Source organism: Dama dama, chromosome 11 (genome assembly GCF_033118175.1).
Source record: "Dama dama isolate Ldn47 chromosome 11, ASM3311817v1, whole genome shotgun sequence".
NCBI classification, from domain to species: Eukaryota; Metazoa; Chordata; class Mammalia; order Artiodactyla; family Cervidae; genus Dama; species Dama dama.
In genome coordinates this window covers 37,114,164-37,236,059 of record NC_083691.1, presented here as the reverse complement: position 1 = coordinate 37,236,059, position 121,896 = coordinate 37,114,164, and the positions used below count along the sequence as shown (strand labels likewise).

Below are 121,896 nucleotides of genomic sequence, written 5' to 3'. Positions count from 1 at the left end.
CATCACACACATGCTGTCACTCAGTTGTATCCGACTCTGTGACCCCACGGACTGAAGCCTGCCAGACTCCTCTGTCCATAGGATTCTGCAGGCAAGAATACTGAAGTGTGTTTCTGTTTCCTATTCCAGGGGACATTCCCGATCCAGGGATTGAACCTGCTTCCCAGGTGGCATTGGTGGTAAAGAACCCTCCCGCCAAGGCGGGAGATGTAAGAGACACAGGTTTGCGCCCTGGGTTGGGAAGATCACCTGGAGGACACAGCAGCCCACTGCAGTGTGGGTTGGAGTGCAGAGTCAGACATGACTGAAACGATTTAGCACACACACACACACACCAACAGAAACATACATACCCACACACATACTACACACTCTCCTTACCACACATCACACATATATGCTCAGTCACTCAGTTGTTTCCAACTCTTTATGACCCCGTGGACTGAAGCCTGCCAGGCTCCTCTGTCCAAGGGATTTTCCAGGCCAGAATACTGGAGTGGGTTGCTATTTCCTACTCCAGGGGAACTTCCTGACCCAGGGATGGAACTCATGTCTCTTGCGTCTCCTGCTTTGCCACTAGCACCACCTGGGAAGCCCTCACACATATACACACGTCCACAAAAATGCACCCCCACACACACTGTGCTCACATCCTGCAAATGTAAACACACCAAACAGTCACACTATAGTTCTCAGCTCAAAACAACTAAGCAATTGTGTAACATGCATATAGACCTCAGCTCCCACCTTTCATTTCACAGATTTCTTTGCACACACATTTACACTGAGTATTAAAACCATATTTATTGGAGGCACCTGCAGTTTATTAGCCCCTGGGCATACTTACTGGCCCAGAAAACTAGGCAGGTCCCATCACCGTGGCTTACACGCTAATGAAAACAGGATACAGCTGGTTAACAGCCTGGTTTTGAAGAGTTTAAGACCAACGTATGTGTGCAGGCTGACCACTTGAAGCAGCCCCAGTCACAGCCGCACCGCTTCAAAAGTGGGTCACGCCGCCTTCTGCCGCCACCCACCGCCCTCACTGTGCGGGGCCAAAGACACGAGGCCCTCTGTTCCTCCTACCTCCAGGCTCTCCCGCCACAAGCAAACTCCCCCAGGCCTGCCTCGCTCCTTGCAGCTCCCACCTGGCCCGTCCCTCCCAAGGCCCTGTCCTGGGGTTGATGTGAATGTGGAGTTGGGGAGGGTTGATGGCACAGCTCCTGGGAGGTGGGGACCCAGCTGCTTCCGGTGTCCTGCTTCAGTGGGTGGTGGCATCAGGTCCTCAAGCTGGAAAGAGGAGCAGAGCAGTGAATTGTGCATGAAAATCTAGTTAGGGATTCAGATCAGAATCCTAGGGCATCTGGGTGGGCTCTGACCAAAGCCAGGCATGAGGGAAAACCCACAGTGCTGGCAGGTGCCTTAACCCCAAACCACAGCCCCTGGACTGCCAGTTCTGCTCTTCTGAGTGGGAATGCCACACCTGGCATTCATATCACCTGTGGCCAAAAGCGCACGGGCAGGATAGCTTTTCCTTGTGTGTTTCCCACCCTGGGTCCTGGGCACAGCTCAGGGACAGAGTATTCCTGCCCCGGGTGCCTGCCCCAGTTCTTCACTGTTCCAGAACCACCTTCTCCCATTTGCGTTCCCCTCGACACTCACCTACCACCTGGTCTAAAAGCCTTCTACCTGGACATCGCCCCACTCAACCCACCAGCTGAACTCCCCTTGTCAGCAGCCTGCAAGACCATCACACTGGAGGGTCCCAGAGATGTTTAGGGAACAGTGATCCCAGGCCTAAAGCCACTGTCAGCCCTCCAGACCCAGGGTCAAGGCCAGGACCAACCATCAGTTGGTCACAAGTTTCTGGCTGACTCCCTAGAAGTCCAATATGCCAAAACCAGTTCTTCCCCTGTTTTTATCTTTCAGTCAACTATGAAGATAACTTAAGGTGTTTGGAAGTCCTCCCCACTCCCCTCCTCCCAACCCAGACCCTCCAAATTAGGCTCCGCCTTCTTCCCAATTCCTGGTGCCCCCACACTGGACCAAGCCCTCACCCCTTTCTTCTCTGATTTCTGCCACCCTCCCTAGGGGCAGGGGTTCTACCTGGCAACAGGGACTGGCTCTAAGGGAAAATCCCAGAAGATCCCCCTCTTTCCCATCCCCATGGTCCCCTCCATTTAACTGAGGTTGGCAGCAGGACTCATCAGGTAGTCCAAATAGCTCTGGAGACGAACTCACTTTTAACAAACAGTCCTGAAATTTATAAAACGTTCACAAAAATCAAAGTATGCAGATTGTAGTCTCCAAGTACAAGTGGGCTTCTAATGACATCAGGACACTCAGCTTAAATCTAGACACGTGGAGGACTTTTGTCCAACTTAAAATACCTCAAAGGCAGCTTTGAACTGATCCCAAAATAGCTTTAATTGCTGCTAATGATAACTGGTATCTTGAGGAATGCAAACATATAAAACAGCCTCGGCACAGGAGCTGCTGCTTTGGAATCCACTGCCAACTCAGCTTTGCTCCTGACTTACAGAAAATGGGGGACAAAGGGTGGCCCCTTCCGTCTGGCTTGTCAAAGTGGTCTCTGCTTTACCATCCAGAAGAAGGAGGGGAAGGCAAGAAAGGGAAGATGGAAATGCCAGGGGAGCCCTGACACAGATGGAAATCTCCAGGTTATTAGTAGCAGCAGTAACAGCCATTTATCGAGCACCTACCCTGGGCCACACACCATGCTGGCAGCTGTGAGTGAGTGTAAGGCTCTGAGTCTAGTCTGAAGCTAGATGGGGATGGGCAGTGCCAAAGAAGCGGGTTGATTCCATTCCAGACCTATTTCTTGAGGCTAACCCTGCTTCACGTTGGGTGATGAATCAGATATGAGCCCTGCCCTCACAGAGTTCTCAGGTGAGTGGGGAAGAAAGATTCAGACATGGGTGCCCTAATTCTGGAGAGATGAGAATGGGAGACAGGCAAGATGGTGGTCCAAGGAGCACTGGGCACCTCCCCCCACCAGAAATCTACTAGTATTATCCAAGAAAAACAAAAAGGAAAGGGATGCTAGAGAGGAGGGAATGAGCTGAAACCAGGGAATGAGGGCAACCACACATCACAAATTCAGATGGACTGCTGTTGCTCTCAGCTCACTCTGTGCAGGGATTTGGGGGCGAAGGCCTTTGGGCTAACACACAAGACAGAAAGGCAGTTAGTTTCTAGATACAGCAGTCTAATTGAAAATATGTGTATAAACATGGAAAAAAGACTGGAAGAAGATACTAGGTTGGCCAAAAAGTTGGTTCAGGTTTTTTTTAACATCTTATGGAAAAATCCAAGCAACCTTCTTGGCTAACCCAATACAATAAAACAAGGACAGTACCTTTGTCTGGGTGGTGGGATCATGAGGACCTTAATTTTCTTCTATAGTCATTCTGAGAATATATTCTCTAATAAAAAGATTATTTAAAAATAAATAAACTTGTTCTTGCAAGTTCTATAAGTTTAAAATTATTTTCAAGTAAAAAAGTTTTTAACAGGGAGTATATGAGAAATCTGTGCTATGAATCTAAAATTTCCTTAAATAATAGTCTTTTTTTTTTTAATTTCTAAAAGGTTCTTGAAGAAGGGATAGTAACATTGACAATAGTAATAACTGTTGAAACTAAATGATAGGTATAAGAGAGTTTGAGTTTCCCACAACGTTGGGGTATATTCAAAAATATTCCATAACAAAAAGTAAAATTGTAAGTAAATAAGGGACTTCCCTGGCTATCAGGGGCTAAGACTCCATGCTCCCAATGCAGGGGGCCAGGATTCGATCCCTGGTCAGGAAACTAGATCCCACATGCTGCAACTAAATATCCTGCATGCCGCAACTAAGACCTTACACAACCAAATTTAAAAAAAAAAGTAAACCAAAGCTCTGTGCCAAGACCATCCCCAGCCTGGCCTGCCCAGTTCTGGACCCACTGCCCGGGGGTCTGTGTGTCACCCAGTCTCGGACACTGGAGCCACTGGTGACCCAGGACAGGCAGGGTCGGTGTCCCTGCTGGGCATCCTCTCCCCAGCCCCAGAGCACAGGTTCTCAGTAATTCCTGTCCGCAGTACCAGCTGGCACACGGACCCCTCAACATACAGTCCTGATCCCCAAACTCATGGCAACAACACTAGCCTTGACCCTCCTGCCAGGGCCGCCACCAGCTTCCTGCAGGCTGCAGGCTCCTGCCTGTATTCTTTCCTCATGGACTCTCCTCCCTCATCTGAGTCAGCTGGCACCAGGCTCTCACATCCTAAAAATGAGTCCCTCGCTGGTCCAGCATCCCCCCTTGATTAATGACCATTCCTCTCCTTCCTCCCCAGTCAGTTTCTAGAAGGGCTGGTCCACACTCACAGGACCAAGGCCTGCACGTGCCCCACTGTGGGCACATGGGGCTCAAGGCCACCCGCGTCCCTCTGTCACCGAGCTGGTCTACCTTGCACAAGGCGCCTTGCGGTCTACAGCAACCTTACTTCCCTCTGTTTCACTGTGTTCGTGCCACTCACTCCCCAAGCCCCTGGCTCCTGCCCCCTCCTCCCAGAGCTGCACCCTGGCCAAGAGCATCAGTGGCTTCCCAATGGCCGCATCCCAGGAGCCCCTCAGGGAATCTGCTTTTCCTCCTAGGTCTCTCCTGCCCCATTGGCTCCTGGGACCCAAGTTTTTTGATCTTGTGCCTCAAAGAGCACTCCCCTAGTCTTTCCTGGCGCCTTCCCCTGGCATTCTACACTCTCCCCAGCCTGTACCCCTGACCTAACTCTCTGCTCCACTGCCACGTGTACCCCACAAGTTCACTTTCAACACTAAACACATTGTCTTCCCAGACCTGCTCTGCCTCATGCGTTCTTTCTTTATCTGGGCAAAAGTCACCACCGTGGAGCCAGTTTCCCGGTTCATTCATCCTCACCGCCTGCCTCCTCTGCTGGCTCCTCCTGAGTCCCTACCCCAACTCCCACACCCACCTCCATCCCCACCCCCATCCCGGGTCGTCTGCCCTCTACACCACCACTGCCCTACTTCAAGCCCAACTACTGTAATAGTTATCCCACAGGTCTCCATCCCAGCTGTCCCCTCCCTGGTAATCCACTCTCCCGGGGATGCCAGAGTCCTGAGATGGAAGACTACTCATGTCATTCTTCTGCCCTGAATTCCTCCGTGGCTCCTCAGGCCAGAACAAAGTCCTGACTCTCAGCAGGGCACGTGAGGCCCCTCCCTAACTCATGGTCCACCTACACCAAATGGCTTGTAGTTCCCCAAACATGAGAGGCTTTTTCATGCCTTTTCACAAGCCTCTCACTTGGCTGGGCAAGCCTTCCCCACAGCCCTATTCTCCAGGTGAACTCTAACTCTTCCCTCAGAAGTCAGCTAAGCTACTGCTACCTCTGGAAGTCTTCTGTGATTTCCCTGACAGACTTAAGGGCTCCATCCTCTAAGCTCCCATCTCAGGGACTATAGTCTTCATGCCATCTGCAAGCTTCCAGAAGCCAGGGCCAGACCAGTTCCTAGTTGGAGCACCAGCACGATCTAAGCATGAAGGATGTGGTCTTTGAGGGTCTTTACTCCTACCATTCCCTCTGCTCATCCATCCTCTAGACCCTGCTCACCTTCCCTCTTTTCCCCAGAAGCACTACCTGCTCTCCCTCAACAATTGCCTCTCCTCTGTGACTTTGCAAGTCAGGCTAGCAGTGCTGTCTTTACCAGGTAGACTGGTGTTATTCAAACCTGTTACTGTGATCATAGTAAGGAAGACATTTTTCATCATACCCCAGCATACATATGCATTATAACATATGAAAAATACATTTACATATGTGTATGTGCTGTGCTTAGTCACTCAGTTGTGTCCAACTCTTCCCAACCCCATGGACTGTAGCCCACCAGGCTCCTCTGTCCATGGGGATTCTCCAAGCAAGAATACCTGAGTGGGTTGCCATGCCCTCCTCCAGGGGATCATCCCAACCCAGGGATCGAACCTAGGTCTCCCACATTGCAGGGAGATTCTTTACCATCTGAGCCACCAGGGAAGCCCAAGTATACTGGAGTGGGTGGCCTATCCCTTCTTCTTGGGAAGATCCCAGGGGAATCTTCCCAAGACAGGAATTGAACCAGGTAAAATGCATTTACCATATGTGATACACTCATGTTTTCTATTTTACTCCACTTTGTCTTTTTTAAATGCTGGTACTGACACACTAAATTAAGCTCCCAACCATGAACTGGTCCCCTGCCCCACCATTTAAAACCTCTGCCGTAGCCAGTGGGGATCACTAAGGGTTTCCTGCAAGGGAGCAACATGATTAGAAGGGTGGGTTAGGACAGTGCTTCTCAAATGTATGAAAGTGAAGGCCCTGTGCATTTACAATCCGTCCTATGCTTTACTTTTTAAAACTAGCAATAAAAATGAATTATTAGAAAAGAAAATAACAAAAATATAAAAAAATAACACAAGTCCCTATTTGTTATAATAAAAAAATATCCTTAGTAGACACTGTGGAGTGATGTCAGGAGCATGCTGGGAGGTAGATGCTAGGCTGGGACCAGAGATATGAGGTGACTTTGCCAGGCCTGTTTGCCAGGCAATGCATTTGAGCCCTTGACACGTGCCACTCCTGCACTGCCAACCTCTCTGCCAGGGCACTTCCAATTTGCACAGTCTGAAGGGCTTTGCTAAGGCGGCAAGCGCTGCTATGCAGGCTCCTTGTCTATGGATCCACCCTGCTTACATTCGAATCCCAACTCAGCCACTAAGCAGCTCTGGGCCATGGACAAAGGACTTAGCCTCTCCCAGCCTCCGTTTCCTCTTGGAATCATCCTGGGAGATTAATAAAACAATCTGTCCTGCAGGGAGGGGCCCAGAACTGGAACCTGGTTGACACCCCTGCTTCTGACGCTCAAAGTTAGGATTCTGCTGTCCTGGTCCCCCGTCTTTCTGAGTCAGCCTCATCCTTGCAGGTCCCTTCTCTGCCCCTCACTGACCACTGCAGCCAAACCACCTCACTCCTTGCTTCCTCTCTTTCTCGTGCTCTCAGAATATGGCTTGCATCCTACAAGGCAGAGAGAATATAGTAAGCCCTAGGTTCTGTCCACTCCCACTCCTTTCTCGGGGACTCTGTGCCCATCAGACTAATCCCTCCACCTGAGTCTCACTCACCCACTCCTCCTCTCTACATTGACGGAGCTTCTTTTCACCGATTATTCCCTCCCTCTTCTGAGTATCCTTCCAAAGAGTCAAGTCTCTGATCACCCCTCAGCCTAAGGAATCTGCCCTGTGGTGTGCTGATAAATGTTAAACAACAGACCTGCTAGAGAAAATAATGTATACATATATACATGTATATGAGTTTATTATAAATTTTACTGACATAAAAGATATTTAGCAATTTATAAATAATAATAAAAATACTGTATTCTTTATTGTAACTGAATATAGCAAATGGAGTCTTATATAATGCTTTCATTGATTTTTACCAACCCCCTGACTCCATAACCAACCAAAAATTATAACTGAAAAATGAGTGTAGTTCCATTATGAATGGTGGTTGATATTATTGTTTGTGCTATCTAGTGAGAAAAAAAGTGAAACAATAAGAACATATGTTGGAATTTGTCTATGGTGTGACCAACTTCCCTACTGAATCAGATAATAGTTTTTGAATACTGGAAGAACGCGCCATTCAATAATGTAGGGGCTACTGGCAAAACATACATTTAAATTTAATTTAATCTGCCTTGTTAACATTTCCTTTATAAATTTCTTATGTCTAGATAGTCAACAATACAATCAATCAAGCCCTGATTTGTGGTATTTATGAATTTCAATGATGTAAATATTCTCACCATGGCTGACTTCAAGCTACCAACAGGATGTCACTGAATGCAGAGCTGGGAAGAAAAGCACAGTAACACAACATTATATAGCATTTCCACAGACAAAAGAGAGGTTGAAAAAAAAAAAGCATAAACAGTAAAACCTTGTAAAATTCTTAGGAGATGATGAGTTTGAGTATTTATCTTTGTTTTTAACAGAACTTATTTCATTGTAATTTTGTATAGTTTAATTTTTTAAAAATAGCTAGGTTTAACAACTGTCTCACAAAATTCCTAAAAATTTAGGAATTTAGCCCTTAGGAGCCGATCTGATCTGAACACGTGTGGACCTGACCCCTCCCCCCATCTCTGCCTTGAATGGGATCTCCAGAAAGTCCTCCCAGCTTGATGGCCCCTTCCAATGTATAAATTTCAGGTACTATCCTGTAAGCAAAACTGAGATACTGTTCTTGCACTCAAACTTGCTCCACTCCAGGGCTACCATCTTGGTGAAGGGTTTCTCCATCCACCCAGGAACCCAGGCCAGAAACCACTGTGTGATTCAGTCTGGCTAGCCCACGAGGGTCAAGAGAAGCCCACAGAGAAAGGCATGATCCAGAGGGATTTTAATCAGCACATAGGGAAAATTTGATAAATGGTGATGCTGATAAACGGTGATAAAGGCAACAGGGAGCAATGAAATTCTTCCTTATCCAGAATTACAGGCCTTTCTGAAGGATCAATTTGAGAAATATAACGGAAAAATACAGAGTACAGGGTTAAGTGATAGAATCAGAAGTACAATTAAAGAATGCTTAAGGCACGGTGATTCTGGGGAGAGGAGTGGACAGCTTGGGAAGGAATGCAGGAGTACCTGCTGACCACCTGGAAGGGATGACTAAGCAGGCTGCCTGGTTCCTGGCCTGGGTGACTTGGAGGACAGTGGCAGCACTCTCTGGAGACCCCAGAGGAATGACTTTGTGGGGTGACTATGAACTCACCCTGGGGTGTTCTGGGTTTGAGGTCGATGTTCAACCAAATGGAGAAGTCCCTTTGTCAGTTGGCTATTAGAATCTGGACTTCAGGAAAAAGTCATGATCGAAAGATGGAATTTGAGAGTCATCAACAGATCAGTATTTAGGAACCATCACCCCTTGGAGAGAGGGAATTGGTTGGGCAGAGGACCCCGCCTCAGGCCTGGGGACACCAGCATCGGAGGGACGGCCATGGGCCTGGAGATGGAGAAGCAGTGAGAGAGGCAGGAGGCCGAAAGCAGAGTGGAGGACAGAGAGACAGAAGGGGCGACAATTCTGGGAGGAGGGCGTGCTTAGCACCAGCCAAGGGTGGGAAGGATGGAAGTTATTGCTTAGCATATTAGCAACTTGGTGGCCCAGGGACATGGGTCGAAGGAAGGCCAGCTGGTGAGGACAAGGGCAGGGCAGCAGAGGGAAGGAGAAGGTTGGGAAGAGGGGATGCTGGCTCCCAGGAGCGTGGGGCCTGAGGGGGACAAATGAGGGAGACGTCCACAGCCCCGCTGGAAGGGTTAGCCTTGGGCGGGCAAGGAGCTGTGTCTCAGGAGGTGTGCAGGGGGACACCAAGGCGAGCTAGGAAGGCGGGGTGTCCGTCCAGATTCCCTGGGAAGCAGATGCGGAATGGAGTTAGGAGTGACGAGATTCAGTGGGGAGACACCTGTGAGAGAGAGGGAGGGCAGAGAAGGCTGAGAGAAGGCAGGAGACATCTCACCCCTGGGGAAGAAGTGGGGGGCCCCTCCCTGCCCTGCGGCCTCAGCACTGGCTACAGCTGGGATACAGCTCCCCCCACACCTCTCAGCCTCCCTCCCAGGACTGAGCAGTGTGCCTCCATGACGGCCACAGCGGGAGCTCCCCATCTCTCAGAGACGTGGTGTTGGGGTTGTTTGGCAGGCGTGTGGTGGAGAGCTGATGGATGGAGGATGGCGGGGAGGGTCTGGGACAGTTCCAGGGGAGAAGGAGACTAATGCTGGAGGCCTGAGGTGTGGCTGCGTGTGGAGGCCTGGAGTCTGTAATCACTTCAGTTCCCCCATGGGGGAATGAGGATAGCAGGAGGCTGGTCTGTCCTGGGCCAGATGTCTAGCCCAGTCAAGGGCAGTGGAAGGACAGAGGAGCAGGGGGTGGCAGGTTGGGGGAAAAGGGTACCTGAAATGATGAAAGGGTCTGGGCCTCTGAGAGTAGGAGGGGAGGATGGGCTAGGGCGGGTGCTGGGGAACTCTGTGAGGTTGAGGACAGGGTGATGGAGTCCCGGATGAAAAGTCTGTGAGGGAGAAGGCTGGGATCAGAGCGTGGGGACTGTTTCAGAGCAGAGGTGGAACAGTTCTAGGTCATGACAGTGTTGGGTGGCTGAGAAGGGCACAGCACCATGAGGCCAGGCTGCTCGCAGGATGTGGGGTCGTGGACTGACGGCACGTTTGCAGTCCTGTCACATCCCCCATCAGCTGGGGCCATGTAGCCCTGTGGCTGATGGCCCCCGGAGCCCCTGGAGCAGGGCTAACTCTCCTGCCAGTGCTCCCCTCAGGGCAATTCCAGGCTAAGGCTTGACCCTCAGGCAGGGTCCACCCCAGGCAGAGGCCACGGAAGATCAAAGACCCCCAACCCTGAAGGGCAGAGGTCCCTCTGACGAGACACTAGGGTCCCGAGAGGAAGTATAAGCAGGCATTAACAGAGGATTTGACTGCCTCCAGGCACTCAGGGAAGGCTTTCCACATTTGAGATCTGAGGAAAAAAAGGGGTGCCCTAGGTGAAGTGATGGGATCAAGAGGAGGCTCACAGAGAGGGCCCACTTGCCCAGCAGGAGCCCCAACCTGCAAAGTACCCTTTTCTTCCCGTCACACTGCCTTCCTTCAGGGTTTTGAAGGGCCCTTGTTACCTTCCACCACAGGCCCCTTGCACGTGCTGTTCCTCACCCTGGAAAGTTCCCCTGCCCCCTCCCCCCCTTCTTTAGGGAATTGCTGAGTTTGGAAAGTACCCAGAATTACTTGAGGAAGGCTCTAGAGCAGACACACTTGAATTTGCCACACGCCTCACTCAGAGGCAGAGGCCAAGTCTGTGGTTTTTCTCCCCGAGGAGCCATGTCATCACCGGTAAAGTGTGCGCCTTGCTGAGTGATAAAGGGGAAAGGAGTGAAGCTTGAAGGAGACGTGAGCCTGGAGGCCCCTCACTGTGACAAGCACAAAGTAGATGCCCAAAATTATTTGCTGAATAACTGATCAGTTGGGCCCGGCCTCAGTTCAGTTCAGACCTAACATTTATTTTTAAGATGGCAGAGTAGAAGGACGTGTGCTCATCTTCTCCTATGAGAACTCCAAAATTACAGCTCTCTGCTGACCAACCATCAACAGGAGAATGTTGGATTCCACCAAAAAAATACACCCCACATCCAAGGGCAAAGGAGAAGTCCCAGCAAGATGGTAGGAGGGGCAAAATTACATTTAGAATCAAACCCCATACCCACCAGAGACACTCAGAGGGCTCAAACAAAACCTTATGTGTACCAGGAAACTCCACAGAGACTGAGCCAGACCTGCATTTGAGTGTTTGAGTGTCTCCTGTGGAGGTATGGGTCAGCAGCAGCCTGCTGCAGGGGCTCTGGGTGCAGCAGACGTGGGTATGGCATAAGCCCTCTTGGAGGAGGTCGCCATCAACCCCACCATAGAGCCACCAGAACTTACACAGGACTGGGGAAACTGACTCTTGGAGGGCACACACAAAACCTTGTGCACACCAGGACCCAGCAGAAAGGAGCAGTGACCCGACAAAAGACTGACCCAGACTTGCCCGTGAGTGTCCAGGAGTCTCTGGCGGAGGTGTGGGTCAGTGGTGGCCTGCTGCAGGGTCACGGGCACTGTGTCCAGCAGTGCATGCATGGGACCTCTTGAAGGAGGTCGCCATTATCTTCATTACCTCCACCATAGTTTGGCCTCAGGTCAAACAACAGGAAGGGAACACAGCCCCGCCCATCAACAGAAAATTGGGTTAAAGATTTACTCAGCATGGCCCTGCCTATCAGAACAAGACCCAGTTTCCCCCTCAGCCAGTCTCTCCCATCAGGAAGCTTCCATAAGCCTCTTATCCTTATCCATCAGAGGGCAGACAGAATGAAAACCACAATCTCAGAAAGCTAACCAATCTGGTCACATGGACCACAGCCTTGTCTAATTCAGTGAAACCATGAGCCACGCTGTGTAGGGCCACCCAAGATGGACAGGTCATTCTGGAGAGTTCTGACAAAACATGGCCCACTGGAGAAGGGAATGGCAAAGCACTTCAATATTCTTGCCTTGAGAACCCCATTAACACTATGAAAGGCAAAAAGACAGGACACTGAAAGATGAACTCCCCAGGTTGGTAGGTCCCCAATATGCTACTGGAGATCAGTGGAGAAATAACTCCAGAAAGAATGAAGAGACGGAGCCAAAGCAAAAACAACACCCAGTTGTGGATGTGACTGGTGATGGAAGTAAAGTCCGATGCTAAAGAACAATATTGCATAGGAACCTGGAATGTTAGGTCCATGAATCAAAGTAAATTGGAAGTGGTAAAACAGGAGATGGCAGGGCCCAGCCTCAGTGGCGTATTTAATGTCCATGCTTCCTCAAAAACAATGAATTTCCCTTTGACTGGACTGAGCCAGGGTCAGTAGATGACCTTGAGGCCACAGCATATGTTGGAACCTGTGTGCCTCAGGGCACAAGGGGTTATACCTGTCCTTGCTCAAAAATTACAGGAAGTTGCTAAATGGGCCAAAAGAAGAACCTGCACACTCTCTGCCCCACCTCCAGCTGTTGCTTCATGAAAGGTCAAAACAAGCAAGATAAAATCTGTCCAATTCACAGCTGCAAAGAGACAGGAGTCAGAAATGTGACCCACCCGTCCCCATCTAATTCCACCATGTGGCCAGGGGCGGCCCAACCCAGGACAGAGACCCCTGAGGCAGGCGCCCCAGCCTGTGCCAGGGTCCCTGGGTCTCCATCTTTACACTCTATGGTGGTCTCTCGTGAGAGCCAGACTGGTTTCATTTCTGGACAGTGGGCCTGGTTGCTTTCATCTTCTCTGACAGAAGGTCAGGGGTACATCAGGGAGGACTAGGGGCCCACAATTCTCCAAGCCCTGCTCCCAGCCCACTGGCTTCTCAGGGGAGCTGCGGTGGTGCTTTCTCTTGGAGCCAGGCCAGCCCCATGGCACGTCACCCCCTCCAATCTGATCTTGAGGAGGCAGCGGTATGCAGGGCGGCCTTCACCCCCACCACAGCCCCAAGAGGCCAGGCTCCAGCCAGGAGTCTCTCTGGGGCCTTGAGGTAGAGTGGAAGCCCTCAGGCAGGCCATGGGCCCAGAGCAGACTGATTCTTTCGTAGAGAGGACAGAACAGAGCCAAGACATACCCTCAGATATGAAACACGTCCCTTCTGGAACTTGACACTGGGTCTTTGCCCAAAGGTGATTTTATATCATTATTTGTTGAATCTTCTCCAGAATTACTTGAATGAATGAATGAATGACACTGACACTGTCAAGCTCCTTCAAAAACCTATACATCTCTGGGTTAAGGAAACTTTTTACCAGACCTCTTTCCTTTTTCCCAGAGACTCCACCTCATCCCACCAGGGCACAACCATGGCAGACAGACCCCCTTCTCCCTCAGGTCTGTAGCATCCCAGAGAGGAAGACGGCATGAAGCCTCCTTTCCTCATGGACACCGGCTGCCTCTTCCCCACACTTCATGCCCACTCTGCTCTGTCTCTGTCATTGTGCCCCATGTAAAGCACACATAGAGAGCCCTCACCCAGATCAGCCTATATGAAATCATCTGAGGATAGAAAGTGCTAGAATACAAAATACACACACACACACACACACACACACACACACACTGAAGAAGCACAAACTGGACAAAAATATAGGAATTAGATTTCACTGAATTTTTTTAAATTATGGGATTTCCCAGTGTCCCAAAAGAAAATTACAACCCCTCCCCCAGACAAGCATATATAAGTAAACAACATAAAAACACTGGCAACAAGCCCACTGTGGGTGGGAAATCACCAGCAAGGGGAACTCTCCTCCCCATGAGAGTTCTGTAATTGTTCCACAGGTGCCTTTCCTGCATCTCCAACCAGAGTGTAAGTTGCGTAAGATGCTGTTGAAAGAGCAACGGGGCCAAAAGGCAGGAACCTAAGTGGCTGTGTGACCTTGGCTGAGCTCCTTAGTATCTCTGGGCTATCCTCTTTCCACCTGGAAAATAAAGGCTGGCCTTTAGAACTTCTGTTGTATTCACAGCGCCTGGCCCAGTACCACCTTGGAAGGGCTTTTAATAAATACAAATGGAAAGAAATGGTCCAACATGATTTATGAGTCAATATAACCCCAAATCTGAATTAAGATTTGGATGAAGGTACCATTTCCCAACAAATTCTTCAGGAAAGTTGGATAGAATGCATCTTTGGAGGATCACATAAGAGCTCTTCTCTTTTTTGACAACCAATTTTTCAGCCCCTGGGGTGAAGGGGAGAGAGGCTGAAATTAGTAGGAGTAACTCTGTGGGGGCAGTGGAGGGACTCGTGTGACAGAGTCACTAAGCTGGGTCTTGCTGTGTCACTGCACCACTGTAGGCTGGCTTGCACCTGTCTCTAGCTGGTGAGCCCAGGTCTCTGCCCTTGGTGGGTGCACAATGACAATGCATGTGTCTGCCCACTGACTGGATGCAAGTTCAGATGTCACCCCCACTCTGGCCTAAGGAGGAAGCAGGGGAGGTACCTTGGACCCCATTTGCAGAAACACAGGAGAAACGAGGAGAGCCCTCTGCATGACGGGTGTGCAGGCAGGTCCTGGGCCTTCTGTGCAGGCAGAGACCCCAGAACTCTGAGAGATGCTTGCTGTCATCCTCAGAGAACGCTCTTCCCCAGGAGTCCTGACTCTCCTCCCAATATTCTCTCCCTATCGGTTCAGGATGCAGGGGGACATGAGAACCTGGGAGTCTCCTCGGGAGGACTGTCCTAGATTGGTTCTTGGGATGGTCACACGTGCCTCCCAGGACATTTGCCCTCAGGTTCCCTCTGCCCCAGAGGGGACACAACCCAGTCGGCTGGAATCCTCAGCACAGAATCTAGAATTCTTAGCCTAGAATCCTCAGAGTCAGCCAGTACCGCCCCAGAGTCACCATTCAGCTGTGGGAAAGCTACCTGACCTTTGTCTCCTCTCTTATAACATGAAAGATAGGACCAACCCAACACACATTAATGAGAATTAAATGAGATAGTGTACCGAGAACACTGGCCAACCCAGAGCTAGAGCATATTTACCGTGAAGATTACACAGAGCTGCACACCCCTCACAGATTAGACCAACAGCAGGCCTCAGGAAGTCTGTCAGCCACACTGCTAAAGGACTCCTGGTCAGGTCACGTGACAGGGACTGGGACAGGCCAGGAACATCACAAAAAAGGAAAACCTGCCCCCTCCCAGGACTGGCAGACTCTAGGACGGTGCATGTCCACAGCTGCTGTAGAGGTTATGAAACCACCTGCTCATTGCACAGCCAAGGAAACATTCTCAGAGACTATGGGTGACATGCCAGAGGCCACGCTATGAGTTGTGACTGCATTTGGACAAGAGAACATATCTTCAGTGTCTTCTCAGCATGGCCAGATTACCTTCCCAGATATTAACTTGTGTTTTAATGGTTGTGTTCTTCCTCTCTCTTGCCATTCCAGGAAGGTCTTGGATCTGTCTTCTTTGAGTTTCAGGGCCAGACACCTGATCCTGGGCACAGAAGCCTGACTCATGACCTGGAGGCAGAGGCGGAGTCTCACAGGGCACCAGGGCCCAAGCACGTGGACAGCCCATAGGAGGCCGCTTCCTGCAGCACCACAAGCCTCCTGGATTTCAGGGTGACCCTCCCTGGGAAGGGCCCTAGAATGACCACGTTGGAATTCCCTCCCCTTCAGACCTGATGGGAACTCAGGGGTAGAAACGAGTTGATCTCGGGAGGGTGGTGGGTTGAGATTCGCATTGTCCACACAAGGCACTGCTCAGGCCCCTTCACTACATGGTTCTCTCTGACCACATCACCCATTTGTATAGCTCTTGACCAAGTGTCTTCACAACTGTCCACTCAGTCCCTGAGATTCTGCCCATTAACCACAGGGGAAAAACCGGAGCTCGGTAACTGGACTGCACTCGCTCAAGGCCACATAAGTAGTAAGAGAAGTAGGACAAAACCCAATTCTTCTGACTCCAAGACAGAGCTCTTGACAACACGTCACTGCCTGCCCTGTCCTGCTCTTTGCATACAGCTGGTCTCCTGGCCACTGGTTGAGCCTAATCTCGGAAAGCACACCTCATGTCACCTGGGTCCACAACCCAGGCCAGGCCTCTGTGGGAGAAACAGGCCTGGAGGAGGGCACCTGGGGGGCCCACCCTGCCCAGGGACCCCTGCCTTGATGACTTGGCAGGATGCAATGATGACTTTCTAGAGACTCACCTGACACTGGTATGATGTCAGCTTGGGTGGAAGCTAAAGGCCTAGACATGGACAAAAACCCCTACAGGTGACTGGAAACCAAAAGCAAAAAGTACAACTGGCCACCAAATATGAACAAATCTGTAAACCCACTAGCAATTAAGAAACGCATGTTAGGGAAATTCCTTTGCAGTCCAGCAGTTAAGATTCTCCATTTTCATTACCAAGGGCCTGGGTTCAGTCCCTGGTCAGGGAACTAAGAGCCCACAAGTCGTGCGGCATGGTCAGAAAAAAGCCTGTTAAAGTCACATTCCTGTTTTTGCTCTCATGTCTATTAGATTGGCAAAGTCTTTTTCCTTCTATACTATTCATGAGAATAAAAATTGATACAACTTTTCTACACACACACACACACACACACACACACACCCAAAGCCTTAAAAGTATTCATTTTCTAAATACAATAGGAATTTGAATTTTCCATGGAATGGAAAAAGGACATTAGTAAGCTATATATACCTATGGCTGATTCATATTGCTGTTTGACAGAAAACAACAAAATTCTGTAAAGCAATTATTCTTCAATTTAAAAATAAATGAACTTTTTTTAAAAAAAGAGCATTGGTTAAGAAAACTGGTGAAAGCCAAATAAAGTCTGGAGTTTAGTTAATAGTAGCATACCAGTGTTAACTGATTAGTTTCAACAAATATACTCTGGCTGGTAAGATACTAACATAGAGGAAGCTGGGTGAAGGGAATATGGGAACTTGCTGTACTATCTTTGCAAATTTTCTGCAAATCTAAAATTATTTCAAAGTGAAAGCTTTTTTTTTTTTAATGCTCACATTCTTTTACCCAGAATTTCACTTCTAAGATTTTATCTCAAAACTTACCAGAGATGTGGATGGACATTTATGTATCAGGATATTGCACCAATTGCGATAACCACAGAAATGTGGAAAAGAATATGTCCAAGAACAGCATGTTGAGTAAATAAGTTATGGTGCATCCAATGATGATAGAATGTAGTCAGAAAGAATCACACTATAATAATATGTGTTGACATTGAAAATGCTTATGATAGAAGGTAAAGTGAAAGAATTAGGACACAAAACTATATATATTTTAAGCACAGTACAATTTTTAAATGGTGTACATAAGCAAAACCACCAATATATTGATGTTAAAGGCAGTTATTAATAGATATATTAACCTACTAATGTATTAATAGATTTTTAATATAGTTATTAATATAATTAGAGTGAACCTAAGCTGCTTCTTGGGCTTCTCTGGTAGCTAAGCTAGCAAAGAATCTGCCTGCAATGCAGGAGACCTGGGTTCAATCCCTGGGTCAGGAAGATCCCCTGGAGAAGGGAATGGCTACCCATTCCAGTATTCTGGCCTGGAGAATTCCACAAACTGTAGAGTCCACAGGGTCATAAAGAGTCAGACCCAACTGGAAGACTTTCACTTCACTTAAGCTGCTTCTTAAATACATTTATGTATATTGTAAATTTTCTACAATGAATGTATATTACGTTTATAATAAGGGAAAAAAGCTATCAAAAATCCCCAACCCATGGCAGTTCCTCAAAAATTTAAACACAGAGTTACCAAATGACCGAGCAACTCCACTACAAGATATGTACCCAAGAGAAGTGAAAACATATATCTGCAAAAAATAACTTCTATGTGAATGTACACAGCAATATTATTTATAATAGACAAAAAAATGGAAACAATCCACACATCCCTCATGACAAATGAAATGTGGTATAACCAGCCAATGGAATATTTTCCAGCAATAAACAGAATGAATTACTGACATGTATAACATGGGTGAACCTTGAAAATATTATGTCAAGTGAAAGACACCAGACACAAAATGACTCTGATTGTATGATTCTATTCACATGAAATGTCCAGAATACGTAAATCCATAGCAACAGAAAGTAGGTTAGTGGTTGGCAGTGGGGCGTAGGGAGTGACTGCTAATGGGTGGGGTAAAGAAAATGTTTTGGAATTAAATAGTGATGATGGTTCTGCTACTTTATGAATATACTAAAAACCACTATATTATACACTTTAAAGAGTAAACGTTGTGGTTTGTGGATTATTATATCTCAAAAAAAAAAAAGAGAGAGAGAGAGAGAGAAAGAAAAAGAAATAAAAAATTCCCCTACCCAAATACTACATTTCACTGCTTCTCATCATTTCAACAATTTATTTTCCTTACTTTTCAAAGATAACTCAAGACGGTAGAGACCAGCTGCCCCCCAAAAGCCAAGCCTTTGTAGGCAGAGCAGGTGGCCATCTGTTTATGGCATAAATGGAATGCTGAGAAAGTAACAAGAAATCACACCCCATCAGTTCCTTCCTTCCACCAGTTAGTCCTCGCTCCCTCCCCTCCTCCCTCTCTCCTTCTCTCCATCCCTCAGGCACTAGAACTACCCTGCCCAGGGAACCCCACAATAAGGAGCTAACCCTTCAAGTTACCCTTTTGAGATTGACACTCTCTATTAAATCTCCCCTATAAATACAAGTTTTCTGAGATTTTAAATGCACCACCTGTGTGGGAATTAACTGATGAGACCTCCCAACATACAGCTGGCTGAAAGGGAAGGCAACCCAGGAGAGAGAACTTTGCTAGGGGCTTGCCGAGGTTCACAGCAGCAGTGCCTCCTGGGATGGACAAGTCTTGGTGGGCGTGAGGGCACTGGTGCTAGGAACCTTCGAAGAGGGAATGGGAATCAAGGCAAACATACCAACTTCCCAGTCCTGAGCAGCTAGATGTGCTTCTCAACCTACTCAGGCCTGGAGGCCTTAAAGGAGGAGTGAAGAGGAGCAGAAAGGGCTGGCAAAGCTGGTGATGGGTCTCTCCCCCAGACCCACCTCTCCCACAGCCCCACGGAGGGCTTGGCACCTAAGGACACTTGGCGGTCTCAGTACTTGTCTTCTCAGTTTGTCCCAGCGGAGCCTCTTGTTCAGTTGGAAGGCCAAGTTCTCCCACAGCCTTCCCAAGAACATAGGACAGGGCCAAGAGTAAAGTAAAAAGAGTCAATTTCAAAAAAAAAGCATACTTGAAAGTTTAAGAACTGGCCTGAGGACTTCCCTGGTGGTTCAGTGGTTAAGACTCTCTATTCCCACTGCAGTGGGCATGGGTTCCATCCCTAGTCAGGAAGCTAAGAGCTTGCAGGCTGTGTGGTACAGCCAAAACAAAAATTTTTAATTAGAAAATAAATAAATAAAAAGTGGCCTGAGGTTTTTTCCGCAGGGTGTACAGAACTTAGCAAAGAGCAGGTGAGTATGTGGGCTGGAATTCTTGTGGAGGATGGGGCAGAGGCGGGAGGTCCTGAGCAGTGTAGCCCTTTGAGTCAAGATGCTCTCCTCCTGCGCGGGGCCAGGCTGGCCTGGGTTGGGCAGATAGTGTGTTGAAATGAAAAACTGGTGGAGGACTTTAACCTTACTCGGTATGACAGACTCCAGGTCCATCCACATCTCTACAAATGGCCCAGTTTCATTCCTTTTTATGGCTGAGTAATATTCCATTGTAAATGTGTACCACATCTTTATCCATTCGTCTATTGATGGACATTTAGGTTGCTTTCATGTCCTGGCTATTGTAAACAGTGCTGCAGTGAACACTGGTGTACACGTCTTTTTGCACTATGATTTTCTCAGGGTATATATCCAGGAGTGGGATTGCTGAGTTATATGGTAGTTTTTAGATTTTTATTGTACATTAATGCATATACGTGGAATCCAGAAAAATGGCACAGATGAACCTATCTTCAGGGCAGGAATAGAAACCCAGACATAGAGAACAAACATATGGACACAGGGGGATAGGGGAGAGTGAGAAGAATTGGGAGATGGGTTTTGACATATACACACTGTCATGTGTAAAACAGACAGCTAGTCGAAACCTGCTGTAGAGCACAAGGAACTCAGCTCTGTGCTCTGTGGTGACCTAGAGGAGTGGGATGTGGGGTGGGGTTGGAGGGAGGTCCGAGAGGGAGGGGATATATGTATACACATAGCTGATTCACTTTGTTGTACAGCAGAAACTAGTGCAACATTGTAAAGCAATTACATGCCAATAAAAAAATTAGTGGAGGAATTCAGACAGTGGAGGAGGAGAAGGGAAGCAGTAGGTACATGGTTCTGCGCATGGAGTTTAGGGACTAAAAGGGGAAGATTCTGTTGACAAGTACAAGGGCTCCACAAGTGCCTAGAGACCAAAGCCTCCCATTCATCCAACTCAACAACTATTTATTGAGTACCTACTATGTGCAATCAATCCTAAAGGAAATCAGTCCTGAATATTCATTGGAAGGACTGATGCTGAAGCTGAAGCTCCAATACTTTGGCCATCTGGTGCAAAGAACTGACTCACTGGAAAAAACCCTGATGCTGGGAAAGATTGACGGCAGAAGGAGAAGGGGATGACAGAGGATGAGATTGTTGGGTGTGATCACTGACTCGATGGACATGAGTTTGAGTAAGCTCTGGGAGTTGGTGATGGACAGGGAAACCTGGTGTGCTGCAGTCCATGGGGTCTCGCAGAGTCAGACACGATTGAGCGACTGAACTGAACTGAACTATGTGCTGGGCATTGTCCTAGTCTCTGGGGACACAATCATGAACAAGAGATTAAAAACCCTGCCATGATGGCAAGAACATGGAGAAACTGGAACCCTTGTACATTGCCAGTGGCAATGTAAGATGATATGTCCTTTGTGGAAAATGGCATGGTGTTTCCTCAAACAATTAAACATAGAATCATGTGGCATATACATACCATGGAATGGAATATTATTCAACTTTTAAAAGGAAGGAAATCTGACACATGCTACCACATGCCTGAACCTTGAAGACGTTATGCTAAGTGAGATAAGTCAAACTCAAAAAGACAAATATTGTATGACTCCAATTATGAGGCACCTAGAATAGACAAATTCACAGAGACAGAGTAGAATGGTGACTGCCAGAATCTAGAGGGAGGGAAGATGGGAGTTATTGTTTAATGAGTGGAGAGATTCTGGTTGGGGTGATGAAAAAGTTCTGGAAATGGATAGTGGTGATAGTTGCAGAACAATGTGAATGTACTTGAATGCCACTGAACTGTACACTCAAAAAATGGTTAAAATGGCAAATTTTGTGTTGTGTATGCTTTACAATATATATTTTTTAAAACCTGGCACATGGAACTCAGGTTTTAGAGGCACAACCTGGAGCAGAGCTCATTAACAAAGGGTAGCGCTAACTGTCCCCATCTCAGATCCGGGGCATAAACTACATCCAGGTTCTTCAGAATCTGGGTGGGGCGGTTAGAAGAGGGTCAAGAGAGAGAAGGGCAGGCACAGGTTTCCACACGTCCTCTTCACACAGAATATCTGTTTTCAATGTCAAGTCTGTTCAGATGAAACTCTGGGGGAAGCAAGGCCACCACTTAGATTTATCAGTTGTAACAAATACATGGATCCAGTAGGAAATATTCAGTGCTGGGGAGGCTGTGTATGTGTAGGGTCAGGGCGTATATGGGAAAGCTCTACCTTCCTCTTAATTTTGTTGTGGACCTAAAACTGTTTCTTTTTAAAAATGTCTTTAGGGAAAACAGAAGGCCACCACTGCTTAAAAACAGGTCTTTTTCCTAAACTACTGCCTTCTTTCTCTAAAATGATCACTAGTTGAGAGATGTTTCCTTGAAGAGCGAGCAGGCAGGGACCACTTGGCAGGAGGGTCCCCTGAACCAGGGTTCCCAGACAGGCACTGGCTTTGTGGGGGGATCCCATGACGAGGCAGGGATCCGGGGAGCAGGAGACAGGCCTGGCAGGGTGGGGCTCTCGGAGCCCTCTGGCCCCTCCCCTGGCTGGAGTAGTCAGTTATCAGACGTCTGGCTCCAGGTCCTCTGGAGGGCAGGGTTCCCAGCTGAGTCATCTAGAGTCTTGCCCAGGGTGAGGTATGGAAATGGCACCCAATTTTGGCCTTGGAAACCTTGGGTCCAAGTCGTGGCCCCACCCTTTATAAGACACTTAAGGTCCCAGCCTGTTTGCTTAGCTGTAAAATGGGGATGACTGATACCAATAACACCTGTCTCCCGGGATACGTTGTGCCGACTGCCCGGGGTGGCACCCAGCGGGCTTAGCATCTGGGGCCCTAAAGTTCAGGAAGAGGGTCTGTGGGTCCCTGCTGTGCTGGGTGCCCTGGGGCACCCCTAGACCCTTGGACCTGCCAAGCCAGCCTGGCCAGTCCCAGCATTGATGGGATGCAGCAGGGGCCCTCATGCACGGCCACCACCCCCAGAGCCAGCAGGCAGGGAGAGTACCGGATTGACAAGACAGCAGCCCTGGGACACCTGAAAATGCTCTGGAGCCAAGTCAGGGTTTCAGAAGCTCGTTTCAGAGGAAGGAGGCCCCGGCCTGCCATACACACCCTGCCCAGGGCTTGCCCTCTGCTGCCCGAACCCTCTCTTCACACGTGATGGGTCTCCACCTTTCACACTGGGCTTTGAGATCTGGAAGGCAGGGACCCAAAGTACTCGCCTCTACTTCCCCAGTCCAGAGATCAGTAGATTAGTAATTGTGTGACAGATTGGGGAGGTGGGGGCGGTGACATCAGGTAGATGACAATCACAGAGGTTATCTGGTACACAGCCCTTAGCAAGGCTGTGGCGTGGTTCTAAGGGCCTTGCTTTCACTCACATAAACTTCACAAGAGTCCTAGCAGGCGTGTACTATTGCCATGATCCATGTGTTTAATGAAGGGACCAAGGTGTAGAGAGTAACAGGCAGAGTGGCAGAAGCAGGACTTGAGCCCGAGGCCTCAGTTTGCCCCTTGCTCCAAAGTGCCTGGGCCAATGTGCTCTCTGTGGACTCCTCATCCACGGCAAAGCGGATCTGCAGGCCACCTGGAGAAGCATCCACCCCGAGATGTCCCTGCAGGGAGGCCATCCCAAGGCTGCACAAAGCTTTCACTGACAAGGAAGACACAACCTCCTCAGACAGAGCCGAGGCCTGCTTCCCTCTCACTTGGCCCGCCCTCGGGACATACAGCTTTGTCCCCTCCTTCACTCTCAGGCAACTCTCAAGTATTTGGACTCTTCCCAAAGCTGACGATCCTGGGCTCAACACCCTGGGCTCCCAGGTCCCCAGACCCTCTCCATCCTGATGACCCACCCCGGATGTTTCCTTCTTGGTGAGCACTCCTGGTCTACAGGGAGCCTGTGCAAAATCAGCCTCTTCATGCCCCTCCTCAAGCCCATCTCAGGCTACCCCAGTACCTACTTGGATGACTAAGTTCGTTGAACCCAAATATAAAATACTACCTTTCCCTTACAAAATTCCTTCCTGTTTCCACCCTGATAAGACTGTTTCAAACCCTCACTTTGTCACCCCAAAGCCATTTACCAGAGCTGTCATCTTTAGCTTAGAGCAGACCCTACCCAGTGGGTCTTTATTGATTTAAAATTGCTGAAAAGGACAGCTTTCGGTTTCCTTATCTGTGTTTAAATCTAGGACTAATAAATGGATCTGTCTCTGGGTAGACTGCCTCTCCCTGGAAGTACTATTTCAGGGACATAAGTCAACCGAGATGGGGAAATGTGACAGGTGGACTTTGCTCTGGGGAAGCAGGTTCCATTACCATCTCCCTCTACTGTTGGGAGCTTCATTTCATTCCATACGATGTTTGTTACTTTTTCTCCCCAACCTGGGGACTATTCTCAAGGGAGGCAGAGTTGGGAGTAAACCGGAATTGGCTGATTTTTTTTTCTCTGTGACATGAATACTCTGCCCATCCCCTCAGCAGAGGGCCTGTCTTTGCCTTATTCCTCCTCTTGACTTCAATAAGGAAGCAGTCAACTTTTATACTGGTTGGGATTCCTGTACAATCTCTTCTAATTTTGGACTTGGCTCCTTCTGGACATTCTCACATGCGTGTACCACACACCAAGTACCCCATACATGTGCAAAAACAGTGGGTTCATTGAAAATCTAAGCTCATGGGTCTTCTTTTGCTGATTCCCCTTCTTTTCCCTGTTAAAATCATTTGTGATTTCATCATCAGAATCTAATTTCCACTAGTTACAGTGCTTAAGCTTAAGTGGTTTTTTCTCTATCCTTCACATTATATTCCTAATTAAAAAAAAAAAAAAAAGAATTCCATTAGGCAGCATCTCAGAACCACCACCTGACCAAGCCCAAATTCATTTCAGGCCTTGGGGACACATCAGTGAATGACTTTGCAAACTCCTGAAATCTTTTCAAAGATTTGTGGTATTGTCATTTTAGTTTATTGTTATTCTCCCCATGGGGAGACATGGTATTATCATTTTATAGTCAGACAGCATTTGCAAATATTAATAATTGTATTATGCTTGCATACTATGTATAATCTATTGTTAAGACAGAAACCTCAGACTTCCCTGGTGGTCCAGTGGTTAAGAATCCGCCTGCCAGTGCAGGGGACACGGGTTCGATCCCTGGCCCAGCAACATTTCACATGCCACAGGGCAACTAAGCCCATGTGTCACAGCTACTGAGCCTGAGTGCCCTAGAGCCAGCGTTCCACAACAAGGGAAGCCACTGCAATGAGAAGCCTGCACACAGCCACGAAGTGGAGCCCCACTCATCGCAACTAGAGAAAAGCCCGCACACAGCAACGAAGACCCAGCACAGGCAAAAATAACAAATAAGACAGAAACCTCCCAGGGGTGTGACAAATCACCAACTCCACTGCTTTCTACTCAAAGGTAGCTTTCTCAAATGGTGTGAAATAAGTGATCTCTGTCTCAGAAATAATCTGACTTTTCTTTAAGTCCCCTTACTCCTTGGGGCACTCCTGCAGTCACTCAGGGTGACTCACAAAAGCAGATTTGGGAATAAGGTGGCCAGTGAGCCTCAAATGGACAGGTTGGGGGAGAAGCAGAAACCTGGCTCTGTCTCAGTGAGCAGGCTGCCTTCAAGCAAAGCAGTGAAAAGGGTAGAACTCGGCCCCCCACTGCTCTCTAAAAACTCATCCCAGCCCCAATCCCAGGAGTTTCGTCCTGCCCTCTGGTCAATCCTAAAGGAAATCAACCCTGAACATTCATTGGAAGGACTGATGCTGAAGCTGAAACTCCAATACTTTGGCCATCTGATGCCAAGAGCCAACTCACTGGAAAAGACCTTGATACTGGGAAAGATAGAAGATGAAAGAAGAAGGGGGCAGCAGAGGATGAGATGGTTAGATAGCATCACCGACTCGATGGACATCAACTTGAGCAAACTCTGGGAGATAGCAGAGGACAGAGGAGCCTGGTGTGCTACAGTCCATGGGGCCACAAAGAGTCAGACGTAACAGTGACTTAACAACAACTACTAGTCCTTCAGGCCACTGCATCAGGTCCTGCCCCACCCCATCCTCAGGGAGTGTCCAGTTCAGTCCCCTCTGTACATCTCCCTTCAGGATATCAGTGAGCCACAACTGTATCAAAAAGCTTTCAGAATGGAAAGAGTTCACTCACAAATTCACACTGGTGAGCAAAGGAACCTGACGTAAGAGTAATGGAGGGGTTGCAGGCTATGAGGCTGACTAGGGCTGGATGGGGAGGACTTGCCCATGAACCCAAGCTCACAGCATGCCTCAAACCCTCAAACTAGCCCTGATCAGCAGCAGTTCAACAGCACCTAAGCTCCAGAATAACTGAGGTTCCCATGAATGTTTTCTGAAAAATGAAACTTCAACAGCCAAAACACTATTTTAACCACTTTAAAGTGGTTGCTCAAATGTGGCCCACAGTTTACTAATGCTTTAAAAAATACCCTTTTCCAAAAAAATAAAAATAAAAAATACCCTTTTCCCACTGAAGTGGTCATTATTAGGAGCTTTCCCTAAGGAATGAGACAACCATATGATTGTGGTTACTGTTTACTGTTTCTCTCTCCCTCCCCATGGCTTTTACTTTCCTGTTACCTACACATCTCTCTTTCTCTAGAAAAGACCTACCACCAACACCTGTCCAGGCAATTTATTTTCTTTTTCAGTGGGTTGAGAAATCAGATAGCCACTTTTCTTAGAAAAGTGTACTAAATAAATGTCAACAGACTTTGAGGCTCTCAGAGAGATAAAGCACTGGGCTTAAATGCAGGGGTTTTGAAGTAGTTACTCCTACAGGTTCTGTTTGCACTAACTTCCAGTTCCAGAGGGAGAGAGGGCTCCAAGATTCACTGCACCTGGAATGTTCCTTGTGTATTGATGGCTTTATCATCCACCCTCTGGCCAGTAAGAGCCATCACTTCTATCGTTGTTACTATAACACATGCAAGAGCCCCATGTTTTGCTCTTATTCTATTTGTTATTTGTAGCCCTGTTAGGTGAGTAGGGCTTCCTGGCTGGCACTACCAGTAAAGAATGCATCTGCCAATGCAGACGACGCAAGAGAAGTAGGTTTGATCCCTGGGTAGGGAAGATGCCCTGGAGGAGGAAATGGCAACCTGCTGTAGTATTCTTGCCTGGAAAATTCCATGGACAGAGGAGCCTGGTGTGCTACAGTCCATGGGGTCTCAAAGAGCCAGACACGACTGAGCAACTGAGCCAGGTGAGCAACACCATGAGCCACAGAGGGGCTGGAAGCTTTGCCTCCACGAGGAGCCTCATCTAATGGATGAGATACACAGCCCTGTGACACTGGACACTGAGCTGGCATCTTGCTGTCAGGCGTCTGGAGTCCTTCATAGACTTCCACCTCTCAGCACTGACAAAAGTATCTGTGCCCATGGCCACTTTATGGCACAACCAACAGGGGCCCTGAAAGGAGACTCCACAGAGAGAGCAGACATAGCACTGCCCAGTGGACCGCCACCAGGCGCACACGGCCACCGGCGCCATCATCTGCCTGCTTGCGGAGGAACCGAAGAGCAACATTTGGAGAGGGCCCCTCGGCTGTGTTTGGAGTTGTTCTGAGCACTAATGATCTTACTCTGCGTTTTTCACCCTGTTGGGTTGGGACCCATGACTGGGTTGTGAAATCAGTTTAAGTGGCTGCAACTAGCATTTTTCTTTAAAAAATAAACGGAACAGAAAATACCCAAATGGATCACACAGAGTGTGTGTTATTTTCACAAAACTTTTGCTTCAGTTTTATATATCTGTTTGTAAGTGGTGATCAAGGAAGTTTGAAAGGCCGTGACCTTGTGCACATCCATCCTGAGACCCATCTTCCTGAGACCCATCCCTGGCACCCCCATACCCAACTGGAAAGCCAGTGGGAATCTGTTCAGAGCTCCACATCTGGCTTCACCTGGAAGGGATGGGAGTCAGGGAAGTCTTCCTGGAGGCAGGGCTTACCATGGCACAAGCAGGAATAGAGAGGGAGCCGCAGGGCAGAAGGAAAGGTATGGGTAGTGTTCTGTGGTAATGAGTAAGGTGAACCAGGCCTGGGAGAGACTGGAATGGCTTAAACGCTTACTAAAGCATAACTGGTTGATATCAAGGGCCTGAAGAAAACCAAAGAATGTGCTGTCTGAGGATGCTGGTGGAAGATAAAGCTCTTTGATCAGCAGATGAGGAAAACCTTGAGACCTGTGAGGAAAGGAAGTGACCCACAGTGATTACTCATCCTCAAGTGAGAAGACTGATTTTATTTCCCAGCAGTCCTCAGCAACGGGGCGGTTACATGAGAAATAAGCGTTTCTGTTTCAAGGGAGGGAGGAAGAAGTAGATAGACCCACGCCTTCCCAGAGGTGAATGAGTATGAACTTGGCCTTCTTCTGCCTTCTACATTCACTCTACAACCATGCCCATGGCTTGATCTATCTCCTTCCCACCAGTGACTCTCTGAAAAACACCACTGGTCCAGGCCTGGAGATCCACATACTTGCTTGGTGTTTTCACCAGAAGCCTCCATTCAACAATCCCAAGAAGAATTATAGCAATCTCTGGCCCACTCCCCATCCCCATTCCTGTATTACTGATTCTGGCTCATCCACCACCTACTCAAGCTGCCATCCAGGTCAGCACCTTGTGAGTCACCCCAGACTCCTTCCCCTCCCTCCTTGCTCCCCACCCAAGGTCATCAACCTGGCGACCTCTCCACTCTGCTTTGAATCTGTCCAGCTCAATCCCCTCCTGCCCTCCCTATTGCAGCAGCCACCCACTGATCTTCCTGCGTTCTGTCATGGCTGCCTCCAGCCAAGTGGTTCTTAACCAAGATAAGCGACAGAATGACTTGGGGAGGTATTCAAAATCTAGACTCTGACTCAGTACATCTGGCCAGAATGAGCATGTATATTTTTGCAAAAGTGCTCCCAGGTGATTCTGATGTGTACCCTTCACTAAGAACCACTGCCTCCTCCTCCTCGTTATTAATAACAACAAAAACAACAATTAACATTTTTGGGGGCACTGACAGGTACTTCCTTGTGTAATCTTCATGACAAACTAGTGAAGTAAGAGCTATCACCTACTCCCATTTTACAGTTATTGACACTGAGGTACATAAGTCCCATGGCTGGTAAGGGGGATGACCAAACCATGACCCATCACTCCTAACCATTCTGCTCTCCACACCACTATACAGTCTTGGTGTGAGGATCCCTCCTTAAGCCTCTTTAAACACAGTTCTAGAAAAAGATGGCAGCCTGGGGACACACTCGTGATCTCCCTCTCCATGCAACCTCCCATCAACAGCTTCTTAACTCTGAAAAGATTACCTTGATCAGTGTGGTAGTTTCATGGTGTACAGATACAAAAAAAACTCACTGAGATATATGCTTAGAATTTGTGACTTTATGTTCATTACTCCTCAATAAAAACGGACCCTGGAAAAGTCACTTAATTAAAAAAAAAAAAACCTAGCAAATGTGAAAGAGGAGGAAACTAGCCGTCACAATGCTGGCAATTATGAAGAATTCTCTAGAAGTAAAACACATTTAAGAGTCAATTAAGGAAAGATCCCCAGAACTAACCTACAGGAAATCATTAGAGAAGAGAAGACTTGGAGACGGCAACGACTGAACACAGGATTCCCTGCAAGATGAAGAATAAAAAAACCCAGTACAGGCTGACTTGTCTACAGTGGGGAGCATATAGCTGGGAGCTGTAGCAGCCACAGCAGCAAGGACACAGGGGCTCTGAGAATCCACAGGAATATCCTTGGGCCAGAGAATGGGGGATGCCCCCAAGTCAATAGCAGTGAGGGGCGTCTTCCTAAAGAAACCTCATGTGATTTCTGTACCAATAAGGAAGTCCAGCTTCATCAAATCCAGTTCCTGGTATATTTGGTGCTGATGAATACAAAGGGTCCCACTGGGGTCACTGGTGTTTCCAGCTCCCACTGTGCAGTCCAAGGGAGCAGGGCCTGACACAATGATTTTGAAGGCCATCCTAAAAGAGCAAAGAAAATTCTGAGAGGAAAAATAACAACTGTGAAGTATACCTTATCACTAGCACCGATTAGATATATTTGGTTGGCCAAAAAGTTCACTTGGGTTTTTCTGTAACATCATACAAGAAAACCTAAACGAATTTTTTGGCCAACCCAATATTTCAGGAAAATGTGATCAGGACATATGGTGCTAGTGTAGTACAAAACAATTCACTGGGACACACCAGAGAATCCTGGAGCAGACTCAGGTATATACATGGAAATCTACTGTAAGATCCAGGTGGTATTTCAGATCAGGAGGGCAAGGATAAATAGGATGAAATGGCAACCCACTTCAGTATTCTTGCCTGGAGAATCCCATGGACGGAGGAGCCTGGTAGGCTACAGTCCATGGGGTCGCAAAGAGTCGGACATGACTAAGCGACTTCACTTCATCTATCCTTAGGGAAAAGAAAGTTAAATCTTTAACTCACAACTCACGAAAATACAACAAATTCATCCAGATTTTAACGTAAAAATAAAAATCCCAAAAAGATAAAATTAAAAGTACTAAGAGAGAATTTATCTCAATCTGTAATTCTGTAGCAGAGAACGCCTCTCTGTGCTTGACACAAAGACAGAAACCAGGCCAGGCCTAGAGATCCAGAGACTCCATCAACAGTCGCTCCCCCTCACCCCCAGCCCCTCCTCTTCCTGTAGTCCCCATTCTGGCTCATCCTCTACCTGCTCCCTCTGCCCTCCATCAGCACCCTGTGTGCTGCCCCAGATTCCTCTCCCTCCCTCTTCACTCCCTCACCAAGACCACCATATCGTGGCCACCTCTACTCTGTCTGTAACTGCACAACTCAATTCTCTCCAAGGGGCCTCACTATGGGCCTTGTTTTGCCACCTTGGTACCAGTGCAAGGGCCACCAATGGGCTTCCCTGCTCCCAGCCACAGCCACCTCCACCTAGTGGCTTGGAAAGCCTATACAGGCTACCTTGACTGCATGGACATTTTAGTTTTACAAATGCTTAGTAAACAAAACTAAATGGCAAATGACAATCTAGGATAAAATATTTGTAATATAAAATAGACAAAGAGTTAACAGTCTGAATATACATTGAGTACTCTTTTCAATCAATAAGACAAAAAGAATAAACCACATTAAATTTTTTTTTTAATGCGACCCCATGGACTGTAGCCCACCAGGCTCCCCTGTCCATGGAATTCTCCGGGCAAGAATACTAGAGTGGGTCGCCATTCCCTTCTCCAGGGGATCTTCTTGACCCAAGGATCAAACCTGGGTCTCTGGCATTGCAGGCAGATTCTTTACCATTTGAGCCACCAGGGAAGACCCTAGTAACACTAAATAATAATCAAATACAAATGAAATTTAAAAAAAGAATATACCAATAGAAAACTAGATTGAGTATACAATCAATTTGTCAAGAGAATCACCAATGACTAACTGGCCTGTAAAAAAAGTCCAAAACAAACAAAGTCCAAGTAATAAAATAGTAAGTAAAAATAAAGCAGTAACAACGAAACACTATTTTGCTTATCAAATTTGCAATTAAAAATAATAATATCTAATGTTGGGAAAGGTGTAGTGAAAGAGATAGTCTCACAGGACTACAGAGCCTAAACTGATATAAACTTTCTGAAAGGCAACTGGGCAATGTATCAAAATCACTGAAAGTGTGCATATCCTTTGATCTAACAATTCTACTTAAAGACTAAAACCTAAGGATTAAAAATAAGGACATGCACAGAGTCAGTATTATATATAGGCCACCACTGTTGGTAACCTAAAGGGACAATAATAAGGAATTGGTTAAATTGTGGTAGGTATATAGTGAAATACCAGAGAGTCATTAATTTATTGACAAGGAAAACAGTCAGCAACTTATTGCTAAGTATAAAAAGTCAGTCACAGAACAGTATGTAACGTATATGAACCCATTCGTGTAATGGAATGTGCATGTGTATTTATATCCATGTGTGTGCACAGAAAAAAGATCTTAAAGGATATAACCAAAATAGTTTATAATATATATCTCTGACAAGCATTAATTAGTATGATTTATTTTCTTCTTTGTGTTTCCTACTTCTTTTACAAGACACACACCAGTGTGATACAGACCTCTCCTGTCACCTGGTCTAGAATTCCCATTTGGCTCTGAGGGTCCTTACATGTAATATATGGCCCTCATCTGCAAATCCAAAAAGCGAAGGATTGAAAATACTCAAGGGGGAAAAAATCCATAAAGTTCCAAAAAGCAAAACTTGAAATTGTCCCCTCACTGGCAATCATTTGCACAGCACTTACACTGTATTTACAACTATTTACATAGCATTTCCATTGTATTAGTTATTGCAAGTACTCTAGAGATGATTTAAAGTATACTGGAATTCCTGGAGGTCCAGTGGTTAGGACTCCATGTTTTCACTGTCAAGGCCTGGGTTCAATCCCTACTTGGGGAACTAAGATTTTACAAGCCAGGCCAAAAAAAAAAAAAAAAAAGTATGTGGGAAGATGTGCATAGGTTATATACAAATACTACACCTTTTTATACAGGTGACTTGAGCATCCATGAATTTTGGTAACTCCAGGGATGAGGAGAGAGCTCCCGGAACCAATGCCTGGACATGGAGGGACAATTCTGTATATTTCTGTGCTATTACAACTTTTCAAACTTAATGTTGTCTACTCAATTCTCTTGACTGTGGATATAGTCTGTGTCTTACATTTCTTTTGTGTTCCTGTCAGAGCCTGAAAGAAAAAGTGTGAAATGTTAGTCGCTCATTCATGTCAGACTCTTTGAGACCCCACAGACTGTAGTCCACCAGTCTCCTTTCTGTCCATGGAATTCTCCAGCAAAAATACTGGAATGGGTAGCTGTTCCTTTCTCCAGGGGGTCTTCTTGGCCCAGGGATCAAACCTGGGTCTTCCACAATGCAGGCACATTCTTTACCATCCAAGCCACAAGGGAAGCCCCTTCTCAGTACCTAGTACATAGCAAGTTTCCAGCAAACAGCCCAAGGATGAGTATGTCATTTTTGTATCAGTACTTCTTGGGCGGCCCAAGCACGGGCTGATTGGTTCCACAGGTGTAGCATCCAAGCTGGGTTCTCAGCCAGGCTTGAGGCTGTGTGTTGTGGGCCACCTGTCAATCTGGTCTTGTGAAGATGCCTATTGTTGCTGCTAATTACTGTTGAGTGACGGGGCTGTTTGTTTAAAGCAAAGGTTACTGCTCCCACACTCAGAGGCACAGCCAATCCTGTGGCATCCTATAATTAATAAGTATTCCTTATGGTGAAAAGTTGGCTTTGATCCAACAGATCCCTTCCCACTCCTTCCGCCATCCTCATCCTATTTACAACTTCCCATCTTGGCCGTTGGAAGCCTCATCTGGAGAAGCACCCCCTTTATCCAAACTATGGGCCTTGTCAGAACAGCCTGGCATCCCTGGTGTCCCTAACCTGACTCACCAGCTCCTCCTTGTCCTCCTAGAGGATAAAGTTTGCTCTCGTGTTTAAGCAAATCTACTTCCCAAGCAGCCCAGCCTGTAAGCCCAGAGGCTGAAAGAGTTCTAAGAGACCACTGTAGGAGTGACATGAGGAATTTTTTTCGTGTAAACTCAACAAGTAAATTTTCATGGTTGTCCATAATTTTTGCCCTCAGTACTCATTTCAGTTAAACTCTCTGGAGAAAAGAAAATACAAATGCCACTAGAAACAGAGGTGTCAAAGAGAGGACCAGTTGACTGCTTTTCTTCTCTTTGTACAGATATAAACAATCCAAGGTTCTGGAAGAAGCGGAGAGAGAAGGAAAGTCCTGGAGCACGTGCCATGAGCACTTGAGAGAGGCCAAGCTTAGATGCCACCATGGGAACCTTGAGCTAGTAGTTTACAGCCCCATGCCTCAGTTCCTCATCTGTAAATGGGACGATAATAGTGGAACTTGTTTCATAGACTTGTTGTGGGGATTAAATGAGTTCATGGGTATAAACTAACTTTAAAACAGTGGCAAGCTAGAGGTGAACAAGATGTTAAGTGTTTGCCATGGATAATGTCACGGTGACAGCCATGTGCTGAGCACTGTCTGCCCTTCTGTAGCCCAGGATTTCTCAACACTGCTGACATTTTGGGCTGGATAACTCTTGTCGTGAACAGCTGTTCTGTGCCTTCATTGAGAGGATGTTTAGCAGCATCCGTGTCCTCCCTCTATCCACTGGACGCCAGCAGCACACCCCACCCCAGCCCCTCACCAAGTTGTGACAATGAAAAACATCCCCAAACATTGGTAAATACCCCCTGCTGGTGCCAGTGAGGGCAAAATGGCCCCCATTTGAGAACCACTGACATAGTCCTAGGGCTTCCCTGGTGGCTCAGCGGTAAAGAATCCACCTGGATTCTGGAGACTCAGGTTCAATCCCTGGGTCAGGAAGATCGCCTGGAGTAGGAAATGGCAATCCACTCCAGTATTCTTGCCTGGGAAATCCCATGGACAGAGAAGGCTGGTGGGCTACAGTCCATGGTGCTGTGGAGTCAGACATGACTGAGTGACTAAACACTCATGACACAGTCCTATAAAAACCACTGCCAAGGAGAAGCTGTACCACATACTCTGACCTCACACCTCTGTGCAGGTTCCAGTGTGGGTCTAGACCTGGAAGCCCCTCATTGACGCCCCTTGCAGTCAGATGTAGGAGCTTCGGGTGGGGAAGTAAACAGTGACCAACTTGTTTCTCTAGATGGCTACCCGCTTCTCTTCTTTCAGATAAACAGGAAACTGGAGTCTGGGCCATCTCCTAGCTGGGAGGTACCCTCGCCCGTGAGAGACAAGAGGGCGCAGGGAGGACAGGAGTCCAGGGGCTGACTTCGCTGGCAGCCTGTGGCTGTGGCCTTAGTGAAAGGGCATAGGCATGGCTACTGAGGCTCCTGGGAACACAGTCTAGCCCAGAGAGGCGGCCAGATAGGAAGCAGAACTGAAGCCCTCACCATGGCAGAGAAAACAGCCTTACCGAGTGAGGTCTCTGGGCACAAGAGGTGTAGCCCCACCTCTTCTCAGGAAACAAGTGGCCTCTGTACTTGATTCTGAAAAGAAGAACATAGCTCTCTTCATAAAATAGGCTTCTAACTGCTTAGCACTGTTAAAGTTTATCGTGCATTTATTTTGACCCAGCATTTGCAACTGCTACAAACCCATCTATGGAGATATTAGCACAGGTGTACAGCATTCACACGGGGCTGTGGTGTTAAAGTTTAGGCTTGGGACCTGATGCCTGGTTCAAATTCCAGACGCAGCACCACCAGATATGTGACCAAGGGAAAGTTACTGACCTCTTCTGTGGCTTAGTCCCTTTATTTGTGAAGCAGGGGCAATAACAAGGGCCTATACCTCAATGGGCTGATATAAGGGTTATGACTTTCCATATGCTAAGAACAATATCTGTGATCAATAAATGCTGGCTAAAAAAATAAATAAATAAATGCTAGCTATTGTGATATTCATCGTGCCCTTGATTAGTAACAGCTAAAAATCTGGAAATTTAAAACCATGTGGCACACCCATTCTATGGAATACTGGGCATCACTGAAAGAAAGTTGAACTGTATCTATTTAAATAATAGAACTTATTTAACAATAAAGGTCAAATTGTTAAATAATCAAAAGAGTTGCAGATAAGTACCTGTAGCTTGAGATTATTTATATATAAAAAGAGCTATATAGAAACAGACATGTCTTTATCTTCGTGGGAAATTTCTAGAACATTCAAGAAGCTGTTAGCAGTAGTTATGTCTAGGGAGTGGGAATAGATGACTGGAGAATTTTTGCTTTCTCCTGCAGTATTGTTAGAATTTCCTACTATGAGCCTGTATTTAAAAAAAATAATAGTTTTTTATTTAAAAAAAATATATATATATCCACTTCGGTGGAAACATTTTCAAGATATATTGTGAAATCATTTTCACAAATGGCAAAATATGAATGGTACAAGCCACAGGAACAAATCTCAGTTCACAAATTCAGATGTGCAAGAAATCAAACTTTAGTTTCTATAACTCAACACAGTGTTTATGGTGAGTTTCCATCCTGCCAACAGGAAGCTTAATGCTAGGTATGTCTGCACACTGAGAAGTGCCAGACATGGGACACTGGAGGCAGCTGTGAAGTGGGCTGAGGCCAGATCTAGTAACCTCTGCTGCTCTTGGCCGCTGTGGGCAGCCAGGAATCTTGGACCAGGCTGCCTGGGTCCCCCCAGCTTGGCCCCACCATGTGGCCATCACTCTCTGGGACCTCACTCCTGCCTGCCCAGGTGAACTGCTAGAAGGCAGGGCAGGGCTCCAGACACCTCAGATCTTTCTCCCCTCTGTCTCCTGCCCCCATCCGGTCTGCAGAGGGTAAGGCTGCAAAGAGTTGGGGTCTTGCCACCTAGGTGAAATCATTCTTCTATCTTGTTTCCAGTCAAAGCATTCATCCTGAGGAAGAGAATCCTTTTTCTTCCATGAGCTAGTCTACACATCCTAAAGTTTCCCTAAGTGTGTAAGCTTTTGACACACAAAAGCCAGAGACATCCAAAGGATTCCTTTTTCTAATCTGAAGAGCTGACTCAAGAGGGAATCAGCTCCATGAATATGAGAGTAGAAAGGGGGAAAATTCAGGGAAGAAAAAGAGATTCCTTTCTTAAGTTTTATGCAAGCCACACATACGTGTAAATGCAAAATAGAAAGTCTGAACATTTCCAGCAAGTAATTAGCCCATCAATACCTACCAGGAATGTAAACTTTTAAGACACGGGTAGGGATGGAAGAGGAGCTTTATCAGTATTAGTCTATGAATCTCTAACCTGCTTGGATTTCTAATGATTAAGCTATATTCAGTATTGCTTATATAATCCATTATTTTAAATAAATAATATCCATACATTTTTTACCTTCAGCCTGGGGATAGAAGGTGATGAAGGTGACACCTGTCTGGCACACTGGTGCCTTGGGAAGCTAAATTTGCATGATGGGTTGAGGTGCCTGAACTCTTTCTAAAGGGAGGAGGAGATAGGTACAATGAGCTGACCCAGAGACAAAAGCTTTGCTCTGTGGAATGGAGGAGGTAATTCTAAGCTAGGATGGTAGTTGTGATTTATAGATGTACCTGTGGAGTTGAAACTGATGGCTCTGTAAGGCAATAGGGGTACCAGAAGCCCCATGGCCCTGCTCTGATACTAGAGAGCTGGCTGACTTCATGCCAACAGGACTGTCAGTGGCTCCTAGCAGGTGCAGTGTGCCTGATGGGTGTGTTAATGTCCAGCAGATCCGATAGCTCCATGGGGTGTGGCAGGGGCAAAGGGAGGTTGCAGAGCTGGACAAAGGGAAAAGATAGTGGGAGTGGGGGTAGGGGGTTAAACTAAACTTATCCATCAGCACATGGGAAACACACACCCTGAGGATCCCCAAAATGATCATGGGGTGAGCAAGTGGGAACCAGGCAGGACCTAGGATCTCGCACTGGCAAGTAGGAGCAAGAGTCAGAGACATTCGGCTGGGCTCTAATGACGTGACAGATAAAGTCCAGGTGTGTGCACAGGTGGGGAGCACAGGCGATGGAGCCACACTGTCTATACGGGAGAGGTCAGGGAAGGTCTCCTGAGTCAGCTGACACAGGTAACTCAGAGTGGGTGGGAAGGGTGGAGGATGTAAAGAACCCTGTATGCAAAGGCCAGAAACTGTGAGGGAGTGAGCCGGGGTTTAGGGGAACTGAAAGTAGCTCAGGGTGAATACAGGGTAATGGTTAAGAGGCCACAAAGTTTGTGTTCCATGGTAAGGAATTTGAACTTTATCCTACAGGCAGTGGTGACGCTCAGAAGGGAACTTTAAGCAGGGAAATTGGGATGATCAAATCACTAGGAAAGCTTTTTCACCGCCACACTCTCACCACTCCTAGCTAATTCCCACCCAGTTGTGCAGTCTGAGTGTTGCTTCCTCCAGGAAGTTGTTCTTTGGCCAGCCCTTGAACTTAGCTAACCCTCAATTAAAGCTTCTAGGGGTTCCCAAGCACCCCCCAATCTCTAACACTGTGTCATTCTCTCCTGTGTCCTCTATTTTTTCTCTCCCCTCATATACTGGGAGTGCTGAAGGCAAGGGACTGTGCCTTCTGGGTGTCTTTTCTATGTTGTATCCCCAGGATCCGGCACAATGCCTGACATGTAAGTACACAATATGAATTTAATGGGAAAACAAAAACTGTTATGGTTTCCAGCCTAAGCTGGAGTATGGGTTTGAAAGGGAGGAGAGGGGACCAGAGAGAGGGTTCTTGCAACAGTTTAAGAAATGATGAGGGCCTGTCTAAGGCAGTAGTGGAAGAACTGGAGAGCAGCGAGTGACTGGGGAAATACTTAGGCAGCAGAACCGATAGACCTGGGTGATTAGACGATGGAAGTAAGGGAAGTGGATAAGCGGGGGAAGAGCTCCTGGGCTTCTGGTTTAAGTGGTTAGGTGGATGAAGGATTAACCAAGACTGGCTATTCTGGAAGAGAAGGCAATGTGTGGAGGAAAATGATGAGATCTGCCAGTGACATGCCCCTAAGCATACTGGTGAAGAGGTACAAAGGGCAGCTAGAATCATAGAACTGGAGCCCAGGACGGATAGCTGGACTAGACAGAGACTTGGAAGCTGTCAGCCTGCAGGTGATGGCTAAAGACCAGGGAAGGGATAAGATCACCCAGAGAGTGAAGGAGCACATGAAAGAAGGACACCCAACTATAGGAGGTGGGCTGAGGGGGAGCTATGGAGAGAAAATCAGACATGAGAGAGGGAGAGATAACAGAGTTGTAGCACAGCTATTGGGGGAGAAGTGGCTCCAAGGACTAGCAAATAGGGTCCAACAGTATGGAGAAACTAACAACCCCACCAGGCCCCTCATGCAGTTGAAGAAACTGAGACCCAGAAAGGCTGACTGAGGTGTTGGAGCCCGCAAGCCATCACTGCCCATGATCACATAGATCAGTGGCTATTATATTATGATCTCTGGACTCCTGTGGGCAGCGGGGTGGCGGCGGAGGTGGGGGCGGGGGGAGTCCATAATAATACCAAGACATTTTGTAGTGTTCCCTTTGTTGACATTTGTACTAACACTAAAGCAACAGGAGATGAAACTGCTGGGGCCTTAACACAAATCAACAAAGTCATATTCTTCATTCCCAAGCACTTATGTTTTAATAAAAAGGTCAATTTCACCTAAGAATGTCTATAATGGAGCAATAATTATTAATCTTATTAAAACATGACCCTTGAGTACACATCTTGTTATGAGCCTGTGCACAAATCACTTGGGCTGAAGTACTGGACGCATTTATGTTATTGTTTGCATAGATAGCTAAACTACCTGCTTTTGGGGGGGGGAACATCATTTTTATTAGAAAGAACGATTGACAAACTTTGATAATTCAGACTTGGGTATTGGAAGACGGATTCTCAAAAATGAAGTGAGCTTGTCAAATCAAGAAACCGCTAGTATTTTTTTCCCGACAGAATTTGAGCTGTCAAGTGAAAACTGTTGAAAGAAGGAGCTTGACAGCTTCCCAATATCTACACTTGACGATGAAATTAGTGGTAATAATAACAAATGTGGTATTTCGAACCGAAATGTGTCTACATTTGGAAGATTTGCATAAATCACTGAGCCATTATTTTCCAATGACCAATGCATGATGTTAGAAAATCAGGCATGAATAAAAGACCCATTCAACACACAAGACAGACCAACAGACTTTACTATAGCTGCTGCTTAGTCACCAAGAAGTGTTTGACTCTGTGACCCTATGAACTGTAGCCTGCCAGGCTCCTCTGTCCATGGGATTTTCCAGGCAAAACAGTGGAGTGGATTGTCATTTCCTTCTCCAGGGCATCCTCCTGACCCAGGGATCGAACTCATGTCTCCTGCACTGCAGGTGGATTCTTTACCGCTGAGCCACAAGGAAGCCCTAATATAACTGAGTATGAGAAATTCACTGATATGGTTTCAGATCTCACACTGCAACTAATCTTTCAGAAAATGCCATCTGTCCAATTCTGATGACATATCAAAAAGCATATCCACGGAGTAGGAAATGGCAACCCACTTCAGTATTCTTACCTGGAAAATTACATGCGCGGAGGAACCTGGCAGACTATAGTCCAGGGGGTCACAAAAGAGTCGGACATGAGTCAGTGACTGAGCCCACACACACACACAATGTATAATATATAATTTTTACTGCTGTGTAAAGCAAATAAAGGTCTTTATCAAAATATTATGACTTCAAATAAAAAGATATCCACAATTATCTGAAAAGACTCTTAAAATACTCTTACTTTTTCCAAATACGAATCTATATGAAGCTGAATTTCATTCATCTACTCCAAGGAAAGCAATATATTACTGAATACAAAAGCAGGCATGAGAATCTGGCTGTCTTCTATTAAGCTATTCATTAAAGAGATTTGCTGGGACTTCCTTGGTGGTCCAGTGATGCTTCCAATGAAGGGGGCGTGGGTTCAATCCCTGGTCTATAAACTAAGATCCCACATGCTACACGGAGCAGCCTGGAGAGGAAAAAAAAAAAAGAGAGAGAGAGATTTGCAAAACTATAAAACAATACAACTGTTCTTTTTTCTTTTAGAAAATATATTTTTATAAGAAGTATGCTAACATGTAAAAGATTTGTTACTGTTATTTTAAAATAATAAACAACTAATTTTAAAGCCTAAGTTTTTAAGTTTTTTTCATATTTGTACTATGGTAAATATCTATAGCTACAATCCACATAAATAAAAGTATTTAAAGTCCTCAGTAATTTTTACGAGCATAATAAGGGTCCCAAGACCAAAACATTTGAGAACTGTAGATACAGAACACCTGGTTCCTGACTCCCAGCTCTTTGGGCTTGTTTCCAGCACACCTACCCCTCCCACTCAACTTCTCCACAGAAAAAGAATTATAAAACACCTAAAAATAAAATCAAAAACAACACCTAGCTGAAAAAGAGATAAGGGAGCAAGCACAATGAGCTAAAGAGAGAATAAGATACTTTCCTTCCGTTCAATGTAATGTTCCTTTAAGGTTACATACCAGAGCCTGGTAAGGCAGTTCTCCCAGGCGAGGCTGGGTTCACCCACAACCCCTCCCTGCCACCTGCGGTAGCAGACAGACTAGGGGCAGAGGGAAGAGAGCAAGTTCAGGTGTTTTATCTCCCTCACACTCAGTACCTGAATTGATACAGCGAATGATTAAGACAGGTGGGGCCATTTTTTATTAGTCACGATTTACAGGGGAGGAAGCAGAGGTCTATATCTTGACTAATACCAGTAACTAAATCACAGATGGGAGCAGCAGCCTCCGGATTGCAATCCAGGTTTCCCTCCAGGCAGCACTCACTTTAAGATGTCTCCCATCCCCACTCAAGGCCAGAGGTCCATCACTAAAATGCATTATTTTACCTGTTAAGTAAGGTCTTATAAGTAACATAAAATTCTTTTTTAATCTTTTGTCCATTCTTTTGGGTAACTGGCCTTTTTAATAAGATGAAAATGATCCTTTATTTTTCAACTACAAAACTAGTTTAAAACTGATTAAAAAGTAAAACAATGAAATAGAAGACAAAAAAAATAGAGATAACACAAAAGCTGGTTATTAGAAAATAGACCTCTAACAAAACTAATCATAAACAAAAGGCATGAGGGACTTCCCTGGCAGTCCAGTGGTTAAGTTTCACGCTTCCACCGCAGGGGGTGTAAGTTCCATCTCTGGTTGAGAAACTAAGATCCCATACAGGGCAGATCGTGGCCAAAAAAAAAAAAAAAAAAATTCTGGGAATGAAGAAAAGATTAAATACAGTATATATGGAAAAAAGACTGAAAATTTTATGCTAATAGTTTTAAGGTTTTACTTTTTATAAAAAATTTTAAATGACCAAAACTGACTAGAGGAGAAGTTAACATTTTTAGTGATACTAATAGTAATAATACTCTGAAAGTATCCTTTTAAAATGCAAACCCCTGGGACTTCCCTGGTGGTCCAGTGGCTAAGACGCCATGCTCCCAATGCAGGGGCCCTGGGTTTGATCCCTGGTCAGAGAACTTTATCCCACCTGCCACAACTACGACCCAGTGCAGCCAGATAATTAAACAAAAACTTAAAAAAAAAAAAAAATTAAAATGCAAACCCCTCAGGGCAGGAAGTGCTAGTGAGTTGTTTCTCACCTTTCTTTTTGTGACAAAACAAGAGTTTCTGGAGCCTAGGCCTGTCTGTCTGGTTGGAAGGAAAGAGGGTACAGAGGAAGGGCTGGCACGGCTCTGTGTTTAGCGACCCTGGTCAGCCTGGACTCAGATTATCCCAAGGCCAAAGCTGGCTGCTAGCACATCCCCTGCTGATTTTCCCAAGACAAGCACCTTAAACACTTGAATCTCAGTCCCAGAAGGAAACAGAGACATCCCTGTCAATCTGGCTCTGCCCAGCTCCAAGGCCCTGGCTACAAGCCCCTCATCCTTTTCCCCTTCCCTCCCCTCCTCACTTCTCCCTCTCTCCTTCCTCCCCCTCTTCCTCCCTCTCTCGTCTCCCTCCCCCCACCCCCATATTCTGCTGGATGACAGAGTAGCTCAAGGTATGGCTGCAGGCATATCAGGTGCTATACCAGCTCTCCTCACTCCCACCTCCTGGTACTTCCAGCCAGAGGAGTTGTGACAAATAGGTGGAGTCCTGAGGCCCAACCCTCAGCCTGTCTTGGCTCATGTCCCAAGCTCATTTCTGAATCTGACGTCAGAATCAGACCAAGAAGAGGTCTGAGGGGTATGGTACTATGTGCGGTAAAGGGAGATAGTTGTCGAGCTCTGACCCCGGTCATGGAGTTACTGCAAGAGATCTACCATTTACACCTTGCTCTGTGGCCCATATGAGTGTCCCATATTACAGAAGCACTACTGTGTCTCAAATTTGTCAAGGCAGCCAGATAAATAAAAATTAAATCTATTTAAACGCTCCCCCTGGCTTGTGACTGCAGCCATGAAATTAAAAGACACTTGCTCCTTGGAAGAAAAGCTATGACAAACCTAGGCAGTGTATTAAAAAGCAGAGACATTACTTTGCCAACAAAGGTCCATATAATCAAAAGCTATGGATGTGAGAGTTGAACCATAAAGAAAGCTGAGCACTGAAGAATTGATACTTCTGAACTGTGGTGTTGGAGAAGACTCTTCAGAGCGCCTTGGACAGCAAGGAGATCAAACCAGACAATCCTAAAGGGAATCAGTCCTGAATATTTATTGGAAGGACTGATGCTGAAGCTGAAGCTCCAATACTTTGACCACCTGATGCAAAGAACTGACTCACTGGAATAGACCCTGTTGCTGGGAAAGACTGAAGGCAGGAGGAGAAGGGGATGACAGAGGATGAGATGGTTGGATGGCATCACCAACTCAATGGATATGAGTTTGAGCAAGCTCCAGGAGTTGATGATGGACAGGGAAGCCTGGCATGCTGCAGTCCATGGGGTCACAAAAAGTCAGATATGACTGAGCGACTGAATTGTACTGAAGTGTTACCCAGTCCATACCAACTTGTGAACTAGCACTATCTTAAGCAACAGACACTAGAAGCACCACCTCTATGTGTGCACACGTGTCTGTGTGTGTTTGTGTGCGGAGGGGTGAAAATACCTTGGATATTTTAATGAGAGAAAAGGTGACCCATTTCAGAAAAAGGATAGGGATGACCAGTGTACCCAATTAGCTGGGACTAGTGTTATTCTGAGTTGCTGACACTCTCTTCCACCCCCAGTGCAGATGAAGTCTCTTAAGAATGAAGTGTGATGGGGCAGGTGCTGTGGCCAAGTTACGATGTCTCCTTATGGTCTTATCCATGGGGGTGGGAATGGGAAAAAGGCCACAGCACAGAGTTCAGTTTAGGCAGAAAGGGCTCCTTTGTGAACCCTGCTAATGATTTAGTCCTTGACTGACTCAAGCACCTGGCAGCCCCTAAGGCAGGCTCTTCAGTGGACTCCTTACCTTGCTAAAATCTCAGGAGTGGGATGGGTTGTGGAAGGCAGATACTCACTGTAACCTCCAACTTCTGCTGACTGCCTGGTCAGGAGTGACCAGCCCATCCAGATAACAGATGACTGATGCAGCATTGACCCTAACCACACCCAAGGCCAGGAACTTGATCAGGCATGTTCAAGTGCATTAATGGACACAGTGGGTTGGAAAAATTAAAATCTGGACCATATCAGACGTTTGGCAGTCCTTACCAAAGTCAGCCTCTAGTGAGAATGTGAACAGGAATCCAGAATCAAAGACCTAAAAACCAACAAAAGACATGCCACCCCATGGACATTTCCCAGTCCAGGTTGGTATTATGATTTGAAATGCCCTAAGGAAGGTCCCCAGGTTCCCCTTCCTATCTAATGAAATGATGCCTAAAATTTACAAATTAGACCCCCTCTTCCTTTCACTGCACTCCTTCTACTTTGGGCAGGGCTGGGTGGAGTTGGAAGGAGCTGGGACCAGTGTTATTCTGAGTTGCTGACACTCTCTTCCACCCTCAGTGCAGATGAAGGCTCTGAGAATGAAGTGTGATGGGGCAGGTGCAAGAGTAGACAGAAGTAATGATGAGGAAGTAACTTTCTAATAATGCCTACAACTGACTCTATTGACAAGCTAGACTTTTAGGTCTCTCTCCCTAACCCCACCAAACACATCTGGGTTCCCTCTTTGGAAACAGTGAGCTGCTTCTTCAAAGTACCCATCACTCCCTGTCACCCAAGACCTACAAGGTAGGATACTTTCAGGATAGGCTCTATGTAGGCTCCAAGACCATGTAGTAGTGATTAACTCAAAACCTCCCTCTGTGGGTTCCTCTTTATAAATGGTGACATGGTAGAAAGCCTGGTGTATTTTGATGTGATCTGTCAGACTCTTAGAAGTCCTCCTTCCAAAAATATCCTCCTTGCTCCAGACCTACCTGGCACCGAAAATTTCACCATTAGAGGTACTTAAAAGTAATTCAGTAGGTCTCTTGGAAAACAAAAAGATTTCCTGATTCAGGGTAGGGGTGGGGGATTAGCAAGAAGTCACATAAGAACAAATCAGTGGTAGCCTCTGAATTACTATGCACCACCTGAAGGGTTTAGAGGTAGCAATCCAGTGTGGGAAGAAGAGTTAGGGTGGGGAAGCAGGAGGGCTGGAGGGTCTGAAGTCATTTTTCATAGTGAATATAGGGGTTTTGATTACATTATATATTTATATATAAATATATATATTTATATATATATGGGTGGGTGGCTTTGGCGAGTGGGACTGATAGAGACCTGGGATGCTCAAGACTCCTCCATAAACCATACCATGATGCTAACACTGCAACAAGAGAAACAAGCAGAGCTCTAAGACCTTGGAAATCAAGACACAGGAGTCCTGGACTTGGGGGCAGGGGTGAGTGGGTAGGGAGAGAAGGGGGTGCGGTTGGAAGAGAACACCAAATTCAATCCCTCCCCCTCTTGGTCACTTTGCTTGTCAGAGGCAGGCAAACACCCCAAGGCTCAGCTGAGAAATAGCCAAGAGGGTCCTGAGTCCTCAGAATTCTCTGCAGGGTCCCCTCCCTGGAGGAGGCCTTGAACACCCGGGCCAAGAAAAGGCAGAAGGGCAGAGTAAACTGTGGACTGTCTGGTCACGTGATGAGCTCTCATTGCTTCTTGTCGTGTAATTTCTGTCCCCCTCCTCCTCTGGTCTCTCCCCCTCCTCCTTTCCCCTCCCTCTGCTCTGTTTTCACTTGGTTAAAATAGATGCAAACTCTGGTCTTTTCTATTTTTAATACCTAGCCATTACATAATCCACACTGTAATTGCTGACTTGAAAAAGTACTGGCAACAGTAGAAAATCCCCCGAGTTTTAAACAGGAAAAGGATTATTACAGCACAAAAGGCAGTTTTACTGACTGTTAAACCGTCTGTAGTCGTCACTTGCCAGTGGAAGTCACATGGGCCTTGGGAAACACTCTCCTCATCTCAGGGAAAGCAGGCTGGGGGAAGGGAAGAAACGCAGTCTCGGCTGGGAGGGGGAGGCTTTGTGTGGCGAGGCAGGGGCTGGGCCTGGTCCAGAGGGGAGGGAGGAAGGAGTGAGCTTCAGGATACCCGTCCCCTCCTCCCAGGGCCACCTTTTACTGCATTTGTTTCTGGTTAAGACAGTCAAGTCTCCAACATCCCCAACTTCCTCATTGACTGCCTGGGCCTTCCTACAGTCTCCAACACATTTCTGGGCAAACCTGAGTGAGGGTGGACTATCCCAGTTAAATAGATGATTTCATAAAGACAAAGGAGCAAGCAAGACTGCTTGTTAATCACACAGATCTGACCCACTCCTCTGCAAGGCTTTCCACAGATTAAGTCAACCACCACACTATTTAATTCCTCAGTAAAATGCTCTAATAACAACATAAGCACAAAAGGTTTGATAAAGGCTTTCCCAACCAAATTGAAATTAACTATCTCATTTAAGACAAAAATCCTCTGTGTGTTGGGGGTGTGGGTAGTGTAGGAAATACAAAGGGGATAGGGACAGCTTTCCCTGCTTTTGCCAATTCTGCCACAATCCTAACCCCAATAATCAAGGAGGATCAGTCCAATCCGTATAACTATTCATGGCAATTCATTCCATAAACATTTGCTGAATGCCACATGCTGGACTAGTTGTTTGAGGATAAAACATTTAGTAAAATCGTTGCCTTCATGGAACTGCCAGGTCAATGAGGGAGACAGAGACATTAATCAAAATATTACATGATTAATCAAAATATTACACATCATTACTAACTATGATGATGTATTATAAGGGAAAAGCATAGAACACTAGGGGCACTTAGAACAGAAGGACCGGATAGGGCCTGAGGGTTCCTAGGTACCTAGGGACTTCACGGAGAAGGCACTGGCAACCCACTCCAGTACTCTTGCCTGGAAAATCCCAAGGATAGAGGAGCCTGGTGGGCTGCTGTCCATGGGGTCGCTATGAGTCGGACATGACTGAGCCATTTCCCTTTCACTTTTCACTTTCATGCATTGGAGAAGGAAATGGCAACCCACTCCAGTGTTCTTGCCTGGAAAATCCCAGGGACAGGAGAGCCTGGTGGGCTTCTGTCTATGGGGTTGCACAGAGTCGGACACGACTGAAGCAACTTAGCAGCAGGGACTTCAGGGTTCTTTAAAGTCAGCATCCCATCTTCCCATTTCCTCCCTCCTTCCTGTTTTTTCCATATAGAGAAGATAATGCTAGGTTCCTTATGGTCTCACTTGATTCACATAGCAAACTAAAAATTTAGCACTGTAAGACAAAAGGTCATGTTAAGAAAAGCCAAACCACACTTTACAATGAGAACTACACATAATTCATAACACAAATTAAGACTCAACTGGCTACAGGTGTCAAAAATCAAAATCAAACTTTCAAAATGAAAAAAAGGGGGGTAGGGGGAAGCCTAGACCCAGGTAAATGAGATATCCAGAGTTAGACTAGCTTCAGGCATGATTAGATCTCTGGTGCTCAAAAGATGTCATTAGTCTCCGTTACTCAATCTCACAGCTCAGCTTTCACCTGTGTTGTCTACAGAATTCCCCCCTCCCCCCCCCCGCGAGGTAGCAAGATGGTCACCAACCACCTCAGGATTACATACATTCTAGAGGCTTAGCAACCCAGTTGGAAAAGAAATGAGAATTCATTTAACAGTTTCAATGAAAATCCAGAGTCCCAACTGGTCTGAATTTTGAGACCATGCCATTCTCTGACTGGCACAGTTAGGTGTCCTCCACCTAGAGCCAAAGAATGGACTTAACTCCACCATAAGTGATCTGAGAATAAGAAGGAGGTGATCCCTCAAAGGAAAATCAAGGTGCTCTTATCTAAGAAGGGAGAATGATGCTGGGCAGTCAAAGCCCACGATCTCTACTGTCCTCAAAGTTTGTAATTAAGTGGATGTTAAGAAGAAACAACAGGTTCTTCCATCAACTGGGTCTTTGTTCCTGAGGAATGAGCAAGAGTGTTTATTTAGTGTGGCACTGGCTGGATCTGCCCTGTTCCCAATCCAGCTACATGGAGACCTTGGCATCTTTAGGGCACTCACTGGAGTCTTAATATTCGTTGAGGTACTTGCTCAGAGCAGTCTTCAAGTCTCACACCTCGTGAAAAACTTCTCCTTCTCCTCCCTTCACTCCCTACTCAGTGCTGGCAGGGCTGTGAAGGCCACAGCTCTCTTTGGCTTTCAGAAGTGTCCTCAGAGTCTGTGTAAATTACATGAAAGAAAAGGAATGACCAGCCCTTTGTTGGGAAGTTTTGCTTCCCTTTTGGAGTCTGAATTGAAAACGGCTTCCACTGGGCAGGAAGGGGAGTATCAGGATAGTTCCTGGAGCATCCAACCAATAGACCTCCATAGAAAAGATCTTAAGGTAGGGAGTGGATCACCGCCAAACATTCTACGAGTTACACAGCACTACAGCAATCATATGTCAGCTGCAACCACCCTGTCCATGTCCTTATAAAAGCTGCCTGGACTCCCCTATCCAATACCCTCCCACAATTTTTACAAATTCCCAGCAGCTAATGCTTTTTTTTCCCCTTCATGGGCTCTGAAATCACTGCAGATGGTGACTGCAGCCATGAAATTAAAAAGACACTTGCTTCTTGGAAGAAAGCTATGACAAACCTAGAAAGCATGTTAACATGCAGAGACATGACTTTGCCAACAAAGGTCCGTCTAGTCAAAGCTATGGTTTTTCCAGTAGTCATGTACGGATGTGAGAGTTGGACCATAAAGAAAGCTGAGTGCTGAAGAACTGATGCTTCTGAACTGTGGTGTTGGAGAAGACTCTTGAGAGTCCCATGGACAGCAAGGAGATCAAATTAGTCAATCCAAAAGGAAATCAACCCTCATTGGAAGGACTAATGCTGAACTGAAGCTCCAGTTATTTTGGCCACCTGATGCAAAGAGCCAACTCATTAGAAAAGACCTGGATGCTGGGAAAGATTGAGGACAGGAGAGGGGGATGACAGAGGATGAGATGGTTTGATGGCATCACCAACTCAATGGACATGAGTTTGAGCAAGCTCCAGGAGATGGTGAAGGACAGGAAAGCCTGGCCTGCTGCAGTCCATGGGGTTGCATAGAGTCGGACTCAAACTGAGCAACTAGAGAAGCCATCACATTGAGAAGCCCATGTCCCTCAACAAAGAATAGCCCATGTGGAGCAATGAAGACTCAGCAAAGCCAAAAATAAATAAATAAGTACAGTTTTAAAAAAAAGAATACAGCCTTAAATATTGTTTAACCTAAATGAATCCTCTAATAAAATTTAAGACAAGATGAATACATTCCAAATCAAATAAATGAGAACATTAAAAAAATAAATAAGTAGGGGTCTTCCCTGGCAGTCCAGTGGTTAAGAATCCACTTTGCAATGCAAGGGATACTGGTTCGAACCCTGGTTTGGGATGATCCCACATACTGTGGGGCAACTAAGCCTAAGAGCTACAACCGTTGAGCCCATACACTGCAACTATTGAGCCCGCACGCCTAGAGCCCGTGTACCACAATGAGAAGTCCACACACTGCAATCAAGAGCAGCCTGCTCGCTGCAACTCAAGGAAGCCTGTGTGCCGCAAACAGACCCACCACAGCCAAAAAGCAAAATAAGTAAACAGACCTTTTAAAAAATAAAAACATAAATAGCAACATTCTGGTCATATTGCTCTGTACTTGCTTTTTTCTTTTTTAGGGGGGTAGATATGAATTTATTTACATTCAGGCCTTACACTGGTATAAAAGTCACATTTTGTGACAAATTTAATAAAATGTATCAACTAAAAACAAAGCTGGAATCATCCCCAGAAAACTCTGGACCCCTACTTTCACTGACCCCTGTTTTCACAGTCCTGTGGGGTATACTTGCTTTTTTCACTGATACAGAAGCTATTGTAATGTTTTCATGGCCACACAGCATTTCACAATCCCTACTCATGGATATTTACCAATGCAATGAACATTCTCATCCAGAGAACACTGTGCTAAGAATAAGCACTTCTTTAAATGAAATTTAGTTTGCCCCGCTGTGACTTGTCTACTTGTATTCTTTGCCCATTTTCTACAGTCTGTTGTCTTATCGTTACTGATTTTTAGAAACCCTTTATTATAGAAATTAATCCACTATCACATACATCCCAAAAATCTTCTCCCAGTCTGTTGACTGTCTCCTATCTTTGTTTATGTTGGCTATGTCACACAGCAGTTTCTCATTTTTATGTGGCAAAAGCAATTATGAACAATTTATAAAGTACCGTCATGGGTGCAATGCACTTGAAGCTCTGAGCCACACAGCCTCTTCTGCTGGGGACCACAGAGCTGTGCTTAGTAGGTTCCTGTGGTGAAATGGCTGAGTAAGCAATCATTTTCTGAGCTGTTCATATCTGGTTTTACAGCCATGGTGGTGGTGTATATTAATCAAGAAAAAAACAAAAGAAATGTGAAAATTTTACTTGATTGCTCGTTTTCATCTATTAGGAGGCTTCTTTCTTAAATGTTTGAGTAATGTACTAACAATGTCAAAGAAATCCTGAGCCACTTGAAATCCAAAAACATCTTTATAAACAATAATCTGAGTATTTCCAGACCCTTTCAAATTGTGGGCTTTAGGGCATTATTTGCTGTCACTGCGGAGGGAAAAAATACATTCCAAACCCCACATGAATAGAAAGCTCAAGAGTCCAATAACTCCTAGTATTTCAAAGCAAGAAACTGCTAAGGTTTCCCGTCAGCCTTATACAGAAGATAAGCATTGGCCCCACTCTGATCCTGAACAGTTAAAAAACCCCAGTGGGGAAAAAAAAAGAAAACCCTAGTGGCCAAATGGGATTTTCCCTGCAAGAGTACTTAGTCCTTGTTGCTGCAAACTCTGCCTACAGACCCAGTACTCTGTGGAGGTTGTCCCATTTGGCCAGAACTGCCTGCCTCCCCAGTGCTAAAACTCTATGGTATTCAGCCAGCTGTGCAGAAGGCAGGACTAAAGATGCTTCTAGACATCTTTTCCTTGGTTGAAACCTGACACTCCGTAAGGAACTTGGTTTCTGGACAATAAGGATTCTGCCATAAAATCATCCTTCAGTACCCAGTGGTTTCCAAAGGAGAAACAGATGGTCTGTCTCAGTGCTGTTTTATTCCTATAACCTTAAAAGAAAACAAAAACAAAAACCCTCCCTTGGCCGAAGTCTATACCAAACTACTATGCTCCTCCTCCTCATTGCTCTAAGTTAATAACCTCTCGCTCATCAAGGACTTTGCCTCCTTGATCAGTCTGCCTTTCCACTTCAAGTCAGACCTGCCTGCTGACGATCTCCTATGTCCTCCTATACAAAGGACCTCTCCTCATCTCACCTACAGCTGCTTCTTCAACTCCACTGAGGTTTCCAGACTCCCGATACCCACCTCCCTCATCACTTGGCTGCCTATCAGTCCTCTCCTCGATTCACTTCTTTCTCTAGTCAACTAGATGACCACTCTGCTGCTAATATCCCAGATTCCTTCTACTCCAAGTCTTCTGTTTGCCCACAGAACACAGCTCCTATCTGAATATGAATATACTCTGCTTTAACCCCCAAGTTGCTGAGTGGGCACTGCTAAAGCAATCATTAGTCATGAGGACTACTCCCTCCAGAAAGTTGCTGCTTCCAGTATCAGTTGGGTCTTCAGCACTGTTCAGTTATCCTCCCACGTGTCTTCTGATCACTCCATGAGCATGACAGCTTTTAAAAACCATGCTGCTATCCCCACTCTCCCACCTGCTCCTGGCAGATGACCTCAATTTCTGCTGCCCAGAGAACACCTAGCCCAACAGAAGGAAAATGTCTCTCCAAAATCTTACCAAACCATTCTGCCCATCACACCCCTCGCCCCGATCACATGAGACTTGACAGTGCTTAACAGAGTGCTAGCAAAAGGTAGGAAAGCAATAGATGGTGGTGCGGTGGTGATACACTTAAAATCAGCGACGGCCTTGGCTTTTGTTCAGTTCAAGTTTATTCTTTTTATTTTTTATTTTTTTGTTCAGTTCAAGTTCAATCTCTCTACCTGCACTTTGGATACAGCAGACCTTTCTCCCCAGGAGACTTGCTCAACAATTGTTATTCTCTTTTCTAGCTTCAACTTCTCCTTCTCTACTAACTTTTTCCCCACAGTACAAGATCACGCTTGTGTCTCAAATAATAAATAGACCTCCCTAGATCCTGTGTCCCCTCTTCACTAACACTCCTCTCTTCAAACAAGCTTCTTGAAAGAGCAGCCTCCCTAACTGGGTCCGCCCTTGCCCCCAGCTGCCAGCTGCAGAGATACTATCTAATAAAAGAGAGTGGACTCCTCTTATTTACCAAAGGTCTGTTCTTTGGAAAACTGTTTTAGAGATTAGCAAAGAAACAGTGAAAAGAAATACACTGTGTTGCTATTAATTCCAAATTTTAATAACATGAATGAGGAGAATAGATTTCCCTTTGTAATCAACACCACCTCTGACTAGGGTACAAGCAAGTTTGTTTCAAGTGTTAGACAAACCGGTTTTCACAAAACTTCCCTGATTCTCTAGATCCAAAAGCTAAAAATAATCTTTCCTCTCTGAGTTCCCACAGCATTAGTCTTATACCTGTCATACCCTATCACTTTATATCAAATTATCACATAACTCTACAGTTAATAAGTAATTGATAAATGCATAGACTTTACAAGTACCTATTACAGACTGGATAACTTTAATAAATCAATCTACCCAACCAATTAACTCAGGATCTGTGAAGATCCTCCATGACATTTTGCTAACTTAGTAAAGTTGCATTCAGTCATTCACAACCTGTAATAAAGGTTTTTACTTATTTAAACCCGCCTTAAGAAAATACTAAGACATTACCGTGTCATTTGGTGTTCAGACTGAAAAGACTAAGGTAAAAGTCAATGGGGGCAGGAATTACCCAATCTGAGGGATGTGAGCAGAGCATTCCAGGGGAAGGAACACATTTTTCCCTCCCTTACCTGAAAAATGGCCCAAGAGATGCTCCTCAAGGAGGGACTGAGACTTCCCCTCGCGCAGTGTCTGCTTCAATTCCTTTCACATAATCTGAGCACTCAAAAGCACAGGCGCCACTTCACCATTCCTAGACCTCCCGTAGTTTTGTTCATTTCTGAAACAAGGAAATTTGTCTAGAAAATCTCCAAAGTTTTTTTCTGATGCAAATAACTGCACATTATTTAAAGCATGAAAATTAAATCTGATTTTGAAAAGCAGGTTTAATGCTTAAAAAAAAAAAAAAAAACAGTGGTAAATCCTTTTGTGAATATGAAAAATCTCCATGTCCTTGTCTCCCAACCACCCTCAACATGATAGCATCTGTATGAAATTGGTAATTCTCCTAAATCACAACACAGGGACTGGCATCAGATACTTCTAAAGAACTGACATTCTTGCGCCCACAGTTCCTCTGAAGAAGCCAGGCTTTAATCCTCACCCAGGCAGAAATAGGGGCTTGGAGGACTGTGTAAAGGTAAAAAGGTGGCCAGGAAAGCATGCCAGGAAACACAGGACAGGGCCAGGTGACAGGCCCCAGCCCCCCTGGAGCCAGAGCCAGAACCTCCCAATTTGCTTTAACCTTGTAGAGGGCATAATTTCCAGCCAGGCTAAAAATCACCAGGAGCACACAGCCAGAGGGCAGGGCCAGGCTGGGTAAGCAAAAACCAGGGATGAGCCTGAAAGGCTCCTGATTTAGAATCCAAGCAGTGAGGAGGAAGGATGGTGGAGAGCCTCCTACAGACGACTTACAAAGTAGCTGCCTTCTTTGAGAAAGATCCAGGTTGCCAACAGGAACTCTCCTACCTCCGTCGGCCTCTCACTTGCTCCACAGACCATCTCAGCAGCCTGATTTTCTTTAGGAGGAGAGATCATGTGACTGTGACTCAAGTCACACTAGCACACTGGCTTTGGAAATGTCCCCTCTCTGTGGAGACACCAGCTCAGAGCAGAAACTTCCCATGGTGCCACTTCTTCCCTCCCTGCTACAAAATCTTGAGTCTTAAGACTTATTCCCAAACCACCTAGCCAAGTAATAATGGGAGGCTGTGGGAAGAATACTTTATACAACTCAGCATGCCTTGGGTGAAAGATTCCTTCAGTCCTTCACATGGTCGCTCTCTCACTCACTCACCCACTCAGTCACCCACTGTTTCCAAGCACTATGACTGCCCACTATGCTCCAAGCACTCAGTTGCAAGGATGCCCTACAGGACTCTTAGCAGACAGCAGTCTGTCAACTGCCCAATAACATCTCTAAAGTGGACCCTGGTGACACAGAACTTCTGACAGGAGACAACTGCTTTTTGTGTCTGTGCTATCAGGACCACTTAGTTAAACAATTTCATCCCATAAATATGACTGTCAATTGGGAAACTGAAGTGACTTAAGAGATGTCTGATTTTCTACTCATTGAAGCCAGTCTTCTCTGGCTCTCTACCAGCTAGTGCATACACAAGTAAGCTACCATGTCATTCCAAAAGTAAACAAACCTAATGACGTCACACACACACAAAGAAACCCTTTTTTTCATGTAATTAGTTAAGCCCTTCCTTCATGGGTCTAAGTATTACGCTTTTATTGTAATGCTCTCAAAAGAATGAAGCCAGACTCTCATGAACTACCAAGTTACCACACAAACTCTGCTGTAACCAAACTTTCCAACCTTACTTAAAATACTTCAAGCTATTTATGAATAATTAGGACTTTTCCCCCTTGAACTCAATGGAACATTCAGCATTCTCTGGTTAGAGGAATGTCAGGGCCTACAAGGGATAGGGGACAGGGCAGTGACTGTGAGTGCCACAGTGTCTTCCCTGGCTTTCAGCTTCCTCCCACCTCTTAATTGTAGGTACCGCTATATCCAGGCCACAGCTTTTGCGCTAGTTTTTCCCTCCTTGGAAAATTCATCTCTAAGTGACAGAGAGTGAAGACATGAAAAACAGAATTTGAGGCCTGTATCCTATGGCTCAGTGGGTAAAGAATCTGCCTGCAATGCAGGAGACACAGGAGATGCAGGTTTGATCCCTGAGTCAGGAAGATCCCCTGGAGGAGGAAATGGCAACCCACTCCAGTATTCTTGCCTGAAAAATCCCACGGTTAAGAGGAGCCTGGCTGACTACATCCAAAGGTTGCAAAGAGTCAGATATGAGTGAGCAAACACATACTAGATCTTTGGGCTTCAATGATAGCTCAGTTGGTAAAAAATCAACCTGCAATGCGGGAGAGCTGGGTTCGATCCCTAGGTTGGCAAGATCCCATGGAGATGGGAAAGGCTACCCACTCCAGGACTCTGGCCTGGAGAATTTCATGGACTATACGTCCATGGGGTCGCAAAGAGTTGGACACATCTGAGCGAATTTCACTTCACTTACCTTAGTTTGGGCTTTACAGGTGGTGCCAGTGATAAAGAACCTGTTTGCCAATGCAAGAGAAATAAGAGACATGGGTTCAACCCCAAGGTCAGGAAGATCTTCTGAAGGAGGGTATAGGAACCCACTCCAGTATTCCTGCCTGGAGAATCCCCATGCCAGAGGAGCCTGACAGAAAGGAGGAGCCATAAGGTCACAAAGAGTCAGACACAACTAAAGTGTCTGAGCACACATGCATACCTTAGTTTGAGTCCTAATTTTACTAACTGAACTTCAGTTCTATAGAGGAGTAAAAAAAAAAACCACATAGTATACAGGATTGTGTTAAATAAACTGCTGTACATAATGGCCTTTGTAAACGGCAGAGAGGTTTTAAAATAATGATGATGACTGCCCAATCCTACCTCTCCTCAAGATCTGCTCTCAGGTTCCAAATGAGACCAACGCCACATTCCTCTCCCGAGTCTGTCAAGACCGCTAACAGCAAAGGGAGAACCAAGTATGACCCACCCCATCCCTGAGAATTTCAAGGACATCAAATTTAGAGCCCCCACTTTCACCTATTACCTCTCTTTGTACATGTAACTTTTTCTTTAAATGGGAATCCCCAGCCTAAAGAACATTTCCTTTCAGATGTACCTCTAGCCCTTCAAGTTCAACCCCAAGAAACAAGTTTGTCTCCTCTTCTAGAAAGAGTGCTTCTCCTTTCCAGTTACCCCTATATCTGTCACGACGAGTAGTTGTCCAACTTCACAGGGTAGACAGACACCTTGGCATTATCAGTGACTTATTTTTTCCTCTTTATCCTCTTCCTGCCTGAGAGATGATCAGATCAGTGGTTTCTTCTATGAAGGGCCCTTCAGATTAGTTCTTTTCCTTATAATCCTACTGCTTACCCCAGTTGATGCCTTATTATTTCATATTTCAGGCCTGCACGGCCACTATAGCTTCCTAACTTGTTTCCCTAACCTAATTTTTCACTTCATTCATTTCATACATTCACGCTATAAAACTTTCTTTTATCACCACTATTCATTACCTAGCTCAACAAGGTTTTTAAAAAAAAAATTGCCTGGATTCAGCCCATCCATCACCCTCGTTAGAATCTATTTACTATTTATTTAATTTCAGATATTGTTATAATTGTTCTATTTTTAAAATTTATTTTTAATTGGAGGATAACTGCTTTACAATGTTGTATTGGTCTCTGCCATAAAACAACATGAATCAGCCATAAATATACTTATGTCCCCTCTCTTCTGAACCTCCCCCCACCCTCCCACCCCACCCTCTAGGCTGTCACAGAGCCAGGTTGAGTTCCCTGTGTTATACTGTAGCTTACCACTAGTTACCTATTTTACATACGGTAATGTATATGTTTCAATGCTACTCTCTCAACTCATTATTTCCTATTTTTTTTAAAGTGGCTATTTTTTTATCGCTTCTCGGCCTTTTGGCTAAGATCAAGTGTAGTATCTGTTCTTATCAGTTTAATATCTGATACGTCCTCTGTCCGAGGACAATATATTAAATGGATTTTTGGAGCTGGGAGTTGGAATAGGAGCTTGCTCCGTCCACTCCACGCATCGAGCTGGTATTGCAGTACTTCCAGGAACGGTGCACCCAAAACAAAAAAAAAAAAGAAAAAAAAAAAGTGGCTATTTTTTTTCTGAATCACAAAAGATAATTTCTGTTAATGTGTTGCATAATTTTTAAAATATATCTACCTAATTATGGCTATATCTCAACTGAAATAGGTTCATATGCTATATATTTTTTCATGCATCTGTTACAGCCATCTTTCTGTGTCAATAATTAAAGATTTACTTCATGTATCATTGTATGGACATACCACAATTGATTTGACCAGTCCCTTACCAATGGCTATTTTGATTGCTTTATAAACTCTATAATAGTAAATATCCTCAAGTATGTATCTCTGTACATTTACCACTGGGATGAATACCTAGAAGTTGAATTGCTAGTTTAAGACCATGTGTACCTTAAATCTGATACATGTCACCAAACTATCTTTAGAGAAAATGTATTAATATTCATTCCCAGCAACAGAGTATAAGTTCTTCTTTCCTCCAGCCCTCACCAGCAATAAATATTTTCTCCCTTTTAAATGTATCAGTCTAAATATAGCCTGATATTGAAAAATGATACCTCATTACCGTTTGTGTTCTCTGGATTATAAATGAAAGAGCGTTTTTCTATATTCTTTATTAACCACTTATACTTATTTTTCTATGACTTTTCTCACTTTCTTGTTTTTTTCCTATTAATTTATAAGAGTTTACAAATTAAGAATTTTGCACACATTAGAGATATGCTGAAAACTCTTTTTAACCAATTGACATCTACTTTTTATTTTACTTATGGTGTTTTGTTGTAATTTTTTAAAAAACTAATCCACCACATTTTTTCCTTTATGGTTTCTGCTTTTGGTACCACACTAAAAAAACTATTTTCAAGTACACTTAACACTTTATGTAAAAATCTTTAGATTAACACAACACTGCAAATCAACTATACTCCAATAAAAGTTACTTTTAAAAATAATTATCAGGTTGGCCAAAAAGTTCTTTTGGGTTTATGAACAAACTTTTTGGCCAACTCAATAACAAGAAATAAAAATAAATAAAAGTCTTTATCTAGAATTTATTTTAGAAGAAGGTGACAGACATTTTCTTTTAAATGATTAGATATTTGTCCTAAACACTATCCTTTCCCACTGAACATAGGTCCATTTCTGGACTTCCTAATCTATGCTGAGCACTGCTCCCTAACAAGAATTCTTCTTTCCAGTTAGACAAGTTCTTTCATTGCCCACAACAGGTTTTATGTAGGTTCCTGCTTATATTCACATTGTTGCCCTTTTCTCTTACACCTCCTCTGCACAGATCCTTCAAAGCAAAACCATTTCTGGGTTAAGAAGTAGTAAATGCTATTTAAAACAAGAAATACTTCCAAAAGAGAGAAGATAATGTACATGTAAGAGGTTCTACAAATCCTTTGTGTGGCTAAGTAGATGAGCTTTTTATTCAGTGGAGTCCTTTAGTGGATCTTGGCTATATGAGGTGAATTTGGGAGGGAGAATTAAGAGTTCAAATGCTTTGTATAATAGGAGTAATAAGTATCTGCAGTGCTTAGTAGTAACAGTAAGGACAGTTTGCAAAGGGAAGAGAGAGAAGATTGTAAGAGACACCAAGGCCACATACAGTAATAGTGATGGATCTTTAATGCAAAGGTGGACAAAACACTTTAAGGGACAGGGAGAGCCAGTATTAGAATTCAAGTTGCTTACTTTGGGGCAACGTAAAATACTCTCCACTACGCCAAACTTTAACAAAGTCTGCTACACACACAAACAAAGGCTTTGAGCTGGGAAATATCTGAGTTCTACCATCTGAGTCAATGTGGATGGAAAACAGGAACAGCAACTTGAGACACTAAGACCATCTACAATCTGAACGAATTTAATGGAAGCAAGAACTCAAAATCAGAGTGACCATAAATACAAGAGTTCCCAGGAACATGGTGAATTCTGGGTGAAGGAATCAGAGTTCCCACAAGTTGCAGGACAACGCTTTGAGCCAAAATTTTAAAGGAAAAGACAGTTCCAGGCTAACTAACAGATTACACTAGGATACTCAAGTCCTCAGAACCTTTCAAACAGAATCAAACTGCACAAGGTATATTAGTGCCGAGCAGAAGCAGCTCATGGGGGAGGTGATGATTACTCAACCTGCACAAGAAACAAGCCACATCCCTTCACCATTGCACGCGCTTCTAAAGAGGTATTCCAGTCCCTATCCCACCTCAGGTATCCTTAGTTAACTCTCACCTCTTCCACGAAGCCTCCTCTCAAAGGTTTGTAGCCCTTGGATGCTTCCTTTCCAGAGCTTCCATTTTACTTCAAATCTAAACCTCACATTAACCTTTAATTATTTTTTCTGTTAACTTCTCTATGGAATTCAACTATACATGTCTTGCAGACAAGAAACTTAAGAAAAGGAAAAGAAAAAATAAACAAACCATCTAGACACATCCTAAACATCTTACATGATACTCAGAGCCTATTAAATTCCTGGTGGGGGAACAGCACAAAACAATGATTCAGAAGCAAGTTTACTCATCACCCTGGATGGCAATGCTCCTAAATCAAGGAACAAAGGAAAAGGAATAGGCATAAGAAGAAATGAGGGAATAGGTAAAAGAGGATGCTTTGATAAACAATGTAATTTGGCTTGGGACATGTAGAGTTTAAAAAGCCTAAGAGCCATCCAGGTTATGGTATCAACAGTGTTTGGTCATCATGAGTCAGGAACTAAGAAAAGAGACTTCTGTTGGAGATAAGAGATCTGAAAGTTTTTGATAAGCATAGATGACATCAACCAGGGATGGTTTAAGAAGGGAACAGAGAAAGGGACCAAGGAAACAATCTTAGGAAATGTCTTCATCACAGGAAAGACTAGTTGGGGAAAGTAAGCCTTCTGCAATTACAGACCAACTAATATCTATAAATACCTATAGACTGACCTATATGGAGGTCAGGAAGCAACAGTTACAACTGGACATGGAACAACAGACTGGTTCCAAATAGGAAAAGGAGTACGTCAAGGCAGTATATTGTCACCCTGCTTATTTAACTTATATGCAGAGTACATCATAAGAAATGCTGGGCTGGAAGAAGCACAAGCTGGAATCAAGATGTGGGGAGAAATATCAATAACCTCAGATATGCAGATGACACCACCCTTATGGCAGAAAGTGAAGAGGAACTAAGAAGCCTCTTGATGAAAGTGAAAGAGAGTGAAAAAGTTGGCTTAAAGCTCAACATTCAGAAAACTAAGATCATGGCATCCACTCCCATCACTTCATGGGAAATAGATGGGGAAATAGATGGGAAAACAGTGGCTGACTTTATTTTTCTGGGCTCCAAAATCACTGCAGATGCTGACTGCAGCCATGAAATTAAAAGACGCTTACTCCTTGGAAGGAAAGTTATGACCAACCTAGAGAGCATATTAAAAAGCAGAGACATTACTTTGCCAGCAAAGGTTCGTCTAGTCAAGGCTATGGTTTTTCCAGTGGTCATGTATGGATGTGAGAGCTGGACTGTGAACAAAGCTGAACGCTGAAGAATTGATGCTTTTGAACTGTGGTGTTGGAGAAGCTCTTGAGAGTCCCTTGGACTGCAAGGAGATCCAACCAGTCCATCCTAAAGGAGATCAGTCCTGGATGTTCATTGGAAGGACTGATGCTGAAGCTGAAACTCCAATACTTTGGCCACCTCATGCAAAGAGCTGACTCATTGGAGAAGACCCTGATGCTGGGAGGGTTTGAGGGCAGGAGGAGAAGGGGATGACAGAGGATGAGATGGCTGGATGGCATCACCGACTCGATGGACATGAGTTTGGGTAAACTCCGGGAGTTGGTGATGGACAGGGAGGCCTGGCATGCTGCAATACATGGGGTTGCAAAGAGTCGGACACGACTGAGTGACTGAACTGAACTGAACTGACAGACTGACCGAATGACTGACTCTATTTAAGATCTCTAAATGTCCATTACAAGCCCTTTCCCCCTTCCTGCAAGTGAACTCACTCCCTGATCTTCACAGTTAAAACCAAGGTCTTTCATAGGACGTGGCAGAAATGGACAAGTGACAACAGGCCTTCAAGGCCTCTAAGGTGGGGCTTTGTGGGTGGAGGATACTATCTGTTGCTGTTCAGAGAACACGAAACTTAAGGGAAGGTTCAACACTGAGCCTTTCCATCTAGTTTATGATTAGCTCAGCCAAGTGAGTCAATAAGGCCAGCCAACCAAAGATCTCACTGATGACAGTAAAGACATATATACCAGGGTCTCAAAAGGCCTGAATCAGGAGTCTTAGTGACTTCTATCTGCTTCAAGTGGTCTTTTCCTATCCTGGCTGAGAATAATATTCAGAGGGAGTAACTGGCTTCCCTTTCCAGCTATGTCCTTTGCACTCAGTCACCCACCCTAGCAGATTTAAATGAGTCTTCACCTGCAAGACTGCCCTGCCCAGAACATGGGTTTATCTTCACTGAAGGGGTGAAAAAAATTATTGTAGTCTGGACTGCCCATGAGCTATAAAAGAAGAGGGATTTCACAGGCAAAGTAGAAAATTTATAATGTCATATCCATTCCATAAGAATGAGCTCCGTCCCACTTAGCACTGATGCCCATATGTAAAGTAAAATCCTGAACTAGCAGTGAGACTGGAGACAAGTGCAGAGATGAACTAGTCCCAGAGTGGGAGGGATGGGGTGCTCAAAAGTGCTACAGAAATCCCGGAAGAGGTCAAAGCCAGGGAAAAAGCCTCAAAGAAGCCCTCCTTCTTTGGATCTAGAAGCCAATGGTTTCTGTGGCCATGATGGCATCACCCATTTCAACTGGAGGAAAGGAGAAGAGGATGTAAAAGTGGGAGAAATAATGTAGCATCCCTACCTTCTTCTCCACCTGGGGCTCCACTCCAGATCAGAGCTGGCCTTATGCAGACACACAGTAAGCAATCAAACACATGATGTGATTCCAGCAGAGAGACGGATGAGTAGCAGGTACTCAGAGGACATCTGTTGAACGAGGAGCCCCAGGAGAGGCTTCCCTACCCAAGAGAATTTTTCTCATTGTCACATTACCTTCACCTAGAATTCCTTCATTTGACATCCACTGGTTTGGGATAAAGCCTTGTGCTTTCCGAAACTGTGCCCCACCAACCACCACATTCTGCCAGATTTTAACAAACATTCCTTCAGTCAAAGAAAAAAAAAGGTTCTTTAGTTAAGTCAGTCTAGAAAATGCTGTATTCTCTATCTCCCTTTTTGAGCTTTATAAATGCATATTAAAAGCTCTTCCTGAGGCAGAGGCAGGTGGAGAGCTAACATGAAACTCAGGACAAGGGCTTGGCCACGCCTAAGAGCTTAGTTCCAAAAGCACAGCTAAACAGACCAGCAAGACGTCCAATCAGCCCAAAGAGCAGCAGACAAAGTTCAGAGTAGTCAACACGAGGAGATCAGTGCATGGGCAGAACTCTACCTGCCAAAGCCTACCCGTAACAAAAGGAGAAGGGACCTGGACTGAAAGAGGCTGGAAAGCAAAGGCCACAGTCCCTGCGTTATAGTCCTGGACAGGGCTAGGGGCTCCTCCGGGGAAAAGCCAAAATACAGGTCAAACGGAAGAGAGGCAGAGACTAGTAGACCAGACCTGTCACTCAGGGCATATGCCCAGGAGTCCCTCCCTAGGGGGGCACTGGCTTCAAAATTTTCAAGGTCGGCAGATCCAACTACACGACTGGATCTTGCATGTGAGGCTGAGGTGGTTGGAGAGAGAGGTAGACGTGTGATATAACCAGAAATTTCCAAAAAGTTGTGCTGATTCCAGTAAGGAACATGATCCATACTATATCAAACTTTAGAAGGTGAAGGGTGGAGACTACTCTGTAGGTGGTCCTCTAGGGAAATGTGCCAAAAGAAGTAAGAACCTCAGAGGCCTGAATGAAGCCAAAAGTCTAATCCAAAGAAAATGCTCTGGAAATGTGGGTAGAAATGTGGACAGAGTAAAGGTGAAGCCTGAGAGTGAATGGCATCCATGAATTCAATTGTGAAGAGTTGAGAAAAGCACTGAGATTTGAGCTGTCTGTCAAGGACTCCCTGGGATGTGTGGATTCCAATCACAAAGGCATTTTGAGAACCTTTGTAAATGGTAAATGAAAAATGAACAGTCAACCAGGAGTGAATTCAATCCAAAACAGTTAAAGATGTGACTCATAGGTGCTATGCTGGCATCTCTGATTTAGTTATTTTGGCTCCACAAATCAGTGAACAAGGGGGAACTGCACCTTTGTATTGACACCCCAAATGCTTTGTCACTGCTTTAGACGTGGCTTATTTTACTTCCTGGTAAAGCCCGATCTCAGCACAGCTCATTGGGAAATCAAGACCAGAAGCTGTCTATGACCAGCGGCCACAGAGGAAGCGCCCTACCCATGTCATCATCAGTGGCTTCTTTTGCGCCACCAATTTACACCATTTCTGGGAAGCTGCTTCCTGCTTCCTAAGATCTGTGATGGCCATGTCTGAGGACATCAGAGAAAACCACAGACTCAAAGGCCCTACACTCCTTGTCACATTCTGCTCGTCAGCTGTTCTCCAGACAACACCATGACTGCACAGCCAGCATACTGGTGGGGAAAGCTCAAACCCAGCCCCTCCTTGAGCACAAGAGCCTCCATTCTCACCACTCTCAGCATCTTGTCTTTCCTCAGGCAAAACTGTAAAGAACACAAAATGGTTCTTGGGGACCCAACTTCTCCTTTCAGGGCCTTAATCTCAATCTCAATGGTGAATCCTTCCTATCACTATGACTAGGGGCACAATGCTTTCTCCCTTCTGCCCCTGCCTTAGTCTAGTTCTCAGAAATCAATCTTAAGAACTCATTCATACTTCCACTTACATGACCAAGATGTTTCATAATCAAACCCTTTCCTGGAGTCTTTTCATTTTTAATAGGATCTCAAAAAGCTTACATCAAAGGGAAAAAAATGTCACTGGTAGAATTCTAAGCAATAACAAATAGTTGAGAAAAGTCTTTGAGGGGCAAGATGTATTCTTGGTGCCCCCTGAAATTTTATCACTTGACAGACCAGCCCTGTCTCTTCTTATTTCATCACCTGACACTAAAGCTGTCTCCTCTGCCAGCCCAGAGGCCAGGCTCCCCTGGATCTGGGCCAACACTCACCGCCATCTGGTCTCCCTTGGAAAGGCAAAAGAGAGACACCTCTTGTTTATTCAGTAATAATTCACTGTAATAGTCATGTAACACGTGCCACCAACTCCCAATACATGCAGTAAGGCCACACCACACCCTCATCTCTGCCGCCATCATGGCTTATTCCCTAGAACACATCAACAGATTTTATTTGGATGATAGGAAGGCCCTCTTAAACTGTACACCAGAGTTACCAGTGGTGTTTTGACAGTGTAAGTTACACTACAATGAAGACCTAAACGTAAAGAACAAAGGCTTTTTTTAATCCTTCTCTATAGTCAACTGGTGATTTTCCCACATAAGTTGCTGCAGCATATCTACATACAGAACCTAGTCCTATTCTACAAACAGGGTGCTCTGGCTAAACATGTCTAAACAGGCAGAACTGTGATGTAAAGAAAGGTGGCATCTCCCCATCTTTTCTTCTTTCCCCACCCTCCTTTCTCAAACCTTGTCAGAGACAGAAGAGCTCTATGAAAACAGTGTGGGCTTTGGAACTGGACAGACCTGAGGAGAATAAATCCTAACTCAGCCTTTTATTAGCTGTCTGACCTTGGGCAAGTTACCTAACTTCTTTGACTTTCAGTTTGCCCATGTGCAAAAATGGAGATAATATTTCACTGATTTGCATTATGATAACTAAATGAGAAAATACACAAAAACATCTAATTTACATCTGGCTCTCCAGAGATACGTTTGTTCTTCCCAATCTGGCTCAGTACATACCTGGTCCCTTCATGTTCCTTTCTGGTTGTCCAAGGTGTGTGCCCCACACAAACTTTCCCTTCCTTTTCCTAAACCCCATCAAAGTTTCCATTCCTCACAAGAGCTGATCTAAATCACACTGCTAAAAGGAAAGCAATTCTGATAAAATGAAGTCAAGTAAAACATGGATGAAACTGCTGGGGTTCCTATATTAACTCTCTGGGGGATGTTTCTTCATTTAAAAAAAAGTAGGGACATGGAAATTCAAATGAAAGGGAGGACTTCTAATAATGAGACTCTCCTAGAGGACAGGAAACCAGTGTGTTGGCCTCTTTCCCTGAAAGCACAAACTCTGTGCTAAGCATGAGAAACCTTAGAGCTACAGAACACCATCTCAGATTGCTGAACGTCACACCTCACATCAACAGGTCCAGAATAGAACTTGGGAGCCCTGGCTACTCCTTCTGCTCTGGCCAGCACATACTACTTCCTTAGCCAAGAAGTTACGGAGGAGCTTTTTTTCCTAGGAGGTTTCCAACGCTATTTTAAACTCTACAGAATCAAGCAGTAAAAGGATGTGATTACATTTATAGCCTTGAAACAGCCTATTTGAGGCCTGAGCTCCACTTCCAAATGGTCTCAACAAGGCCCATATTAATATAGGGGCAAGGTGGGCCTGCATTTTGACTTCTTTCTCAGTGATCTAGGAAGGAAGAACAAAGGGAAATTTCCGGACTTTCTACATCCAGAATCATGAAAGCAGATTACATTTCATTTATTACAGATTTCAGTTCAGTTCAGTCATTCAGTCGTGTCTGACTCCTTGCAACCCCATGAACCACAGCACGCCAGGCCTCCCTGTCCATCACCAATTCCCAGAGCCCACCCAAACCCATGTCCATCGAGTCGATGATGCCATCCAGCCATCTCATCCTCTGTCGTCCCCTTCTCTTCCTGCCCTCAATCTTTCCCAGCATCAGGGTCTTTTCCAATGAGTCAGCTCTTCTATCAGGTGGCCAAAGTATTGGAGTTTCAGCTACAACATCAGTCCTTCCAATGAACATCCAGGACTGATCTCCTTTTAGGATGGACTGGTTGGATCTCCTTGCAGTCCAAGGGACTCTCAAGAGTCTTCTCCAACACCACAGTTCAAAAGCATCAATTCTTCGGCGCTCAGCTTTCTTTATAGTCCAACTCTCACATCCATACATGACCACTGGAAAAACCATAGCCTTGACTAGACAGACCTTGTGGACAAAGTCATGTCTCTGCTTTTTAATATGCTCTCTAGGTTGGTCATAACTTTCCTTCCAAGGAGTAAGCGTCTTTTAATTTCATGGCTGCAGTCACCATCTGCAGTGATTTTGGAGCCCAGAAAAATAAAGTCAGCCACTGTTTCCACTGTTTACCCATCTATCTGCCATAAAGTGATGGGAGTGGATGCCATGATCTTAGTTTTCTGAATGTGGAGCTTTAAGCCAACTTTTTCACTCTCCTCTTTCACTTTCATCAAGAGGTTCTTTAGTTCTTCTTCACTTTCTGCCATAAGGGTGGTGTCATCTGCATATCTGAGGTTATTGATATTTCTAATTTACTACAATGAAAAACAGTCTAAGTGTAATCACTTGGCACAGAATGCTAAGCTAAGGACTTCCCTGATAGTGCAATGGATAAGAATCTGCCTGCCAATGCAGGGGACATGAGTTCAATCCCTGGTCTGGGAAAATTCTACATGCCACAGAGCAACGAAGCCTGTGGACCACACCTTCTGAGCCATCGCTCTAGAGCCTGCAAGCCACAACTACTGAAACCCATGCACTCTAAGGCCTGTGAACCACAACTACTGAGCCCGCAACTACTAAAGCCCTTGCACCCTAGAGCCTGTGCTCCACACAAAGAGAGACCACCACCCCGAGAAGCCCAGGCACTGCAACAAAGAGACAGCCCACTCACCACAACTAAAGAAAGCCCATGTGCAGCAACAAAGACCCAGTGCAACCAAAAATAAAATAAATAGAACTTTTAAAATGCTATGCTGACTCTAAATCCCAATTCAGCATGGAAATTCTCACTGTGAGGAGCCCTGCAGCAGTGTACACGTTCTATGTGACTTTCTTGGCAAGGCCCCAGGGAACCCAGAGCACTAGCTCAGGCTGGACTCTCAGTGGGTGATGGAAAGGGCTGGCTGGCAGGTTCAGCAGATGGAATTATGAGGAAATGAATGTGAAATTCAAGGCCAGGGAAGGGCTGGTTCAGGCAGTATTACCTGACAGCACATGCTCAGGGAACTGGGAAAGCAGAAACAACAATAGCGAAATGTTTTAAATTATTTTCTATTCATCCAGGTAGTCATTATGGTAAATATCAAAATTTTGCTGGAGTTCCCTTATACTTTGCTAAACTTCCTTATGCTTATTTTGTGCTTAATACTGTTTCTGAAATATATACTCAGGGCTGAAATTATAAGGAACATAATCTTCCAATGAACATGAATCTGAGCAAACTCCAAGAGAAAGTGCAAAGACAGGGAAGACTGGCATGCTGCAGTCCATGGGGTCCCAAAGAATCAGACATGACTTAGCAACTGAACAACAACAACAGTAACAACTATAATCTTCCCATTGCTTAGACCTCTAAAGTTCTAAATCCGGTGCCTGGCTTCAGTATGAAGCAAGAAAAAGCAGGATTCCAAAACTCTGTGGTCAATATTCACTCCTTCATTCAATAAATATTTCTTGATGGGCTAATAAGTGCCAAGTCTTTACTCAGTCCTGGGATACAGCAGCAAACAAAACAGATACACAGTCTAGTAAGAGGAGCTGAGAATAAGAATAAGATTAGGATCCAAAGGAAAAGGTCTATACAAGAAAACAGGCAGGATTCTGTGGCCAGCACTGGGACAAAGGGAGGAAACCTCTTCTGGGATGCCGGCAGAAGAGACCACGGCAGACGAGGTGCTGTTCAGGGAGATGAGCTGGGTCAAACAATGCCCTTATCCTCCCATTCCTTTTATCAAGGCAGATAGCCACTGCAGTGGGTCGAGTTAATCAAGAACAAGTGACCAGGGTCCTCACAGTGCTACCAAGAAGTTGCTCCTTCTCTGCTCATGGCCATAGACTGTGAAACGTGGCATGTAAACTATGTGTGAGATCCTGAAAGTGCCAAAGAAAAACAAGACTTGAGCTGTCTACTGGCAGGAATTCTAGGAAATACAGCAGGCCACAAATGGGAAGCATAAAAACACTTGCCAGAAGAAGCTTGGTGACCCTCCCCTGACCTGTCACTGATACTTCCCTGACATCGCAAGGAAATGAAAAGAAAAGTCTGATTTCACCTGCAGGGGTATGGCCAGGAAGAGACCTGCTGAAACCATCAGGCTTCAACCAAAAGCCTCCTGAGAGGTATGCATTTCTGCTTTACAGTGGGAAGAGGGCGAGAAGGGGGAAATGCCGCAGCCTGCTATGTTACAGAAAGGAGCCCTCTGAGCAGCTCAGCCCCAGCACTACCATAAGCAGAAGGCTGTAGTGAAGGTGCAGAGCTGATAAGAACAACAGCAAAAGATGCAGTGAATGCCCAGGGATCAGAGCAGTGGCCTAAAGAGTTTCCAAGTATTTGACCTCTCCAGGCCTCAGCTTCCTTATCTGAAAACAGAGATGACAGTAAGAGCATGCATTGGTTTCCTAGAGTTGTCGTAACAAATACTACAAACTGGGTGGCTTTAAACAATACAAATTTATCCTCTCACAGTTCTAGAGGCTAGAAGTCCAAAATATAGGTGTCAGCAGGGCCACACTCCCTCTAAAGGCCCTAGGGAAGTATCCTTCCTTGCCTCTTCCGGCTTCCAATAGGTGCCAGTAAACCCTGCCTACATCTCAACATGGTTGTCTTCTGTCTGTGTTGTCTCCCACTTACTGTATTAACACCAGGCACTGGATTATGGCCCAATCAAGGAATGGCTTCATAACTTGATTATATCTTACAAAGACTCTATTTCCAAATAAAATCACATTCTGGGTGGATACAATTTTTAGGGGAACACCATGCAACCCAGTACAGAGCACCTACCACATCAAGAATTTATAAATGTTAAGGTGCTTAGAGCAGTTCCTGGTATAGGCCATGTATGAATTAGCTACCTTTTGTCATTATCTCCAGCAGATAGTAGCTGCCATGAAATATGTGGATGCTCTGTTGTGTATGAATCACCCTCCTTCCATTTTGAGTCAGAGGCAAGAAACTGGATGGGATGAGAGTTCCAAAAAGAGCAGATGAGGACAGAGCTAGAACATGATGGGTGTACTACCACTCAACAGCTCCTCAACTAATACCCTATCAATATACCTAGGCTGGAGGGAGGAAACACCTGCTACAGTTACATGTTTTTTGAATAGAACTTATCATTCCAAATTAACAACAGCCCTATCAAAGCAGTCTCCAAATAAGGATCCACTTAGGAGGAGCTTCCAGAACCAGGAGAGATGCTACACCAGTGAGCCCAGCAGCTTCATCACATAGTCAACCGAGTTCTGATCCCAAACTGCTTTATACAGCAAATTCATCCCAGAGGAATGCAGATCCAGGAACTTCCCTGGCAGTCCAGTGCTTAAGACTCTGTGCCTCTATTGCAAGGGGCATGGCTTCAACCCCTGGTCAGGGAACTGAGATCCCATGCATGGCATGTGGTGTGGCTGAAATGATATACAACGAACCAAAGTGAAACGAGCTGAAACAAAACAAAATAAAATGGAGGTTTGCTATTTGCTATAGCTAGGATACCTTACTTTCAAATTAGGGGAGGGGAGAATAGATAAAAGGCTCCTGTTCTTACTCCTTCAGTAAAGGGGTTTGGGACACTACTGAAAAGAAAACAGAGCCAGATCAACTGCTATCTTCATATCAAAATAAACTGCAGACGGATCAAAGATTGAAAGATTTTAAAATATATATCCATACAAAGTACTCAAAGACAATAACTGTTTTCATAATTTTGAAGTCGGAAAGAATGCCTTTTCTAAACATTGGTCTAGCAGCAAATATATTATAAGGGAAAAGATTATCTTTGACTACCTGAAAACATCAAATTCTTACAAACAGATAAAAAATACACAAAGGTGAAAAATGAAAGACAAACTGGGAACAATATCTGCACCATATACAACTGTGAACACTTTAGCTCTTACAAATTATTTAAAAAAACACTAGTAGGAAAATGTGCAAAGGACATGACGTGAATGAGTGATTTAAAAAACATATACATCTGCCCAAAAGATACTGGATTTGTATTTATAAAAGATGTTTAATCTTTAATATTCACAGAAATGTACACTGAATCATATTTATTGCCATGTCTCAGTTACTATTCAAAGCATTTTACTTGGACTAACTGATTTATTTCTCATGAAACAGGTGCCATCATTAACCCTACTTTACCAAAGATGAAAGGGGGATAGAGAAGTTAAATGACTTACCCAAGGTCATATAAGAAGTGGCTGAGTCAGAATTCAGTCCCCATCAGGCTAGCTCCAGAGTCACAGCCTCAACTACCACATTACAGTGACAAGACCACATGTCATCTGTCAGGTGAGGAAAGCAAAAAACACACAAGCCAGAGTTACTGATGATATGGAGAAACAGGCAATCCCATGCACTGCTCGTGTTAACATTCTTAAGTGTAGTTTGGCTCCATGAACCAACATTTTAACTGTGTGTATCATTTAACTCAGTCATTCCATTTCTTGAAATTTATCCGAAGGAGATACATAGACAAGAATATAAAGATTACGTACCAAAGTATTTTCTAAAGAATGTATATAATATCACAAATATTACAAATAAAAACCTCAATGGGCATACCAAAAATCCAACAAATTCATTCAACAAATATTGAGGACCACCTGTATACCTGGAGCTGGTACTAAGCTATAGGTATAGAAAAAGTAGATTAAAAAAAAAAAATCCCTATTTTCATGGAGCCTACATTCTAATGAAGGGTGTTAGGCAATAAACAAGAAAAAAAAGTAGTATAGCATGTTGGGCTAAACGCTATAAAGAAAAGTAAAGGAGAGAAGGGAGAGGGTAAAGGAAGGGGGATTGTTACAACTTGAAGAGCATTAGGGAAGGCTCTGCTGATTAGAGATGAGATAAATAGATTAAATACTAAGTAATATGCATTTTGGTATATCCACACGTGGAAATATAATTCAGCCATTAATTCTATGCTTACTGACATGAAAAGAGGTCTATAACACACAATCCAACAAAAAAAGATTCTCACTATACACAAAAAATAGGTAACTATGTAAGGTAATGAATGTGTTAACCAAATTGTGGTAATCATATCAAATCATCGCACTGCACACCTTAAACATACACAATGTTATTTATCAATTACATCTCAATGAAATTAGGGAAAAAAGGAGAAAAGGATTACAGAACAGTTTTAAAGAAGAAAAACAGTATTAAGGTATGGATCCATTCATGTGAAATTATTAATACATGTGGCAACATAGTTATGCTCTAAATGGGAAAGAAAACAACACAGAAAGAGGTTGATAATACAAGCAAGGGTCTAGGTTGAGTGACAGATAAGTGGTACAGGCAGCATATGTTTGTTCTCCCACCTACTCATTCACCCTCCTCTGCACACCTACGCTTTGATCCAGAAAGGATTATAAGGACAGCAGATCCACAGAGCCCCACAAGTTCATTATCTCTCCCCGTCCTCCTGCTCTTCCCAGAAGCCAGGACAGTGTTAGTGTGAAAGGAATAAAAGCTTAAGATGAAGAAAAGCTGAGAGGTCATAACGCGGATGGAGGGAAACCCCCAGAGATTCAGATTCCTCTACCTCAGCCCACGGGAAACATCCCGGGAGGTGTATTTCCTCCCTGCAAATCTCTAGGATTTGAAGCAAGTCTATCTGATTTAGATTCTCTAGTCCAGCTCCTACTATACCCCAAATGCCTTGCAGGGCAGCCAAGAGCAAGACTGACTCATTCATAGGGCGGTGACAAGCCACAGCAGGCCAGAACACTGCCCCTGGCATACCAGTGCCCACATCTTCCTTGGAGCAGAAAATGACACAGAGCTGAGCCCTTTTTGCCCCCTACTTATCCCTCCCTCCATGCCTGGACCCAACAAGCTACCCTGGCTATGCCGTGACACCCTAGAGATAAAGACTTCCCCACTGAGATTCTCAGGACAGGTCTCCACCAAGAAAGCTGCCCGAGGTGACCAGCCATGCCAGTGTGATAGGAACATTTTCAGCTGGGATGCAGTTTCGAGTATATCCATAGGTCCAGATATTTTGCTCTCAAATATGTGGAAGCAGAATATACTTCTGGTTTGAGCATAAAGCCACAAACAAGAAACAGGCAACTTCCTAAAGGTGGAATCCATGTTGCTATTCCCTATTTCTTTAGCCTGAGGGTAACCATGGAGGCACATGAATAGAGATAGGGGACCCAGGGAAAGATCTGACTATTTCAAAATATTTCTCAAACACTATCTGTCACCTCTTGGATACCTACTCTATGCTAGGCCCTATGTTAAGAGCTTTCATATACTTAAACCAAAAATGACAAATTACTTTTATCAACATTCCTATTATATGCTACTAAATTTAGACACTTAAGGGACATACAGGTCCAACTACCCAGGTGACAGCTGAATATCCACACTTGAAATTAGGTTGAGGGTAAAAATCTGAGACTCTCCTCCAGGCTACAACGCAGAAGAATCACTATATTACTACTATCAGGCCACAGCCTCAAGGCCCCATTCCAGCTTCTGCTCCCTCTCCTGGGGTTTCAGAAGGTAACATCACACACACACACAAACACACACACACAAACACACACACAAATCTTAAACACATTTAGTCTGCAAGTGGAAGAAATTCTTCACTAGTGAAGAGTGTAAGGTGAATCAGAGAAAAACCAAAGCAATCATCTCTTCAGCAGAAGAGTCTCTCTCTCTCTTTATCTACCTCTCTCTAGTCTTTCCTGAATATGCAGTTATTGTGCAGCTTCTATCATGCTTACTGCTATAGGATATAATCATAAGACATGCCTCCTGCTTGCAAGAATTTACTCTATTTGGAAAGACAAAATCAACACACAAGAAACCTGTCATTGAAAAAGGCAACTCCAATGTATATGTAAAACTGAAGCAGACTGGCAGATACAGAAGACAAACTAGTGGTTACCAAAGAGGAGAGGGACAAATTAGGGGTTACAAACTACTATGCATAGATAAGTAAAAAGCATACAGTGCATGGCACAAGGAATTACAGCCATTATAATAGCTATCTTAAAATGGAGTATAATTTGCAAAAATACTGAATCACTATGCTGTACACCTGACATTATATAATGTTGTAAACCAACTACACTTTAACAAAGAGGGGAGGAGCACTAGGATCTCCAGGGCAAGAGTGGTGCAAGTAAACAAATGGAGGGGTAAATGATGTTAGACAAAAGGTACACAAAGGTATCTTCAATTTCGAGCACAATCTCCTCTTTTTTTGTCCTATTCTTAGTAGAAATGTGTCTCACTTCAAGAAAAATCTGAAATACAAAAATCCAAGATATAAAATTGGAAATCATTCACTAGAAAAAAGGATTTCTTTGCTGTAAAGTTTAAGACAGATAAGACAGTAAATTTTATGTGTTTTTATCACATTTTTTTAAAAAGGCAATGTATATAGGGGTTAAGAATTTCAGCAACACAGTAAGATTAAAAAACACAGAAACAAACCTCCAGAGGTAGTCTGTTTATACCAAGTAGAGAGTCCTCTCCTTTTTTCATACAAATACCTAGCATGCCATAAACTCTTATCTTGCTAGATTTAGTTTTCTCTTAACAAGACCTCAGAGATTGCTCCATACCTGTGTATGTCTGTGTGTGCACGTGTGTGTGTGAGAAGGTGGTATATCTTTCTAACTGCTACATAATATGGTGCCATCCACCACATCCCTTATCAACATACAGTAAGGTATTTTTTATCATAATGTGTTACAAGGCTTTGCACACCAGTTTTTGCACATTTTCCCCCTCAACAACAATGTTCAGATTTCACCCTTCATAATACTTCCAAGAAACTGTGCTGTGTGCTGTCGCTTCAGACATGTCCAACACTGTACGACGCCAGGGACTGTAGCCCGCCAGGCTCCTCTGTCCACGGGATTCTCCGGGCAAGAATACTGGAGTGGCTTGCCACTCCCTCCTCCAGGGGATCTTTCCAACCCAGGGATTGAACCCACATCTCTTACGTCTCCTGCACTGGCAATCAGGTTCTTTACTACTAGTGCCACCTGGGAAACCCAACTATGAATGATAACTGACATGTGCTTTAGTTTGAATTTAACAGTGCTTCACTTAGGCTCATCTCTACTAGGTTGTATGTTATGGTTGTCACAAGGAATCACCAAAGATATGACTGATGAACAAATGGAATACACACACCATCCTCTGAATAATTTGTTCATCCTTCATTCTATCACCTATCTTTACAAATGGTCTGTCAATGATACAGCAGTCCTTCCTTATCCATGTGGGATACATTCCAAATCTTGGAACCATGGACAGTACCGAACCCTATATATACTATGTTTTCTCCTATGGCATGCACAGCGTAGGTATGCTGAACTAAAGGGTGATTCACATCCTGGACAGGAAGGAGAAGGATGGCACAAGATTTCATCACATTACTCAGAACAACATGCAACTAAAAACTTATGAGTTGTTTATTCCTGGAATTTTCCATTTAATATTTTCAGACTTGAAGTAACTGAAACTGCAAAAAGCAAAACCTCTGATAAGGGGAAACTACTTCTACCCTTTACTGTGTTTAATGATCAGAAAATTAAAAATATACATACATACATACACACACACACTCATTACTTAAGTAATTTTTTCTGAAAACACCTCCTTTGGGACTTCCCTGGTGGTCCAGTGGGTAAGACTCCGAGCTCCCAATGCAGGAGGTCCAGGTTCAGCACCTGACCAGGGAACGAGATCCCACACACTGTAACAAAAAAAAATCCCATATGACACAACGAATATGGAAGATCCTGAGGCTGCAACTAAGACCCAGCACAGCCAAATAAATAAATAAAAGTATTTTAAAAATTAAATAAAAAATTAAAATAAAAAAATAAAAACACCTCCTTCACTTCAGAGTCTCTGAGTCTGCTATTTGGTGTCTTTTAGAGAAAGCACAGTGAGACAGAATGACTGAGGGCTCTACAGACTCACAGGGTTTGAATCTCGGTTATTCCAAATTAATCCACTTCTCAGAGCCTCTAGCTTGTCATCTGTAGACCAAGGGCAATGCCATGTATCTCCCACATAAGGAAAATCATACAGGGTGAAAAATCCATTCAAGAGGACCAAAGTACTTTCTCTATTGAATTAGAACTGCCTGGGGAAGTCCAGGAATTGCTCAGAGAAGCAGTAAACAAGAAGGAATGATCAGTCAATGAGAGAAAGGGTGCCTCTGGCAGAGGTAATAACACACATGCCAAGGGTAAGAACTGTGCAGAGCCACAAAGTACCAACGCAGGTACTAATAAGAAGGTGAAAGGCAATTTAGTCAACAAGTCCTTATAGAGTACCTCTACACACTATGCACTGAAGACAGAATCATGAGCAAGAAGGTCCTTGCCCTCATGGAGCTTACAGTGTAGTAAGAAAGAAAGAAAAACGAGTAAAAAGCAATAAGTGGTCCAGTGGAAGCAAACAGGGTGCAATAATAATGTTGTGTTGCTTTACATAGAGAGGCCAAAAAAGACCTCCAAAATGAGATAATGCTCAACTGAAACTTAAAGGCAAAGGATAATGAGGTGAAGAACAGGGTAAACAGTTTTCTAGGCAAAGGCCCTGAAGACAGAGAACTGAAAGCAGGTGATGATGCATGAAGGAGGTAAGGGGAAGAAGGGCTTGAAATGAGACTTGAAATACAGGGAGGGACCAGATCTTACTAGGCCTTGTAGGCCACAATTTGAGTCAAAATGCAAGACTTTATTCCAACCTGAGACATCTGGACTTGACTGTATAGGTAACACGAATGCAACAAGGGATTTTAAAAGGAGAGACAAGGCTGGGTTGTTTTATAGGAGGACAGTAGAAGCTTTTCAGAGGATGGCTGCAAGAGGGAGTGACAACAGCTTGGAGACCAAAAGACAGCCTACATTAGGGCACGGTCACTGTGTACAGAGAAAGAAGCATCCCAGAGGCAAATCTGAAGTGCAGTTGGCAGCCTTCAAACTCTATGTTCCATCCTGCTTTCTCAGTCCAAAGCCTAAGTCTCCAGTATATTCCAGAGCTACTGACCTGCAGTTTACCAGGTCATTAAGGCCCTTTTACCAGGTAGAGTCTGCCTCACTGGGTATGTGTGCCTACCACCAGCAACGAGATGATGAGGTACACAGAGACAGTTATCCACTGTCCCCACTGGATGACAGGTGACAGTCTAAGGTTCCTGGGACCTCAGGATCCAAGTAAAGAGTTCAAATCCTTTTCTTTCCCCTTTAGGGAAGGGGTAAGGGGAAGGTGGTCAAAAGAGTCCTCTAAGTCAGAGTTTCTCCAAATATGGTCTGTAGATGATGACTGGTGTCAGTCACCTAAAAGGCCAATCAAAATGCAGATTCCTGGTTACCACCCATACCAATTTAATCAGGATAGCAGGAGTAAAGACCAGGAATTTGCCTTTTTTATTTTATACTGGAGTATAGCCAGCCGATTAACAATGTTGTGACAGTTCCGGGTGCACAAGAGAGTGACTCAGCCATACATATACATGTGTCCATTCTCCCAGGAATCAGCATTTTAAGTAAGTATCCAACTCCTCAACACTTGCCTCCATGGATAATTCTGATATATTAAAGCCTCAAAACCGTAGCTCTAGGAATAGGGCTAATGGAGGAAAGCTGACTGGCAATGTCAAAACCAAGGGACCACATACAGCCAACACTCGAGCTGGGCAGGAAATAAAGTAAAAAAGGAGTCAGAAGGGCTTAAGAAATTTGAAGGCCCCCAAAGTGGTGTTGGAGAAGACTCTTAAGAATCCCTTGGACTGCAAGGAGATCCAACCAGTCCATCCTAAAGGAGATCAGTCCTGGGTGTTCTTTGGAAGGACTGATGCTGAAGCTGAAACTCCAATACTTGGGTCATCTCATGCGAAAAGTTGACTCAATGGAAAAGACCCTGATGCTGGGAGGTATTGGGGGCAGGAGGAGAAGGGGACGACAGAGGATGAGATGGCTGGATGGCATCGCCAACTCGATGGACGTGAGTTTGAATAAACTCCGCGAGTTTGTGACGGACAGGGAGACATGGCGTGCTGCGATTCATGGCGTCGCAGAGTCGGACACGACTGAGCGACTGAACTGAACTGAAAGCAGAAAATAGAAGGCAGGACATCAGAGCATGGGGATTAGAGAGCAGAGGAGTCAAAGACAGGTAGCACTCTTGGGGCAATCACTGACGATGGCCATGATCTCCAGCTGCCTTAGGCTGGGTTTTCCCAGGAAGCACTAGGAGGGGAGTGCAGAGGATTCATCTAACACAGACCAGCTGCCTGGGCCTTGGATGTATGTGCATACAATCACTCCATTCAACCACCATAAAGGGGACAACACCCCTAATCAGTAAGTACTGTTTCTATCCCAGTGATTCCCCTTCAGCATCCACCACGATGCCAGCTATTGGTCAGGCTGTAGAAGAGCATCAGGCTACACAGAAAAACAAACAGAACACCTCTAAAGGGTAATGACTAGCCCTACTCACCAAGATTCCTTACTTGGCACATCAGAGCCCTCTAACATTGCCATAAACTCTAGGACAAATCCAGGGAAGAAACTTTGAAGCCCACTGCCTTCAACCTTCAGATCTTACCATCCATGCACACCCAGCCAGCCTTTCACTACTCTTTACTAGGCCTCACCAAGGGAGTCCCACCCTATATTCTACACTCCCATGTCCCTCCTCAAACTTCAGAGAGAAATTCCACAGATTCAGGTTAGGCAGGAAGTCCTGAACTCCTATGCTTAACTTGAAGGGAGGAAGTAGCCTGAAGGAGTGCTCACCATACCTGAAGGGAGTACCCTAAGCCTACCAGAAGGGAGCACTGAGATTGCTGAAGTCTTCTGTACAGGAAACTTATTAAAAATATGAGTGAGTTGAGCCTAATACATTTAAAAGGAGGGAAGGTAAGCTCCTGGGAGCAGAAATTAAAGCAGGGGCAGGGTGAGATAAGATAGGATTTCTGGGGATTTGACTTTAAATAGTATATAAAACACAAAGCAATACAAAATTTAGTTCAAACTTTTATGTGTTAACTACCTGATTCTTCCTATAATCCAACAGCTGGTTTTACACTAAAGAAGTAACAATGCTAGAAGATAATTTTAGTAATCCCAAAGATTATTTATGGCTTTAATCCTGAACTGCTTGCCCTGTCCTTTCTTACACTCCACCCATGATCCAGATTCTCTAAGTTTTTCACCTAATGATTCAGCTTGCAACTTCATCCTTGCCTCATCTTATTATCCCTAAGGCCTTTTGCTTCCTTCCTTGCTTGCTTAGGACTGCACTCCACTCTCAGCTATTCTGCCATCAAACACTCAAATAATCCACCTATTCAGATCCTCAACCTTGATCCTAGGTACTCATGCCCCCTTCATGGCCAAGTCCCCTTGGCCATGGCCAAGGATCGATAGGAGATACCCGAGCAATGGCAGGGCATTTAAGGAAGCATGTTCTAGGCAGATTAAACAGCCTATGTAATGTCCCTACAGCAACAAAGTGTACTTTTCTTTCCCCTTTAGGGAAGGGGATGAGCTGGGGAGGTCAAGGTAGAGAGTACACTATGGCAGATGATGCTGGAGAGACCAAGGATGGTCTTGAAGACATATGAAGCTGTTTTATCATTCTCTTAACAAGTATTCACTGAGTGCTTACAATGTGCCAGGCACTGTCCTGTAAATAAAACAGACAATATCCCTATTCTCAGAGAACTGACATTCCAATTGGTGGCAACTATAAACAAATATGTGACTAAACTAGAAAAATATCACTTATTAGCAAGTGCTATGTAAAGAAATAAACAGGTGATGTGCTGGAATGTACGTATATAAGTGACTATTTCATAATCATTAGGAGGTCAGGGGAAAGCCTCTCTGAAGAGATGACATTTAGAAGTAGGTATCCAGGGACTTCCAGGTGGTCCAGTGGTTAACACTCTGCACTTTCAGTGCAGGGGGTGTAGGTTCAATACCTAGTTGGGGAACTAAGATCCCATATGCCACATGGCACAGTCAAAAAATTTTTTAAATAATAAAAAAATAAAAAAAAAATAAAAAATAATAATAATAAAAAAATAAAAGTATGTGTATCTAAATAAAAAGGAATGAGCCATTCAAAAATCAAGGGGAAAAGCATTCTAAGTGTGGTAACAGTACACACATGCAGAGGAGTTAGATCATGATCATTCTTACATTTTATAAAGATCACTCTGGCTGCAGTGTGGAGAATGGAATGGAAGTAGAGGAGAATAAAATCAAGACTGGAGACAGAAATGAAAGTGGATACATTAAGAGGAAGAAGCAGCGGACAGTAACAATGATGACAATAGCTAATACTCACACAACATATTCTAGGTGCCTATCCACTGTTCTAAGCATTTTACATACATTAATTCATATAAATCCTCGCAAATACTATATTTTATAAATTAGAAAACTAAAGTACAGGGCAGTGGCAAGGATGAAGAAAGCAACTGGATCCAAGAAATACTGGGGAGGACAAGTCCTACGACAGGCTGGCTGTCAGCTATGGGAAGGGGAGGGAGGACCTAGAATGACTACTAGGCTTTGGGCCCAGCAACTGCATGGGTGGTGGTGCTATTTACCATGTGACAGGACACTGGAGGAGGAGCAAGAGGGGAAGAGCAGGAGCTGCATTCTGCCGAGTCTTCAAAACGTCCCAGTGAAGTTGTCCGTGTGAACAATTGGATAGTCTGGTCTGGAGAGAGATCTGGGCATCATCCATGGGCAGATGGTAACTGAAGTGGTCAGAGAGGCTGAAACCACCTAGGGGGTGTAGGAAGAAAAGGAAAAAAAGGGCCTAGAAACAGAATGCTGACTTTTAAACCACAAAAAGTTCAATAAAAAATAAAAAAATAAAAATTTTTAAACTACATAAGAAAAAAGAAAAACCCAAAAAAGTTTTAAAAAGCACAAAAAGAATCACTGACAAGAGAAAATTAGAAATACCTTAATGTCCTTCAATAGGAAAAAAGGTAAATAAAACATAATACATCTAGTCTATGAAATACTACACGGCAGCCAAAAAGAATGAGACCTATCTTCATGTACCAATATGGAATACTGTCAAGGCACATTACTGAATCAAAGGAAGAAATACATGAATGATACATAAAATGTGACCCCATTTGTGTAAGTAAATAAAACACAAAAATAGCACTTTAAATTTTTTCTGGGTTCATACATATGTATGAAAACACAGTCTGGGAGGTACATTCTAAACTTAACAGGTTGCCTCTGGGAATATAGAAATAATTGAAATAGGGGAGCAGGAGTATTTAAAATACCTGTAATGTTTTGAAATTAACAGCTTTCAATATATTCATATTTTAATTCACAACAGAAAAAGGTGCTCCAAAACTGGAAATTCATACTTCTGTAAATCATGGAAGATTTTAAATGTGGTATTATTTTGACAATGTTTTAAATTTTAGTCACATTTTATTCTGATGAGAATTTTTATCAAGATGTTGAGTTTTTGTTTTTTGAAACTAGTCTGTCATAACATATAGTACATAATCATAGTATTTTTCTAACACTACTCTGAATGTGTAGACTTAAATTTACTGCTAAGAGCACAATTATTTGTAAAATAATATTAAATCCAGTATTAGCTGTCTATTTCAGACACTACTTGCAGAGATCTTTGTTACATTTTTTAAAGAATCACCCTCACTGTTGAAAGTAAATGTACTCTTTGTTTTGGTGCAACCATTAGTGTTCTAATAAGCATGAAGTTATAAGGTGGTGGCAGCAGGAGGATAATTTTGATTCCACTGGGTAACTTAGGTTCTCATAAACTTATTGGGAAAATAGTTTTCCTTGTGCTGGTGAAGTTTCTTTTCGCTATAGTATCTTTCTAAAAGAAAAGTGTGAAGGAGAAATTGAAGTCTGTACCTTTCCTCAAATGACCAGCATTGTATTCATGAATACTGTGTATCTTCCAATGAACAGTGTGGAAGCTGTTCATTTTCCAATCTCAAGTAAAAATACTTTCAAAAACTTTTTAAAAAATCTACACGTTTTGATTTTTTTAGACTATATTATTATACTGTCTATAAAAGTAAAGATCAATTTTTCAAAAAATAATGGGAATTCCTGTACCACCTTCTCAATTTAGCTATGAACCTAAAACTGATCTAAAAAAAATAACACAGTTTTGAAATGCTGGAAAAGAGGAAGCCTACAAAGGACATCCTTTACTTCAAATACTAAACTTTCTGTTTCTTCCACCCTCGACTGGCCTTGATGTTTAAATCTTCCCAGCTTGCCATCTCTCCATGTCTTGAGAAGTTAACACCAAGCCCCCTAATTCCATGCTCTAGCCTGAATCCTTGGCCCCAGACCAAGTCTGGCCACAGATCCCCTAGACTGGGCCAGAACCCCTGGAGGAGGGTGAAACGCCTGAGTTCTAAATAAATATGAGAGAATGAGTGTGAAGATGCCAGCTTCAAAGACAGGGATCAGGTGGCCGTGCCGGCCAGCAACAATCTCAAAACAGAAAAGGTACCTGAAGATCTGGAAGCAGCTCTGCAGTGCTGGGGGATGAGGCTGGGGGACACTAAGACAAAATCAGGGGATGCTGATTTTGCTGGTGTGGGATAAGCTGAAGAGATCGTCAGTTCCACTCATGAAGGTACCAAGCAAAGTGCGACAATATGATGGAAACCACATTCACAGCAAAAGGAAGAGGGGAAGCTGCATTCTATGAAGGGGCTGGGGCATGGTGAAAGGTTGTCTAGGCATATCTAGAGGAGTCACTGCAGATCAAAGCAGCAATTCCAGGAGGCACAGCGTGAAAGTTCAGAAAATTTCTGGAACAGCAGAAAGAGACCAGGGACTTGGCTCCTTCCTGAAAAGAAAGACGGTTCTACAAATGAGGAGTAAGGACACTGAAATAAAGCCTTTCCTTCTTCAATAAACCAAAGGCAGAGAAATCATGATAGATCTCTGGTGATTGTGCTCTTAACTTCCTAAGGATAAAAGACGATGTATTTGGTCTACATGTTTTCCTGGCTACCCAAAGAGATGACACTGCCTAGGTCTTACCCAATAGCTGACTCACCATCAATTAGTCTCTATCACAGCCTGCTGTGCCTCACGCATCACATAGTCACATACCGGACAGCTCTGAAAAGAAAACAATCTGGTGTGAGCTGTCAAAGTCCTCTCGGTACCTGACCTCACCCTCTGGGGTAGGTTTCATTTCAAAACTGAAAGGGACTGAAGGGCTGGGGAAATCCAAAGATCAACAGAGTCCAAGAACAGGTGGTTCCCAGCAGAAAAGGGTACCATGCTGGAATTCAAAACAGAAACCAGGCCACTGATAAGGCAGTTTATAATGTCTGTCTCCAAGCCTTCAGATGCCATTTATACATTTTCCAATATTTACAACAGAGAATGACCATGATAATCCTACTTCTGACAACTAAACAGATAATTCTCCAAGTATTCAGAAAATTTCTTGGCTTTATTAAATTTTAGAGCTTTGGGGTATCTCCAACAGCTGGGGTATTGGGGGGATTTCTGAATTCTGCAGTCATTCACATGGGCCACATTTAACAGTAAAGAATTCTATCACCTCCTCTTCCTTCTTCATCTCCTCATGAACCCTTGGAAAAACTCGTCCCACTAAAAAAGCACCAATCAGTTCATGATGGCTCTCTCACTACATCAATATTCAATACAATGAAAGTGTACCTCATTGAAAGAGTCAGTTTATTTTCTTGAGGTTCATTTTAACTACCTGAATGACCCTTAGGTAAGTCACTTAACCTTTCTGGGCTCAGTTTCTTCATCTACAAAGTAAGCAGGTTGGAAACAGACACAAGGAAAGCAATAAAACTTCCCTTAACTGAGAAAAAACAGTTTTTTAAGTCTAAAAGGTTCATCACGTAGCAAGCAGAGTTTCTTTTTTTAAATATCATATCTAACTCTATTATGATAAAACACTAAGCATAAAGAAAAAACTTAAACTTTCAAAGAGAAATGGCTATTACTTACAAAGGGAAAAGGATCCTATTGACACTGGACTTTTAATCTCTATCACTAGAAATTAGACAATAGAAAGCTGTATACTTTGTAGTGTGTGTGCTCGGTTACTCAGTCTTATCCAACCCTTTGCGACCCCATGGCCTGTAGCCCACCATGCTCCTTTGCACGTGGAATTTTCCAGGCAAGAATACTGTAGTGGCTTGCCACTTCCTACTCCAGAACATATTCCTGACCCAAAAGTTGAACCCATGTCTCTTGCATTGGCAGGCAGATTCCTTACCACTGCACCATCTGGGAAGCCACACTTTGTAGAGACTAGGACTAATATTCAAGAATCTTAAACCTAGCTAACACCATTCACACATGAAAATACAAGATACACACACACACAAAGTAAATAAATAAATGGACCTTGAAAATAGCATCTAGGCCCCTTTTCTTAAAAAAAAAAAATCGCTCGAAGTGTCCTAGTCAAATTAATATTTAAGGAACTTCTTCCCTGATCCAGTGGTTAAGACTCCGTGCTTCCACTGCAGGGGGCACAGATTTGATCCCTTATATAGGAATGCTGTGCAGCGCGGCCGCCCTCCTCCCTAACTAATATTTAAAATTGAATCAAAGCTGAGAAAAACAAAGAATATGTGAGACATGTTTCTCCTCCCCCCAAGCAAAACCATTTAGTGAAATTTACTAGGTGACTTCTTTCTGATGGTGTTTCCAAGTACAAACAGAAACTGTCCTATACACAACCCTCCCTGACAGTCGGGTCTGCGAGTTGCTCATCACCTAGTGGCCTGACGAAGTAAATGCAGTTTCATCAAGTGCCCGGATAAACTTCCCGACATTTTGTGATCTCTGGCAGTATATACGGGAGCCAGAGCCTGACGGCCTAGAGATTCTGAGCAGAGAACTGCAAACCTGCCAGACTCACAGCGAATTGAATAGATTCAGTTCACTATCCATTTGTGCTCCAAGAATGTGGGAACGGCCCATATTTTGTGCTAACTAATCACAAGAAGTGCAAGGCTGCACTTGCAAACAGTGACAGAGGCAGATTGCTTTTGTGCTGACCAATCTGAACTGAAAGCAAGCTTAGATGCTATGAGAAAACTGCAAATATTCCTTATAAATAGGAAGAGTGTCTTCAAATATTCTCACAATTGGATATGGAAGATACAGGCTATAACTGATGAGAACACATAGCAATTAGATTTCAATTCAAAACAAGAAATAATTTTCTACCAAAAAGAGCTATTCAACAATACAATGGAGGAAACCACAAACAAAATGAAAAGATAATCTACAGAATAGGAGAAAATATTTGCAAATAACACACTCGACAAGGGCTTTATTGGCAAAATACACAAACAGCTCACACAACTCAATGACAAAAAAACAAACCACCCAATCAAAAAATGGGCAGACCTAAACAGACATTTGTCCAAAGAAAACATACAGATGGCCAATAGGCATATGAAAAGATGTTCAACACTGCTAATTATTAGAGAAACACTCTTTGCAACCCCATGAACTATACAGTCCATGGAATTCTCCAGGCCAGAATACTGGAGTGAGTAGCCTTTCCCTTCTCCAGGAGATCTTCCCAACCCAGGGATCAAACCCAGGTCTCCCACATTGCAGGCGGATTCTTTACGAACTGAGCCACAAGGGAAGCCCAATTATTAGAGAAATACAAATCAAAACAACAATGAAGGGACTTCCCTGGTGGTCCAGTGGTTAAGAATCTGCCTTGCTATGCAGGGGACACCAACCAGTTCAATCCCTGGTCAGAGAACTAAGATCCCACATGCCCCAGAGAAACTAAGCCTGTGTGCTGCAACTAGAAAGCCTGTGAGCCACAGCTACTAAGCCCACACACCACAACTAGAAGAGTCCACACACCGCACCAAACGATCTCACATGACACAGCAAAGATCATGTGTGCCCCAACTAAGACCCAGTGCGGCCAAAGAAATCAATACTTTTACTTAAAAACTACGATGAAGAATTACCTCACATGGGTCAAAATGTGCCATCACTAAAAATAACAAATGCTGGAGAGAGTATGGAGAAAAGGGAAACTTCCTACACTGTGACTGGGAATGTAAATTGGTGCAGCCACAATAGAAAACAATTGGAGGTTCCTTAAAAAACTACAGAGTTGCCGTATTATTCAGCAATCCTACTCTTGGGCATATATTCAGAGAAAACTCTAATTCAAAAATATACAGGCAACTGAGTTCCAGCTGAAGGGGAATGAGGTTAAGTAAGAAGGTCTCTCTCTCTATACCATGGCTCAAAGCAGACAGCCTGCAAATTCACTTGTGGTAAAGCACCAAGGAAGCAACTGGCCACAAAGCCTCTCACAAAGAGTACGCCCTCTATTGCAAGGGTGAAGAAATCTCATCATTACAGGCCTGGTATTGCAGCACTCCATGAAATTAGTATTATCAGAAGTCCACTGAACTCCTGATTCACAAACTTTCCTTCCAGTGTGGGAAGTTGCTCAGGACTTCAAAACAGATCTGCACTTCTAGAGTGCAGCTAGTGGTCCTTTGAAAGAGGCAAGTGAAATCTACCTGTGGTCGGCTGTTTTGAAGACACCAACCTGTGTGTTATCCATGCCAAACATGCAACAATTATGCCAATTGACATCCAGCTAGCACGCCACATACATGGAAAACATGCTTAAGCATCCACTCTGATGGGAAATATTTCATTCTTTAAAAATATTTTTTCCTCTTCTTCCTATTATTGGTAGTTCTGAACATTAGATTTTTTTCCTCCATGGGGTCAAAAAGTACCTAAGTATATGTTTGCAAGTGGAAAAATAGAGTACAGAAATCAGGTATTGGCAGTTTTTCCATTTTCATTTCTGTGTGAATTTTTAATACAAATGCAGGGACATAAAGGCATTAATGCAAGTCAAAATGTTTCAGTGAACAAGTTTCAGCAGTTCAACTTTGTAACAATTATAAATAGACGTGTTAAATTTCTCTGGACAAGGAAAAAAAAAAGATACAGGCACCTCAATGTTCACAGCAGCACTGTTCACAGTAGCCAAGACACGGAAACAACCTAAATGCCCATCAATAGACAAATATACGTAAGTAATATATATATACAGTGAAATATTACTCAGTCATTAAAAAACAATGAAATAATGCCATTTGCAGCAACATGGATGGACCTAGAGACTATCGTACTAAGTGAAGTCAGAAAGAAAAACACAAATACCACATGATATCACTTAACATGTGGAATATAAAATATGATACCAATGAATTTATTAACAAAACAGACTCACACACACAGAAAACAAACTTACAGTTACCAAAAGAGAAAACAGGTAGAGGAAGGATAAATAAAGAGTTTGGGACTAGCAGATACAAACAACTATATATAAAACAGATTAACAATGTGGTCCTACTGTATAGCACAGGACATACTCAACATCCTGTAATAACTATAAGGGAAAAGAAAAAAAATACATATATAATTAGATTCCTTGAGAAGTGATGAGCTTCCCAGCAACATAACTATTCAAAAACAATTTAAATGATCACATCTGTCAGGGGACTATAGAAAGCAATCCTGTAACTGAACGGCAGACTGGAGACAAGGAGACTGACTATATTACCTCAAAGGCCCTTTCCAATGCCAAGAGTCTATCATTCTAAATAAAGCAAACAAATAAAACAAAAACCACTGATAAGCAACTAAACAATTTTTCCTTTGCTTTTTTTTCAAGCTCCAACCAAGAAGCCAGTACAATTTTGTGGATGTGGTATCACTTTTCACTTAAGTAAAAGTGGACAAATTATTTAACTCTATTTGCTTCACTCTTAATGTCTATAAATTTAGAACCCAAATAATAGTACCCATCTCATACGATTACTAAGAAGATTAAATAATCTGATACTTTATAAAGTACTTAAAACAATGCCTAACATAGAAACTGTATAAAACTAGCAGCTAGCTGTGGGGAATGGGGGTGGAGGGGTGGAAAGTGAAACCTAAATGTGCTGCTTGTTTTAGTTATCTGTTCCCCACTCTCAACCAAAGAATTCCTGGTTGTCGCTGGCCAAAGGCTAGGTTCCCTTGGCAACCAGCCTCAAAAAAAGAGCTCCGATCTACCTTCCTCAGAAAGGCAGCTCATTCTTTGCCCTGAAATCTAGCATCTCCATTTGCACAAAGCAAACTCCCTCAAAGCTCACAAATACCAATGTGCCAAATCAAGGAGCTGAGCAAGTATTACCCTCCTCACTTCATATGCCCAGTCACAGAACATCAGAGCTAGAAGGACTATCTCAGAGACCCTCCAGAGAGACTCCTTTGTTTAATAAATGAGGACAACAAGCTGAGAAAAGTAAAGTTCTAGGTGTGGCAAGCTGATGACAGAGTCAAGACAAGATCCCAGGTCTCTTTATTCTTAGCCTAGTAGTTAAAATTGCCCCATTTTTCAGTAGGACTGGCCCTTCTAAGTCCCACACTGCTGACCCACACTACGTACTTTAAACGGGTAAAAGAGGAATAGAAGCAGTAGACTGTAGAGGCTGCGAGCAGGGGCTCCGGGACCAGACTGCTTATTCAAATCCCAGCTCTACCACCCACTGTGTGACTTTAAGCAAGTTTCCTATCTCTCTGTTTCTATAAAATACGGATAAGGCTTACAGGAAAGATTGGATAAGGCTATTTTAACGGTAACAATCCACCTGCCAATGAAGGGGACACAGGTTCAATTCCTGGTAAAGAAAGATCACACATGCCAAGGAGCAACTAAGCCTGAGAGCCACAACTACTAAAGCCCGCACGCCTAGCGCCTGTGCTCCGAAACAAGAGAAGCCACCAAATGGCTATTCTACCCAAAGCAATCTATAGATTCAATGCAATCCCTATCAAGCTACCAACGGTATATTTCACAGAACTAGACCAAAGAATTTCACAATTTGTATGGAAATACAAAAAACCTCGAATAGCCAAAGTAATCTTGAGAAAGCAGAGTGGAACTGGAGGAATCAACCTGCCTGACTTCGGACTCTACTACAAAGCCACAGTCATCAAGACAGTATGGTACTGGCACAAAGACAGAAATATAGATCAATGGAACAGAATAGAAAGCCCAGAGATAAATCCACGAACCTATGGACACCGTATCTTTGACAAAGGAGGCAAGGATATACAATGGAAAAAAGACAACCTCTTTAACAAGCAGTGCTGGGAAAACTGGTCAACCACTTGTAAAAGAATGAAACTAGAACACTTTCTAACACCATACACAAAAATAAACTCAAAATGGATTAAAGATCTAAATGTAAGACCAGAAACTATAAAACTCCTAGAGGAGAACATAGGCAAAACACTCTCCGACATAAATCACAGCAAGATCCTCTATGACCCACCTCCCAGAATATTGGAAATAAAAGCAAAACTAAACAAATGGGACCTAATGAAACTTAAAAACTTTTGCACTACAAAGGAAACTATAAGTAAGGTGAAAAGACAGCCCTCAGATTGGGAGAAAATAATAGCAAATGAAGAAACAAAGGCTTAATCTCAAAAATATACAAGCAACTCCTGCAGCTCAATTCCAGAAAAATAAATGACCCAATCAAAAAATGGGCCAAAGAACTAAACATTTCTCCAAAGAAGACATACAGATGGCTAACAAACACATGAAAAGATGCTCAACATCACTCATTATTAGAGAAATGCAAATCAAAACCACTATGAGGTACCATTACACGCCAGTCAGGATGGCTGCTATCCAAAAGTCTACAAGCAATAAATGCTGGAGAGGGTGTGGAGAAAAGGGAACCCTCTTACACTGTTGGTGGGAATGCAAACTAGTACAGCCGCTATGGAAAACAGTGTGGAGATTTCTTAAAAAACTGGAAATAGAATTGCCATATGACCCAGCAATACCACTTCTGGGCATACACACTGAGGAAACCAGATCTGAAAGAGACACGTGCACCCCAATGTTCATCACAGCACTCTTTATAATAGCCAGGACATGGAAGCAACCTAGATGCCCATCAGCAGATGAATGGATAAGGAAGCTGTGGTACATATACACCATGGAATATTACTCAGCTGTTAAAAAGAATTCATTTGAATCAGTCCTAATGAGATGGATGAAACTGGAGCCCATTATACAGAGAGAAGTAAGCCAGAAAGATAAAGAACATTACAGCATACTAACACATATATATGGAATTTAGAAAGATGGTAACGATAACCCTATATGCAAAACAATAAAAGAGACACAGAAATACAGAACAGACTTTTGAACTCTATGGGAGAAGGTGAGGGTGGGATGTTTCAAAAGAACAGCATGTATACTATCTAAGGTGAAACAGATCACCAGCCCAGGTGGGATGCATGAGACAAGTGCTCGGGCCTGGTGCACTGGGAAGACCCAGAGGAATCGGGTGGAGAGGGAGGTGGGAGGGGGGATCGGGATGGGGAATACGTGTAAATCTATGGCTGATTCATATCAATGTATGACAAAACCCACTGAAATGTTGTGAAGTAATTAGCCTCCAACTAATAAAAAAAAATAAATAAACTTCTAAAAAAAAAAAAAAGAAGCCACCACAATGAGAAGCCCTCACACCCTAACAAAGAATAGCCCCTGCGTGCTGCAGCTACAGAAGGCCTACACAAAGCAACAAAGATGTAGTACAGCCAAAAATAAATATTATTTTTAAAAGTTTTCTATTTTTAAAAATGAAAACAATATAATGAAGCCTTTGTTTTTAAAAATAAAATCTCCACTACTCTCATTAGAAAAGAAACATATGCTTATTAAGTTTTTCAAAATTAAGCACAGATATACAGTATCTACTTTTAAAAACAATTGTTCTCTACATCCTTCCCCTTTCCACTTTCCTGTCCTCAAAACTAGTATATTATTTAGTCACTTAATCCTCACAAGAAGATTAGTGTCATTTATCATTATCTCCATTTGACAGGCACAGAAACTGAGGTTCAGAGACGTTCACAACCATATAGCTAGTGTCTGGCCAAGGACTCTGGAAAAGAATTTTCAGACATGCAGGAAGGTAAAGATAGTAAACTCCTTCTCTAATCCTGAGAGGAAGCGGTTACAGTAAAAGGTTCCTAGAAGGGACCTAAAAAGAACCAAGCCTGATTAATATGATTTTTAAGAAACTCTTGCTCTAACAAGGCAAAATCAAAGAGACGTTGTAACCCCAAAAGCCAGTCATGCAGTGAGGTATAATCAATCCTACCCTCCCCCAAACAGTGCAAATTATTGATAAGCCTAACAAAGCAGGCTCTGAAGATAACCGTATCACTGCACACCCATTCTTACCACCCCGATTCCAAAATGATGTATCATTTTATCCCACTAGAAAGCACAGTTCAAAATAAGTATTTTTTAGAGTGAGCAATTTGAGGCAGGAACAATGTCTTGTTCATACAGATCTTACCCTCATTATCTAGTACACAACCTTCTACTAATATTTATTCAATACATTTCTGTTTAAAAATGAATAAATTTATTCATTCAACTGCTATGTGCTAGGTACTATTCTAGAAAGTGGGAATACAGCAAAGAACAAAAAAAGTGGGTGAAATTTACATTCTAATCATGGGTGGCAAATATTAAACTATAGAAGAGAGTTCCTGAAACAGTGCCTGACACACAGTAGGGAGCATTCAAAATATCTAAATAATGAATGCATGGACAGTATATCAAACAGAAGTAAGTTCTAAGGAAGAAAACAAAGCAGGAAGGGAAACAAGAAAGGCAGAGGGTAGAGATGGTTTTTATTCTAAATAACATGGCCAAGGAAAGCTTCACAGATTAGGTGACAGTTGAGCAGAAACCTGAAGGAGGCAAGGGAGGAGGCCATATGACATCTGGAAGAAGTGTTCCAGAAAAAAAAAACTACAATGGTCCCAAGGCTTGGCATGTTGGAGCAACTGCAAAGAGACCAGTGTGGCCAGAGCAGAAGGGGAGAGTGGTAGAAGACGAAGTCAGAGCAGCTGGGAGAGGTGATACTGAAGATCCCATGCGGCCCTGTAGATCACTTTAAGGACTTTAGTGTTTATTCTGGGTGGGACTCAGTGGACAGTATTCAGCAGAGTGGCATGATTTGATATACACTTTAACAAAGTTACTCTGGTCACTGTTAAGATTAGACTGGGGGACCAAGGGCAAAAGGAGGAAGACTATATTCCAATAGAAACAAGGAAGGGGGTGAGAAGTGTTCAAACTCTGGATGTATTTTAAGGTAAAGTTCACAGGACCTGCTGGTGGATTGGATGATCAAAGAAAGAGAAAAAACAGAGTCAAGAGGGACTTCCCTCATGGTCCAGTAGTGAAGACACCATGCTTCCACCACAGGGGTATGGGTTCAATCCCTGGTTGGGGAACTAAGATCCTGAATGCCATGTGACACAGCTCCCCAAAAAAGGGGGGGAAAAAAGAGTAGAGTCAAGGAAGAGTCCTCTATAAAACTGAAACTGAGGTGGGGAGAAACTGCCATAGGTACAGGTTTGAGAGGAGAAGTTCCAGGGTTAATGTTTTGAATATGTTAAGTTCAAGAAGCTATTATCCTGTAGGCAGCTGACATTAGACTCTTTGAGTTCACAGGAAGACATTCAAGCTAGTAATAAATACTTTATAATTCTTAAGGTATAAATGGTATTTAAATTCCTAAAAGAAAGAACCTAGGAAATGAGTATACACAGAGAAGGGATCCAAGGAGTGATCTGAGTACTCCATCACTGGAGGCTGAGGAGATGAGAAAGAAATCAGCCAAAAAGTGTGTGTGTGGGGGGGGGGCGTGTTGCACAGGAATGTGAGAAGGGGCTAGAGAGGTAGAAAGAGAACCAAGGGAGTGGCATCCTAAAAGCAAAATGAAAACTAGTGAGGAAGGAGTGTCAAATACTACCGAGAGATTAAGATAACTGAGAAATGACCACAAACATACATACTATATTCTAAGCATTCTTCTCTAAACCACACATATAGTGATATAGTGAAGTCGCTCAGTCGACTCTTTGCGACCCCATGGATGGTAGCCTACCAGGCTCCATGGTCCATGGGATTTTCCAGGCAAGAATACTGGAGTGGGCTGACATTTCCTTTTCCAGGGGATCTTCCCAACCCAGGGATCGAACCCGGGTCTCCTGCATTGCAGACAGACGCTTTACCGTCTGAGCCACTAGGGAAGCCCAAACCACACATAACACGTTTTTTTTCTTTTAACCTATGTTAAATCCCAGTATTGCCCAATGGATTCACATAAGGTTTCTGTTTAATGCAGCTTTATTCACATCTCAAAAAACAAAATCAATGCTCTTAGTATGGACGCTACACACTTTACACAGTGAATAATGGTGAATAAATGTTTTATCTGGTGGAAGTTAACTGTCTCTCTGAAACAATGTCATTAACGAAGTCTTGCTTGTGTCAGTAGGTGTTATCAGAGAAATGAGCTACTTAAACTTCTTTTGTTCTGCTGTAAGTAGCAATTATTCCTGAACTCGTTTCTCTACTTTCTAACCAAACATCCTAAGCAGCTAAACAAAGACCCTCCTTTAAAAACAAAAGAAAAAAAAATAAAAACAAAAGAAAACACAAATCCAAAAGTTGGATGAGAAAGGGATATGCTGTCCATTGTAGCCGCTTTCTTTTATTGTATAAAGGGTTAATCATTATTTGCTAATTCAAAAGCTCTGCTTTACCTACATTTTGCCCTTAAAATCTCTAGATAGGAAATGTGATTTCTAGTGTCTTCATCTTCAAAGAGAATTATTGCTACAAAATAACAATTTTTAACTGTGCTCTAGTGAACATAGACAAGTCTCAATATCTACATTTCAGAAACAGCAGAACAATAACCACCACAAAGTGAATCATGCAAATATCTTTCATGTCTCCGTGAAATGGTTACAACTTCTGAATGGACTGAGCTCTATGCCTTTGGGCTCTTGCTCCCTCTGCCTGGAATACCATTCCCTACCCTTCACTATGCAATTTACCAACTTGGGACTCAGAGTGAATGACAACTTCTCCAAGCTGCGTTCCCAGATTCCCTCTCCAAGGCTTGAATCAAAGGCCCTCCTCTGAACCCATAACACCATAGCTTGGTAAGCACCAAAGCTTACTCATATCCCAATACTTTTAAGACATTACACTGTGAATCTGTTTACTCATCTAACTCTTCAAACCATAAACATCCTGAGGGCAGGGACAATATCTCATTCATTTTTACAGCCTCAGTGTTTGGGACATATCAAGCAACCAGTAAGTATCTGCCTAATGAAAGAACATGAAATTTTACCTCAAATATGTTATATGATTTTGTAGCACATTTCCTTAGTAAACCAGGTGAACTGAGGCTAATATTAAAATTATTGGCATCACCCATTAGCAGACGAATGGATAAGGAAGCTGTGGTACATATACACCATGGAATATTACTCAGCCATTAAAAAGAATTCATTTGAATCAGTTCTAATGAGATGGATGAAACTGGAGCCCATTATACAGAGTGAAGTAAGCCAGAAAGATAAAGAACATTACAGCATACTAACATATATATATGGAATTTAGAAAGATGGTAACGATAACCCTATATGCAAAACAGAAAAAGAGACACAGATGTACAGAACAGACTTTTGGACTCTGTGGGAGAGGGTGAGGGTGGGATGTTTTGAAAGAACAGCATCGAAACATGTATATTGTCTATGGTGAAACAGATCACCAGCCCAGGTTGGATGCATGAGACAAGTGCTTGGGCCTGGTGCACTGGGAAGACCCAGAGGAATCGGGTAGAGAGGGAGGTGGGAGGGGGGATCGGGATGGGGAATACATGTAACTCCATGGCTGATTCATGTCAATGTATGACAAAACTCACTACAATACTGTAAAGTAATTAGCCTCCAACTAATAAAAATAAATGAAAAAAAAATTATTGGCATCTATATGATGCAGCAATCCTACTCCTGGGCATATATCTGGACAAAAGTGTAATTTGAAAAGATACATACATCCCTAACTTCTCAGTAGTACTATTCACAATAGTCAAAACATGGAATCAACCTAAATGTCCATTGATAGCTGAATGGATAAAGAACAAGTGGTACACATATACAATGGAATATTACTCAGCCATAAAGCAGAATGAAATAATGCCATTTGCAACAACATGGATGGACTTAAGAGATTATCATACAAGTAAAGTAAGTCAGAAGGAGAAACACAAACACAATATGATATCACTTACAGGTAGAATTTAAAATATGACAAAAATAAACCTATCTACAAAACAGAAACAGACTCACAGACACAGAAGACAGACTTGTGGTTGTCAAGAGGGAGGCAGGGTAGGGGAGAAATGAATTAAAGAGTTTGGGGTTAGCAGATGCAAACTATTATATACAGAATGGATAAACAACAAGGTCCTACTATATAGCACAGGGAACTATATTTAATATCCTGTGATAAACCATAATAGAAAATAATAAAGAAAGAATATATATATATATAACAGTTTCTTACTGACACAGCATTGTAAATCAACTATATTTCAATAAAATAATATAAAATATAAAATTACCGGCATCTAATCACATTCCTAACTGATAGCAGAAACAAAGTAACTTCCCCTACCTGACACTGGAAATATAGAATAAGAAAAGATAGGGGCTGCTCAGTATCAACTCAGGAAGAGTTATACTAGCTGCTCTTCCTTGACTTGTCCCACACCACAGGAGCAGTTAACAGACCTCTGGATCACTCTTCTCACCTCCTTTCCACTGATTCTGTATCCTTCTCTTCTCTCTGCCTTCTCTATTCTTTTCTCTCTCCTTCTCCTACCTTTTTTTCCTTCCTCATATTCTACACTTTCTATTTGCATTCGTTCTCATTTCCCCTTTAACTTTTCTCTGCACTCTGTTCTCCAGGCCACATTTCGGTTAGAGTGGCCCTGGGGAATCCTTGGGCAATGCTTTGTCCAATTGGAAGAACTTAGGCCAATTCTGGTCACTTCTGTAAAGCACACCAACAGATTTCTCCTATTTCTGAGGAAACCAAGTAGTGATTCCCTAAAGCCAATGGAGGATTACTGGCATTTGAGGTCAAACTGTTACTACCCACAGTGGGTAAGACAAGTTTCTAAACTGCACTGTATAGTATCCTGAAAAGTAATAGGGAAAAGGCCCTCTTAATTTACAGTAATTTTAAATAAAAGAGAAATGGAAAGCTAAATATGAAGGAGAAAGAGAAAAAGAAGACATGTTTTAGGGGAAAATGCTGTGTGTTGACAGGGCAAATATTAAAAGCTACAGAATAGTTGCTGGGCCAGGAAGGTTGGGGAGAGGGAAAAAGAAAAAGTGGTCCCTGCCCCAAGGGAACTTAAGTCTTATTCCCAGCACTTCCCAAATCCACAAATGTAAACATTAGAGAACCAGAGAGAGGAGAGTCTCTTGAACCAAAAGTGTCAGGAACCTAACAAACGAATTGGATGTTCTGGGACAGAAAAATGATGACTGGATAGAAAACATTTTGTTGAATTTTAGACAAAGTTATCCCATGTGTTAAAGTCAGTGACACAGTATGAGAAGCCAAGAAAAGGAACAATCCACAATTAGGAGTCAAGAGCCCCAGCTGAGGTCCTAACAAGCTGTGTAACCTTGGGCAAGTCGCTTGACTACTCTGATCCAAAGATGGGTCTTTCACTGGCAAAATTGACTGTGATAATTAAATAACACCTTGAAAAGTTTTATGTAACATATCTATGTGAGGTCAAAGGAAGCAAAAATTCTATGTTTCAATTTCCAAAGTGAAAGCCTGACTCACCTTCCCAACCTTGTTAAACCCTTTAACGAACCTGAAAGAGTCATGTGAGGCTCCAGGGGTGGGGTGGTGACTATTTAGTCAGTTACTCTGTATCTCAGTGGCTTCATCGGTAAAATGGGAGGTGTGGAATTCACTCACATATCCACAAGATAGTGCAGGTCTGAGGAATGAAGTGGAGGATTTACTGTACATGAGTAAAACATTTACACAACCCTCCCTCCCAGGGATAAATAACTCAGATCATCTGGACAGAATTAGAAGGGGCCTTGGAGAGGATTTACTCTCCTGTTTTACAGATGGGAAAACTGAGGCTCAGATAAATGAACTTGATTGTAGAAGCCTAAAAGCTAGCCTGTGGCAGAGCTGGAGCTAGGGGTCAGAGCCACCAATTCTCAATTCCAGTGCCCTCTTTGCCTGATCTCAGGGTCACCCAAAACACCTGAGGCCCTTAGAACGCATTACCAACAGCAAGACACACTACAATTTCATCAACAGCTAAATGTGGGCTACCCAAGGGAAGGGCTATAAGACTCTGAAGAGGTCGGTGCTGAGAGCTGGGAAAGGGAAGGCTTTGCTGGGAAGGTGAGTAAAGTCCCAGACATAAAGAGATTAAAGAAATCTCAAAGAAAAGGTTTATGACTTCCCTGGTGGCTCAGACGGTAAAGCGCCTGCCTACAATGCAGGAGACCCGGATTCAATCCGAGTTGGAAAGACCTCCTGGAGGAGAAAATGACAACCAACTCCATACTCTTGTCTGGAAAATCCCATGGACGGAGGAACCTGATAGGCTACAGTCCATGGGGTCGCAGAGAGTCGGACATGACTGAGCGACTTCACTTCACCAGGCAGTCTTGGGAAGAAAGACCCAGTGGATAAAATTTTCTTTAGGGAAAAGAAACAGGTGGCAGACGACCAGAATGCTTTGAATCAGGTTAATTCTTTTTTTTTTTTAGGCTAATTCTTGATTATAATTACTTTGTAAATTGTAATTTACTCCTTTTGTTGTCTAAGTTTTAACAAGGTTTTCATCTCTTTAGTTTGACATGCATCTCCTTCTTTTAAAAGCAGAGAACAGAAATTACCAGAGTACACTGCACATAGTATAAGTAGTTTTTGCAAATTTTTTTTCTTTATTTAAATATGTGTATATGTTTCAGTTATTATGTAAAACATATTTTTCATAGTAGTTTGCTTTTAAAAATGTGAGAACCACTGAAAGAACGAACAAAATAAAAGTTCAAATAGTGCCCAGCACACAGTAACCACTTAGTGCTATAACTGTCATTGTTACTGTTATGTACCTATCTATTAAAGTTGTCTGTGGGACTATCTAAAGTAATATGAAGGCCCTTCGGAGAGTCTAATACACAAGATTGGTGTAAGTGAAAAGAAGCAGAAAGCCCTTCTCTCCACCCATACAACACAGCCCTATTTAGGCACATATCTGTTGCTTGGTCCACAAGTTATTTGTTACAATGAACTGAAAAGTCCACAGACAGCGATTTATCTAACACTGTCACGCTCAGTCAATATCTGGGAAGAAATGGGGGCCTGGCGCCAGAGTTAAGTTTATTTGTTTTCCCCTGGGTGGAGGTTGGGGTGGGGAAGGGGGAAGTCATGCCCATGTGTAGCTGAAGGAAGCAAATGAGTCATACAGAGAAACTGTTTGCTCCCACAGAGCCAGGTAAATTCAAATGTGCCACAGACCAGGCCGGACTGACAGATACTTGAGCCTTTATTCAGGGCTGAATCACTTCCTTCTCTCTAGTCTCATCCAGACACATTTAAAAAAGAAAAGGCATCTGAGCCCCTGACAGGCATAGCTCACACTAGGAAAAACTGGGAATTCCCAAACAGATACAAACAGGGGATGACTACGCATCAAGAAGTTACCTGAGGGGCTCCTTTAAATGACAAGCTCACCTAAACGTCCAAATAGTATTTAAATTCTAAAACCCTGACTTAGAGAAAAATTTGAAAATGTGCTCACCAAAAAGTGTATCAGAAAGTCTGGAATCCATCCTGGACACTGTGTGACCTTCAATTAGTCACTTCATCTCTCTTGGCCTAAATGAATTCATCTGTTAAAAAAAGAGAGAACACGTACTTCAGAGAATCATCGTAAAAACTAAAGACAGTATGCAGTAAAACGGTTAGCCGAGGATCTAGCACTGGTAAATACACAATAAATGTCCTTCCCTTCTAGTCTACAAGTTAACAGTTGAGGTAAACTGAGGTTCACTGGCCAAGCTGGCCTATGAAAATGGTCATAGGTATCCTAGACGCTTCATGGAAATTGCTTTTTTTTAAAAAAGAAACTTTATAATACCATTTATTTATCTCTCCAGCACAACAGCCTATCTTTAACTCTAGGTAAGCAGTAATTTCTCATCTCTAATTCCTTAATGATTGCTAAATGTTTTGGTACTGCATCCCCACTTATCCATTCATTATTAAACATAACGAGCTAGGGACTGGATATGATGCCTACTTTCTACAAATAATCGCGGCCCTGTTGCAAATTAATGAGAGAAATGTATTAAAATTCGCCCGCTGATGGAACTTCCCTGGTGGTCCAATGGCTAAGACTCTGTGCTCATAAAGCAGGGGGCCCCCGGTTCCAGCCCTGGTCAGGGAAATAGGAGTCCACATGCTGCAACTACAAGGTCCTGTATGCTGCAATGAAGACTGACGATCCCACATGGCGCAATTAAGACCTGGCGCGGCCAAATAAATATTAAAAAACAAAAAAACTCCCCGCTGAGGTTAGGACCAGCCTACGCGGCTTCAACCCACTGTGGTCACAGCACTCGCTGCGCGGAGAAGGCCCCATACCGTGGGTGGGGTGGGAGGGGGGCGCATTCTAAAGTTTTCAGGCCGACCCCAATTTCTCGTTGGCGACGAATCCAGGACACGTGTCGCCATTTTGTGTTCAGCAAATATGGCGGCCACCCCCACGGGGGGGGGGGGGGGGGAGGGACTGAGGGACCGCCACGTTAGCCGCTTTCCCTAAGGGATCCTAAAGCACGCCGCGCACTCGGCCTGTTCTGTCTGGCTCAAGCGAAGGAAAAGGAAACGGGCAGAAATCACAACTGGCGCACCAACGGCCCCAGCGACCTTTCCTTAGCGGGAGGGCCGCTCGGCTCCACACCCTCAGGAAAGGTCCTCCAAGATGGCGGGCCCAGTTGGGGGCCGCCCCCGGACAGCGCGGGCGCGATGGCTGCGCTGAGCCGGGAAGGGGCCGAAAGGCAGCAGCGGGAGCGTAACCCGCGCGGGGGAACCGCAGGAACCCCCTGAGAGCCCGGATAAATGCACGCCATTGTCTTAAACGTGTGACGAGGCGGCAGCGACTAAAACGACACCAGCGTAGGAGGTGGGGTTTCTGCGGGCTTAACGAAGAGTTGCAAAATGCAGACAAAGCATTATGTAAATGGACGCCATTCTCTTTATGGCCCCGTTTCTAGCACTTCCCAGAAACCATCAGCACAGCCGCGACTCTGATGGCGGCGGCGCGAGATAGGTTTTGGTCTTTCTCCCCACCGGCCGCCGCCACAGGGCCGGGGCGGGGGTGGGGACTGGCGCGGGGCGCCCGGACGCTGAGGACGAAGGGGCCCCACGTGCCCGCCCGAGCGGGCGCCCGCCCCAGAGGCCTCGTCTCGCCTCCCCTCCCCCCCGGAAGACCGCGGCTTCCCCTCCCGGCCTCCCCACACCCTTGCGCATGCGCTCTGGTCTCCTCACGCGCACGTTTTAAACCCGCGGCGTCCTAGCAGCCGCCTGTAGTTATGGCTAGGGCTGCCCGTGTCGCTCCGCACTCAAGCCGCTTTTGTACGGCGGGAAAATAATGTGTCGCTCTCAAGCACAACACTGCCATTTCCGAACGTCTGCCGGCGCCTTCTTGGGGTTAATAAAATACATGTTCATATTAAAATTTTGCCGGAATCACAGCTTCTGCCCAGCGGGGCTTTATTTCCAATGCTAGCCTATTAAGAGGGTTTTCGAAAAACTACTCTATTGGGGTTGGCGCAATCTTGTGACCTAAAAAGGATGGGTCCTCATTTTTTTTTCAAGGGGTCCTGCGCAGCAAGCACTTCCGGGGTCAGAGGGTACGCGGGGTTGAAAGCGGGCTTCCCGCCCCGCCCAGACCGCCGAGGCTGCCGCCGGAGTCGCCACCGCCGCGCCCTCGCCCACCCGCCCGCCCGCCGCTCCCGGCCCCGCTCGCCCCCTCCGCCGCCGCCGCCCGCCCCTGCGACGACGCCGCGGCCTCCCGCCCGCGCCCGCTCGCTCCCGCGGCCCTCGCTCGCCTCGCGCCGGCAGTTTTGGGCCTACACCTCCCCTCCCCCCGCCAGCCACCAAAGACTTGACCACGTAACGAGCCCAACTCCCCCGAACGCCGCCCGCCGCTCGCCATGGATGCCGGTGTGACTGAAAGTGGACTAAATGTGACTCTCACCATTCGGCTGCTTATGCACGGAAAGGAAGTAGGAAGCATCATTGGGAAGAAAGGGGAGTCGGTTAAGAGGATCCGCGAGGAGAGTGGCGCGCGGATCAACATCTCGGAGGGGAATTGCCCGGAGAGAATCATCACTCTGACCGGCCCCACCAATGCCATCTTTAAGGCCTTCGCTATGATCATCGACAAGCTGGAAGAAGATATCAACAGCTCCATGACCAACAGCACGGCGGCCAGCAGGCCCCCGGTCACCCTGAGGCTGGTGGTGCCGGCCACCCAGTGCGGCTCCCTGATTGGGAAAGGCGGGTGTAAGATCAAAGAGATCCGCGAGAGTACCGGGGCCCAAGTCCAGGTGGCGGGGGATATGCTGCCCAACTCCACCGAGCGGGCCATCACCATTGCTGGCGTGCCGCAGTCTGTCACCGAGTGTGTCAAGCAGATCTGCCTGGTCATGCTGGAGACGCTCTCCCAGTCTCCGCAAGGGAGAGTCATGACCATTCCGTACCAGCCCATGCCGGCCAGCTCTCCAGTCATCTGCGCGGGCGGCCAAGATCGGTGCAGCGACGCTGCGGGCTACCCCCATGCCACCCATGACCTGGAGGGACCACCTCTAGATGCCTACTCGATTCAAGGACAACACACCATTTCTCCGCTCGATCTGGCCAAGCTGAACCAGGTGGCAAGACAACAGTCTCACTTTGCCATGATGCACGGCGGGACCGGATTCGCCGGAATTGACTCCAGCTCTCCAGAGGTGAAAGGCTATTGGGCAAGTTTGGATGCATCTACTCAAACCACCCATGAACTCACCATTCCAAATAACTTAATTGGCTGCATAATCGGGCGCCAAGGCGCCAACATTAATGAGATCCGCCAGATGTCCGGGGCCCAGATCAAAATTGCCAACCCAGTGGAAGGCTCTTCTGGTAGGCAGGTTACTATCACTGGTTCTGCTGCCAGTATTAGTCTGGCCCAATATCTAATCAATGCCAGGCTTTCTTCTGAGAAGGGCATGGGGTGCAGCTAGAACAGTGTAGGTTCTCTCATAACCCTTTCTGCTGTTTTCCCATGATCCAACTGTGTAATTTCTGGTCAGTGATTCCAGGTTTTAAATAATTTGTAAGTGTTCAGTTTCTCCACAACTTTATCATCCGCTAAGAATTTAAAAATCACATTCTCTGTTCAGCTGTTAATGCTGGGATCCATATTTAGTTTTATAAGCTTTTCCCTGTTTTTAGTTTTGTTTTGGGTTTTTGGCTCATGAATTTTATTTCTGTTTGTCGATAAGAAATGTAAGAGTGGAATGTTAATAAATTTCAGTTTAGTTCTGTAATGTCAAGAATTTAAGAATTAAAAAATGGATTGGTTAAAAAATGCTTCATATTTGAAAAAGCTGGGAACTGCTATCTTAAACTCTTTGTTGGTGCCTTTTTTTTCCTCCCCTTTTAGCGTTAGGCCTTTGTAGGAAGAAAGGTGGGCCCGTTCCTGGTATTTTCTCCAGCCCTTTTCATCTTATTGGTAAGATTCCATTCCCTCTCGTCCCAACAAAGGAACCCGGCAGGCTGGGCCTGCTTTGGGGTGTTTGCAGAGATGGAAGGCTCTCTTGGAGAGTGACATCCCTCTAGCTAGGTTCCAGAGAGAGGCCTCTGCCCATTTCTCTGGTAGAAAAAACATGAGGGTTTTCTCAGATTGGAAGAGTATGCCCATTCTGTAGGACCTCTGATGAATGGTAGTGTGTCCTCTAGTCCAACCGGCCTCAGCCCCACCCCCAATCCCATGTGCAAAACTCTTAGCCAGGAACAAAAAAATGTTCTGAGGTGGGAGGAGCTTGGGGGGCCCAGAGATGAGGTGGGGGAGGGAAGGGCTGGGCTGGGGGTGAAGGGAGGGGCTGAGGTGGAGGGAAGGGAAGGGGGCTAGGGTGGGTCTAAGGGCTTGGGAGAGGGTAGGTGCTGCAGGGTGGTGTTTGGGCAGCAGGACTGAAGGGGGACGGTACCAGCGGGGCGCACGTGTCGAGCATAGCACCTGTGGCAAGCAGCCTGTCAGGATGTTACTACACCTGCCAAGTGGGGTATCCAGAAACAAAGGAGACCTAGCTTATAATTCTTCAACTGTGTACAATGTTTAGAGAAATCATTGTACCAGGAAATAATTCTGTCTAAATGGGGCAGTCCACACTGGCAGGAATGTAGGCTGATCGCTGACAACCGCCGAAGAATGACCTCAATGTTAAAAATGCAGATTCCTGGGTCCCACCCCAAATCTCATCAGAAGACCGCATTTTTAACAAGACTGAAAGGTTCAGAGTTAGTGCCACTAATTCTCTTCACCGGTGGAGAAGGAAGATTTTGCTGTAAAGGCCTAGCAGCCTCGTGTCAGCCAGTAGTTCTAGGCTGAACCTGATGAGAGGAAATTTTTCTACTATCAGGCAAAAACACACAAGAAACAGCAGATGAGGAAAACACAATTAGGTGCCAAAGTGTGTAGTTCAAACCAGGCAATGTGGGAGATCACAGAGAAATCCCTGTGGGAGGGGAGTGTTAGCCACCAAATGCCTGTTGAGGTTTCTTCTCTGTAGGGCATCTTTTTTCCGAGGTACAGACCTGGTTCCCAGGGCCCCTGGAGGTAAGATTGGGGTCTATTATGTACTTCATATCTACTGTGAAGTCAGGCAGGTGGTCACAAGGAGCACAAATCCTGGAATCAAACCTGAATTTAAATTTACATTCTGCCACTGTGGCCATGGGTGAATTACTTAAGCTCTGTATAAGATGGAGCTGTTGAAATTAGCATCTCCTGGGTTTGGGGGTGGGGGAAGGGTGGGGAGAGCATATGTGAAACAGAACAGTGCTTACAAGACAGTAAACTTCAATATAGATTGTGAAAAGCCAAAGGCCCATTTCTGCCCACAATATCTTTGGACAAAGAAATATTGAAAGAAAGCAATGTTTACTAAATGATAAGCTGAGAGAAGGTAGTTGTCTTGGGCCAGGATAAGTTAGGGAGACCCTAGCAAAGACCCAGAAATGGGTTCAATGTCTTCTAGAAATAATGAGCTCTTGTCTGTGTAGAATACGAGGGGATAATTAGGTTGGACCCTGAAATACCAAGCTAAATGGTTTGTAAGATGTCCCTGAAACTTGCTGGGGGAATGGTTCCAATGCCCTTTAAAAAGTAGGCCTCGTTTTCCTCAAACCATCCTTCTTCCCATTGCTTCAAAGGCAAAGCTGACAGTAATTTGTAGAATGATTTAGGTAGCAAGAATGGATAGGATAGAAAGACTGGCAGCTTAGAATAAAGGCAAGAACAGCAGTAAGCAAAATGCCTCAGGTAAGCAGGTTCTAATATTGGTAGGGAAGTAGTTATCAATAGAAATTCATATAGAAGGGGCTGCCAATGCAAGAGAGATTGAAACTGCTTGAGGAGGCGAGAAAAAACGATGTATGGAATGAGAGGTCAGACCTGGTGATTAGAGTATTTGCAGGCAGAAATACTCAACAAGTAGCTTGAAATAGAAGACAAACTGGAAAAAAAAAAGACAAAGGGAATCAGCTACAGGGAGACAAGGAGAGGAAAGGGCTAGAGACTGAGCTTTGGGGTATAACCTGGAGGTAAAGGGATCTAGTCTAATTGTTCACCGCTATATTTCTAGTGCCTGTCACCATACCTGACATACAACAAGGGCTCAATAAGTATTTTTGGAAGGAATATGAAGGATGCAGCCAAAGAAGAAGAAATAAGGGCTGCAGGAGAAAAACCAGAATAGCATCCTTGAAAATGGTCAAGGAGGAAAGTTTCAAGGCCAGTGGAGTGACAATAAGGCAGTAATTGCAAGATTTAAGATTTATTGGACATCTAGGTGCAAAAATACTTTGAACTAAAACTCTTTAAGTTTTGGTACACTTGGGAGATGTGTAATAGCCCATTGTAGTTAGAGCACAATACTTGGTAAGGGAGGCAAGGGGAGGTGGAGAAGTTGTGGAATCATTTGAGACTGAATTATAACAGCTTTCAATGCCAAAATAAGGGTTTGAGCTTTATCTTGAAACCCAGTCATCCAAATATTTTTTTTTTCCAAATATTTTCTTAAAGTGTACCCCTTTTAGAAAAAGTCCTTATTACATGCTCATTTATCAATAAATTGTGTCTGTAGTCATTATGCTTATTTATAAACTATATCCATGCATAATTCGAAATATGGCTTGGAAAAGATAAAAAACATAAATGTCAATAAGATAAACTGAAGCCTAATTTCTAATAGTTTTTTTTATCACCTTTCCTCCAGTCATTTTGGAGATTAAAGGGGACACTGGAGAAGATAATTTCGATGTCATGAGTATCCTTAGGAAACAGAATTTCAGAAGAGAGATGCAGAGAAGCCAGATTGCTGCAGGAGAGGAGGGCCTGGGGACCAAGGCAGTGAAGACAGGAGTGTAGATGGCTCAAATGCTTGGTACAAAGGAGGAAAAGAAATAGGACAATAACTTGATGGAGGAAAACTGGGGGGAAGGTCTCTTTTTTCGTTGTTGTTTTTGAATGAAACCTCACTAAAGGCAAAGTAATAAGGAGGCAGTAGAAAGCTGAAAATGAAAGCTGCAGGTTTAAGAAGACTAAATATAGAGCATTGGGGCAGTGACTGTCAGATGTCCCCCAGGTTTGACTATTACAGTTGAATCCACTTTGTCCCCTCTCTTATGGGCACTCGCACTTAAAGAGTCCTCCCCTTTCTCTTTGGGGCAGCTTGAGCCCATCCCATTCTTTTCTGGCCTGAGGACTGAAAATGGATGCACACCCTCTGCAGTTGCTGTGTTTCTTCTCACAGCCCCATCATTCCTACCACCAGCTGTTAGGCCACAGCCACTGCCACAGTCTGGAGGAGGCTAAACAGCTTGACAAGCACCTGTTGTGTCATACCCCTGAAGTTGTCCCCTGTATTTAGAAGGCTAGTCTTCCCCCAACCCCTATGCCCTCCATTGCCCCACTCTGCACACATATATCACCACCATATACCCCACCCCAGCCAGCTGAACCATTGGGTAGTACATCACCATTTTAGGGTTCACCCCCCTAGAGCAGTTACTTATTCTCTGTCACTTGTTTGCCAAGAGCTTGAGGTTTGTGAGCTGAATCCACATCACCACCACCACCCTCACCCCACCCCCCAGCTACCCCAAGTAGTGAACCACATATGGTCCAGCATTGCTGGGTCTGTCACCTCCTGCCAAAAAGACAGCACCCAGCCAAACATATAAATAGGCAGTCACCTTCAGAGAAGCTGCCCACTGCCGAGTCCTCTGGCCACCTTGCCTGGCCTGGCCACCTGAAGATTCCAATCTGACCACATCACTCCCTTGCTTAAAGGCCCTCAAGTCCCACCTTCACCCATGGTCTTTGAAAGAAAATCCAAATTCAGTGGAGTTTCCAGACCCTTTGGGATCTGTTCCCACTAGTGCAAAGCCTGCCAGCTTCTTACAGTTCTACAGAGTCATTCTGTTTGGACATCCTTGCATTTGGAAAAGCATTTGTTTCTTCATAATCTGTCCCTGGCTGTCCTCTTCATTACTTTCCTGGGTTCTGGGGCTCCTGCTCTTTTAGCATGAAAATTCTGCAAGGCAATTTATACTGATGAGCAAGAGACCTGAGTTCTAGTCCTGACTCTAGGTGATTTTGGACAAATTGCTCACCTTTCTGGGTTTCAATCCTTCATCTGAGATAACTGGGTAAGATAATATCCATGGCTGCCTTGGGAAATGATACTGCTTTCGTTGGGCACCTACCTCTGCTTCTCTTCCTGCCACAGGACTGACTTTTGACACACATGCCTTCTGTAAAAATTCTTAAGAAAAAGGGAAGTTAACAAAAATCTGGCAGCAACAAGCCCATCTTGGCATTTTGGATAACTGTTCAACCAGGTCTTGATGGAGGAGAAAGCAGAAAGGAAGGAACTACCGGAGACATTTGCTCTGAACATCCCTGAAGGTGCTGGCACCTTTAGACTTTATGGGGAAGCAGAAAGGGCAGTAGAGGGGAAGGCACAGGGGTCCGTGCCAGGGAAGGTTACACACAGGCAGGCGGAGTAAGCCATCCCACCAGGCCCCCACACCTTCCTTCCCCAGCTCTCAGGCCCTAGCAGTGAGGGCTCTATGAAGTGGCTATGGCTCCCCTGAGTGTCCCCTGGACACTAAGGAGAGGATAACTCTAGCTGTCCCCTTCTCCTCCCAGCAGCCTCATAAGACTCCAGACATCTGCCTCGAGGCTGAGCACATCTTGGTGGGGAACTGAGGCAGCTCTGCTTCAGTGAGAGCAAACTCATTCCCCACTTAGTCACTCAGGTGGTGGAAGACCCCAAGTCACTTCTTCCCTGAGCCATGCAGCCACAGCAGGGAGATAGATACACTTTCTTAAACCTGCCTTCATGGAGATGAAAACACATGCCATCATTTGTTAGTTTACCTCTATTTCAGAAAGCATTTTCAGGGCTTGTTCAGTGGGTCCTTAAGAGAACCTTCTCCCACTGGCTCCCGACAGGACGTCAGTGAGGTCAGATGTCATTCTCCAGCCTGCAACCTGAGCCATGCCAGCAACATCTCCAGGACTGGCTAACATTTATCAAAAGCTTGGTGTGTGCTCCAAGCACTTTAAATGAATTAACTCCTTGAATCCACAGGGCCCTGTGAGGTACATATTCTGATGCCACTTTACAGGTGAGGAAACTGAGGCACGTGGCAATGAGATGACTTGTCCAAGGCTACAGAGCCAATGGGAGGCAGAACCAGTATTTGAGCACAAACAATGTGGCTCTCAAGCTGCTTTCTAACCACCATTTTGGTTTTTTTTTGTTTTTTTTTTTAATGTTGATTTATTTCTGGCCATACTGGGTCTTGATTGCTGCTCCGGCTTTCTCTAGTTGTGATGCACGGGTTTCTCATTGTGGCGGCTTCTCTTGTTGCAGAGCATGGGCTTTAGGGCGTTAGGGCTTCAGTAGCTGGGCTCCCAGGCTCTAGAGCACAGGCTCAGTAGTTGTGGCACATGGGTTTACTTCCCCTTGGCATGTGGGATATTCCAGAGATCAAACCCATGTCTCCTGCATTGGCAGGTGGATTCTTTACCTCTGAGCCACCAGGAAAGCCCCTAACCACCATTTTGGGTTGTCCCATTAGGCCAGAAAAATTGCCTCAAGAGAGTCTAAATGGTCAGAGAGTCTGCACATTGTTTTATTTTGTCTTTTTTTTATTTTTATTTTTATTTATTATGAAAGTATAATAACAGATTTACAGGAGGCTTGGAAAATACAGAACAAGTTTCCATATAGTTCCACTATATATTACAATTTTTTTAAGTAGATAAATTAAAATTTTTAGTTGGAGTTTTAATATCAAACTCTCAAAAATTAATAGAATGAATACGCAGAGAAGTAGAAGGCTATAGTAGACCTGAAAAACTCTGTGAACCAATTCAACATAATTAAGATTTATAAATTTTCACACAACAGTAGGATACAAATTCTATTCAAGTTCCCGTAGACTGTAAACTAGGAGACACTGGAACATATTCAGGGACATAAAACAAGGTACAAAAATTTCATGGTATAAAGGTGTTGAAATCATACAAAATCTGTTCTCTTATCACTGTGGAACTATGTTAGGTATCAATATCAAAAGATATTTGAAAATAACCCACATATTTTCAAGTGCAATGTGACATTTACCAAGAGAGATCTTTGACTTAGTCATCAAAAGCCTCAATAAAGCTAGACTGAAAAAAACACAGAAGGTGATGGCAGAGAATAAAGCATTTAAATGAGAGATTAGTATCAAATTAATGTTCAAGATACTTTAAACAGAATCCCATGTATTTTATTTTTTCTTTAATAACTTTTATTGCCCAATTTTTCAATTAACACAGCAATACATATTTTATAGAACATACATAAATATATAATACATATGAACATTCATATTACTACATTATCGTGACTAGAGGTTAACATTCTCTAGTCTTTTATATACTACTCTTTTAAAGTAATATATATTAGCCTTTTAAAAATGGAGCATACTCTACACACTAATTTGTATGCTATTTTCCTTTTTATTATATTGAGATATCCTTCATATACCATAAAATTCACCATTTTAAAATGTACAATTGTGTAGGTTTTAGTATGTTCACAGCGTTGTGTAATCATCACCACTATCTTATGCCAAACATTTCACCACCTTGAAAAGAAAACCATACCAGTCACTCATCATTCCTCACACACCCCATCTACCCTAGTGCTTGGCACCTAGGACTCCTTCCTGACTCTGCTCCCAATAATCTACTTCCTAACTCTATGGATTTGCTTTCTCTGGATATTTCATATAAATAGAGTTAGCTAATATGTGACCTTTTGTGTCTAGTTTCTTTCACTTAGCCTAATGTTTTCAAGGCTTCCTCCATGCTATAGCACATATCAATACTTTGTTCCCTTGTATGGCTGAATATATTCCATTGCATGGTTTAGCACAGGTTGTTTATCCATTTATCAGTCAATAGACATTTGAACTGTTTCCACTCTTTGGCTATTATGAATAATGCTGTAAGGAACATTGGTTTCTAAGTTTTTGTGTGGACATATGTTTTCATTTCTCTGAGTATACACCTAGGAGTAGAATTGCTGGGTCATGTGGTAAATCTGTTTAACTTTTTGAGGAACTGCCAAATAGTTTTCTGTGGTGGCTGTACCATTTTACATTCCCACCCGCAGTGAATAAGTGTTTCAATTTTTCTACCATCTTGCTAATGCTTGTTAGTTTTTCTGTTTTGTTTTTTTTTTTTTTTGAGTCATCCTAGTGGGTGTGAAATAATACCACATTGTGGTTTTTCCCTAATGATTTGCATTTCCTTCGTTGAGCATTTTTTCTTGTGCTTATCAGTCATTTGAATATCTTCTTTGGAAAAATGTTTATTCAAATAGTTTGCCCATCTAAAAAATTAGGTTATCTTGCTATTGAGTTGTAAGAGTTATTTATATATTCTATATAATAGAATCTTATCTGAGAGATGACTGCAAATATTTTCTCCCATTCTGTGGGTTGTCTCTTAACTTTCTTGATAGTGTCCTTTGAAGTGTAATAGTTTTTAATTTTTTTTAATTTTTTTTTTTTTTTTGGCCACACCATGCACAGCTTGCAGGATCTTAGTTCTTTGACCAGGGATTGGACCCAGGCCTCTGAAGTGAAAGATCCAAGTCCTAGCCAATGGGCCACTAAGGAATTCCCAAAAAGTTTTAAATTTAGATGAAGTCCAGTTTATTTTTTTCTTTGATGTGCCTTTGGATGTCATAGCTAAGAAACCATTCCTTAATCTACAGTCATAAAGATTTATACTAACTAAGCAGGGTTGGGCCTGGTTAGTACTTGGATGGGAGATTTATACTAATGTTTTCTTCTGAGAGTTTTATAGTTCTACCTCTTACACTATAAAACTCTTAAAAGAAAACATTAGTATAAATCTTCATGACCTTAGATTTAAGCCTTTGATACACTCACTTTGAGCTAATTCTTGTATATATGGTCTGAGTACAGATCCAAATTCCTTCTTTTGTATGTGGATATCCAATTGTCTCAGCGCTATGGGTTGAGAAAAAAATTTTTAAATTATATTCTATTTTTTAACAATCAACTATGAACATTTTCACTGCAATAAATCAATAAAGGCTATTTTATAGTAGTATTTTTATTAGCCATATGTGCTTTATCACATTGATGTAATTTAACTAATCTCCTATTTACAGAATTTAAATTGTTTTTATGTTTTACTGTCTTAAACAATACAATGGTGAATATACTTAGAAAAATATCTTGAGATTCATCTCTGACTATTTTCTTATGAAAAATTATCAAAATAGGCAAGTCTGGATTAAAGGATAGCTTTATTTTTGAGGCTTTAGATGCATACCATCACCTTGCTCTAGAACAATTCTCAAACTTTTTGGTCTTGGGATCCCTTTACACTCAAAACCCAATGTGATTCCTAACAGGCTTTTGTTTATGTGGATTATTTTTATTCATATTAACCATCTGAGAAATTATGTGCTTGCTAAGTTGCTTCAGTCCTGTCCAGTTCTCTGCCACCCTATGGACTATATAGCCTGCCAGGCTACTCTGCCCATTTGATTCTCCAGGCAAGAATGAAAGTGAAAGTGAAGTCACTCTGTCCTGTCTGACTCTTTCTGACCCCATGGTCTGTAGCCCACTAGGCTCCTCCATCCATGGGATTTTCCAGGCAAGAATACTGGAGTGGGTTGCAATTTCCTTCTCCAGGGGATCTTCCTGACCCAGGGACTGAACCCAGATCTCCCGCATTGTAGGCAGATGCTTTACAGTCTGAGCCACCAGGGAAGTTCCAGGCAAGAATACTGGAGTGGATTGCCATGCCCTTCTCCAGGGGATCTTGAAATTTTAACATTAAAAAAAATTAAATGTTTTTATATTTGTTTCAAAATAAATATAATGAACCCATTTATATTTTTATTAAAAACAGTATTTTCCACAACAAAAAATGTTTAGTGAGAAAAGTGGCAGTTTGCCATTTATGCAGAGCCTTTTAATACCTGGCTTAATAGAATATTCTGGGGTGTCATAGCTCCTTCTGCATCAGTCTGCTGAGATATTGAACAACAACTAGCCTCTGAAAAACTGCTCTCCAAACTAATGAGAGAGAACAAAATGGCAGATGACATCTCAGTGTTATCATGAAAATAGTTTTAAAAGACTGCCTAGCAGAGCTGAGAAATTGTTTTAAAAAAAATTTTTTTTTAATAGTTTTGACCTCTCATACCCCTAAAGAGTCTCAAGAAGCCCTATGGGTCCCTGACCATGCTTGTAGAAATACTGCTCTGTGGAAAAAGTTTGCCAAAGTATACTCTTACAACTGTGTACTTTTCTCTGCACTTCCACCAACACTGGGAATTACCTTTTTAAAAATTTTATTTTATATTGGAATACAGTTGACTAACAATGTTGTATTAGTTTCAGGTGTACATCAGAGTAATTCAGTTATGCATATGCATTTATCTTTTCTTTTTCAAATTATTTTCCCATTGAGATAATTACAAAAGATTGAGGAGAGTTCCCTGTGCTGTACAGTAGTTCCTTATTGGTTATTGGTTTTATATCTTTTTTTCACATTTACTAGGTTGTTAAGCAATAAGTAGGCTCTTTTTTTTTTTTAAGTAGACTCTCTTTATGATTTGAATTTGCATTCTGTAATTTCTCATAATGTTGAAACTTTTTTCATGATTTTTATAATTTATGTTTTTCTTCTATAGATTGCCTCTTCATATCCTTTGTACATTTTCTTCCTGAGATGAATATCTTCTATCTTAATAATTCTAAGAGCATTCTATATATTTAGGAATTACCCTAAATATATAAGCTATAATTTCTAAGGCAGTTAATATGAATAAAAATAACCCACACAAGAAAAGCGTGTTAGGAACCGCAATAGTTTTTCAGTGTAAAGGGATCCCAAGACCAAAAAATTTGAGAACTGTTCTAGAGCAAGGTGATGGTGTGCATCTATTATAGCCTAAATATATGTGCATCTAAATTCCAGGGGTTGTGAATATTGAAGTTTTTTGATGTGCATGAGATTTTTTTTCCATTTATTTTTTTATTGAAGGATAATTGTACATGAGTTTTGTGTTGCTTTATATAGGCAAACCTATCAGCAGTTTTAATGTTTTTATTCTTTCCTCTTGCCCAGTGCTGTGCTGTGCTTAATTGCTCAATCGTGTCCGACTCTGTGACCCCATGGACTGTAGCCTGCCAGGCTCCTCTGTCCTTGGGGATTCTTCAGGCAAGAATACTGGAGCAGGTTGCCATGCCCTCCTCCAGGGGATTTTCCCAACCCAGGGATTGAACCTTGGTCTCCCACATTGCAGGCGGATTCTTTATCGTCTGAGCCACCAGGGAAGCTCTCCTTTTGCCCTACCTATAGTCAAATAAATTCTCCTCTAATTTAATTTCCAAGCAGCAGCAGGTGAATGGCCTGTTTGGCCTAGGAAGGCATTGGGAAGTACAGGATTAGCACCTTTATAGTATTAATAATATCTTATTTCGTTCTATTGATTCTTTATTACACAATGAAAGTGAAAGAAGATCTTTAATGTCATCATCCCAGGACATCACCCAACCAAATAAATGTCCTTGGGGAGAAAATTCCTGCCTTCTCAGAATAAGGTAGCAAAAGTAGGATTTATTCTTCGTGTATCTGATGAGGTGGATGTTACCTGCTCAGAAGGCTGGAGCCTGGTGCGTCTCCTGTTCCTCACTGGGGAGGAGGTAGCCCATCTGGGTGGGCCTCCTGGCCTCATGCCAACACTTTGGTGCCCAGCAGGGGGCTGTCTCAACGTACCTGAGGTGGGGCTAATTTTTACCCAAAAATTTAGCAAGGGATTTGGATCTCCAAGAAGTCAAAGTTTTATTCAGGGACAGTAGCCTAAGCACTCATGACCCATTTCTTAGGAAGAGACATTTTAAAATAAGAAAAGGAAACTAGAACTTAACAGACTGACAGGATATTCTAGCTAACCACAAATTTACAGAATTATAGCTTAGCTACAGAGATCTTCTCCTTTTGCAACTTTTTGCAAATCTCTCCAGTAAATGCTACCTTCTAGAACTTGACTGCTCTCTGAAAAAGGTAATCAGAAACCATTACAGAGTGGATTTTTGCAGCCAAGATGGCTAAACTGCATTAGCAGGGATTTTCCCAATATTGTTTCCTATATTCTCAACCAGACTAGATATTTTTCTTTGCCAATCTGGCAGGTGAAAACAAATGTCACTGCATTGTGTGAATTTTCATTCCTTAGATTATTGGTGATTAAAAAAAAAGAAAAAATTATGTTTCTCAGCTGTTCGCATTTCTCTTTTGGTGAATTACCTATTAACATCTTCTTCATTTTTTTCTATTGGAGTGGTCATATTTTTCATATTGATTGAGGAACTCATTATATAATAAAATATTAATCCATCATATACTGCATTTTTTCCCCCTCAATTTGTCAGTTTCCTTTTAACTTCTGCTCTGCACAAGTTTCTAATGACTAAAAAGCTAAATCTATCAATCTTTAACTTTATGGTTTCTGCCTTTAGTGTCACGCTTGGGAAGTCCTTGCCGCACCACAATTATTAGAAAAAAAAAATCTTGTTTTTTCTTCTAGTGTTTTATATTTTCATCTTTTACATTTAAATCTAATCCATCTGAAATTGATTTTGGTATATATGGTAGAGAAAGCTAATAGTTTTTTACCCCAAATTGCTGGCTAGTTATCCCATTGATATTTCTTGAATAATCCAGGAATGACAAATACGTGCCTTAGTGTAGTTTTCTGTTCCTGGGCCCCTGGAAGACATTTCTAATCAAACGCAGAACTCCTGGCTGAGCCTAGACTAGGCCTCACAGCCCTGCTAGCACTTCAGGGCAGCCACCTCCTACTCCTACCTGTGAGACTTGGTATCCAGATGAAACTCTTTGTCATTCTCTAGACTAATCCTTAGGGCTTCCCTGGTAGCTCAGCTGGTAAAGAATCCACCTGCAATTGCAGGAGTCCACAATTCAGTTTCTGGGTCAGGGAAGATCCCCTGGAGGGGGCCATGGCAACCCACTCCAGTATTCTTGCCTGGAGAATCCCCATGGACAGAGGAGCTTGGCAGGCTACAGTCCATGGGATCACAAAGCATCAGATAGGACTGAGCGACTAAGCAAAGCACAGCACAGACTAATTCTTCTTCTTCCCCACTGATATGAGAAGATCTTTATTAGAAATTACATTCTTTTTTATTCTAGACTTTCCTTTCTGTCTTATCAATATGCCTGTCTTTTCCTATGCCATCTCCACCTTGTTTGGTTATTACTTCCATGCATTAGAAGGTAATGACTGGTAGCATAAGGCTTATACCCTTTGCAACACGTTCTTGAATATTTTCTCTCATTTAAACTTCTAAGTTTATTGAATCAAAGTGCCTCCAGAATAAGCTAACAAAACTTAAAATTCATATTCATTTGAATTTTATTTATTTAATTCATTAATTTTAATTAAAATTTAAAATTCATTCCCAATTTAGGTACACAGTATTTCTTTCCATTTTTATTTTATTTTTTTTTCTTTCCATTTTTAAAGATTCCCTTCATGTTTCTGAGGAGTCCCTGGTGGCTCAGAGTGTAAAGAATTCACCTGCAAAGCAGGTGACCTGAGTTTGATTCCTGGGTCAATAAGATCTCCTAGAGAAGAGAATGGCAACCCATTCTAGTATTCTTGCCTGCAGAATTCCATTAACAGAGGAGCCTGGCGGGCTACAGTACATGGGGTCGCAAAGAGTTGGACACAACTGAGTGACTAACACATTTCTGAATAGTTTTATTCTAAGTCCTACACATTACTGGTTAACTTTATTCCTAGATAGATATTTTATATTGTGGTGAGACCTTTTTTACTAATACAACATCTAACTTCTTATTACCAGAGTGTAGGCTTCATGAGAGCAGAGACTACATACTTTTTGTTCGTAACTGTAGCTCTACAGCTTAAGAAGCTATGGCACCACCCTGTAGGCTCTATATAAATTTTTAAATGAGTGAAGGGATTATAGCATAAAGCAATGCTGCGGTCTTAGTGTGTCATTAATTCGTAACAGACAACTTTACTAATTTGATTAGCTTTGTTTTTCACGTGATTCTCTGGAGTTTTCCACATTTGCAAATATGACAATTATCTTCTTGCCAATATGTATTGTTCTGATTGATTTTTCTTATAAGACATTGAATTGAATAGATTTTTCTATTCAGGTTTCTATTGTCCTTTGAGAACTATCCTAAATTATAGGGATGACAGTGGGTACCTTTTTGCATTCCTTTTATGGTAATACTTCTAGTGTTTCACTGTTAAGTATGATGACTAGAGTAAAAGTTAATGTGATGGAAAAAATACAATGGTTATATTCTGGACATGTTCAGAGGGGTATTAGTGTGGAGATGTCCAGTAGACAGCTGGACATGTAAGAAATCCGGGTTGGAGACAAAGATTTGGGAGTTAACATCATGTAGGTAGGAGTTGAAGCCTTGGGATAGATAAATTCACAAAGAGAGAAGGCCAAGGATAGAATTAGGGAACATCAGTCTCAAGGCTGAGTAAAGCCAAGAGGACACCATCAAAGAGATGAGAGGAAATCAGTAAAGAAGGAGTCACAGGATGAAGGAAATGGCAACCCACTCCAGTATTCTTGCATGGAAAAGTCCATGGACAGAGGAGCCTGGCAGGCTGCAGTCCATGGGATTACATGACTGAGCATGTGTGCACGAGGATGGAGGGAGATGGGTTGGTAGCAATAAAGTGGTAGAACTAAAAAAAAAAAAAAAAAGGAGTCACAGGAGACCAAAGATGAATTTCGAGGGAGAGGAGGTGATCAACACAGCCAAACATTGACAAGAGGAAGATGGAAAATAGGCCAAGGATTTAGTGTCTAGGAGGTCACCCATGACCTTAGCGAGTGTCAGGAGTGTCCACATTGTGACGGAACTGAGCTCACCTGTGGGAGGTTGGGGAGAGGTGAGAAAGTACAGACCGCCATAAGGACTCCTTCAAGAAGCTTCACAGGGAAGAGAAACCAAGAGATAGAAGACTAAGTTGAAAGGGAGACAGAATTGAGAAAGGGATTCCGATTTTTCAGGTGACAGTGACACGAGAATTAAGTTCAAAGTGCAAAGACTATGAAACAGACTAAAGTCTGAGAAAGAAATACAGGAAAAACATAGGCAAACAAAGCACAGAGGATGTGGAAAGGATGGGCTCCTGGGGTGGGGACCCCCGTTGGCCTCAGTCTCCGCTTTCTCTGAAGTGCCAAAGAAGGATGTAAGATGGGTGAGGACTGGGAGTCTCAGGAGAAAGTAACTCCCCACCTCTGTCCTTTCTGACCCTGACTGGCAGAGGAAGAAGGATGGAAGTCTGGAGGGCAGTGGGGGGTGGAGAATCACAGGCTGGGCCTGCTGAACAGGGAGGCCTGGAGGGCTACTGGGCAGACTTAGGCTTCCAGCTGAAACTGGAAATCATAAACCCACCTGGTCAGAGTAAAGGCCTAAAGAGATTCCAGTTTAACTGGTCTGGTTTCTAACCTGGGCATCAGGAATTTTAAAAGCTGCCCCTTGTTAAACAACAAGGTCCTACTATATAGCATGAGGAAGGAACTATGCTCAATATCCTGAGACAAACCATAATGGGAAACAATATAAAAAAGAAATTATCTGTATGTATAACTGGGTCACTTTGCTGGATAGCAGAAAGTAACACAACATTGCAAATCAACTGTACATTAACAAACTGAAAATTAAATGAATGAATAAATATGTATAAATGAAAGAAAAAGAAAAAGCTGCCCCAGTGATTCTAATGTGCAACCATGATTGAGTATTGCTGGGATCAAAAGGTACCTTTGTGGGAATTCCCTGGCAGTCCGGTGGTTAAGATTCCATGCTTAACCAGTGCAGGGGGCCCAAGTTCGATCCCTGGTCAGGGAAATGAGATCCTGTAAGCCACACCACAAGGACAAAGAATAAAGTACATTTTGCATACAGAGACCCCAAACCTGGTTGGGAGGATAAAGAGAGGCTCAGTAGTTCTGACTGAAGCCTCAGTGTCCTGTGGGGGTGTGGACATACCCCCAGTCACAAGAGCACAGATTCCTGCCTTGTTCTGCCCTTTGGTCAGGATCTGAATTCCTTTCCTGCCTTAAGTTAAAACACAGAAAGTTTCCCTGACAGAGAGACCCTGGAATGGCCTGGCCATTCCAGAGGGGCCCCTCTGGAATGGCAGTAGAATGCCAGGCTGAGGAATATGACAGTAGTTACGGCAAACAATATGCTTTCCCACTTAAGAACCAAGCCCTCGGCCGGGCTCACTCAGAGTGTGTGTGTGTGTGTGTGTGTGTGTGTGTGTGTGTGTGTGTGTGTGTGTGTGTGTGTGTGTGTGTGTGTGTGTGTGTGTGTTCAGGCTGCCTATTCAACTGAAAAACAAAAGCAGCTCTGAGACCAGAGGGGAGGTTTGAACAAGTGACCAGGATGACTCATGCAGCTTGGCTGCAGGGGTCAGGAGGCTGCCACCCCTAGTGGGCAGGGCCTGAGTGGGAAAAACTGCAGGTACAGTGGCTCCTGTGAACTTCCCACCCTGCCCTTGGGCAGGCTGCCTTTTGGGTCAAGCAAATATTTTTACAAAAACTAAGACAAAAAATGCAACTTTCCACTTACGGCAGCAAATTTCTGGTGGAAGCGCACAAGCTAAAGAAAGGATGAGGCCAACAGATCTTACAAAGCCCTGGGGATGTTCACACAAAGATCAGGTTAACAATATTAGGTCAGAAACTGTGACCTTTTTCAACACAGGCTCCAATGGAACAAGAGAAGGGCTGCAGAGCATGGATGCCCCTGTGAGGGGTCAGGAGGTAGGAACAGCCCAGAGAAGCACATTTAATGGCCATTTTCAATGTGCAGGTTTTGAGACAGGAAAGAAACATTGAACCTATGCTGCCCAACACATATGTTGCCATATGTGGCTGGTGAGCACCTGAAATGTGGCTGGTTTGAATTAGATGTCAAATGCACACCAGATTTCAAAGATGTAGTACAGAGGGAGAAAAATGTGTAAAATAGCTCATTAATCATTTATTGATACTTTTTTATACTGACTACACAATTGAAATAATCATATTTGCACATAGTAAGTAACCTGTTATTAAAATTAATTTCACCTGTTTCATTTTACTTTTTAAAATGTAGCTATTAGCAAAGTTGAAATCACATTTGTGGCTCCCTGATATTTCTATTGGACAGTGCTGGCAGATGCCCTTCACCCAATGAAGTTTTATTGGACACCTACCTTGCCCAAGGAAGCGTGAAGGTACAAAGCCATATAATATTAATAATGGCTCCAGTTTTGTTTTGTTTTTTTTTTTTATGGCTCCAGTTTTTACAAGACTGACTACTTGCCAGGCACTTTGCACTGATTTAGTAACTTGCCCTAGTTAAGAAAGTGCACTGACTTCCAGAACCCACATTATTAACCAATTGGCCAAACTACCTTCCTGATGGTAAAGACCTTGGGGTCTAGTTGGGGTACATCACATATGACTGCCCTGACATCATAAAGAGACTGTCACACAGCCGAGAATATCCAAGTTAAAGACTCACCCTCAGGATCATGTACATTTTAGATGTTATTTTTTTTTTTTAACATAATTGAAACACACAGCCATCTAGCTGCATTCTCCCCCTTCCCCCCGCCCCCTTTTTTTAAACAAAGATTGCCAAACTTTTTTGACATGCTGGTCAGAGGAAGAGGTTCAGGATGTGACTGAGGAAAGAACAGTGGTTCTCCACTTGGCTGCCCAGTGCAATAAGCTGGGGAGCTTGGGGCAGTGCTGACACCTGGGCCCCATCCTTAGAGATTCTGATGTAACTAGTCTGGTTTCAGGTCTGGGTTTGGGGTTTTTTTAAAGCTGCCCAGGCAGGGGTGGTTCTAATGTGCAATCATGGATGAGAATCACCGGAGTAAAAAGTTAACTGGTCCATATGGAGGTTGGATCTCCCAACCCAGGCTCTCTCATTTGTTTGCTTCTGGTTCATTCTGCCCACCTGACCAGCTGAAGGTGTGCCCATGTCCTGAACTCATGACAAGAGGCTGCTGGGGTGAACGGAACTCAATACAAGAAAGGGGTCCAAAGCTCTAGAGCTTCGTAAAGGCTGAGCATTTTGACTTGGACTTTTTCTGAACTTGTGCATTTTTTAATACAGCTACCCTAGGGCAAACTCTGTTCCACTGCATTTACTGCTCAAGTTTTATGTATTTATAAATCTATACCCACATACACATATGCTAGCAGAGGAAATCAGCAGGAAGTTGTGGAAAGTACACTGGACAGAAAGCCAAGAATACTTGCAAAGAGTAGTAAATAAGCTCCAGAGATTTAATGCACAGTGTAGTAAACAGTAGACAACAGTACTGTTTTATAATCATCATATCTAATGAGATCAGAACTTAATGTCCAACCACTAGAAAGAAAGGATAATTATGTATCATTACAGAAATGCTAATTATTACTGCAATGGCAATCATTACAATATATAAAGGTACCAAATTAACATGTTGAACACCTTAAATTTACACAATCACACAGTGTTATATGTCACATATATTTCAATTGGAAAAAATGTTTTAAAAAGCCAAGAGCACTCCTCTCCAGTTCAGTCTGCCACTTCAGAGATCTTAATTTCCCCATCTGTAAAATGGGTGAGTTGGCTTAGGCAGGCCTAAGACCTCTTCTTTTTCCAGTAGTCATGTATGGATGTGAGAGTTGGACTATAAAGAAAGCTGAGCACCGAAGAATTGATGCTTTTGAACTGTGGTGTTGGAGAAGACTCTTGAGAGTCCCTTGGACTGTAATGAGATCCAACCAGTCCATCCTAAAGGAGATCAGTCCTGGGTGTTCATTGGAAGGAACAGGGAGGCCTGGTGTGCTGCGGTTCATAGGGTCACAAACAGATGGACACGACTGAGTGACTGAACTGAACTGAACTGGACTGGAGCACGCCAGGCCTCCCTGTCCATCACCAACTCCCGGAGTTTACCCAAACTCATGTTCATTGAGTCAGTGATGTCATCTAACCATCTCATCCTCTGTTGTCCCCTTCTCCTCCTGCCTTCAATCGTTCCCAACATCAGAATCTTTCAAATGAGTCAGCTCTTCCAATCAGGTGGCCAAAATATTGGAGTCTGCTGCAGTCCATGGGGTTGCAAAGAGTCGGACATGACTGAGTGACTGAACTGAACTGAAGACCTCTTCTAGTGTTGACATTCCAGAATTCTATTTATTTATTTATTTGGTTGTGCCATGTGGCATGGGAACTCAACTGTGGCATGTGGAATCTAGTTCCTTGACCAGGGATGGAACCCCAGGCCCCCAAATTGGGAGCTCAGAATCTTAGCTACTACCAGGGAAGTCCCCATTCCAGAATTCTAGATTGAGGGCAGACTCTGCCTTAAATTTTGTGTCTGATTCCCCAGGGCAGGTCCCCTCTCTACAGCAGATCCTGTGCTATTGGCCATGATGGAGACATCACCTGTGAAACAAAAATTTCCCTCTGTATCCTATCTTGCTTATCCCACCCTTCCCACCCCCACCCTCCTCATGTAAATTAGCCTGGGAACTCAGATCTTGGAGAAACTTTGATCTCTTTATCTGGAGGCATAAAGATAGCATTGCAAAGCCTGTGGCTAGTGTGGAGGTGGCATGGTTCTGCATGCTTCACATTTTTCTGGCAAGTTTTATTCCTACCATATTCTCAGAGCAGGGACTTCTCCTCCAACAAGACCCTGGGGAAACTGGTGATGGAATGTAGGCAGAAACAAGGACAGGGTGGGGGAGTCTTCTTGGAAAGGAAACATCAGCATATTCTGATACGCAAAGATTTGAAAAACCCTTCACTTCAAGGTCACTCAGAAAGAACATGGGACTGAGCTATGGACTTGGTTCTCTCACTGTATCGTTTGAAAAAAGATGTTTCATGTTTCCAAGCATTAGGTGCCAAAAGGCCTCTCTCCAAACCCCCGAGTCCCATTCTGTGGCTCTCCAGCCCACCATCTGTCTGCATGCTGCCAGTGAGTGCTCTGAAATGCACATCTGACCATGTTCCTCCCTAGCTTAAAATCAGTCTCCAACTTGACTCCTACCAGACTACCTCCATGACCAGTAGGAAAAAAAAATCAGTAAAATCTAAGTTTCTTCTCCATGTCCTTTGAAGCCCTTCAAAATCTGGTCCCAGGCTACAATTTTTATTCCATCTTGTGTAGATCTGTGCCTTTCTCCTACTCTCCAGCCCACCGAACCTGCTGACCTCCTACTGTCCTGTGTCATATCCCCCTCTGGGCAGCTCCAGCAGGACGGACAGTGGCTGGGCCACTCCAGCTGTGTCCACCCTCCGGCACCCATCCCAGTTCTCGGGAATACAGGCTCAGTTAAGGTCTGCTGCCTAAATGACCAGCTAACTGAGCTATCATGTAAATTAAGGCCCCTGGACAAGACAATTCCTAAATTCTCTTCTGGCACTAGCTTCTGAGAACTGTTCCCCTGGACCAAGCTCAAACCTGCTTAGAATATGACCCTGTTCATACTAACAGTCACTGCAGTTTCCAATCCAGAAAAAATAGAGACAAGTGGTCTGACAAAGGGTTTGAAAGGTTTTTGTTTATTTTTAGTAAAGCATAAAAATGTTTAGTAAATCCTCTGATTGCATAACAATATGAATGTACTTAATGCCACTGAACTGTATGCTTAAAAATGGTTAAGACAGTAATTTTATGTTACGTGTCTTTCACCCCCATTTTTTCAAAAGGGCCATTCTGACCACAATGCCTCCTAAAGAAAATAGAGAAAGAGAAGATTCCTGGTTTAACAAAATGTTCAAGTGCAATGATACTCAAAGTACCCTAGTACCACTAATTGCCAGAAGTTTCAGCTGTCATGCAGCCCAGATCTAAGAAATAAGCAAAAATAGCCTCTTGAGTGACCACAATAAATGTCACTAGACTAA

The 121,896-nt window shown here is 43.7% G+C and overlaps 1 protein-coding gene, 1 long non-coding RNA gene and 1 other non-coding gene across 11 annotated transcripts; 2 read left to right on the top strand and 1 right to left on the bottom strand.

Moving 5' to 3' along the window:
- Positions 1–784: 784 nt before the first annotated feature.
- On the bottom strand, positions 785–99,368 carry LOC133064703 (uncharacterized). Of its 9 annotated transcripts, XR_009694681.1 has the most exons (13): positions 98,661–99,368; positions 97,816–97,906; positions 95,857–95,985; positions 79,576–79,756; positions 74,568–74,691; positions 70,133–70,237; positions 52,758–52,906; positions 40,031–40,261; positions 34,705–34,777; positions 32,244–32,450; positions 29,545–29,693; positions 7,871–7,915; positions 785–1,290 (listed from the first exon to the last, which is right to left on the bottom strand). It is a non-coding gene; the product is annotated as an uncharacterized LOC133064703 (long non-coding RNA). The 9 variants fall into 9 exon arrangements; XR_009694682.1 differs by lacking the exons at positions 785–1,290; positions 7,871–7,915 and adding an exon at positions 53,542–53,645 and having other exon boundaries at positions 29,077–29,693; XR_009694683.1 differs by lacking the exons at positions 29,545–29,693; positions 32,244–32,450.
- Positions 56,598–56,788, top strand: LOC133065752 (U2 spliceosomal RNA). The gene has a single exon (XR_009695006.1). It is a non-coding gene; the product is annotated as a U2 spliceosomal RNA (small nuclear RNA).
- A 701-nt stretch (positions 99,369–100,069) lies between the features above and the next one.
- On the top strand, positions 100,070–101,688 carry PCBP1 (poly(rC) binding protein 1). Its single transcript, XM_061155125.1, has one exon. It carries the CDS (start codon positions 100,232–100,234, stop codon positions 101,300–101,302), a length of 1,071 nt encoding a protein of 356 aa, XP_061011108.1. The 5' UTR covers positions 100,070–100,231; the 3' UTR covers positions 101,303–101,688.
- Positions 101,689–121,896: the final 20,208 nt, after the last annotated feature.

Bases quoted from the DNA above. Each gene is read 5' to 3' on its own strand.
- PCBP1 (XM_061155125.1), top strand. From the start codon at position 100,232: ATGGATGCCGGTGTGACTGAAAGTGGACTAAATGTGACTCTCACCATT.